Here is a 144,179-nt window from a genome sequence, read left to right as displayed (position 1 = left end):
CTATAACCCAGTTCAGTTCCTGACTTGAAACCAAATATGAAGGCATAATTGACTCTGTACTTCCGCCAGTAAAATATATTGATGGCATACATTAACATGTGTAGAAAAATGAAGCCGAACAAACTGCAGAGGCAAAGAGGCTTATCAGTTAGCATAACTTGTTAAAAAATGTTACTACTTGGATCAGGTCTATGCTTGAATTGTCAAGTCTATGCAGTGGTAAACCTGAAGAAGAAAGAATTAAAAGTACCTGTAAAGAGGAAACATGGTTTCCATGTATTGAGTCCTTCCTTCACTATCCATGATATTACGGGCACGAATCATCAGAATAAGTGCTAGCAAAAGAGAGGCTGCACAGCCAGCGAAAAAACCTGGAATTTTTTTTATAGACATGATCAGGGAAAGGCCATAAAGAGATCCAACACGGGAGAAAACGATCTTACTAGCCTTTAAAGGTAATTGCGTGAACCCGACTAGACAACTCTCAGGTTCTGAAAATGATCATATGTTTACAGCCTCAACCAGAAGTTACAATTATTGACAGAAATCTTACCTGTTGAAAAAGTTGTCCTATGCCTTTCTCGTTTGACTTTGGGTCTTAAAATGCTCATTCCCTTAGAACGGTTTGCATTTGAAAAGTGCTTTATGAATGTTGTTTCAACCCTCTCCATTAGTTTTGTTACCTGGTGATGAAAACTTCTATTTTAGGTCACTTGTAAAATAAAAATTAAGGAATTAAACAGAGTAGCTGCATTGTTTGGAAGGAAACCAATGATGCTGAATTAGCTGTGGCCCACTATAAATTTTGTGATAAGAAACATTACCTCTTCAGAGCTACCGAGGTAGGAGTTATCCACCATTTTCATGTAAGATTTTGACGCACTTCTGGAAGTGATCTTATCATACTTCTTCATTATTTTGGAGAAAGCCAACGTATTCAGAAAGCTGTTAAATTCCAGGGTAGAAGGATTGGTACAATCAGTTTAGAAGAAAACAGAGACTGTAGAAACAAATGGTAGAAATTTGTCGGAAAAAAAAAAGCAGAAGAAGACATCACCTGAAACTTTTAAGCAGGCGAAGCTTTTGGTAAAATTCAACAAAAGCCCGCTTAAGTTGTTCTTCAACCTTTCTTAGATTTTCCCTACTGAAACTCAGATCCGTATGGTTTGGAACCTTGAGAACACCTTTAATGGTGGAACGAGGAGTCTCGAGGGTATTGTTCATTTTCACCCGGTCAAGTATTTCAAGTGGTGCGGGTACAATGACCTTGGGTTTGGGCTTTGCTGGTTTTGCTTCTAAAGTCGAAGTATTTCTCTCTTTCTCATCGCCATTATCGTCATCATCAGCTTGGCCATGGGTGCTTTCTTCAATGGCTTCCAGGTGAGCAGCCCTTTCTGCATATCAAAGTTCAAACAGGAAGGTAAGGTAAGGAAGTGACTGAAAAAAGTCATAGAGATAAGAGGTTTAGAGAGAACAGAAAGTTACTGCTTGCTGATTTAGCCCCAGATGGAGTAGAAGCAGAGAGTGCAGCAGCAGAAGCTGCAATATCAGAAGCAAGACGAGTCATCTCCACAGACCTGTCGAAATGAATCCCTGGAGGGTTCTCAACTTTAATCCTAAAAGCAATCAAGGCATCCATTTGCTTGTTCAACACATCAGCTTCTTTCATCACCTCTTGCGCTTTAGCCCTATAAAACTTGTCCACTTTGTTGAACTCATCATCAAGCCTTCTAAAGTAAACCAGCTCATACTCGCCCCCTTCCTCCGACGACATCAGGAACGTCGTTTCATAACTTTGCGACCCATCTCGGCTCACAGAGTTCACCAAGATGGGTTGGCTTTCAATATCATCAGGTGAGGAGGATGGGCTGGTTGGGTTATGGTGGTGGTGCCTCTGTGTTAAGCCACTGAAAGCTCTGTAGAGCGTGAGCTTTCGTTTCAGCGCAGGTGCAGCCGGTGGCTTCGTCCTATGCTTGAAACGTTGCAGTTCTTTCAAAAGGGTTTTCAAGTAATCGTAATCCATGTATGCTTCTTGCCATTCTGGCACCATTTGAGACGCAAATTCCTTCCCAAACTTCATCTTTTCCGATTACAACTGCCAATGGCAATGCAGATGAGGCAATGCTGAAATAGATACAGTAAGTACAGTTTTCACTATGAAGCTTCTGAGATCTGGGTCTTCTTCTTGTTGTCTCGAAATTGAAGAAAACCCCACAAAGAAAAGAGTTGAAAAATAACAAAAACGAGTTGAAATTAGAGCAAGTTGATGAGGGTGGTTTCGTTAGGTGCAGGTAGCTGAAATATATATATAGATATAGATATAGATATAGATATATAGTAGAAGGTGGGAGTTGGAGGGAGAAATAGAAGAGGGAAAGAGCCAAGAAATTAGTTCAGCAAGGAACAAAACACCCTTTGGGCATTGATAAGAGTAGAAAACCGTGTGTCAGGTAAGACCTGATATACTAGAGACAGAAAATGGGTACGTTGGAATTTAAATAAAAAGGATTAAACTTTTTGATCTTTTCCTACCTTAATTGGTTATTAAACATTAAAGGTTGAATAGGCAACTGGGATTGACCGCCCGCCCCCACCGTTGAATAATGTGTGTGCCCCTTGGGCGTTTCGTTCATTCCGTATTAGGTGACTCATCTTAAAAGATTTGGTGTTATTTATATATTAAAAAGACTTCTCCAATGTACGGCGCTTACACTCGACTGTGAAGGATTAATTGCAACATCTACACATCCAATTCAATGTATGTGTTTACAACGCAACTAAATGAATTTGTTATTGAAGTTTGAATTTTTCCTTAATATGTTTTTGTGATTTTTTATTTGAAATGATATGTTAAAAAATAATTTAGATTCTAAAATTAATTTGATGAAAGTTAAATTTTTTATATTTTTGTTAATAGAAAAATTTTAATTCTTTTAATGTGACAATTATAATAAAATAATAATGATTTGTATCAAGTTTAATAATTAAATTATATGAATTTTTATGAGATCTTTTAAAATTCAAATTAAATGTATCTTTTAGCATAAAAATATATAATTTCCCCAAATAGGTTGGCAACCGGTTCCGAGTTTTATTAGAAAAAACTTTGACATTTTACAATGAATGCATTTAATTTCCAGTATTAGAATGATATTGAACAAGTCCGCATGCTGAAATTATGACACACTCCACTACTAAACCAATATTAAAGCATCCTCTCACTTCCACCCCGCACACCATATTATTATTTTTTTTCCCTTTCAAAAACAATATTTTTCGTTAATAAGTCAGTCTGTGGAGTTATAAATAACAAAATGAATTTGATTTAATCAATTAGACTTTTCTTTTTAATAAAAATATAGAGAATTGAGCTTATTGAGTTTTTTTTTTTTTAAAGAGTCGATTAAATTTTAGTTCAATTGATATGGACATTATTATTAATGTAGGAGGACGTGAGTTTTAATGACGTTGAAGCATATTATACTCTTATTTATTGGTTGGGAAAGTACAAATATAATAAAATTGTTTAAAAATCTAGAGAAAGATTATACAAGTTACCTAGTAGCTGACATGAATTTTTATTTTATAATTGTCAAATATTTTAGGTTTAATTTATTTATTTGAAACTATAATAATTTTAACCATTTTAATGTAGTATTATATAATTTTATTCACATTTTAATCATAATTTCTTAGAATTTGAAACTATAATAATTGTAACCAATTTTAGGCATGTAGTCACAAACATAATTTATAATATTTGAAATTATAAGATTTTATATATTATCGATAATTTAAATATTATGTAAGATTTAAATATGATGTTTTCTTTAAGGTATAATGATTTTTCCTTCAACTTTACAAAAATAAGTTACAAAAATGTATCGAAATCTTAATCCGAACGAGATATAAACTACATAATACCAATTTAAGCTTGGTTGGTAGCACATGTTTACTTATAATTACAATTATTCTTTTGGTCATTGGAAATGCGGATACATAATGATATTGACTAAAGCTTAGGCTGTGCTTAGGAATGCTAAACAGTCAACTTTTAAAGAAAATTTTTGACTTTTGAAAAGCACTTTTTCTCAAATGGAGAAATTGAAAATTTTGAACTTTTCTCTCTCAAAAGGACTTTTGAAAGCTTAATTACGTTTTCATCCCTCCAACACATGGTATTTTCCCTCCTCTGGTTAATTACTTAAAAATATTTGATTTTTTTCATATATTAAAATATTAACAACAAATTATAATAAATTATTTTCTATATTTTTATTAAAATATCATAATATTAACTAATTTGAACATTATTTAAATGCTTATTTGTTACTTTATAACATCATGTCTAATATGAATATTTTATTTCTTAAAAGTACTTTTTTACAACAATACTAAGCATTTAAATTTTCAATAAAATTTTTCAAAAGTACTTCTCGAAATCACTTTTTTAAAGCACTTTTAAAAAATAATGCTAAACTGGCTAAAAAAACCCTAAAAGCCAAGAGTGCTCTCTTTAGTATCCTAGCAAAAACAGTGGTTGTTGCGGTTTGGGATGATGGAAAGTGGTGGCGAAGAGGGTTTTGGGAGAGACGAGATCTCTCTTTTGGCAGAACTTATTCAATTGTCAGTCAAGAGTTTGATGGTGGAACCAAACGACAAGCCAACTCTAATCTGTACAATATGGACAGAGAAATCCTACAATCCAGACAGTTTTAGGGCATGGATGAAGAGTATATGGAAAACAAAGAAAAAATTTGAGATTAAACTTGCCGAGCAAAACCTTTTTTTGATTATGTTTGAATCTGATGAAGATTTAGAAACAATTATGGAAGGTCAGCCATGGTTATTTCGGAAGAATTTAATTATCTTTGATTGCTTAACAAAGTCGATAGAAAGAAAGTAGATCAAACTTATTTCATCCCCGTTTTGGATCAAGATAGGACCTTGCTTACCAGAGCTCGACAGAAAAGATCTTTTGCATGCTATTGGAGCTACTTTTGGTGGCATAATTAGATCTTAAATTAATGGTGAGTTTTGCCATCTTAGAGTTAATTTAGATTTGCAGAAACCTCTCAGAAGGGGTATTTTTGTCTCAATAGATAATTGAAGTAATTCTTGGATTTCTTTTAAATACGAGAAATTACCTACTTTCTGTTTTGGCTGTGGAAGAATGGGGTATGGTCTCTAAGAATGTCAAGTGATAAAACCTGCAGAAAAAGTCAAAATTAGAGATAACCTACCTTTCTCACTAACGCTAAAAGCAGAATTAAATTTGTTTGGAAGAGAGAGTTTAAAATTTAATGCTCTTTCAAAAAAACTGCACCCACAATGTTCGTATATAGGAAATACAGAGGAGAACCATGGAAAGCATCCACAAGAGAAAGAGAGTACTGACATGTCTCCAGGAAAACAGGATATTACTCGTTTGATAGAAGTAGAAGATGCGAAAAAGAGGCAAAAGGATGGGATAATCGTTGATGATAAAGACACTAGGAATAATTATACAATTGAAGATATGCTAAAACCAATCAGAAAATCTAGTTGGAAAAGAATTGAATCAACAAAAGAGAGAAGCACTTCTAAGGAAAAGAGCAAACTGAGGAAAAGAAAATCAGCAGAGGTCGAAGTTGGTGACTGTGGTATAGAAGGAATCTGGGAAGACACAACAAAAAAGATGAGATATGGTGGACAGGTTTTGGAAAACGATGCTGGAATATATTTGCTGGTAGAAAACTCCAACCAAAAAGATCGGCGACTGCCAAAAGGCAAGCCAACCGAATACAATGAAAATAATATGCTGGAATGTCCGTGGACTAGGGAATCCACAAGCAGTGAGAAGGCTTTGGTTTTTTCTGAAGCAACAAAACCCCTAAATGGTCTTCTTTATGGAGATTAAAATTGATGAAAAATGGATGGAAAAATTAGGAGGAGATGCATTTTTGAAAATAGGATTGATGTGGTGCAAAAGGTTCTCGTGGAGGAATTTGTCTAGCATGGAAAGAAAATTTCCAGGTTAGTTTAAAAACGTTCTCATCCAATCATATTGATGTGCTAATCAAAGAAGACAGTGTTAATGAAGAATGGAGATTTACAGGTTTCCATGGTTCACCCTAAATGCATAATAAAAATGTCTCGTAGAATCTATTGAGGACTTTGGGTCAGGAACAAGATTATCATTAGCTAGTGGGTGGGGATTTTAATGAAATAATGTATTTTTTCGAAAAAGTGGCGGTCAACCGAAAGAGGAGAAAAGGATAGAAGCCTTCCGAAAGGTCCTAAAGGAATGCCATCTAGTTAATGTGGGTTATACAGGGGTATGGTTTACATGGGAAAAACGAAATATGGCAGAAACAAATATCAGAGAGAGGTTAGATAGGGGTGTTGCGAATGAAAAATGGATGAAGCTTTTTCCAAGACGTAATATACACCATTTCATGTCTTCATTATCATATCATTGCCCCCTTCTTATTAATACAACAACTGGAAGCAGCTTTAAAGGAATTCCAAGATTCAAATTCGTGGCATGGTGGACTATGGAGGAGTCGCTTGAACAAGAGATCAAGAAATCATAAGAGTCATCAAATGGAATAATTTTTGATAAATTGCAAAGGCTACAAATCAATTTGACAAGATGGGCAGATTTAATAAAAAAGAAACGAGACGGATTGAAAAGTAAGCTTACAAAGGAACTCAGAGAGTTAATGGAAAAGGAAATATATGATGAAATACTGGCAAAGGCAATTGATACTAGAATTCAGCTTAATATGGAGATTGATAAAGATGAAATGTAATGGGAGCAACGAGCACGGGCTAATTTGGCTTCAACTTGGGCATAAGAATACAGCATTTTTTCATAAATTTGCCTCCATTCGAAGAAGATTCAACACAATAATAGTCTGGAAACAGATGATGGCAAGGAAATCTGTGATGAATCAAAAATAAAAGGGGCAGGTACAGCTTCCTTCCAGAATCTTTTTTCATCTAATGGAGTGAGGAATTTATCCCATCTTTTATCAGGTATTGACAATAGCATTTCACATTATATCAATATAGCTTTATTGGCAAAATATTCAGCAGGAGAAGTGTATTTGGCACTGAAAGGCATGGGGCCCACTAAAGCACCAGGCCATGATGGTTTCCCGGCATTATTTTTTTAGAAATTTTGGCACATTGTAAGCTAAGATATCGAAGATTTTTGTTTGGGCATCTTAAATAAGGGTAAGGATTTCGAATCTTTAAACCTAACAGAATTGGTACTTATTCCAAAAATCTCTAATCCTACAAGTCTTGTAAATTTTCGACCTATTAGCCTATGCACAGTTATATATAAGATTGTTGCCAAAACAATTGCAAATCACCTTCAGGAATTTATTGAAAGATGCACTAACAATGCTCAAAGTGCTTTTGTCCCGGGCAGATTAATATCTGACAACGTGCTAATAGCCTATGAGCTTCTACACACATTACGCCAAAAACGGACGGTGAAAAGGGGATTCATGGCAGTGAAACTAGATATGAGTAAAGCTTATGACAGAGTTGAATGGGTTTTTTGAAGCCAGTAATGCTTCGAATAAGATTCGCAGAAGAATGGATGGTACTAATTATGATGTGTATATCCACAGCATCGTATGCAGTAAACATTAATGGGAGTAGAGGCAATGTTTTCAAACCTACTAGAGGGCTCCGTCAAGGCAATCCACTTATCCCTTTTCTCTTTCTGATATGTAGTAAAGGATTATCTTCTTTGATTAGGCTGGCTACGAAAGAGGGATTGATAAAGGGTGTTAAGGCTAGTAGAAGAGGACCAGCGATTTCACATCTATTGCTTGTAGATGACTGTATTCTATTTGGTGAAGCTACAAAATGAGGAACAAGGATTCTAAAGGATATTTTAAGGGAATATGAACAATGTTCCGGCCAATGTGTTAACTTCAACAAATCAACAATCCTCTTCAGCTTTAATATGACAGAAGGGGACAAAGCAGAAATCTCAAATGATATGGGAGTAAAGTGCTCGACAAATATGGAGAAATATTTAGGTCTCCCTAATGTGGTGGGTAGATGAAAGAAGGAGTCGTTTCAGAATCTTAAGGATAGGATAAAGCAAAGAGTTGAAAAATGGAGTACACGATTCCTATCTCAAGGGGGAAAGGAGGTGTTTATAAAATCCGTACTACAAGCCATAGCAACTTATGCAATGACTTGTTTTCTTTTACCTAAGTCACTTTGTGGGGATTTTTAAAATATTTTTGCTAGATTCTGGTGGCAAAAAGGAAAAGGGAAGAAAGGAATTCATTGATGTCAATGGAAATTTATGTGTTGTCCTAAAGTGGAGGGAGGAATGGGTTTCAGAAATATGGCCCAATTTAACATTTTATTATTAGCTAAGCAAGGATGAAGAATTATTAATAATCAGAATTCTCTAGTTACACAAGTCTTTAAAGCCAAATATTTTCAAAATGATCATTTTTTAAACTCCCGGTTAAGAAATTCCAGCTCTTATGTGTGGAAAAGTATATAGGCAGCTAAAGGTATTTTGAAAAAAAGGACTATGTTGGATGGTTGGTACAGGTCTTAACATATCTATCAATAATGATGTTTGGATACCAAAGGCACCCAATTTTAGATTATCTACAGTGGTTAATGCAATGAGCGATTCTAAAGTAATTGATTTGATTGATAGCAATAATAGACTACGGAAAAAGGAGTTAATTCATAATACCTTCTCAGAAGAAGACGCTGCAAGAATCCTTCATATCTCCTTCGCACAAACACCTCACGATTATTTCTCACATGGGGGCAGAGTCTTCGGGAAAATTCTCGACACGCAGTACCTATAAACTATTACAAGATTATGATGAAATTCCTAGAGCTTATGCTTTACAAACTACCTATAGGAATTTTTACAAAAACTTTGGCTCCTAAATTGACCAGCAAAAATAAAGATTACAATTTGGAAATTTTCATGGAATTATCTGCCTACAAAGACTAATATGCTAAGCAGAAACCTAGCAAACAACACAAATTGCCCTCGATGTGGGGCAAAGGCTAAAACCATTGACCATTTATTCCGAGAATACCCTGTTATAGTGGAAGTATGGACAATGTTATCTATCCAGAATAAAATCATGGTTCAAAATATGGACTTTGATTGTGCGTACAATGAGAGGCAGAACCAGTCGGCCTCAGGTATAGTAGCCAGAAATGAGGAAGGAAGAGTTCTCTTATCATGTTCAAAGATTCATCACGGGATTACCTCAGCTTTTGTTGCTAAAGCAATAGCATGTTAGAAAACAGTCCAAACAGGGGTGGAAAAGGGTTGCCACTAAATCATCATCGAAAGAGATTCCCTCGCAATAATCAGAAAATGTAAAACAAAATATCAGGATCGGTCATTGATAGCGACATCCATCTATGATATACAATAGGAGATAAAGAGAGCTAACACAGTCAGATTCAAACACACACCGAGACAAGCAAACACCCTTGCTTATCTCCTTACAACATAAACTTTAAAGAGAAGGAATGAGGTGTACCTGGAAATGGACGTCCCTGCATATGCCGAAGATCAGGAAAGGATTGACTGGGAACAAGAACTAGATTAAGGAATCTATTAGGGAAGAAAGAAGAAGGAGAGGAAAGCTTCATGGAAAATGAATTTTTTTTAGGAAGTTAAGCTTTCTAGAACTGAAATCATCAAAATTGAAAAGGAAATGATGAAATGATGGGTCGACAGATTTCAGAGCGTTTTGATTGGGCACTGGTTCGGCGCATTAATTGCTGTTCCAGAATTCTTTATAAAATATTTAGATAATTTGTTATGTTTTTAGGATAGCAGTACTATACTGGGTTGTTTTCTTTATGTTTCTCTTATTTTGGACCTTCTGTTTTTAGGCCGTGTTTGTGCTAGTTTTGGTTGTGAACATTATTGTATTACTCTTATCACACTTATACAAGCCCAATCTGGAATTTTATCAAAAAAAAAAATGCTAAACTAGCCTTTACTTTAGAATTACTTCTCAAAAGTGTTTTTTGGGCCCAAAAACACTTTTGAGCAAAAGCTAAAATTTTCTACTTATGCTTTTGTCTAAAAAATTGCTTTTGAATTTTTTTTTTTTTTTTTACTTCAAGAGCACTTTTGAAAAACTCAAAAGCATCTTGTTTAACAATAGTTTTATCTCAAAAATATTTTTTACCTCAAAATTACTTCTTAAAAGTAATGCTAAACAGTTAGCATCATCTTTTGTAGACTAATATGCAAGTTGGGAGTTTAACTTATAAGTACCAATGGAATTCATAGTTTTTTATTCTTGATATATGTGTGGTTTTTAAGGGCGTTGAAGCATACAGAGGTTGGTAGGTGAGGTGAATGATGGTGTTATAGAATTTTGTGTAAACAAAAGTGGTTGGTTTGTTAACATAAATGTGTGTTACATGTGTTATATTTTATGTTTTCAATTAGAATGGATTTGAGACAATCAGTTCACTAACCAGCTATATAAATATCAGCTTGTCTCCTATTAAAAGATATCGTGTTGCTCTAGCTCGATTCATGGTGCACCGATAAGTCGCTGAAGGATCTAATACCCGAACATATGCATTGGGTGCCAATAACTGGGACAATGTCTCAAATTATGTTATGAGTAATACTTTTAAAGAGGTTAATTGGAAATGTTTATTCTTAAGGCCTTTGAGGGAGAAAGATTGAAAGGGAATCAATGTTATCATTCCAGCCACCTTCAATGTTGTTTTGAGGCCTTCTGTGAAGGATCGTATTATATTTATTCATGAGAAAAAATGATTTATTCTGTAACATCTAATACTCGACAAAGATGTTATGATTGGATCATGAAGGTTGCATCAATAACTCAAAGCTTGGAACACATGTTTTCAAAACATAAATTATTCTATAATCGTTATAAAACCTCATTTATTCCTTTTGATAAGAAAAATTGTCAGTCGAAAGGCATATGTATGAAGGTTTTGAAAAGTTATCTTAAAAAAAACTTAATTTAATTTAAAATGTCATGCTATCAAATTTATTTACTTACTTCGTAAAAACGCATATTCACAATTAAGATTTTGAAGCGGAAAGTTTTTTAGACTTGTTTACCCATGAAAATCGGATGTTAAGTTTTAATCATTAGAAAACATGCCAATTTTTTAGATAACTAATTAAAATACTTATCAAATCCCAAAACCAAAATTAAAGTCTGCAAAACTGATCCATAGTTCAAAAGTCTATGAAATTAAAAATATGAATACTAAACAAGTTTTATACGAAGTAACTGAATTGAGCTCCCAAGTGCCTCCAAATCCTAAGTCTGAGGGTTACTTGAAATATTAAATAAACGGAGTAAGATAAAAAAAAAACTCAATGTGTGCCTTGGCCCACAAACAAAATCAAACAAACAGAACCATTTAATAAAATCTTGCATAGATGCACATGTCAGAACAGGTAGATCAAAAATTACAATCATGCTTAACATGACAAACTTATACAAAATAATCCTACCGTCATCTGCTACATATCATCTTCAACCATCCAATCACACCAAGTAGGGCTACTAGAACTCATCCATCCATTACACTAAAATGTGGTCGTATGCCACTTAGATAATGCGCAATTGTACTGCCAAAAATTTATTACTAGTATACTGCCAAAAATATATATACTGCAATTAAACTGCCAAAATCAGATTTCCTATGTCACGAAATATTTTCTCACCCCAATGCATATAAAAAAATCATACTGAGTGATCATGCCATATTTACTCATACATAACAACAAAACATGAGCATAATATTTAAGCTTACTCAGAGTCTTACTAAACAGAAACCTACTTTTATAGATACGTATACACATATGTTTACAGGAATCATGATTTAACACATATTTAGAATATATTACAAATCAGAGTCTAGAATTTAATACTTGGCCTAACGGACCACTCAAAATGGCTCACATGATCCATCAGGCTCCACACGCCCTACCTCAACTAGACCACATGGCCTATACGTCTGTGTTTTTCACATGGCCCAACACACGACCGTGTAGCGTCATCAGTCTCCTTTCGATTTTCACATAATTTTAAGATTTCCATGTTCGTTTTTAGAAATTACAGGTTAGGTCATACACCTTATCACTTTTAGAATGTTGGCACTAAAGCAACACTCTAAGTCCCTGTACACGACATCCACAACTAACTCGATTAGCAAACTTAACAACGAAATCAAAACTTGAATTTGGTTTTCAACACTTGATTAAACTAATCCTTTAAACTAGCATTTGGTCACTTACCCCGAAAAGATAGCGGTTTAACAGCAACTAAACTGCTGGTGGGTTATGTTTCTCGCAATCTTCACTTAACAGAACCAAAACTCTCCTAAGATAAAAAAAAAAATAATACTAAACTGAAGTTTCGAAGCGCACATGACTAACAAAGAAAACAAAGAATTGACGACACCATGAGGAATCAAGGTCTGGATGCCATAAAAGAAAAATAAGCAAGAGGTTGCCCACAAAATTATGGAAAACAAAACAAAATGAAAAGAAGAAGAAACAAAAAAGAGAGGCGGCAGAGGAAGAGTTTCCATTAGCAAAATGAGGGAAAAATAAAAAATGGGGAGAGAGGGATAAAAATTAGAGAGGAAATTTTGGGATAACTTTTAATAATTTCCAAAAAAAATGATAAAAATATTATCTAATTAGCTAACCATCTAGTAGTAGAGTTTGACTGAAACTCTGACAAGTATGGGCGGCAACAGTAGAGACAAAGCAAAAATTAATTCCATTTTGGCACGATGAGATTCAAACTTGGGACCTAAGGGTAAACTAAGATTTTACGACTAAACCAGCAACCTCACTCTTGCTAACAACTCACAAACAATTAAAGATAGACCAAATGTGATGAGTTAGGTGAAGAAATAAGAACACCTAAAATTTAAGGAAAATGATTCGAACATAGAACCTCAAGCATATAAATAGAACACTTAGCCATTGAACCAGATCAATTACTTGACACAAATATGAACCTAGAAACTAAAGACTTTTCGGGCGTTACATATTCACTGTCAAGAAAATTACAGAGCTATTAATGGCATTCAATTTCGGGCATTACATATTCATTGTCAAGAAAATTACAGAGCTATTAATGGTATTCAACTAAAAGTGCAATGTTTTATCTAGTTATTGTCTTTCGGTAGGTTGCCTACGATGCCCTTTCTAGCATGTAGAGTGATTTCTTTGAATGCCATACTTTGCTCAATTGTCCTTGGTGCAACTCATGTCTTGAAACCCAAGGTCATTTATTCTTCGAGTGTAGTTAGATTAAGGCTCCCTAGGAGCAAGTTTTCAGTTTGTGGTAGATTTATTTTCACTTTCCTCATGATTTCTTTCATTTCTTTGCGAGTGTTGAGATATGCCTTTCTCGGGCATTATCAAGCGATGGTGGCTCATGACTTGCTCTGCAATGCTGTGGTCTATTTGGTTTGCTTGAAATGCTACCAAGTTCAAAAGGAAACTGTGGAATGTGGATGATTTTTTCTTTCTTATTAAATTGCGATCATTATTTTTTATCAAATCTTCTTCTCATGACCACTGCATCCTTGAATGAGCTTGTTGGGATTTTCCTTTTCTTTGTGCTCCTTTTGTTTCAGGTAAATCAACTCGTAAAGGGATTGTAGTGGTGTTCTTCGAAATTCTTCTAGTGATATATTGGCTCTCTTCTCAGCTCCCTTAGGAATATTGGATTCAAATGTGGCGAAACTCCTTGTGATAAAAATTGCTCTCGAATTTGTTTATCAAACTAGCTGAAAATTGTCTATCCTTTCGTCATCAAATTTGACTCGACAATCGCTATTAATTGGTGTCCTTTCCCTCAAGCTCATCTTTGGCATCTTTGGAAGCTTTTAAATGTTATTGATGCTTTAGTATGTAATTGAAAATTAGTGTCATTTGTGATTGCTTTTAGGGAAGCCAATAGTATGGTTGATGCTTTGGCCAAAGCCATCGTGCACTGCACAAGTCAAGTTTTTTTTAGGTTTGGAAAGTCAAGTCCCTTATGATTACTTGTTGCTTGTTCTTCTTATTTGTGTTTTGCTTCATTTTAAACAAATTTGCTACTATTTGATGGCTTAAATCTATAATAAATTATTTACCAAATAAAAAATAAAAATAAAGTATTCTATTTTCTTCTTATTTTTCACTATGTTTCTTCACCTTGGTTTACTTCCTTCATTTATCATGTTAATCAAACACATAAAAGCAAAGCATCTAAATAAGTCAAGTAGATAATATTTTATCTCAAATAAATATGAAAATTTGATTTTGGGGAGCTATATGCATGACAAAGAAAAATAAAAGAAAATTTTACTCATAATATTTTTAAAATTTTTATATATTTGGTTAATTGAACCCATAAATATTCAAAATTATTCATCAAAATTTTTGAATTTTTTATAAAAATGGTTTTATATAAAAATAATAAATGAATATATTTACCCACGAAACTCCATAACCCCTTTATTTTCTTTTAAAACTCATTACTTTTCTCTCAAATTTCTCTTATTTTCTTACACACTCTCTCTAGTGTTTTCAAAATAAAGGTGATCAATCTTTTAATAATTTTTAGTAGGTCTCCCTAATTGGTAACAATTTTGAAAAACACATTAGTTTTTTTTTTTTGAGAATAAACTAACTGTTCAATATTGTGTCTAGTCGCAAGATTTATCAAACAATAAAACAAAAACATAAATAGAGAAACTAGAGAGAGATTTGCACACAACCATTTGTTAACACAATTAAAAAATAATCTTACTCTATGAAGCTTTCTCAGCGAATGTTCTTTTATTCCTCAATTGATCAAACCACCTATTGGTAAAAGTCCAAACTACCCTTCAACAATAGCTAGTCTCAACTAGTTACAACCACTCACCCAAACCTCACTTAGACAAGTTTAATTCAATCACAAATAAAACCTAAAATTGAGTGTGAAATCAAACAAAGAATACTTTAAAAAAGAAACAGTTCACAACTCTCTACCCTACAAAATGTTCACCTTGATTGTGCAATATACTTCCTATTTGTAGGCATCTTAGGTGGTTCACAATGGAATGTGCAAGTGTACACAATCGTTATTAAGTAATAAGTAAAAGAGTTATCGTCTCCACAGGGATTGTGTTTAAATCGGTAATTGTAAAATTACTATTCACAGTTGGTAAAGAAACACAATAATTTGGGGTGATAGATGTTAAATTAAATTAATTAACTAAATGTAAATTAATCCTAAATGCAAATAAGATGAAGTAGAATGCAAGGCGATGGTTTAGCAGCAATATCACTTGTTTAACAAAAATAACATGAATAAGCTAGAATAATTACAATACTTGACTCAATTTATTCTCATCATGTTTAACAATGTTCCGAAAAAATTCCATGGCAACTCGATCATTCATTAACTTGGAATATGATATAAGTTCTTTCAAACTCTTATACTTAGAAAAACATGTATATTTCTGTGTCCATATTTTACTAAGGGTTCCTTAGAATTTATGTGAAGTAACATGGACGAATCACTTTTGAAACAATGTAATAGAGCTCTCTCGAGTTATTACAAACCTTTAATTTAACAAGATCAAGATCTAAATTAAGCAAGCACCTTCCAATTATTATGTCCAATAATTACCATCTGGTCAGGATTGATGAAAATTCTAATGCATCAAAACATCTTTTAATGCATGAAATACATAAATTATTTTAATTGGAAGAATGAACAACTAAGACACAAGATATCATAAACATGAATCAAATGGATTTTATTAAATTATTGCAATCATTCCAACTAAAACAAAATTAAGCCATCATTGTTAATAGAAATACAATTAAACAATTTGCAAACATATTTGAATAACTAAGAACAAAAATAAAGAATAAAGAAGAAGAAACTCTTGATGATTTCAACGAATTCTCCAAAGACTGGTCGTGGTGGCTTCCTTCAATTCTCCTGATTGATCCTTTGCAAATTGCTCCTTAAGGTGGCCGGTCAATAGATTTTTTCTTAAGGGAAATGCCAGCTAAAGGGAAGTGGGGAAATGGATGGGTTATGCGTGGAAAAGAAGAAAGAAAGATGAGAGAAAGATGATAGAAATATGACTTAAGGGAGGAGGGATGAATGAAATGGAAGATGATAAGTGGTATTTATAGTAGGGGATGGCTTGGGAGTTTGCTAAAAATAGCATAGAGATCCAACGGTTTGCTCCTTTGCTTGGTCGGCCATGAAATATAGGATGGGAGGTTGTTGGTGATTCATGGCATGGGTTGGTCGGCAATAAAGCTCTAAGTTGGGGTTGATTTGTGATTTTTTCACAAATGTATGGGCCTTCAATTCAGTTAATCCGAAGCTAATTTGAGTTGCTACTGGTGTCTTGTCGAATTTAGGCTTCTCTTCCCCTTGTTGGACGATTTTGGTAACCCAATTAAGAAACAATTTAATTCTCTTCAGCAACCATCTTCAAATTGGGTCAAGGTAATATTTCTAAGCCCAATTAAGCATCTAGCCATCCATATGAGGTGGATTTTATCTCACTTACATGTGTGTTTTTTATTGACTCTCACATTAATTAATTCAGTGTTCCAACTACAACAAATTGAGTAAAGATTAACATGTAGCATAAAATAGTAAAATTATGTAAAATTAATGCTTAATTTCATAAAATTACACACTTTACTAAAATTATGCCTTATGTCTTAATATGAACTAAAATGACTCAATTAGTTGTCCATATACTCGGAATTTGCATAGTTTATAAGTAAAAATGTGCTAAGTAAACTATGTAATTTAGATGTATAACTAGGCAGCAGTGTGATAAGCACCAATAATTAAGATAAACTTGACTTATAATGCTGCACATACTTAATTAATGAAGTCTCAAGTTAATCAGAAGAAACCTTCTTGAAAATAGCCACCGATCACGTCTTTGGGTATGAGAAAAATTCTTTGAATTCAACTTCTCTAGTGAATCCAATCTCTTCACAACTACTCCTGTTGATAATTTTAGTTCTAAAAACAAGGATGGGGATTTCCACAAAGCCCATTTGCTTAATAAAGAATACAAGATAAGGCCCACGTAAAAAAGGTCAATATATAAACATGCCCAGGTTGTCGTACACCTTGATTGATTAGGTCTAAGACTGACCAGGTCATTAAAAAAAATCACATGACAACCTTGGCTCTAATAAATTCTTCTTTTCTTTTCAAGCTTTATTGATTAATATTTATAAAATTAGAATTGTGACTTTTCTCTTAATATATTAAGATTTTTTCTACAAGATTTAGTTTTGTATTGATTGAATGATTTTGGGATATTGATTTTGTAGGAAATTCCTAACATCTTAATTAGGTAATAATTTTTAGAGGTTAACTAATACAAATCGTGAAAAAAATTAGGATCGATTGTATTTATAATCTTAAATTTTTTTAATATTGATTAGAAATTTAGTGTTTTTATTTAGAAATGGTTATTGCTGGTGTTGTTATTGTGAATCTAGTGTTTGAAATTTAATATATTACATTCTCATGACACCAAAAAGCACTTAAGTTCTTTTTATTTTTGTTGGGGGTAAACCCAGTTTAAGCAACGAACAAGTAAAATAACGAAGAAATTAAAAATATCGAACACAAATATTTTACATGGAAAAACCCTTCCAAAAAGGATAAAAATCTACGATCAAAGATAATTTCACTAAAACAACAAAAATGAAAAGTACTAAAGATGGAGATAAAACTAAACCCCAAACTCGAAATAAGAACTCTCAAAACGTAACCACAAAATTCTTAAAATTGTTGTAAAAGCTAATATATAAATATGAATGAGTTATTTTTCTAGGGTGAAAAGGGGTCTACTTATAGGCTAAAATCGTAGGTAAAATAATATTAAAATAACCTACACTAATTAAAGCTTAAGTGGGAGAATAAAAACATAGTTTGACTAAGAGAATAAAAACCAAAAGATTTAAGGCATAGCTCCACAAATCTCCAGCTTGACTTGTATTTCCACAACACCTTTTTTTCCAAAGCCCGCCACAAGCTTATCTTGAACTATTCAAGATATTAACTGAGTTGAAGTCGTGCTTAGAAGTTGGAAGTCTTCTACTCTTTAACTTGTGGACTATCAAATCAAAACTGACCCGGTCTGATTTCCACAAATGAAGTGTCTTATTTTTTTCAAAAGCTACATCCAAAAGAGAACCTCTCTTATATGAAACAATCATAGCCTTTTCCCTCATATGACCAAGTTGTCTCCACTTCAAACGAGTCGACTTTGACTCTTTAATAGACGAGGGACGTCTTATTTCGCCGATCACCGTTGATCCTTCCAAAACATAAAGACTATCAATCTTTTTACCTTTCATCGAAACGAGATATACCTTAATGTCGCTTGACTTGATGTTAATTCTACAACCCTTCGAGTTCAAAATTCCTAAGGAGATGATATTTTTCTTTAAATGCCTGACATCTGACAATGTCCTAATTGTCCCATTATGCATCTTGATCTGAACAGTACCAATATCAGTTACCTTCTAAGTGAATCATTCCCCATACACACCACTCCATCTTCAACTGAACTGTATGTGAAGAACTAATCCTTGTCAAGACACATATGGAAAGAACACCCCGAATCCAAAATCCACTCGAACGTAAGCTTGGAGCTTTCTATAACAACCCGCTTTTCAGCGGTGTCGAAAATAGTAGTTTTGGGACCACAATTTTGACATATGAGTTTGTAAATATTATTTATTTAATATTTATGAGGTCATCAGTATCGTATTAAATTTTTATTTAGTAAGGACGTTTGATTAGTTTATTGAAGAAAAAGGACTAAATCATAAAAAGTGCAAAACTTAATTACTAATAGTTTATTTGAGTCAAATGATGACAAAACATTATTGCTGTGACACCCCTAATTTGACCCTAGTCGAAAAGTGGTTTCGGGACCACAAGACCGAGTCATAAAAATAATTAGCTGTCATATTTGATGCTCATTATATGTACATATGCATGTGTGAAAATTTCATGTTTGAATTTTATTAATTGTGAGTGAATTTTATTAAATAGGACTTATGTGAGAAAATTTAGAAATGTGCTAGGCAAATGTAAGTGGCCTATTTATGCATGTTGCAAAATAATTGTACTTGCATGTCAAATTCCCCACTCTAGAGGAAGTGGCCGGCCATGATGGTATGGGATACAAAAAAATATGCATTTTGTATTAATATTATAATGACTTCATGGTTTTATAATAGGAAATAAGTATTAGAAAAAAAAAAAAAAGAAAGGAAAGCCATACATTCTCACCTTGTTCTTGCCGAATGTTGGAGAAGGAAAGAAGAAATATGCTTTGAGGATTTCAGCAAGATAGCAAACTAAAAATCCAAGGTATGTGCATTGGGTCATAGAGGAAATTGAATCAAAATTGGTTGATCTTTGTCCTCCATTGCCGTAGCCTAAAGGGAGGAGAGGAAAGTTTGGTTGCTTTGATTTTTGGCTTAGAAGATGGCTAGAGTAAGGTATGTGTTGAACGATTCTTGAAAATCTATGCATGTTTGAGATGATTAGTTCAAACTCTACTTGTCCCATAGATTAAACTTAGAATTTTGAGGTTTGAGATTCGGTCAATAAGCTTGAAACTCATAGTAGTTTGTTTTGGTAAGCTTGGTATATGGATGTTATATGTTTTGGTATTAGATGGGAAATGGTTGATGTAATGATCATTATGTGTATACATTTTCATAGCATGTTTAATTGGTTCGCTAAGGTTTTGTATAGGTAAAACATATATGAATTGGTTGTTGTGTTTAATACGGGTAGTAATATGTGAACTAGCGTTCAATGATATAGGTCGTGTTCGAATGTGATTAAGTTAATGACATTCGGTTATGAGATGGATGACATGAATTATATTTATGAGCTACATTGTGATTCGACACTTACGAATATATGCATATATTGAATTGGTTTGATGTATTAGTTGAATTATATGTTATAAGACAAAACGATTGGAATAAGGTAATTGAAAATTTGGTTGTGGTCGTGTTCGTTGGTAAGTATAAAATATATGCATTTGGTTGTAAGTATTCAGTTACCATGATAAGACACTCGTTTATGTCATAAAAGTTAGTTTCATAAGTGAACTATTACATGGTATTAGCATACATAAGTGTTTGGCATTATTGTGTGACTTATGTAGTTGTCTTGAATTTGATATCCGGTGTTGATTTGATTAATCACTTTGTAAATATTTATAAAAATATTAGTTTGAATAAAGTATCGATATGTGATTGCCAAATGCGATTGTTAAGTGAATAATATTGGTTAAGTACTTAAGCAAATCTATCGTTTTAATTAAGCTTAAGAGCAAAGAGGATCAAAGTCGGATAGGGGAAAAGAGGAAGTAAACGAATAGCCGTGGATATCTAGTCATCGACCACTTTCGAGGTAAGTTTTAAGTGATTAAACGTTGATTAAATTCAATCATAATAGGACATAATGAGTTGATTTAATAAGATATGATGTGGCCATGATATGTCTTAAACCCAAATGGTAAGTTCATAAGTGTTTGGACTTGGAAATTTAAGAGCAAATTGTAATAATTTGCTTGGACAGTAGCAGTAATGTGATTTTAGAAAATCACTATAAATTGTTGGTGTTGAATTATAGGCTGAATAAAATATGTAATCAAAGCTTAGTTGGTCTAGTTTCTTATAAAAGAGACCGTGGAAGCAAAGAAATTTCCTATAAAGAGATATTTAAAGTTGTGCGGGACAGTGTCGGAATAACTCCGAAATCCCCTGTTCTGTTTTTGGAAAATCATTATAATTTGTACAAAAATGGTTATAAGATAAGATTTATATTCTTAGACTCCTTAATGAGTCTAGTTTCAAATGGAATCAAATAGAATACATTATGAATTCTGTACAATGAAAAATTTGATTCGTAGCGAAGAGTGGTCAGATTAGTCAAACAGTGAAACAGGGGAAACTTTAAGAAAAATCTGGTATTGATTGGCCAAACCAAAAATTCTGAAAATTTCATGGATGGAAGATATATGAGTCTATATTCTGAGAAAATTAACAGCAAGTGATTTGGAGTCTTGTAGCTTTGGGTATAAATAATTTAGTGACCATTGCTCAAGAAAACAGCTCGTAGCGAATATGTGATTTTGTTGTAAACATGGATAAAAACTTGTTTTAGTTGCTCATAAGCTATTGATTGATCCCATACTTGAATTCTAAATTGTGATATTGTAAAATGATACATGAGTGTTAGATGGATCTTTGATATCAAAATTTGTGAAATTGTAAGTTTACGAGTATTCGAATATGAAATGATAGCATGGCGTGAAATTGAATTATTCGTTGGAAAATGATTGATGTAGATTCGGCCAAGACCAAGTCTGTACATAATAATATATGTGATAAGGCCTAATGGCCGATGTGATGAATGTGAAAGTGTATATATATGTGATAAGGCCTAATGGCCGATGTGATGAATGTGAAAGTGTATATATATGTGGTAAGGCCTAATGGCCGATGTGATGAATGTGAAAGTGTATATATATGTGGTAAGGCCTAATGGCCGATGTGATGAATGTGAAAATGTATATATATGTGATAAGGCCTAATGGCCGATGTGATGAATGCGAAAGTGTATATATATGTGATAAGGCCTAATGGCCAATGTGATGAATGCGAAAATGTATATATATGTGATAAGGCCTAATGGCCGACGTGATGAATGTGAAAGTGTATATATATATGTGGTAAAGCCGAATGGCTAATGTGAATGTTGTAACATGTGATTAAGTGTACATGAAACTTAGAAATATGTTCCGGGTGAGACCCGATGACTACGTGTGGAGATTATGTCCGGGTACGACCCGATGACTACGTGTGGAGATTATGTCCGGGTAAGACTTCGTAATAAGAATTGCTTATAAATATACGCAATGCGAAAGGTTAAACAGGTATGTACTCCAAGTTTTTATATGATGCATACGGGAGCAATCTATGGGACTATTCCTATGATTATGTGACATCGGATTAGTGTGAGAGGTTATGTGAAATCATACGATATATCTATGTCACATGAGCTCACTCTTATGTGAGAGTTTATCTGCCTATTGTATATGATGAGATGTGCATATTCGGTAAAGGGATGGTATGCCCGAAGGAAGAGTGAAATGAAAATACGAACAACTATGTTATAATTTGATTGTTATCTGTTGACACTTGCTTAAAACTTACTAAGCATTGTAATGCTTACTCCGCTTACTCTGTTTCTCCGCCTTATAGGTCTCATTGAGGTTACTGGGCTCGGGGATCGTCAAGAACTAGTCACACTATCACTATCCACTGTTTGGTACTGCTATGTTTTGGAATATCTTATGGCATGTATAGAATAGACTAGTAGTGAGAGGATATTTTGGTTAATGTATAGGACTACTCTTTCATTTGTTGGTCATAGACCCTTTGATTTTGTATAAATTTGGATAGCCATGCGAAAATGGCTTGTATACACTTTGGCGTGGTATCATAATCATTTTGTATGTTGTTCATTAAGAGATGTGGAAATGTTTGGAATCGATTAGCCCTTGGAATGGTTAATCGTGATCATCTTTTGTGCCATGTATGCTAAAAGGGCTAGTTGAATCAAGGAAATTATGAAGTAGGTAAAATCTACCTTAAGGACAGAGGTTGACAGCTGCAGTGATGTGGATGTGAAAAATCACTAAAAATAGTAGGAATGGAATTAAATAGTGAATAAATTATGTAAATGAACATTGACGAATCTACTTTCATATGGAAGAAACGAAACGGTCATATGAGTTGTATGTTAAGAGATATTTAGGTTTTCGTGAAACAGGGCCAGAACGGTTTCTGGATTCCCTATTCTGACTTTGGAAATTCATTGTAAATTAACCAGAGATAATTAGGAGTCATGCCATATATGTATAGATTCCTCTTTGGGTCTAGTTTCTAAAGAAACAAACGGCATCAGTATTGAAGCCCTGTACAGGGAGATATCCAGGTCGTAATGCATGAAGGTTAGTGTAGTCGCACCCTGTAACAGTGGAGACTTTAACTAATAAACTGTACTAATTGGCCCGACCAAAAATTCTAGAAAAAAATTTGTAGATGCATATATGAGTCTAGTTTCAGGGAAAAATTACAAAACTGGTTTTCGAGTTTTGGAACTCAAGATATGATTTTTAAAGTGACAGTGACGCAGTTAGCCAACTACCTGGAAAATTTTTAAAATGGACTACGAAAGTGAATGGTTTAAGCCGTTAACCCCTCGTGTCCGACTCCGGCAGCGGACTCGGGTACGGGGTGTTACAATTGCATAGATCTAGATGGCAATTAATCCATTTTCAAAATTAGTGGCTAGCTATATAATTATTAATTTAAGGCATAACTTAAAATATTATTAAATTAATGTTAAAATAAAAATAAAAGAAAATTGGTATCCATCTTCTTCATTCATCAATTTGAAAACAAAAAAACCATTTTTAACACCTTGGAGTTTCGACCTTGCTACTCTCTCATGCATGTAAGTGTATTTTCCACCCATTTTTCATGAATTTTATGTTTTTAATATTGTTTTAGCTTAATCTAGCTAACATGGGGGGTTAATTTGTTAAATTGTTACAAAAATTTTAGACGATGCCATTGATGAATATGGTATGGTTTTGAAGTTTAATGGTAGATTACTAAGCTTGGATGTTAATTAAGATTATTTTGTAAAGTAATTTTGTATAACTTTTAAGTTTAGAGATTTAATTGAAAATAATGCAAATATGACATGTTTTCTCATACAATTTCAATATGTGATGATTGCTATGAAGTAGTTATAAATTCAATTTAATGGGTATAAAGTTTAATTATAAAAATAAGCTTCTTTAAGTTTTAGAGACTAAATTGAGTAATGTGTAAAAGTTTGGGGCAATTGTGAAAAATTGAAAATAGTTAGCCATATGTATTAAAATGAAAATTATATAAGTTGAGGCAAATAAATTAAAATAAACTATTTTATAGATCAAGAACAAGTAGATAATCGTGGAAAAAGGAAATTTGCTAACTAGTCACTGAAAATTTAATATCTTTGCAGTTTAGCCCTAGTAAGTTTGTTTTGTTTAGTTTAGTGTAATCAAAATGTTATATTCATTGTGAATTGTGGTTGTTGAATATTTATGGTATAATGGAATTTTTTTAAACTATTGTGAGTTGAGAAGTAATGGACTTGAATATTGTTAAAACGATGAAATGTTTGGAGCCCAGATGAACGTAGGATAGGGTACAATTTGCGCACATTGTACGGGATTGACTTGTGATGAGATGATAATTCTTGACTTGTTATTATCCACTAAATATACCGAATTTCAGCCTTTGTTGCGGACTATTATGTTATATTTACAATGATTATGGCATGTTACCAGGGGCAAATGTAAAGCCTTCGGGCTTGGCAATTGGTGTCGAAGCGTGTTTCTGGAGGGATGTTAGTCTACGGGCTAGGCACTTGGTGCCAAGGCATGTTCTCGGTTGGTTTGACTCGTTTGAGCTTTTTGGCGTGTTTTGGGTGGTTAACCGCATATATGTTATATCGTTCATCGGGAAAATTCCTAATGGTAGATGACTTGTTATGGAATTATATAAATGTTTACGTGATTTTTCAATATTATCGTGGCTTGATATCGAATGATCTCGTGTGATTGAATAGATTATGCAACTCGAACATATATATAAACTCAATTGTTGAATGATTGTGGATGATGGGATTATTATTCATTAATCTTGCTAATGTATAATTGCTATGTTTATAAGGTAAGTTTTATTGTTTTGACCGTTGAACTAACTAAGCTCTATTGAAGCTTACTCGTGTCATTTTCATTTTTCTTTGTAGATACCATTTTTTGGAATTGGGCAATCGTATCATCTTGAAGATCATACTATCCAGATATCTAACAGTAGATTTTGATATGTTTCCCTTTAGGTTATATGGCATGTAATATGTGTGTATTGTATATGTTTGAGATACTTATTATAAGTGGTACATATTATACTTGTGTAATATTGTTTAAGTAAGATTTTGGCTCACTTGTGTTTATGTCTTGGGCTTTTTCCTTGTAAATGTCTATATGTATATATTTTGGTCATTTTTGGGTTATACTACTTGTGGATGAATAGATTATGGTAGAAGGAAGCATGAATGGTATGGATGAATTGTAAGTTTGGTATGTGTTTAAAGTAAGTACTTGTGAACTTTGAATGTGAATTGGTTGGTGTATGAAAGTGGTGCCGAGCATATTGGTTAGGCACTTAAGATGAATGTCTTGGCATGTTTTAAACTTGTTTGAATGTGTTTTGAAGGCATGTAAATGTTTGATTTTGGTTTGGCTTGGCACCTAAGAAATGGGTAGTGTTTTGGATTGTTTTTGAAGTCACTTTAGGTTCAAACGGACTGGAACATGGGCTATCACACAGCCATGTGCCATACACGGTCTTCTCACATGATCATGCATTATTTTGATTTAAAGTGTAGGATTTTGCACATGGCATCAGGCAGTTACGCAGCCTAGAGGCACGACCATGTAATCTTATTTTGAACACTCACATAGTCTGGAACATGGTCGCATGACCTTATTTCAATTTGTACACGACCGTATAACCCAAATTTTGAATTGTACACTGTTTGGGCTCTATCACATGGCCATCTGACTTTTGTTTCCAAAATTTTCATTTTTTTTATTTTGTTTCCAATTAGTCCCTGATTGTTTTCAAACTATTTTTAAGGTCTTAGTAGTACGATTTAATGCCTAAAAGTGCATATATGTTATGCTTAACGTCTGTATTGAATATCGATATTTAAATTAATATTTAAATGGTTTTGTTATGTCATTGATTAAATGTGTGTCGCAATACTCCTTAAGCCTAATTCAGTAACAGAGACAAGTTAGGGTGTTATATTTAGTGGTATCAGAACTACAGTTTAGTCAATTCTCGAACTAAACATAGCGTGTTAAAGTCTAGAAATTACATGCCATATAAACCTGTGATAGTGTGAGATTGATTGATCCGATCTGAGCATTGTTTTTCTTATAGATTAAAAGATATCGATAGAATCTGGTCGTGCTGACACTGATGAAGTAAATAACAATATTCTGACTTCTGAGTAGGAAGTAAGTCATAGTCAACCGATTCCACAAATGTCTAATAATGAAGTAAAAAATGTCTTCTTCGATTTAATGGGTTCGTGGTTCATGGAATTTATGTGAACCAGCTCTGTTGTTAACAAACTGTACCTTCTATTGTACCTACTGTAAAACCTCCTCAAATGACTAAAACGAGTTGATGGATTCCTATTGATAAAATAAAAAAATATGGTGCTGAGGAGTTTAGAAGTAGGACAGAAGATGATCCAACTAAGGCTGAGTATTGGCTTGAAAATATCCAGCGAGTCTTCGAGGAAATGGCATGGTCTTCTAGTGATTATCTTAGATGTGCAGTTCGTTACTTAAAGATGATACTTACAGTTGGTGGTCAACATTAATAGGGTGGTACCAAGAGATAATATTAATTGGGACTTCTTGAAATTTGAGTTTAAAAATAAGTATGTCAAAAAATGATACCTAGATTAGAAAAAGAAAGAATTTATTGAATTGAAGTAGGGAAATAAATCAGTAGCAAAATACGAGAGAGAGTTTGTACATCTCAGCAGGTATGCTCGTGAAATTGTGCCAATGAGGAAGAAATGTGCATCTACTTTGAAGATGTACTAAATGATAAAATTAAAATGCTTATTTGAGAAACAAAAATATGAGAGTTCGTTGTTTTATCTGATCGAGCACAAAAGATGTAGGAAGTTTATAATCATAAGAAATAGAGGGACAAGAAGGTTTAGGAGTTTGGTAAAAGAAGTTTCTCTAGGTCGTTTTCTGCACCACTGTCAAAAAAATCAAAAGAAGATTTTAATCGCGTCACTTCGCCATCTGGGTTTTTGGGTAACAAATCGAGGCAACATGATTCGAAATCTCAGGTTAAACCAGTTGATAATGTAGGAAGTGTTCGTAATGCTCTGAGATTGGTGTATGAACATTATGGAAATCTTCATGCTGGTGAATGCAGAACTAATTGGATGCATGTTACAGATGTGGTTTGACAGATCATTTTGTGTAAAATTTTTTGAGAATAGAAGGGGACAATAATGAGCGAAGTGATAAATAGTTGTCTACACCTCAAAAAGGTAGACGTCCTGGTCAGAGCAGTAATATTGGAGCAAATCGTAATGGGACCAAAGATACGACTGTCAGCTTTAAAGCTAAAGCACTTGCTCGAGCATATGCTATCCGAGCCAAGGAGGAAGCTACTGCACTTGATGTTATTATCGGTACATACTATCTCTTTGATGTTACTGTGTATGCACTGATTGACCCTGAGTAAACTTATTCGTATATTTGCACTGCAGTAGTAACAAATAAGAATTTACCTGTTGAGTCAACTGAGCTTGATGTTCAAGTTACAAATCCACTAGGTTAGAGTGTGATAGTTAACTTAATATGTCATAAGTATCCACTGAGAATTCAAGGTTGTGACTTTCTTACTAATTTAATGTTGTTACCCTTTTGCGAATTCGATATCATTTTGGGAATAGATTGGTTGACATTACATGATGCTATGGTGAACTGTAGATTGAAACAAATTGATCTAAGATGTAAGACGAATGAAATGATTTGAATTGAGTCAGATAGATCAAACAGTGTTACCAGAGTTATTTTAGATATTTCGGCACAAAAATTGATTCGTTGAGGTTGTGGAACAATTTTTACTTATATACTTGATATTCAAAATTCAGGGTCGAAGCTTGATCAAGTACCGATTCTAAATGAATTTTCAATGTATTTCCTAAAAAATTAACTGAATTACCCCTAGAACGTGAAGTTGAATTTGCTATTGAATTGATGTCTTGAACTGCTCCGATATTGATTACACCATATCAAACGGCATCAGCTGAGTTGAAAGAACTTAAAGCACAATTACAAGAGTTATTAGACAGAGGTTTTATTTGACCAAGTGTATCTTCTTGGGGTGCTGCTGAGTTATTTGTGAAATAGAAAGACGGGCCAATAAGATTGTGTATTGATTACAAGCAGTTGAATAAAGTTACGATAAAGAATAAATATCTTTTGCCTCGTATCGGTGATTTATTTGATCAGTTGAAAGGTGCGATAGTGTTTTCGAAAATAAATCTCAGATCTAGTTATTATTAGTTACGAGTTAAAGATATCGATGTGCCAAAAACTATTTTCCAAACTCGTTATGGTCATTATGAAGTTCTGGTGATGTCGTTCGAAATAACCAATACCCTTACTACTTTTATTGATATGATGAATCAGGTTTTTCAACCTTATATGGATAAATTTGTGGTTGTATTTATTGATGATATATTGATCTATTCTAAAATAGAATCTGAGCATGCTCAACAATAAAAATTGTTTTACAAAATTTGCGCAAGAAGAAATTGTACACAAAATTTACTAAATGTTAGTTTTGGTTTAAAGAGATTGAATTTCTTGGTCACGTAATTTCTGTGGATGAGATTCGTGTTGATCTGAGCAAAATTTCTGGAATTTTTAATTAGACAGCTCCAAAGAATGTTTCAGAGGTACTTAGTTTTTTGGGCTTAGTTGATTATTATCGTTGATTTGTTAAAATTTTATTGATAATTGTTTTACCAATGACCAAGTTGTTACAGAAAAAAGTTGAGTTTGTTTGGTCAGGTAAGTGCCAACAGAGTTTTAATCAGCTGAAATCACTGTTGACAAAAGTTCTTATATTAACTCAGCCTGAATCTGAGAAAGAGTACGTTGTTTATAGTGATGCATCACTTAGTGGATTAGGTTGTTTATTGATGCAAGCCGAGAAAGTTATAGCATACGTTTCTCAATAGTTAAAGCCACACGTGAGAAATTACATTACTCATGATCTAGAACTCGCCGTGATTGTTTTCGCTCCGAAGATTTGTCGACATTATTTGTATGGTGAGAAATGTCACGTATTTACTGATAAAAAAAAAGCCTGAAATATTTAATGAGTCAAAAAAATCGAACTTGAGGCAGCAACGGTAGCTCGAATTTTTGAAAGATTATGATATAGTTATTGATTATCATCCAAGAAAAGCTAACATGGTTGCAGACACATTAAGTCAAAAATCATTGTTTGCCTTGAAAACTTTAAATGCTCAATTGACTTTGAATGTTGATGGTTCTGTTTTAGCATAATTGAAAGTTCATATGTTGTTTTTTTCAGCGAATTTGGGAGTTGCAAAATGATGACTCAAAATTGTTAGCTAAACGAGAGCAGATTCAGAGTGATCAATCTACGAACTCTAGGGTTGATACTGATGGTATGTTGCATTTTCATAACAAATTGTGTGTTTTGAATAATCTAGAGTTAAAACGAGACATTTTATCAAAGTCTCATAGTAGTACGTACTCTATTCATCCGGGTAGTACTAAAATGTTTGGTGATTTGAAATAGATGATTTGGTGGTCAGTATGTAACATCCCGAATTAAGGCTAGTCAGAACAGTGGTTTTGGGACCACAAATCTGACACAGTAAAACTTGTTTTTATTATATTTTTATGTTCTACAATTTCACAGGATGATTTGTGAAAATTTCGTTCGAAAATTTTGACGTTTGGGCACTCAATTTGGTCAAAAGGACTAAATTGTAAAAAGTGGAAAAATTGAGTTCTACATGTTAGAGGCGTCTAAATGTTATGAAATTTTAAATTGGAGGCCCTTAAATGGTAATTATACCATTAGATAATTTGTTGGACAAAAATGGACATGAAATGGGTGAAATAGAATATTTTTAAGTTAGGGGCATTTTGGTAATCTAGTAATCAAAATGAATTAAAAACAAAATTAAAAGCCAATTTTTGTCCATCTTCTACCCCATGGCCAAAACTTGCATGGAGAAGACATAGCTAGGGTTTTTCAAGCTTCCAAGCTCGATTGTAAGTCCGTTCTAGCCCCGTTTTTAATGATTTTTACGTTTTTGAAATCCTCATAATAAGATCTACTCATTTCTACCCATATTTTGAGCTAGGGTTTGTGCTTAAAAATTTACCCATGGATGACATGCATCTGCTTTGGTGTCTAATGGTAGAAAATGAATGTTCGGTGTGTAAACGACTTTTGCTAAGTTATTTTTGGTGAAATTGTCAAATTGGACCGTTTTGCAAAAGTTAAAAAATTTGTTATTAAAGTGTGATTTAGTGGAAATTAGGGGCTGTTATAGTTATGAAAATGATTTGGCTAGGCTTAAAATGCAAGGAAATTTGATAAAAATAATTTTACGAGCCTTGGGGAAAAGTGCAAATATGTGAAAGTTTAAGGGTCAAAATGCAAATTTGTAAAAATATTTTGGACCATATGAATAATGTGACTAATTAGTAATCTAAATGTGATATTATAGATTAATGAAAATGAGATTTGGGCATAGATTTGAAATGAATGAAATTATGGACTAAATCGGAATATATAGCTGTGCTCGCATTCGAGGTAAGTTTGTATGTAAATAATATATCGATTCTTTTTATGTTATTATATTTCATTATTATATGAGATGTGGCTACCTATAAAATGATCATTTGATGTAAATTACGAATCAAAATAGACTATGAATGAATTTGTTAACTGTTGAAAAGTGAGGAATTTCCCGGTTGAACCTTCGAAATAGAAATGATACGAATGATCCATTGTGAGAACACATGTGTAGTACTATGAACAGGCTACTATGTGTTTAACATGGTTTTAGGTCACGTATGTAGTAGTAAGTGCAGGCTACTACGTGTACCAGATAGTTAGGTCGCATGTGTAGTACTAAGTGCAGGCTACTATGCATACCCGACAACTTCTATCACGTGTGCAGTACTAAGTGCAGGCTACTACGTGTAATAGATGGTTAGGTCACATGTGTAATACTAAGTGCAGGCTACTACGTGTATTGGATTGTTGGTCGCATGTGTAGTACTAAGTGCAGGCTACTATGCGTACCAGATAGCTTCGGTTACAAGGGTGGTAATATGTGCAGGCAATCGTGTATTTGTTATTATTCCGATAAGTTCAACGGGAAATCGACTAAGTGAAAATACATGTGAACATGACCATGTGATGAATAAGTGTAGGTATATGTTTGTGGAAATTTATGAGCAATGTGCTTGATAGTTGAGCAAACTTTCGGTAAGATGGAATAGAGTAACTGAAATTATGTAAGAGTGAAATTTGTCATAAAATAGTTTTGGACAATAGCAGTTATGTAAATTTTAAAAATCACCAAAAATCATGGTAATCAAATTAGAGGTTGAATAAGATATGAAATAAAATCTTACTAAGACTATTTTCATGTAAAGAAATGATGTAAGCAAAAGAATTTATATTATGAGATATTTAAATATTTGTGAGACAGGGTCAGAATGATTTCTGAATCCCCTGTTTTGAATTGGAAAAATCATTAAAAATTGTAAAAAAAATAATTATGGGTTATAATTGACATGCTTATAATCCTTGATGATTCTATTTTTGAAAGAAATAAACAGGAACATTATCCAAATCTTGTACGAAGAGATAAATAATTTTAGTACAAAGGGGTCGGAACTGTCAAACAGCAAAATAGGGGTGACTTTAAAGAATAAACTGTACTTATTGGCTAGACCAAAAATTATGAAAATTTTATGGTAAGAAGATATGTGAGTCTAGTTTCTGGTAAAATTTACGAATATTAATTTGGAGTTGTGTAGATCCAGATATAAATAATTTAGTAACTATGACTCGAGAAAATAGCATGACCAGAAAATAAGTAAAAGTGAAATTATGATTATATTTTCATGGAATCATGTTGATAATTTGCTTATTATTTTCATATGGACATACTAAGCTTTAAGCTTACTCCCTCATTTCCATTTCTTTAGTGTTGACAGGTTAGCTCGGGGTTGGAGATCGTCGGAGGCAGCCTCACACTATCAAGCTACCTCCTTTGGAGTATTGATGAATCTTAATGTCTTCAAGTGAGTGGCATGTATAGGGACTTAGTTTTATGATAGATGCTATTATGATTAGCCATATGTATTGGCTTATATTGATTCATTGTATATAGCCATGAGATGTGGCTTGTAATGCTTGTGGCTTGTAATGCTTGTGGCTTGTAAGCCTAATTATCCATGATAAGTTCTAATGCTTGTGATGCGATGATGTTTTTATGCTTGTGGGATATGTATGGTTGGTATTATGACATATATGCATGATGGGTGTTTCTTGACCGATCGAAATGGTCATAGCCAAGTGGTAAATGTATAATATGGAAATAATTTGATAATGTTTGAACATGAATACTTAATGTTGATTGAAGCTACTTGATAAATTAATGATTATGAAAGTTTGGTAAAAGTGGTCATCAAATGATAAGGTCAATGAATATAGAATTGTTGTGTCTAGATTTGATATTAAATGAGTACGTGTAATAAGTGAATGATAGCATGTTAAAGTTAAGAATATACCTTAGTGAAGTATGTTAAATCATTAAAATGATGCAATGATGTATATCTTTGATGTGTGTAAAGATGTGAGGGATTAATGGTAACAAAAGGCTTGGAAAATAGCCTAAGTACTAGTCACACGGGCAGAGACACAGCCATGTGTCTCAACCGTGTGGAGGACATGGCCTAGCACATGGGCGTATGGTCTGGCCGTGTGGTTAAATTTGTTTTGTTGACATCATAAACAGAGAGTTACATGGCCTGAGGACACGAGCGTGTTGGAGACACATGGGCGTGTCCCTGTGTCCACACAGGCGTGTGACCCTGTTTCAAGAAAATTTTTCTAAGTTTCACCTAAACTTTCTAAAGTTCTCGATTTAGTCCCAAACCGCCTTTAATTCATGTTTAGAGCCTCGGAAGCTCGTGTAAGAGATATTATACATGTGATTGAATGCTTTTAATTTAAATGAAATTTTATGGCCCGATTTCTCATGTTTGTGAATGTTTAAGTCCGGTAACGCCTCAAACCCTATCCCGGTGTCAGATATGGGTAAGGGGTATTACAAGGTATGAAACGTGAAATTTCAAAATTTGTGGCTAAATTTCTGGTTTGCCAGTAGGTGAAAGCCAAGCATCAAGTTTCATCTGGGTTATTACAGTCTATTATGATTCTTGAGCGGAAATGGGAGTGAGTTACAAATGGATTTAGTATCGGGGTTGCATGTGACATGAAGAAAGAAAGACTCGTTCTGGGTTATTATTGATAGATTGACAAAATTAGCTTATTTTATTTCGATCAGAACCAATTATTCGCTTGAAATATTAGTCGAATTGTATATATCCGAGATCGTTAGATTGCATGGAGTGCTGATGTTTATTATCTCTAATCAAAACCTAAGATTCAACTCTAGATTTTGGGGTAAACTTCATCAGGCTATGGATACTAAACTCAACTTTAGTACGACATTTCATCTGCAAATAAACAGACAATCAGGGCGGGTAATACAGATTTTGGAAAACACGTTACAGTGTTGCATTATTGAGTTTGAGGGTAGCTAGAAAATTTACCATCGGCTGAATTTGCTTATAATAGCAGTTATTAGTCCAATATTAAAATGACACCATTTGCAACTTTCTACGGTAGAAAATGTACAACACCATTATTGTAACACCCATAACCCGTATCCGTCGCCGGACTAGGGTTAAAGGCATTACCGAAAAAACCAGAACATTTTACGAACAATTCATATACTTCATCCACAATCATATTCAAACATTACCATAGAGTCCCTAATATAGGTCATTGAGAACTCAAACATGCATTAAAAAGGGGTCGGGACTAAACTGAGCTCATACAAATTTTTTCAAAACTTAAACATTTTTCAAAGTTGTATAGGTCACACGCCTGTGTGAACAAGCCGTATGCCTCACATGGCTTTAGACACACCCGTGTTACAAGGCTATGTCAAAACAGGGCATACATACTGACTTGTCCACATGGCCACAAGACGCGCCCCTGTACCATGCCGTGTGAAAATTAGGGAGGCTACTGACTTGGGTCATACGGCTAGTCACACGCCCGTGTGTTTAGCCTATAGTCGAAACTAACTTGGCCACATGACCTAGCATACACCCATATGTGCAACCGTGTGGTCTGCCCAAGCTTATTTCGAAATGGCCCTCGAGTAACACAGCTGAGACACACGCCCGTGTCTTTGCCCGTGTGGGCAAAAATAGGCCATTTACAAGGCCAATTTGCCACCCATTAAGGGTCCTCCCTACAATCATCAAATAGGCACCAAATGCACATCAAATTTCAATCATTTCACAACCAATACATACACCAATAATATCATATAATTACCAACCAAATTCATGCTTATTCAAAATTCCAAATCATACCAAATCATGAGCCAAAAATCATGCCAAAACATATGATCCACAATCTTAAATTTACTTCATTCAATCTCATGCCAAAACTTACCAAACTCTATAATAAACACTTACCACAAACTTACCCAAATAACCTATTTTCTTGGCCATACAAAAACATATCATATTAGCATAATTACATCACATAATTCATACCAAAACACATTCAAATACACAACCAAAACCAAGCCAAATCACATGGCTAAACATATATATTACCAAACATATTCACACACTTCTAGCCTATACATGTCATAGTTCAATATATACATTTTCAAAAGGTACCAAAATAAGGTTCGATAGTATGGTGACGGTCCTCGACGATCCCCAAGCTCCTGTTAGCTATGATATTTATAAAATAATGCAAACACACATAAAGTAAGCTTTCAAAAGCTTAGTAAGCCACATACAAATAAACTTAACATTCAAAACATGGAAACATCATCAAATTACATATAATCCATAGCCAAATACTATCTCAAACCACATAGTTCATATACATTTAACATATTCCCAAATCATTTACACATATAGCATATTTTCTCATACTTATAACACCTATCATCACTTGTACATATACTTACCTTTTATTCTCAAACATAGTAAACATTTCGAACGTCCCTACATTGGATATACATCACATATAATCATTCGTTTCTCAAAATTCCCGTTGAACCATTCGTAATCATAAGGATATGCGGATAACTCGAAAAGCTCATACAATGCCAACGTCCAAGACGTGGTATTACATGTAACCAAATATCGATGCCACTGTCCCAGACAGGGTCTTACATGAAATCAAATATGATGTGGATGTCCTAGACATGGTTTTACACGTAAATCATAATTCAATGCCAATGTCTCAGACGTGGTCTTACACGAAAACACATATCGGATCCTATGTCATGACATATGTATCCTAACTATTCCTAGGGTTCATAAGGGACTTTTCGGACGTCGGAACTTTGTCGATACTTTCTCAGATATATCATATTCAAGGAATAAATCCATTCATCATTGTTCAATAACATATAAGCATAAATAAACCATTTCAAATACGTTTATTTGTATATAGACTTACCTCGTACAGATTTGGATAGACGGAATCAGCTACTCAACGACTTCTGACTTTCCCCGATCTAATTTTGTTTTCTTTTTTTCTTGGTCTACACACATTCAAATTTAACCCTTTTATTCACCAAATCATTCAAATCAATTCACAAATACACATTTAGGGCATTTTACAAATTAGCCCTCACATTTTCACATTTTTCGATTTTCATCCCTAATAACAAAAATCACAAAATACACAAAATTTCTTTGTACACATGCCTAGCCGAATTCTCATAATTTTCATACAAGTCCATATGTTTCATTTATTTCATATTTTAGTCCCTCAATTTAAGAATTTCTCAATTTAGTCCAAATTACTCAAATTCATCAAAAATTCAAAGACAAAATATACTAACCCAACACATATCTTTCATTTTCTATCATCTAACTTCATAAAGCTCATAATTTCATTAATGATATATTCCAAAATCATCATCAAAATTAGAAATTTAGGCATGGGCTTGATAGATTACTAAGCAACAATTACAAAAACGTAGAAATTATCAAAAAACGAACAAAATCCATACCTTAATCACCAAATCAAAGTGTTGAACCCTAGCCTGTGTTTTTCTTCTTATTTCCTTAGTGATTTTGGCAAAATGATAAATAAATGAAGCAAAAATTATGTTTTGTTTAATTAATAAACATTAATTCATCATTTACCATTTTACCCTTGTTTTAATAAATTATAAAATATTAATATTAAGGTAATTTATGACAATCCCACTATCCATGGTCCAATTACATAATAAGGACCTTTCATTTAATAAGACAAATCAATTAAGCACTTTAACAAACAGCAGGCAACTTTTACATTTTACGCAATTAGGTCATTTTATCAAATTAAGCACACAAACGATTAAATTTTCATACAAAACTTTCACACATGTCAATTCACATATTATAAGCACAGAAAATAACATTTAAAAATTTTTCTGACTAGGATTTGTGGTCCCGAAACCACTATTCCGACTAGGGTCTAAACCGAACTGTTACAATTATACTAGTCGGAGTTGAATGAACCCAAGTTAGTTGGAACCGACTTGATTTGTGAAACTATAGGTAAAGTTCATAAAGGTATAGAATTTATCGTTGGTGATCAAGTGTTCTTAAAGGTTTCACCATAGAAAAAAGTGTTATGATTCAGCAGAAAAGGAAATTGAGTCTGAGGTTTATCGAGCCGTATGAGATTATTGAGAGAATCGGTCCTATAGCTTAAATATTAGCTCTACCTCCTGAACTTGAAAAGATTCACAATGTTTTTCATGTTTCGATGCTGAGGCAGTATAGAACAAATCCTTCACATGTGATTACTTCCAATGAGATTGAATTAAAACATGATCTATTGTATTTTGAAGAGCCAATAAGAATTTTAGCTCGCGAGATAAAAGAACTTTGGAATAAACGAGTATCGCTAGTAAAAATTTTGCGGCATTGACACGGTATTGAGGAAGCTACCAGGAAAGTCATGGAATCGATGAAATTACAATATCTGAACTTATTCTCAAGTAACAATTTTGAGGGCAAAATTTCTTAATTGGGGAAGAGTTGTAACAGCCTGCTTTCCAGTGATGTCGAAAACAGTGGTTTCAGGACTATAATTTCGACGTGTGAATTCGTAAATATTATAAAGAATATTTATGAGGTCATTAGAGTCGTATTAAAATTTGATTTAGTAATTTGGACGTTCGGTTAGTTTATTGAAGGAAAAGGACTAAATCGTAAAAAGTGCAAAAGTTAATTTCTAATAGTTTATTTGAATCAAATGATGGGAAAACATTATTACATGGGTCCATATGGCAATTAAGTCATTTTTAAAGTTAGTGGTCGACTATGTGATTATTAATTAAAGTTATAACCTAAAATATTATTAAATAAATGTTAAAATAATAAAAACAAAAGAAAATTGGTATCCATCTTCTTCATTCATTAATTTGAAAATTGAAAAACCATTTTTAACACCTTGGAGTTTTGACCTTGCTACTCTATCATGCATGTAAGTGTATTTCCACTCGTTTTTCATGAATTTTGTGTTTTTGATATCGTTTTAGCTTAATCTAGCTAAAATGGAGGTTAATTTGTTAAATTGTTGAAAGTTTTAGAAGATTTCATTGATGAATATGGTACGTTTTTGAAGTTTAATGGTAGATTACTAAGTTTGGGTGTTAATTAGGAGTATTTTGTAAAGTAATTTTGTATAATTTTTAAGTTTAGAGATTTAATTGAAAATAATGAAAATATGACATGTTTTTCTCATGAAATTTCAATATGTGATGACTGATATGAAGTAATTATAAATTCAGTTTAATGGGTATAAAGTTTAATTATGAAAAATAAGCTTGTTTCGGTTTAAGGACTAAATTGGGGCAATTGTGAGAAATTGAAAAGTAGATAGCCATATGTATTAAACTGAAAATTATATAAATTAGAGGCTAATAAATTGAAATAAACTATTTTATAGATCAAGAACAAGTAGATAATCGTGGAAAAGGGAAACTTATTGACTAGTCCCTGAAACTTTAATATCTCTACAGTTTAGCCCTAGTAAGTTTGTTTGGTTTAGTTTAGTATAATTGAAATGTTATATTCATTTTGAATTGTGATTGTTCAATATTTATGGTATAACGAAATTGTTATAAACTATTATGAGTTGAGAAGTAATGGACATGAATATTATTAAAATGACGAAATGTTTGGAGCCCGGATGAACGTAGGATATGGTACAATTGGCATTCCAATAGCTTATTTTGTGCGCGTTGTACGGGATTGACTTGTGATAAGATGATGATTCCTGAATTGTTATTATCAACTGAATATATAGAAGTTCAGCCTTTGTTGTGGACTATTGTGTTATATTTATAGTTATTATGGCGTGTTACCAGGGGCTGATGTAAAGCCTTCGGGCTTGGCAGTTGGTGTCGAAGCGTGTTTCTAAAGGGATGTTAGTTTACGGGCTAGGCACTTGGTGCCAATGAGTGTTCTCGGTTGGATTGGGTCGTTTGAGCTTTCTGACATGTTTCGGGTGGTTAACCACGTATCCATATTCGTTATAGTGTTCGTCGGGAAAATTTCTAATGGTAGATGACTTGTTATGTAATTATATAAATATTTACATGATTTTTTGATATTGTCGTGACTTGATATTGAATGATCTCATTGGATTGAATGGATTATGCAACTCGTACATATATATAAACTCACTTGTTGAATGATTGCGGATGACAGGATTCTTGTTTATTAATCTTGCTAATGTATAATTACTATGTTTATAATGTAAGTTTTATTATTTTGACCATTAAACTTACTAAGCTCTGTTGAAACTTACTCGTGTCATTTTCTTATTTCTTTATTGATAACGTTTTGTGGAATTAGGCGATCGGATCATCTTGAAGGTCACACTATCCAAATATTTATCAGTAGATTTTGATATGTTTACCTTTGGGTTATATGGCATGTAATAGGTATGTCTTGTATATGTTTGAGATACTTATCATAAGTGGTACATATTATACTTGTATGATGTTGTTTAAGTTGGATGTTGGCTCACTTGTATATATGTCTTTGGCTTTTGCCTTGTAAAGGCCCTTATGTATATGTTTTTGTGACACCCCTAATTTGACCCTAGTCGAAAAGTGGTTTCGAGACCACAAGACCGAGTCATAAAAATAATTAGCTGTCATATTTGATGCTCATTATATGTACATATGCATGTGTGAAAATTTCATGTTTGAATTTTGTTAATTGTGAGTGAATTTTATTAAATAGGACTTATGTGAGAAAATTTAGAAATGTGCTAGGCAAATGTAAGTGGCCTATTTGTGCATGTTGCAAAATAATTGTACTTGCATGTCAAATTCCCCACTCTAGAGGAAGTGGCCGGCCATGATGGTATGGGATACAAAAAAATATGCATTTTGTATTAATATTATAATGACTACATGGTTTTATAATAGGAAATAAGTATTAGAAAAAAAGAAAAGAAAAGAAAGCCATACATTCTCACCTTGTTCTTGCCGAATGTTGGAGAAAGAAAGAAGAAATATGCTTTGAGGATTTCAGCAAGATAGCAAGCTAAAATCCAAGGTATGTGCATTGGGTCAGAGAAAATTGAATCAAAATTGGTTGATCTTTGTCCTCCATTGCCGTAGCCTAAAGGGAGGGAGAGGAAAGTTTGGTTGCTTTGATTTTGGCTTAGAAGATGGCTAAAGTAAGGTATGTGTTGAAGCGATTCTTGAAAATCTATGCATGTTTGAGATGATTAGTTCAAACTCTACTCATCCCATAGATTAAACTTAGAATTTTGAGGGTTGAGATTCGGTCAATAAGCTTGAAACTCATAGTAGTTTATTTTGGTAAGCTTGGTATACGGATGATAGATGTGTTTTGGTTTTGGTTTGATAATGATGTTAATGATGGTGAGTTTCGGTCATGCATTAACTGAAATTGTAAGTATGATTTATGGTATAATTTGTGTGATGGAATGGTCTTGAGAGTTGGCTTGATTAAATGGGTAAAATGCTAAGTGTTTTAAAGATGATGTAATGGTTATTTGGTTTATGTGAAGTAAATATAGATGATGGTTATAAGGTGTTTTATGATTTGATAATGGTGATTAAATCTTGTAGTTAAGTGTTTAGATATATATATATATTAATAATGAATTTAGTTGTACTTGCTATGTGAGAAATGTGCAATGCTATAGGTATTTGATTATTAGATATGGTTATTTTAAGTTGATTTGTGATGGTATGATTGCATTGATGAAATGGTGGGAAGAATTAGCTATTATGCTTGATACTAATGCCGAATATGAGAATGTTGTACTTGAAAATGTAGGTGAACATGACAAGTGTATTCGCTTAGGGCCTAAAGGATATGAAAATTTGGTATTTATTTTTGATTGTGTGTGTATGACCATGGATAATTGGCTGCACAAATATTATGAATACATAATGTATGATAAGTTTATTAAGTTACAAAACATTATACATGATCGGCCAATGTAAATTATTTGAGTAAAGTATATCTTGATGGTACATTTCGCTAGTATAAAATGTATATGGATGTTGTATGACTATGTTTAATCTGGAAAGTAAATTGTTTGATCTAGCTCAAGAGCCTAGAGGATCAAAGTTGGATAAGGAAAGAAAGAGGTGATCGAATAGCCGTCAGTAATCGTTCGGCAACTTTCGAGGTAAGTTTTAAGTGATTAAACGTTGAGTAAATTCAATCATAATAGGACATAATGAGTTGATTTAATAAGATATGATGTGGCCATGATATGTCTTAAACCCAAATGGTAAGTTCATAAGTGTTTGGACTTGGAAATTTAAGAGCAAATTGTAATAATTTGCTTGGACAGCAGCAGTAATGTGATTTTAGAAAATCACTATAAATTGTTGATGTGGAATTATAGGCTGAATAAAATATGTAATCAAAGCTTAGTTGGTCTAGTTTCTTATAAAAGAGACCGTGGAAGCAAAGAAATTTCCTATAAAGAGATATTTAAAGTTGTAAGGGACAGTGTCGGAATGACTCGAAATCCCTGTTCTGTTTTTGGAAAATCTTATAATTTGTACAAAAATGGTTATAAGATAAGATTTATATGCTTAGACTCCTTAATGAGTCTAGTTTCAAATGGAATCAAATAGAACACATTATGAATTCTGTACAATGAAAAATTTGATTCGTAGCGAAGAGTGGTCAGATTAGTCAAATAGTGAAACAGGGGAAACTTTAAGAAAAATCTGGTATTGATTGGCCAAACCAAAAATTCTGAAAATTTCATGGATGGAAGATATATGAGTCTATATTCTGAGAAAATTTACGGCAAGTGATTTGGAGTCTTGTATCTCCGGGTATAAATAATTTAGTGACCATTGCTCAGGAAAACAGCTCGTAGCGAATATGTGATTTTGTTGTAAACATGGATAAAAACTTGTTTTAGTTGCTCATAAGCTATTGATTGATCCCATACTTGAATTCTAAATTGTGATATTGTAAAATGATACATGAGTGTTAGATGGATCTTTGATATCAAAAATTTGTGAAATTGTAAGTTTATGAGTATTCGAATATGAAATGATAGTATGGCGTGAAATTGAATTATTCGTTGGAAAATGATTGATGTAGATTCGGCCAAGACCAAGTCAGTACATAATAATATATGTGATAAGGCCTAATGGCCGATGTGATGAATGTGAAAGTGTATATATATGTGATAAGGCCTAATGGCCGATGTGACGAATGTGAAAGTGTATATATATGTGATAAGGCCTAATGGCCGATGTGAGGAATGTGAAAATGTATATATATGTGATAAGGCCTAATGGCCGATGTGAGGAATGTGAAAATGTATATATATGTGATAAGGCCTAATGGCCGATGTGATGAATGTGAAAGTGTATATATATGTCATAAGGCCTAATGGCCGATGTGATGAATGTGAAAGTGTATATATATGTGATAAGGCCTAATGGCCGACGTGATGAATGTGATAAGGCCTAATGGCCGACGTGATGAATGTGATAAGGCCTAATGGCCGACGTGATGAATGTGAAAGTGTATATATATGTGATAAGGCCTAATGGCCGACGTGATGAATGTGAAAGTGTATATATATATGTGGTAAAGCCGAATGGCTAATGTGAATGTTGTAACATGTGATTAAGTGTACATGAAACTTGAAATATGTTCCGGTGAGACCCGATGACTACGTGTGGAGATTATGTCCAGTGCGACCCGATGACTACGTGTGGAGATTATGTCCGGGTAAGACTTCGTAATAAGAATTGCTTATAAATATACGCAATGCGAAAGGTTAAACAGGTATGTACTCCAAGTTTATATATGATGCATACGAGAGCAATCTATGGGACTATTCCTATGATTATGTGACATCGGATTAGTGTGAGAGGTTATGTGAAATCATACGATATATCTATGTCACATGAGCTCACTTTTATGTGAGAGTTTATCTTCCTATTGTATATGATGAGATGTGCATATTCGGTAAAGGGATGGTATGCCCGAAGGAAGAGTGAAATAAAAATACTAACAACTATGGTATAATTTGATTGTTATCTGTTGACACTGCTTAAAACTTACTAAGCATTGTAATGTTTACTCCGTTTACTCTGTTTCCTCCGCCTTATAGGTCTCATTGAAGCTCTGGGCTCGGGGATCGTCAAGAACTAGTCACACTATCACTATCCTTTGTTTGGTACTGCTATGTTTTGGAATATCTTATGGCATGTATAGAATAGACTAGTAGTGAGAGGATATTTTGGTTAATGTATAGGACTACTCTTTCGTTTGTTGGTCATAAACCCTTTGATTTTGTATAAATTTGGATAGCCATGCGAAAATGGCTTGTATACACTTTGGCATGGTATCATAATCATTTTGTATGTTGTTCATTAAGAGATGTGGAAATGTTTGGAATCGATTAGCCCTTGGAATGGTTAATCGTGATCATCTTTTGTGCCATGTATGCTAAAAGGGCTAGTTGAATCAAGGAAATATTGAAGTAGGTAAAATCTACCTTAAGGACAGAGGTTGACAACTGCAGTGATGTGGATGTGAAAAATCACTAAAAAATAGTAGGAATGGAATTAAATAGTGAATAAATTATGTAAATTAACCTTGATGAATCTACTTTCATATGGAAGAAACGAAACGGTCATATGAGTTGTATGTTAAGAGATATTTAGGTTTTCGTGAAACAGGGCCAGAATGGTTTCTGGATTCCCTGTTCCGACTTTGGAAATTCATTTTAAATTAACCAGAGATAATTAGGAGTCATGCCATATATGTATAGATTCTTATTTGAGTCTAGTTTCTATAGAAACAAACGGCATCAGTATTGAAGCCCTGTGCAGGGAGATATCCAGGTCGTAATGCATGAAGGTCAGTGTAGTCACACCCTGTAACAGGGGAGACTTTAACTAATAAACTATACTAATTGGCCCGACCAAAAATTCTAGAAATAAATTTGTAGATGCATATATGAGTCTAGTTTCAGGGAAAAATTACGAAACTGGTTTTCGAGTTTTGTAACTCAAGATATGATTTTTAAAGTGACAGTGACGCAGTTAGCCAACTGCCTGGAAAATTTTTAAAATGGACTGTGAAAGTGAATGGTTTAAGCCGTTAACCCCTCATGTCCGACTCCGGCAGCGGACTCGGGTACGGGGTGTTACAGTTTTGGTCATTTTGGGTTATACTACTTATGGTTGAATAGATTATGGTAGAAGTAGGCATGAATGGTATGGATGAATTGTAAGTTTGGTATGTATTTAAAGTAAGTACTTGTGAACATTGAATGTGAATTGGTTGGTGTATGAAACATGGTGCCATTGAGGGTATATTAGTTAGGCACTTAGGATGAATGTTTTGACATGTTTTAAGCTTGTTTGAATGTGTTTAGAAGGCATGTAAATGTTTGGTTTTTGTTTTGGTTTTGCTTAGCACCTAAGAAATGGGTAGTGTTTTGGCTTGTTTTAGAAGTCATTTTAGGTGCACACGAGCTGTCACACAGACGTGTGCTATATGCGGTTTCCTCACACAACCATGTGTCATTTTGATTTTAAGTGCAGGATTTTGCACACGGCATCAAGCTGTTACATGGCCTAGAAACACGGCCATGTGACCTTATTTCGAATATTCACAAGATCTAAAACATGGCCAACGACATAGCCATATAACCTTATTTCGATTTGTGCCTGGCGAGCACATAAGCTGCGACACAGCTGTGTGACCCAAATTTCAAATTGTACACGGTTTGGCCACACGACCATGTTTCTGAGTCACACGGTCTAGGCTTTGTCACACGGCCTGGCCACACAGCCGTATGACCCATGTTTCTAAAATTTTCAAATTTTTCATGTTTTTCTATTTTGTTTTAAATTAGATACTGATTGTTTTCAAACTATCTTTAAGGTGCCGTATGCTCGATTTAAGGCCTAAAAGTGTGTATATGATATGCTTAATGTGTAGATTGAATATTGATATTTATATTAATATTTGAATGGTTTTTTGATGTCATTTGATTGCATGTGTCCCATAATACTTTGTAACCCTAATCCGGTAATAGAGACAGGTTAGGGTGTTACACTTTCACTTGTTGACACCAACAAGAAATCATTACCCTTGTCATTAGCCAAATTAGTACCAGCAAAATCTTCTTCGTAACTCTTAACAACCCTTTTATTTCGCAATTTGTAGCAATTTGCCTTAATGTGTTCTAACTTCTTACAATAGTGACATCTCTTCTCTCGCTTCCTTGATGCTACCAAAATCGAGACTTGCCTATCTGATACGAGCACGCTCCGCAAACTTTATCGAACAAGTCTGTCAAGCCGAGCATTGACATGTTGGCAAGCTGATCCTAGCTCGTTTCCAGCTCCACGAGCTCCGTCCAACTCAAATCCAGCTTATTCGAGCTCAATCCAACTTGTCTGAGCTAAACCGAGCTCACTCCTAGCTTATATTCACTCACGAGCTAAACCTTAGCTCAACTTCACTTAGGAGTATAATCTCACTCAACTTTAGCTTAAGGGCTAAAGCTTAGCTCATTTTAGCTCAAACCCGATTTTAGACTTTAATGCATTAAATAAAATCTGAACATAATTATTTAAGCATCAAATTTGACTTATATTAATATTTGTTTTAATATGTCATAGTTATTACATATTTTAATTATGTTCACATTTTAGCCGATTTAATGCATGACATTAATGTGTTCACATGATGTCTCATAATTTGATTTTTTTTTTTTTAGATACAATGATCAAGGACGGCACAATGTATGGATGAAGAAACATCTCTTTTGGGCATTCCACACTCATGAATGAAGAAGTATTAAATGCTGGTGCATGTACAGCTAGATGCAAGGTTTCTACAAATTCATGTATGTGCCGAATGCATGTATGGACATTAAAGGCTAGTCCATGAATGGATCAAATGCATGGGATGATAGAATGCATGAATGGCTTAAGTGCATAGCTCCTTGAACATGTTCACACTTTGAATTGACCTATAAGCTACTACACATGCATGGATGGGTTCAAGAACGTCCAAAGGAAGGAATTAACTCAATAATTCAACACATTGATTGAATTAAGTGCATGCACAAAGGGGAGAACGAATTTACTAGGTTTATACTGCCATTTATGAACCTATATGCCATTAAAGTGTTTAATCATGAAGATACATGTTCCATACAAGTGCATGAACGTCCCAAGGAGATGAATGCAACCTTTGGTGCACATACAAGTCACTTGAAGCCTTTCTTTATGAATTAAATCAGAATTAGCTACGATCAATGACACACTTAGGGGGAAGAAAGTGTCCATTTAACTAGTGCATGAATCTGCCGAATTTATGAACTATTTTAATACATTAGTGTGAACGTTTTTATTATTGTGTGAACACCTAGATGCCGAATTTGAATGTTCATCTATGTGCCTATAAATATTTGTTTTCTTTCATTTGTATAAAGGTTTTTTTGAAATTTGTTTTATTGTTTCTTTGCTAATGAAACTATTTGGAGAGGATCTTTCTCTCATATTTCGTTGAAGACTTGTTGGCCTATCTAGTTCTTAGTTGGTGTCAACCTTGTTCTTCTTTTGAACTTATCGCTCAACCGAGTGTGGCGTTCACCCTTATACCGAGGTTCATACTTTGCTAAGTAGCGGGTCGAGGTTTATCACTTTCATCCTCCACCTTGAAAGCCTATAAGCATTTGGGTCGATATTTTCTAATATTGGTTCGTGCTTGCTTTTAAGAACCCTTTCTTCCATATCCATCATTAAACCATTATACATAGCTTCCGTCCTATTTTCCTATCAACTTCATTCCAAAAGCGAATTGAACGATACTTTCTCATAGACGATCGGGCAACTCAGCATATGACTCGACTCTCCCGAGGCGGTTCGTATCACTATCTAACTTGCTATCCGAACTAAACTCATTTTTGAGTTTGTCTTTGCTCAACAGATGACCCTTTACATTCTCGAATAAGAGATTATCTTTGTCATAAATCAGAGTCTTCCTAAAAAACTTGTATGAAGGGGGTAAAGAGTACAATAATAGTATAGCCTAATGTTTGTCGTCAATTTGAACCTCAACATTTTTTAAATCATTCAAAAGAGTAATAAATTGACTGATGTGACCTCTAAGGTGCTCACTTTCGTCCATGCAAAATGTGTATATTTCAGCACCAATCAGTTAGCCAGAGACTTTGTTGCTAGAGGGTTTCTAACCTTTTCCATAAGGTGAATATCATTTCTTCCATCAAAACCTCATGCAACACATTATTTGTTAGACATAATTGAATTATGGATGTAGCTTTTTTTATCTAACTTATCTCATTATGATTTATCCATGTCTACAGGCTTCTTCTCTATAAGGACTTTCTTAAGATCGCTCTGAATCAGAATTGACGTAAACTTGCCATAGATTGAAATTTGTGATGCCATCAAACTTATCAATATCAAACTTTGTTACTACCATATCTGAACGAGTTGATTGTGGAAATTAAACTAGCTTTGATATCAGTTTATTGAAGATAAAGCCGATTTAAACAACGAACAAGTAAAATAATGAAGAAATTGATACGATCGAACACAAATATTTTACGTGGAAAAACCCATTCGAAGAGAATAAAAAAATACAGGAAAAAATAATGTAACACCCCACACCAACACCAGACTTGATCAAATTTAAAACCCATTTGATCAAATTCAATCATACGAGGCGTTACTAAACTTAAACACATGTATTCAAACGTTTTCGAGTCACCAAGACTTGATCAAATTTAAAACTTTTTTGAACTTTTTTTAAACTCCTTAATATTAGCCTACGAGGCCTCAAACATTCATTGGAAATCAATCGGAACCAACCCGGATCCTTTAACTAGCCTCAGAAAAATAACTCTTAAAACAGGGCACACGCCCTTGTGGAAGGGCAACACGCCCGTGTGGTCATTTTAACATGGCCGTGCTGATGGCCCGTGTGTCACACACGACCAAAGCATCTAGGGACACGCCCATGTCCCATGCCCGAGTGAATTAAATTTTAAATTCGAAACTACAGGGGTTTTCACACGGCCTGACACACGCTCGTGTCTATAGCCCGTGCCCCTTACATGGCCATGACACGCCCGTGTCCTAGCCCGTGTCTAAAAATCTCGACATTATGTTTCTAACGTTAGCATCCGATTTAGGGCACACGGCCAAGGTACACACCCATGGCCAGAGGCCGTGTCCTCTACACGGCTGAGACACACGACCGTGTCTTTGCCCGTGTGTTTACTACTACGCATACTGAATTGCAAATTTTACATGCAGGGGACACACGACCAAGCAACACACTCATTGGGCTGACCGTGTGTCACACATGCCCTAGACACATGCTCGTGTATCTACCCGTGTGGACAAAATAAGGCTATTTACTAAGCCTTTTTGCCACCCTTACTTGCACTAACCTACATAACATCTAACATGACAAATCCACACAACAATACAAGGTCTAATCAACCACACAAGGCATTACCTCATTTATGCAATTTACTCATCCATAAAAATATCATCATTTGCATATATCAATAACGAACATTAGCCATTATCCAAGGCTTTATACAAAATGAAGGGATTCATCCTAAGCCAACACATTTGTTCAAATTAACATTGACACAAAACTCAAAAGTCTAAGCCTTATACATGCCATATTCAAAATAATAAAACCAACTATACCAAGTGCTTTGGTTGATAGTGTGATTAAATGAGCATGATATTTATGCCATTGTTATTATACTTGAAAATCTATCTTGCCATGATTGTATTAAAGTTTAGGTTGATGATATTGTATATGAGAAAGTGATGTCAAATGTAAATAACATTTATATGTTGACTGAATTGCTTGGTTTTGGAAATGATTATGTTTGATGAATATTAAGATAGTAGAATTCCCGTTTGAACCTTAAGAAACAATTTGGATATTCATGCCATGACATTCGGGTTATTTGTGTGCCAGTGTAAGACATGTCTAGGACATGCATCGGCCTCGAGATGTAAGCCAGTGTAAGACATGTCTGGGACATGCATTGGCCTCGAGATGTGTTAGTGTAAGACCATGTCTGGGACATGGCGTCGGCCTCGATTTCAATAGTCAGTGTAAGACCATGTCTGGGACATGGCATCGACTTGATGGATGAGCCAGTGTAAGACCATGTCAGGGACATGGCATCGGCATTATACCCTATGTTTGAGGCTTAGTGAATATTCGATAGCTTTCTGAATGGTTCAACGGTGAGAGTTACAGTTTAAGCTAAATGAGAAAGGTTATAACCATATTGTGAGTGGTACAGGTATTTACATGAAATTGATAAGATGTGAATTCAATTCCTGTTATATGATTAGTAAGGAATGAATATGAGCATGTTAAGTAACACAGGTATGTATGCCAAGCTCATGAGAAATGATTTCAGTTTATGATTCATATTTAGTGAAGATGTAAAAAGGTAATTCATGCTTATAAGAATGATTTTGTGATGACCTTGTGATTATAGGTCTATACTTATGATGTATGAATATGTAACCTTACCAATGTGGTGAAAATGAATTAATATGGTGTGATAAACTTAGTATCGTTAATTTACACTAAAACAGTTTTGGATAGCAGTCATAGTCTGACTTTGAAAATCCACCAAAAATTTTTAAAATTGAGTTAGAGGTTGAATAAAATATGAAATTAAATCCTAATGATTCTAGTTTCACATAGAAGAAACGGTGTAAGCAAAAGAGTTTCATATTATGAAATATTTAAATTGATGTGAGACAGAGTCAGAATGACTTCGAAATCCCATGTTCTGATTTTATAAAATCATTGAAAATTGTAAAAAAAATAGTTATGAGTTATAATTTATATGTTTAGAATTCTTAATGAGTATATTTTTAAAATAAATGGACGGGAACATCATTCGAGTCCCGTATGATGAGATAATTAATTTTTAGTGAAGAGGGGTCAGACTGTCAAACAGCGAAAAATGGTAACTTTAAGGAATAAACTGTACTAATTGGTTGAACCAAAAATTCTAAAAATTTTATGGTACTAATATATGTGAGTCTAGTTTCAAGTAAAATTATCGGAACTTAATTTAGAGTTCCGTAGCTCCAGATATAAATAATTTAGTGACTGTGACTTGAGAAAATAGCTTGACTGGAACATGGGTAAAAATGCAAATAGGGTTGTATTACCATGAGAAGCAAGTTGATAAATTGCTTATTGTTTTCATACGGTCTTACTAAGCTATAAAGCTTACTCCCTTCCTTTATTTTCCTTTAGTGTTTTCAGGTTAGCTCGGGGTTAGAGATCGTCGGAGGCAGCATCACACTATCAAGTTGCTACCTTTGGAATAATGAAGCATATATTAGAAATTTCAAGTGAGTGGCATGTATAGGGATCTAGTTGATTGACATGTATTATTTTGCTTTGGCCAAATGTGTTGGCTATATTGAGTTATATGTATATGGCCATGAGATGTGGCTCATATTTATTATGGCTTGTAAGCCTAGCTATTCATGTCATGTCTAATGTTTATAATGTGATTATGTTTGTTTGCCATGCATGGTTAGTAATATGACATGTGTGTTGGATGTATGCTCTATGACCAATTGAGGTGGTCATAGCCATGTAGTAATTGCACTTTATAAGCACAACTGATAATAATTGAATATAAGTGCTTGATGGATAAGTTGGTAATCATAGTATAATGGTAAAAGTGGTCATCAAAATAACAAGTCTTATGAATGTAAAATGAGGAATCTAGACTGGGTATTGCATGAGTAGATGCATTACTTGTATGAGGACATGTTTATGTTAAGGATATGTCTTAATAAAGAGTGTTTAATCACTAAAATTATGCCATAATTTGCGATTTTGATGTGCATAAGGTTGTAAGAGATTATGAGTAACATGAAGGCTTGGAAAATAGCCTAAGAGTTGGCCACATAGGCTAAGACACGACCGTGTGTCTCAACCGTGTGAGGGACACGGCCTGGAGACACGGGCGTGTGGCCCAGCCATATGGTTCGATGTGCATGCTGACGTCATAAACAGAGAGTTACACGGCCTGAGGACACGGGCGTGCCAAAGGCACATGGGCGTATCCCTATATCCACACGGGCGTGTGACCCTGTTTCATGGGAAAATTTTCTAAGTTTTCTTGAAACTTTTCAAAGTTCTCAGTTTTGTCCCGAATCAATTCCGATGAGTGTTTTGGGCGTCGTAGACCTAAATAAGGGACGACATGCATGTGTTTGAAAGGTTTTAAATTAAAAGAGATTTTATGGCCTGGTTTTTGCATGAATGTGTATGTTTAAGCCTGGTAATGCCTCGTACCCTGTTTCGGCGTCGAACATGGGTAAGGGGTGTTACAGTCTTACACTGACACATCTCGTAGCCGATGCATGTCCCAGACATGTCTTACATTGGCTTACATCGCGAGGCCGATGCATGTCCTAGATATGTCTTACACTAGCTCTCGTCTCAATGCCAATGCCATGTCCCAGACATGGTCTTACACTGGCTCTCATAATGTGGCCGATGCATGTCCCAGACATGTCTTACACTGGCATACAAATAACCTGAATGTCATGGCATGAATATCCGGTTTATTTCCTAAGGTTCAAACGGGAGTTCTACTATCTCAATATTCATCATACATAATCACTTCCACAAACAAGCAATTTATGCTATATCAATTCAAACACATATAATAACAATGTAGTTGTATTATTTACGTACAACTTACCTCGAATTGCAAAATGTAGACGACTAGTTCGGCTTAGTCCACTTGCTTTGTTTTTCCTCGGTCTAGGCTCGAATTTTGTAATTCTTGATCTATAATGATGAAAATTCACAATTTTAATCATTTTATTAATCTAGACACTCAAAAATTTAAAAATTAGGCAAAATGACCATTTTGCTCCTAGACTTTTACAAAATGACCATTTTACCCCTAGATTCGAAAATTATTTTTTATTAAATTTCCTTATTATCCAAGCCTAACCGACCATTTATCTCTCTTATGACAACCCCAAATTTCCAGTATTTCACAACATTACTATATATTTTACAAACTCTACGAAATGGTCCTATTAGGGTTTTCATGAAAAGTCCCTACACAAAAGTTGTTTATTTCACAACCATGATTCATTTTCTTTCATAAAATTTCAAAAATCAACATGAAAACTCTCATGGTAAAACCTAAACTTTCAACTATTTAACAAAAAGTCCTCTTGTTAGAAAGCTCATGCTACAATGGTTCTAAAAATGTAAAAGTTTTCGAGAAAAGCCATTAAAGTCACTTACTTGCAAGAGTAGAGAGTGATTGAAATTTTTGAGGCTCAAAAACCCCTACAATGGCTGAATTTTTGGTGGAGAAGGAGATAGGGAGATGATATCTTTTCTCTTTATCTTATTTTTATTTTAGTCAATTTAATCACCAAACCCACCAAATTTTGACTTTTTTGACCATCTTTGTCTCCTATGGTCAGCCATGTCTCTTTAAAGGATCTAATTTCCCTTTAAAGACCCCCAATTTAGGTTCTCTAACTATTTGACACCCTTAGTTATCAAAATAGGACTTTTGCACTTTATGCGATTTAGTCCTTTTTCTCAATTAAGCTCACAAACGTTAAAATTAAGTCACCAAAATTTTCATGCACCTTTATAAACATGCCATCACCCATTAAATAATATTAAAAATAATTTTTTCAAACTCGGATTAGTGGTTCTGAAACCACTTGTAACACCCCGTATCCGAGACCGTTGCCGGAGTCGGACACGAGGGGTTAACGGGCTTAATCCACTCATTTTCACAGTCCATTTGAAAATTTTCCAGACAACTGGCTAACTGCGTCACTGTCACCTTAAAAATCATAACTTGAGTTCCACAACTCGAAAATTAGTTTTGTAATTTTTCCCTGAAACTAGACTCATATATCCATCTACATATTTTTTCTAGAATTTTTGGTTAGGCAAATTAGTGCAGTTTATTAGTTAAAGTCTCCCCTGTTACAGGGTTTGACTACACTGACCTTCTTGCATTGTGACTTAGATAACTCCCTGTACAGGGCTTCAATACTGATGCCGTTTATTTCTATAGAAACGAGACTCAAAAAGGAATCTATACATATATGGCATGACTTCTAAATGTCTCTGGTTAATTTATAATGAATTTCCAAAGTCAGATCAGGGGATCCAGAAACTGTTCTGGCCCTGTCTCAAGAAAACTTTAACATCTCATAATATACTGTTCATATGAACATTTCGTTACTTTCCTATGAAAATAGATTCATCAAGGTTCGATTACATAATTTATTCAATATTTAATTCCATTCCTACTATTTTTAGTGATTTTTCACATCCACATCACTGCCGCTGCCAGCATCTATTTTTAAGGTAAACTTTACCTATTTCATGATCCTCCATGGATCAACTAGAGTTTGTCATACATATACCAAAAGTGATCATGAATAACCATTCCCATGGCTAACCGTTACCAACATTTCCATACCTCTCGACGGACAACATACAAAATGATTATAATGCTATGATCAAAGTATATTTAAGCCATTTTCGCATGGCTATCCAAATTTACACAAAACCGAAGGGTACACGACCAACAACAAAAGGGTAGTCCTATACATGCCATTTCAAAGTTCAACCAAAAGTATACCAAAAGGAGCTTTGATAGTGTGGGCGACTTCGACTTCAAAAATCTCGAGTCCGATAGCTGAAGAACTAAAATCTATAAAACAGAGAATTAAATAAACGGAGTAAGCATTAAATGCTTGGTAAGTTTTGAGCAAAGAATTTAAGCACAACTAAAGTATAGCATTCATATAACTAAACGGTCAATTCCATATATACATATTCTCAAATCATTCTTACTTCACATTCCAACCCCTATATTCATACATAAGGGATCATCTTAGCCAAATACCGGAAGCTCATTACTCGATTGAGCGAATATTATTCAAGGAATCAACTATTCCAATGCACATCTGAAACATACCTCATTGTTGGGATTTTACAAGCGTATTAACTGAAATTTTTACAGCAAGATCGCTCATTCCCGAATCACGTACCTTGAATTTAACCGGATATAGCTACTCGTTCAAATGCCTTGGGACATAGCCGGTTATAGTAACTCGCACAAATGCCTTCGGACTTAACCGGATTTAGTAACTCGCACCAATGCCTTGAGCTTAGCCCGAATTAGTAACTCGCACAAATGCCTTGAATCTTAGTCCGGATTTAGTCACTTAGCACAAAGCCTTCGGGACTTAGCCCGGACATCATTCGAATAACCATGCACATTTATCAATAAATCATGACACATCCGTATTTCATTTTGATTACCAAAGCTCAAACACAAGACACTTATCACACTTGCAATTTCGGCTCAATAGCCACATACAAAGAGCATGATTTTGATTTGCTTAAAACATGATCTAATCAAATCATAATCTAAGTCCCATTACTCGAAAACTTACCTCGGATGTTGTCGAACGGCTTCAACGGCTATTCAATCACTTTTTCCTTCCCTTTATCCAACTTTGTTCCTCTAGGCTCTTGAGCTAGTTCACACAAGTTTAACTTATTAAAGTCTCATTATGCTAGCTTATGGTCGAATATGACAAGAAATTTAATAGGTCATATAGCCACCTTCTAGCTCAAATACACAATGGTCATACTCATTTTTAATCACCTTAAGCAATTTAATACAATTCATTCGAACATCAAAAAAGAAGCTCAAGGTACTTAGCCCATATATACATTAGACATTAAAGTCCCATATGTACGAAATCACGAATCGAATTCAACATATTAGCTAATATTCCCTTAGCGAATTTTCTAAGTCAAGATAAAGCCATCAATATGCTTACCTATGGCGAACATACACATCAACTTATGTACTCATTCATGTGGCGAACATACACATCTATGCTAAGGCCGATTGCAACACTTAATACGTTCTACAAGTATGGTCACTTGTATTGACTAAACACCATTTTGTTTCAAGTTCAAAACTTGGCTAATACACATATATACACTATTAAAGCATCCTCTCCCTTTCCATCAATTCAACACATGCATTACTTATTAATATACAAAATTATATTCGCCTTGGCACACAACTTGCTAGCCGATTCTTCTCCATCTAGCAACTAATGCACATATGTGCTCATTTGTTAGACTCTACTTCATCTAACAACCACCATATTTCCTTCTACTTCCTACCATGGCGAATGCATCACAACACCATACCATTTCAATTTTGGTCATGGTTAAACAAAGAACTTAATGTCTCACTCAAAAATTCTAAAAAGAAGATTCAAGAGTCATCAATCCACCATCACATGCATCATTACAAAGCTTCACTTTTAGCATGCAAATGACATCAACACAAATCCACCTTAGCCGAATATCATCTCCATGACATAGTAAAGATTTGAACCATGGGCTAGTTAGAACTCAAACTAACAACTAAAAACATGCATGAATCTCATGGACAACATCAAACATACCTTAGTCTAGCAACCCACCATAGCCGATTTTCTCAAAGCTCTTCCCCCTTCTTCTCTTTCTCCCATTTGGCCAAGAACAACATGAGAACTTCTTTCCCCTTTTTTTTTTCAATTCACGGCAATGGGGGGGCAACCACACACACATTTTTTTTTTGTCATCATTTACCTTCCCATTATTATTTTATTGCCCATACTCCTTATTTTATTTTTTTCTAACACAAACCATTATCACAACATGTTTTATGACATGTTTTGCCCATCACCCTTTGTCATGGTCGGCCACTAGTAATTAGGGGGGGAAAATTGACATGTAAGTCCTCCCTTTTGATTACATGCACTATTAGATCCTTATAGATTAGCCTATCACATTTCAAAGGTGTCACACAAGTCCTATGTACTCCATTCACATGCAATTAACTAAATCGAAGCTTAAAAATTTTCGTACATTCATATTCACATATTTTAGACAATAAATATCACATTCAAATAATTTGGTGACTCGGTTTAGCGGTCCCGAAACCGCTTTCCGACTAGGGTCACTTTAGGGCTGTCACACCACTGTTCTGACTAAGCCCAAAATCGGGTTGTTACAAATAATTTCACTAAAATGGCAAAAACGAATATTACAAAAGATGGAGATAAAACTAAACCCTAAAATCTAAAATAAGAACCCTCAAAATATAAACACAAAATTTTATGAAAGCTTGTGAAAGCTAATACCTAAATCTACTTATAGGCTAAATTCGTAAGTAAAAATAATATTAAAATAACCTACACTAACCATAGTTTAAGTGAGAAACTAAAAACAAAGTTTGACTGGAAGAAGAAAAGCCGAAAAATACGAGGCATAACTCCACATTTTTGTGAAAGAAAATTTCTAGTTGTTGGCTTCGTAAAAACTTTTGTGTTTAAGGCTTAAATTTATTTTTCTAAAGTCTACTAGTGAAATAGAAGAAGAACAAGAAGGAAAGGATGAATACTAAAGGGAAATACAAACCAATATGAAAAAAAAGGTCAAAAGAGTAAAGTTTAGTCTTCAAAACTTTCTACCTATTCAAGGATTAGAGCTTACATTACAAATTATCATCCAAATGATAGAGATAATATGATAATGATATATTTGTAAAAGTTACCTTGTCAATCTCGCAATCGCAACTTTTCCCCAAAAAATTGTAAGAGCGGATCAAAAGTTTCCAACTTCTTAGTACAAAAACTACATAATAGTCTTACATCTAACAATATAATACATTATTTTATCAAGGATTAGTATTGTAGATTAATTTATATGACTTTTATAAATATTTAAATTTTTTAAATTTGACCCTACAATTTAAATTTCTTGACTCCACCTTGATTCAAATTGATTTAAAAATTAAAATTTTTAAATTTGAAGCTATTCAACTTAAATCCAAATAATTTTCCAAAAAAAAATCATCCGACGCACAAATATTTAATTCAACTTGATACTTAATGTTGTTTTAAAAATAAAATATAGTTTAAAATATTAGATGGAAAATTGATTTATTTTTGAACAGCCTAAATAAGATACTACTGTTAAGTTATTTCACCCTTTCATAGAGCTAAATAAATAACATGGAATATACATTTTGGTTGACAAGTCAAATCCTTGTTTGTTCATAATACATGCATCTTTTGCATTATTTTGTGGGTTGCAAGTGGACCTGAGATCATCGCATGTAGGGTTACTCATTCAACCACTGAAAAGCCATCATGGGCTGAAAAACCATAAAAAGTAGAAGAAGGGTAATTTTGAAACTATAAAGTTGAGATACGAAGATATAAAATGATGGACTCAAGTAGTAGGCTGATCCAACTTCATTGGTTTTCTTTTCTTGAGTGATTGGTTCAGTTGGATATTTCATGTAAAAATGTTGAAAAGAATATAATCCAAAGCCACAAGCTATAAAATCCCCCACCACATCTTATCTCATCCATTACAACACTCAAAATGGCACCTTCACTTTTCACTCTCTCATCACCTTCTTCTACTTTCCCCTCTTCTTCAACTACTCTCAAACCCTTTTCTTCTTTCTCCACTAAACCCACACTTTCCATCCACTTTGTAAAGAAACCCATCCCTGTTTCAGCAACCGCTGACCCTCCACCGCAGCTCCAAACCTTCTGGCAATGGCTCCAGGACCAGGGTGTTGTCTCTGCCAAGTCTCCCGTAAGGCCTGGAATGGTCCCTGAAGGACTTGGACTCATTGCAAAAAAGAATATTTCCAGGAACGAGGTTGTCTTGGAGATTCCTAACCGGTTTTGGATAAACCAGGATGCAGTTGCAGCTTCTGAGATTGGAACCGTGTGTAGTGGATTGAAGCCTTGGGTGTCTGTAGCTTTGTTTTTGATCAGGGAGAGGTTTAGGCAAGATTCTAAATGGGGGGTTTATCTTGATATACTTCCAGAGTTAACAGATTCCACTGTGTTTTGGTGGGTGTTGCTTGGTTTCTTATTTCCTTTTTATCCCCATTTATCTTTAAAAACAAATCTGTTTTTTGGGTTATAAATAATAATTTCCATTTCGTTAATGGGGCTTAGATCATTGTGGTTGATAAAGTGTTGTTTCTTTATGGTTCCAGTGCAGGTCAGAAGAAGAGCTAGCTGAGCTTCAAGGTAAATGCTTAGGATTTTACTTGTAAGAAGTTATAGTCTCCTTATCAAAGTTTGTACAACACTGCAGCAAAGTAGCTGGATTAGAAATATTGTTTTCCATGTTATTTAGGTTGAAGATTATCTTGTTTCAATTTTCATAGTTGGTACTGCATTCCAATGACCAGGTACTCAATTGTTGAGCACAACACTGGGGGTGAAAGAATATGTGCAGAATGAGTTCTTGAAAGTAGAGGAAGAAATCATACTCCCCAACAAGCAGCTCTTTCCAGCCCCTATAACATTGGATGATTTCTTCTGGGCATTTGGGATTCTCAGGTCAAGAGCATTTTCTCGCCTTCGCGGTCAAAATCTTGTTTTAATACCTCTTGCAGACTTGGTAAGCAGCATCCCTTCACTATGTTTCCAAACATCATCTTGCTTGCCCTGGAATCAGTTTCCAGAAATTACATGCAAGTTGGTCTGATATAAAAGGGTGATCATCCCCGCAACTTGTTCCCAATTTACAGAATATGAAAGAAAAGCTGTAACAGTCATGGTTATGTGGAAAGCTATAACTGCCTTTAGTTTCATTCTTTAACTTTTCTTCATTAATCAGATCAACCACAGCCCTAACATAACTACAGAAGATTATGCATGGGAGATTAAAGGAGCTGGACTTTTCTCTAGGGATCTCCTCTTTTCCTTGCGGTCTCCAGTTTCTGTCAAGGCTGAGGAGCAGGTGAGTTTTTTTTCTTTTAGAAGCTATCTGAGAAGGGTTATATTATATTTTATATATATCATCCACCTATCCCGTTGTCTTAGCATTCCTGCCATTTTAGCTAATCAATTAACGCACCCAAGATTTATAAACGTGAAAGGACTCAAATTGTCTGATACAATTCTAAGCTGAAAAATTCTGAGATTACATGTATGCAGATCATATAGTTTACTTATATGACAGACTGGATTAACTTGATCCTTTTATAACATGCATGTTGCAAAACAATTATGTTATCATCAAGGGCAAAGCTAGAAAATTTTTATAGAATTAAGTTATATAACCTTATGAGAATTAAAATGCAATTTCACAATTTTAATAGCTTATATATTTATAAGTTTTGAAGGACAAAATCAAAATTTTGTCATTTTTGGGACCAATGTATACTGTTATCTTTTACTAAATTAAAATCTTGTAAAATTTAAAGGGCCAAATTGAAATTTTACGCCTGGCCCCTACCAGCCCCTGGATATGATATGAAACATGTTCCATTGTATAGACTGATTGAGAAGACGATTCAACAGGTTTTGATTCAATATGATCTAGACAAGAGTAATGCTGAGTTAGCACTTGATTATGGATTCATAGAATCAAAGTCCGAGCGCAATGCTTACACGTTAACATTGGAGATATCGGAGTCAGATCCCTTTTTTGGAGACAAGCTCGACATTGCTGAGACAAATGGTTTGAGTGAGACTGCCTATTTTGACATAGTTTTGGGTCGTCCACTTCCACCAGCACTCATTCCATATCTACGACTGGTGGCACTTGGGGGAACAGATGCTTTCCTCTTGGAATCTATTTTTAGAAACACAATTTGGGGCCACCTTGATTTACCTGTAAGTCGTGCCAATGAAGAGCTCATATGCCGGGTTGTCCGTGATGCCTGCAAATCTGCTCTCTCTGGCTATCATACCACCATTGAAGAGGTAAAGCTATATCTTTTCTTGTATAAAAATCAAAGCTAATTATTTAGTAGTAATTAATTTATCAACGCCTGCAAAAGGATTATTTGCTAATTATATGTGCTAAAGAGAATCATTCTACTAGGGGTATAGGATTGCATCCTTAATCCATCATATGTCACAGTGACTCTTCTCTAATCAACCACCTTCGGCTTCTTTCAACAAATTTGAGCAAACAATTTCCTTCTAACCAAAAATTTTCCAAATGAGTGTTTCATTACTGAACAATTCATGTTAATTGCAGGATGAAAAGCTGATGGAAGACGAAAATCTTGATTCGAGGCTGAAAATTGCTGTAGGAATCAGGGCAGGAGAAAAGAAGGTGCTCCAGCAAATTGATGAGATATTTAAAGGACGGGAATCAGAATTGGATGAGTTGGAATATTACCAGGAAAGAAGGCTCAAAGATCTTGGTCTAGTTGGAGAGCAAGGTGAAATCATCTTCTGGGAGACCAACTAGGTCATGTCAAAGACTTGCAATATATATCAAGGTCCATGTGTTAAAGATCGAAGGAAATTCCCATCACGACTGTCCAAATTTAGTTTGCACAACATTTTAACAATGCCCTTCAATCATGTTGTAGTTTTGCTGTAGGGAATTTTGCTTGGTAGATGATTTCTGTTGCCTAGTAGCTACTCTTTTTATCCATCCTCAACCCGAGCTATATTTCTTAACAATTTAACATTGAACTGCAGCTAGATAAAATCATTAATGATTTCCTGGTTATGCATTCCTTTTGTGTGATGATTTGTGCTAGATTCAGAAGATGAGAAATCAATTCTTCACATCAAGGCACTTGAGGAACTAGAGACAAGGGAAACTGTACAAATATTTGGTTAATTCAACAGTGGAATTATGTGACAGTGCTGAATACAAAATCAACAGGTAAGCGGGGGACAACAAACAAATAAATCTATAAGCAAAAAGGGGATAAAATATGTTTCCTTTTTTTTCTTTCTGTGCCTAGATGGAACCTGGAGGACTTCCTGCTGTTGTTTCTTACAAAACTCTTTTTAAGTACATTTATACATGGATGTTTAGAGCATTTCTCCAGGACCTGACTGGTTATCGTCCATAAAGTTTAGGAACAGTTGCGTGGAAACCATTTCGAGCTGAGTTTCAGAGCTGCTTACCTGCAGTCATTGTAGCTTACTTGATTTACGAGGGTCTAGTAAGTCTTCACAACCTGTTCCCTCACAAAGGCACTCTTGAGGATTTGCATAGAAATAATCTTCCTCCTTTGGTTTGTCTGGAATAATCCGACGATGGAAGGGCTGTCCCATCCGTTTTTCATGCGCTTGCCTTACAGCTAGTGCAAAATCATTCCATGGAAGTGTCCCATTCTGATGCAAATCCAGCAATTCAACAAGTTTCTTTCGATCTGGCAGGATACTTTTTTTAAACCCAAGATACCTAAAGAAAAGCTTTGTCAAGACTATGAAAACAATCCCCACTCCCTTGTTACATACTTCAGCAATATACGTACCTGCGATGACCTTCTACAACTTTTGCCATGTTCCCATCATATGTGGGAATGAAGGTATTGCTGGCAAGCGTTACCATAAAGTCTAAAGCTGCCATCTGAGATGAATGGTTCTGAAATTGCTGCAGCTCCGCTGGATCTAATAGTGTTTCTTTTTTAACCTGAAATTGTAATAATGTCTTGAGATCTAGAAGAATCATGTGCAAAATATATATATATATATATACACAACAGATGCCTGATTTAAAAGCCAAACTTAGAGCTAAACCCTGCTGATCAACACTTTAAACAGATTCAGGGACTCAATTAAGCACAACAAAAATGATTCATGAAATATAAACTGTTCGACGTGGATGAGTGCCTTGTTACCACTGGAATCATAGAAGGCCTCAATGATAATTTGAATTAGGTTTCTATAACCAATACATTGCAAAATTTACTGGAAAAAAGCTTAAAGTTTCGACAAGCATCCAACTAATTTTGCAAAATATATAATAAAAAAATTGATTTGATGAGCATTAAAGGAAATTTGTTAATACCAAAAGCTACATATTTGAGGGTCATAAACTCACAATCCGTGGAAATGCAGCTCTTAGTGGTGCCAGTCTCCGTTCACTGCCATAAATCTCACCGGAAGCAATATAAATCTGAGTTTCCTTAGTAAAACCCAATGCTTGCAAAACTAATGTTGCTTCCTCCGGTGTCAGAGGGCACAACCCTTGCTGTCTCCTCTCTTCAGACACTATCTCTTTCTCTCTCCACCAAGGGAATGCATACCTGAAAGGAAGGGATAGCAATCTAGTTACATTTTTGTTTTGCATACTGAGATACTTGTTATTGATAATGTTGAGATGACAAGATACTTTATAGAGAAAAGTTTAGATTAATTTCTTATCATCACTAATTCTAGCATTTGATGCAAATCAGATCATATTTCGCAGAAACTAACTCAATTTAGTTATTCATAACCACCAAGAGTTGGAGGCATCTTAGCTTTATCGTCCATCCAAATTTAGCATTACACTTTAGAAAAATGCTCATATTTAAGTAGAAGCACATTACTTCACAATTTTGTTTGCATATGTGCAAGCATGCTGGGGGTGACTAGTGTGTGTCTCCTAAACACAGGGGACATCAATCCTTGCTGAAGATAATTTGAGTGTTTTGACAGGAACCTATCAGCTTCAAACAAAACAAACCTCAATCTTTTTAGCTCCTCGGCTTCTTCCACAGTGCAACCATGTGTACAACCTGAGAAAGCCAACATGTCCATCTCATATCTCAGATGCAATGCCACAACGGGTCCCTTTTCTTGAAGAATGTGAACCAATTTGTGCCCCAATGTCTCAATCTGGGGAGTAAATTTCAGTCCTTGGAAATTAACACGGCATCTCAGTTTTTGAAGAGAGAGTGGGATCCCATTATTTGCAAGTCGTGTATCTGTCCTATTGAAGTGTACCACCTTATGCTTACTGAACAGTGGTAGAATCTGTAAAACAGAGTCGAAGGCATTAGATTCTACTTCATAACCAAAAGGAAAAAAAGCAAAGAAAAGACACAAACACATGACACATCAATATCCATCCATTGAGAGAACTACAAATTTTCTCTCGTTGAAACCATAAATGAGAGAGTAAGCAATGATTAGGAATGAGCAAAAAACCTGTTCTAAGTAGTATTTTTCATTTGACCAGCTAACGGGAGGCATCTGAAAAGCTTCAAACCCGTATTTACTACTAAACCTCTTTGGTAGCCTTCTGACAATTCGAACTTCATCCCTTAGCGAATCAATGAAATGTCTGACATCAAAAATATCCTCAAAATCGCTGCAAACACAGATCATGAATCAAATACTCTTAAAGCAGCTGTGAAAGAAGGGAACAATACTGTAACATTTTCAGAACGATAAACACACCTAGGGTCCGCCCAGAATGATTTCTTATCAAGCTCCGGTACAACCAAAGTGAGATTTAAAAGTCTGGCAACAGTTACCATGTCACAGATCTAAAAAAAGGCAAATTAGCTTAATAACATAAATATCAAATGTAAAGACAAGGTAAAGATGAACTAGAGAAGAGATGCAGACCGCAGCACGCATTTGATTCAAGCCCCCATTGCAAGAAACTTTAAGAAAACCATTACTTCTATAGTACCCTGCAAGTATACATGACCAAGTATCCTACTTTTCGTAAGACTGAACGCAAAGGCAAAAAGTGTTTCCTTCAATAAAATTAATGGACGCATTTTCAAGGTATTAGAAATCGGTCATAAAATTCTCAATAGCCGAAGAAGAAACTAAGACATGGAGGTTCTAACCTCAGACATAAGTAACTCAAGAACATGATCAATAACCCAGAAATGCAGTATCAGTGGTATGTTGACAGCCTAAAAGGACAACATAGACGGCATTCCAACAATCAAATTCAATAGAGTTTCCAGGTGAAACTAGCTAGAAATATAACCGAGTGTGCTATAGTGAATGTAAACTAAGACTGAAGCATAAAAGCCAAAAGAAATTGCATATTTCTACATACCAATTTTTATTTTCTCAAATTCAAGCATTTTTCCCAAGCCACGTCGAAAAATGGAGCAAATTAAAGGCAAAAGAAGAACAAGAGAGATACGGAGGTAAACTCACTGGGAGGAACAAGAGGGGGAGGGGAATGGAGCGAGTGTTGAAGACGAAGAGGAGGGCGCGTGATCCAGGAAATCCGGCTGGTAAAACCGGTAAGCAAACGAGGATGCCATAGCTCAGCAACGGCGACGATGTGTACCAAACAAGTCCAAAGCAAAATGCTGGAACAAACTCTAAAGAACCAAACCTGAAGGCGAGTCCTAGGAATCACTGTACTAAGGAACTTGTCGGACCTCACTTGTATACTATTCTCAGATCTAACCTCCATTTCTCTGCCTCTCTCCTCATTGCCGCTTCTTCATTTGAACAAATATTATCAATCCTTGGCACCTTACAATAAACAAATATATGCAATTTCCCTTTCTTTCTGAAACAACCCTAGAAAAGATCACAAAGCCTAAATGGCTAACTAGAGGAAAGTAATCAAATTAATTTGAAAAAGAAACTTAATCTCATCAACCAAAAAGATAATAACTGATTTTTTTTTTTAATGGCCGTGGAGGAAAAAGAAAACGGTTTAAAGGTATTTCCTTTTCTTTTTCCTGTTCCTTGGATTTTAAACGGGATAGGAGGCCTGTTTGGTTACTGAGAAAGATAAAGCATTTGAAGGGAAAAAAAGAAGAGTTAAATTTTGTAAGGTAAAAATGGACGGCTCCGAGCCTCCGACCGTTCCAACGACTTTTTTATTTACTAATGAATGTTTGTATTCAATCCAATGTTTAATTTATTGGTTAAAGGTGTTTTTTTAGTAAATCACTATCCCATATTCATGTCTTAAGATCAAATCACAAAAATTAAGCACTAAATTTATAAAGTTAAATTTAAATAATTTTCTTTGAATAAGTTTAAAAAGAAAATTTAATTAAAATTAAACGACTGAAACATAAATTTAATAGGTTTATCCTAACAATATCCGTTTTATCTAATATCATCGTAATGGATGAAGGTTGGTTTTGAGCACAACCAAAGGAATAGTGAATTTCAGTGAGTTTTATATTTGAGCGATGGCTCCTCATTGAATAGGGAGGCGGCCTACATTGTACTTGAATCCGCCATTTGGTTTGTTGAAGCAGCTCCAGTGCAGTGATTTCATGTGAATGCCTACTTCTTTCATAATTCATTCCCTTCAAACTATGCTTTTTATCTCGTATCTTTAAACCCCCCAAATCATATGTATATAAAAAGGGATGGAAAGATGTCTAAATCCAAATCAAAGTAAATGGAATGTCATCATTTCTCCACCCCATTCTTCAATGCCTGAAATAATAGCCATTATAATCTATTTGGTGTAACCAATAAGGGACTTACTTTAATTGAAAATTTATTTTAATATTTTAAATAAAAGATCTAAATACATGTTTAGTGAATTTTATAAATAAGTAATTAATCTTTTACATAAAATACTTTTCAATGCTATTGATTAATTTGGTGTTGTAACTCAATTTGATATTGAATTTTTCTTTCACTAACATGATATAGAAAAATAATAAACAATTGAAGTATGATTATTATTTTTAATATGATGTATTTATTTAAATTAATTCCGTGGTTAACAAAATAAATTTGATAATTAAAATTGAAAATTGTGGGAAAGGAACCCTGATTGAGTAGTAAAATATATGAGCAACTGGGTTTTAATGCAAATTTATTATAACAATCCCTTAACATATGATTTTATGTTTGATTTATTCCCTAAATGTAGCATCATCTATTCATTATATAAAATACATTTTAGATTTGAGAAATCACTTTTACCAACAATCAACATATAATAAACTATTATTTTAATTTCTTAATCTATTATTTTTAAGTTTTGTATAAATTAATGTCTTAAAATAATTACATTAAAAATTATCTCCCCTCTCCCCGTCCCTCTTCCCCCTCGTCCCTATATAGAAAATAAGTCAACAGCACCAATCTACCACCTTCCATGGAAGTAGAGATAGTAACACAAAAATAAAAGAACCTCAAAACCCATCAAAGCAAAAAAATGGTGATGATTCCATGGTCACTAACTTCAAAAACCACCCCTCACTAGAGTCAAAAATTTTTTTGAGGGGGCCGAAATAAAATTATATTTTTTTTATAGCAAAAGTGAAATTTATTATTTTAATAGCCTATATCTTTATAATTTTTAAAAGATTAAATCAATTTTTTCTTATTAAGTGTAATTTTATTATATACTAATTTACAATTTTTAAAATTATAGAAGGATTAAAGGTGAAATTTTCTATTTTAAGGAGAGCTAGGGCCCTACCAGCCCCCTCTTGGCTCTGTCCCTGCCACCACTCATGACAAAAGATGAAAATAAAATCATAAATAACCATTATTTTTTAAAGTTTTTTGATACCTAAGAACGAGGGAAAAAGACGATGGTGGAGGGAAAGGGAGAGAGTATTTTTTTATTTTATTTAATATTAATATTTATATTAATGTTGATACATGGTTTCAAGGATGATGAAGAAAAAAGAGAAAGGGTGGTGCTGAGGAAAGTCAGTTCACCCATGCCGAAGTTGAGAGTCGAGAAAGTCAAAGAATGGAGAGAAGAAGGGAAAGCTAGGGCTATTAATATATGTAAAGAAGGAAAGAAAGAGTCCCTTCTATGTTGAGTTTTGAGGTACTTATAAGTAGGTCATAGTTACTGGGTGAAGAGAATGTGCTCGTTAATAGCGGGTGGATTAACGGAGGGTCCAATTGGGTGGCTAAGGATAAATAGCCCCTCCCGTGGATAGTATGAAGCACACGGGAGGTTAGTCACTAACCAACCATCCAAAAAGTATAAAGCAGAGACTATCTGTAATCTATTTAATTAGTTATCGTGTTTTCACATGTTCCAATCAATTAATATAAAATTTTTATTTTATTAAATTTTAATGATGTGATGATGTGGTGCTATTTGATTAGGATGGGGGAGTATTTCTTTTTACAAAAGCAATACATTTTGAAACAATCAAATAATATTATATAGAAAAATTGAGTTAATCATAAAAGATATCCTCATTTCCTTGTCAACAATACCTATCCCAAACAAAACATCATTACCCCATATTGCACCAATTCACCATTCATCATTAATCCAAACATCTTTCAATTCTCTAATATTCATGCCATTTCCGAAACACCACCTCATGTCTTCTTTGTCTTAAAAGACTCCAAAATAAAGGAGGGAATGGACCCTCTTATGCAAATGTTTAACTTTAAAATTCCTATCTTGTTTTATTTTATGGGTAAACTATCAAAATAATCACTTTTGTTTCTTTTAGATTATATTTTAGTCACTTACGGTAATGTGTTTAACATTTTAGCCACTAAGCTGTTAATTACCATTAACGGTGTAATGATAAGCTAATGTGACACGTTGAATCATCATTTTAAACAAAAACTTTATGTTAAATTATACAATCGATTCCCATATTTTTTTTTGTTTTGAGCAATTTAATTTTTTCTTTTATGTTATTTTAATTTTTTTTCATTCTCTTCTACTTTTCCCTCCCTTCTCCATCTCTTTTAATATAAAAGAAAAAAATTAAATTTCTCAAAACAAAAAAAATATGGGGACCAATTATATAATTTAACCTAAAATTTTCATTTGAAATGATAATTTAACGTGCCATGTCAGCTTACCGTTACACCATTAACGGTTATTAACAGTTCAGTGACTAAAAAATATTACAACACGATAACGTAAGTGACTAAAACATAACATTTTAAACATAAGTGACTAAAATATAATTTGAGACAAACATAAGTGACTATTTTGATAGTTTGACCTTATTTTATTTATATATATATATATATATATATATATTATATGATTACATAATATGTAAAAGATAACAATAATAAATTATTAGAAGAAAATTTAAGGATGACAAAAGGTTAATTTTAAATGTTAAAAATACAATTTCTTTTAGTAATTAATCATAATATAATGAATATCAAGGTTTAAATTTTGGTTCATGGGTGAACCTTACTCATTTCTTGAAGAGGATACTGAATTATTTTTAAAAAATCAAACCATAATCAAATATTATCTTCTTTTTTAAAAAATTAATAATTTTACTCCTTCAGAGAAATCTTTTAGTAGAAGTTAAAATCTAGATAAACAACTCAAATTTAAATTTTAAATAGGTATAATATTGTAAATTTAAAATAAGAAATAAATAAATTATTTAATTTATAGCTTTTTGATAAAAAAAAATTAAGAATTATCTAATATAGGTGATATGGTTTTTTTTTCCCTTTAAAAAAAAAAAAAAACCTAAGAAACTCGGTGACTAATTGTGAGTACCGTAGTTGGAGTTGAGGCGTTGGCTATGATGATGATAGGATGGATGGTATTGTTAGTGGGGGTGTTGTTGGTCCCTTCATCCCAATCATTACGGTTCGACATACAATCGGGAAAGACTAAGTGCATCTCGGAAGACATGAAAAGCAATTCAATGACGGTGGGGAAGTATCAAGTTATCAATCCCAACCAGGACCGTCATCAACTATTGCCTGATTCTCACTAGTTGAACGTCAAGGTAACGTCGTCGCATGGCCATATTTTTCAGTGGGTGGAGAAAGTAGAGAAAGGACAGTTTGTATTTACGGCGATGGAGCAGGGAAATTACATGGCTTGCTTTTCGGCACCGGAGCATTGGCCTCTGATTACCTTGACCATTGATTTTGACTGGAAGACAGGTGTTCAGTTTAAGGACTGGTTTAATGTTGCCAAGAAAGGCCATGTCGATGTAAGTCTCTTCATTTATTGATGATATTAGGAAACAACAAAACTGGCACAAACATAAGCATGCGTGCTATATATATTTGTTCGTACTTTTTATAATGCACCCAAGGCTTTGTGGCTGTGCAGTCGTACCACACTATTAATTCCATTCATGAAGAAATGTTTTATTTCCTGGCAAGGTAGGGTAACATATTTCTCACTTTTTTTCCCCCTTTAATGAATCTTAATTTCTTTGCCCACCCTATTTGGCTTCCCTTCAGAGAAAAAGAAATGCAGCAGCTAAATCAAGAGACTATCTCCAAAATGATGTGGTTGTCCTTCGTCTCACTTTGTTTTGGCTTCTCAGTTGCAAGATTACAATTTTGGTACCTAAAATCCTTCTTCCAAGAAAATAAGCTTATTTGATTTGACTGTGTTACCCAACATCCCTATTTTTTCCTTTTAATTATTATTAGCTACTTCGTTTGACAATGTAATTTCTAGGTCTCATGTTAATAATCTAAAATGCTCTCCCTCGATGATAACTTTGGGACAGGGTACTGAAACACGCAATCTAATACAAGTAATATATGTATCATGCTCATATTTGACACCTAAAAGCTATAAAAGGAGTGGCAATGATTCAAAAGTTGTCCCTTGCAAAACAAGAAATCAAATTCACCATATACAAAGAATAAAACAATATCAGTAAAAAGACTAAAAGGGATACAATTGAAGGATGCAAGATACAACCCTGTTAAGATGATGAAACATTTTATGTACTGTCAATGCCGGAGACCTCCTTGGTTCACTTGCTTCACAGACCTACTTTCATGATTGAATTGGAAAGGACAGAGGTAATCCAGTCATGGAAAAATCTACTTTATAATACCATTATCTACACAAATAGGCGACCTGGAAAGGGGAATTTATCATTAACTGAATATATTCCAATGACTGTCGCTGGGTGCATTTCCCTTTATCTTTTCAAGCCTCTTGAGAATTTCCAAGAAAGAAGGTCTTTGGTTCATGTCAGAAGCCCAGCACTTACCTGTTAAGCTATAACAAATGTTCAACAATCAACAACCACCCCATTCTCCAAGCCCATCACTCCAATTATTTGTTTTTATATAAAATCAAATCCAGTTAAGAAACTTTACTAACATTAACTAATAAACATCTTTGAAAAGAAACATTATAGTAAAATAGATGGCTTACTCTCTCAGTTCAGGGAGAAATGACTTTGAACGAAAATTAGGCCGGTGACCCTCTGCCACTAACTTTGCTGCTTCATAAGGCTCATGATTTGAGAATGGTGGTTCTCCTTCAATCATCTGCTCCAAGTAAGAATTATCATGTATCGGAAGTAGACTCGAATATTGCATTGCATGATCAACACCATTTTGAGAGAGGAAGAAGATTACCTCATAAAGTATCATCGCAAAAGAGAAAACATCAACCTTTTTGTCATATTTCCGGTGCTTGAAAACTTCAGGAGCCATATAACGATCTATTCCAGTTCCAAGTCATGAAAGTAAGTATCTGAGAATCATATTATATCCGAAGGAAATCTTTAAGAGACTCACAACTCCCTGTTTCGCCTGTCATTTTGTAGACATCATGAGAATTTTGGACCTTGATGAGCTTGCTCAGTCCAAAGTCTCCAACTTTCAAATGGTCTGCGCTGGTGTTTACCAGAAGCACATTCCTGATAAAAAGAAGTAAATTTTAACACGATAAAAAGAACGTGTTTTAAACATTAATCCTGGAAGCGAAAAGGAAACAAAGCAACTAGAAAATTAGGGAAAATAGTTTGTGCTTTCAGAAAAAGGGCCAAACTTCTTTAAGCATTCAAAATTCGAAAAGAAATTTCCTCAACATAAGCTCGCAGTCAATCAAATCTTAGATATTTGAACCAATAGGTAGTCATAGTAGAACAAAAACAGGAGAGTTCCAGAGCAGAACTGAAAGAGAAACCGACTCACCTTGGTTTTAGATCTCGATGAATTATGACATTTGGCTCATTGTGAAGATAAGCCATACCCCTTAGGAAAAAAATTATAAATCCAGATTAGTAAAATAGGCATACAAATGTGAGAAAATTAATCCAGTCAGTCACATAGCAAACACATATTCTGTATATCGAAAGGAAGGGAAGTCGTTCAAAACCAAAGAAAATAAATGATTTTATCTTAATTAAGAAATAAAACAAGATTTATGCTACGCTACTACATATTATCTCATTTTTACCCTCAAGTTTTACTTAGATGTCAAGAACATCACACAGAGCTGCACGGACCATATAGCTTCACAAGCTTTCCTACATACCTAGCAATGTCCAATGCGAAGTTGATGGCTGCTGATGAATTGAGTCCATTCTTTTCCTTGAGATACTGATGAAGATCACCCTGTATGATAAGTAATTAAAGTAAAACTTAGATTTCTATTTAGAATTTCTACAGAGAGAACTAAACTATTTAGAACGAGAACATAAATGCAATCGCGTACCCCTCTTAAATATTCAGTAATTAACATAAGAGGCTTCTTGTCAGTGACAGCTCCGAGGAATTGAACTACATTTGGATGGCGGAGCTTTACGAGCAAATTCACTTCATGCCGGAAATCCTGACTGCACTAGCACAGCAGAAACACACAACGAGTTGCAGAATCAATAAAAGAATAAAGGATAGAGAGGGAATTGATCACAGCAATAACAAGCATCAGATAAACCAGTAGAAATGTGGAAACATCTTTCAAAATCGAAGCTAATTACCACGAGAAGAGGCATGAATCATTAAAGAAAATGTTTCATGACATTTTGGGTGAATTCATGTCAGTTCTGTTTTTTCTCTTAGGTCAACATCCATTGTCAGTCAATAAGCACATAATTTTCTGCATGTGACAACATCAAAGAAAGAAAACATTCATGGGAAAGATCCTTGGAACTATAGAGATACATTCAAAACATTGTGGGCTTACATCACCAATCTGTCATCTGAAAGTGATGGAAGAATGCGTTTGACAGCTACAGGTGTTCCTCGCCAACTGGCCCTTAAAATCTCACCAAATGACCCCTGAAAGTGTGAGATATAATTAGTGAAAGCACACATTGTATTAGGAAAATAGACGAGGTACTTGCATGCTGAATTGCTGATAACCAGAACTTGAGCAACTTATATATGAATTCAAGTTCAAAACTGATAGATTGAAAGTTAGCAATGTTTAAAAATTGAGATCACACCTTCCCTATGATATTTGAATTTGAGAAGTCCAGCTCAGAAGGGTCAACTTCCCAGTCACACTTGTTAGGTAGAGGAGGTGGAACTGGCTTTGGCTCAAAATGGCTTCCATTTTGTCCCTGCAACAAAGAGAACTTTAACTTTTAACCCAAAAGCAGTTAAAATACAAGCTAACATGTCTAAAAGGTTTTCCATCAATTAAACTTGTTTGTCTAGCTTCCGCGTCAATCAGATCACATGAGATGATGAGCAAGCCGTAAGAGGCTATAATTAGTGAGCATTTGACATCTTAAGGGAATTGTTCATGAATTACGGCACGAGAGAGAGGGAGGGATGCATAGTTACATCATCAATGCGTATGGAAAGGGAAAGACACAACATTCGGATCAAGCAGCTATCTCTAATATGATAAAGCTTTGACAACAGTAGAAAAATGAAAGATATCCAGGATCAATGGAAAATTATAGGCCATCCACAGTTTTGACTTTTGAGTCAGCATATCCAAGCATGAAAAAGGAAAACACATTACTTGTTTATGTTAGTAATCCGTAGAGGTCTCGCCTAGGGATGGTAAAAAAACCAGAAACCAACAAGTTCCGAGCCGATCTGACTCGATAGGGTCGGGTTTTTTTTCCTCTTGAAATCAGGTTTTGTGGCAAGGCAGGTAAAGTTAGCTTTAGAGGATCGTCAGGCTGTAATCGGGTTTAGCGTGAAATAGTCTGCCTCAAGATATTTACGAAATTACATTATATATATTTAATATTAATTAAATTAAATTTTTTTTAAATTTTATCACTTCTAACACCATTTTATCACCTTTACTTCCATTTCACACTAGTTTATTTTTCCCTCTAATTTTAGTTTATTTTTCAAATCTCCTTTCTATTTTCGTTTTTTTCTATGATGTAATATATATCTTTTTACTTAGATATCCTAAACATAGTTTTTTTTTAAATATTTTTAATTTAATTAATAAAAATTTAGATTAAAAATTTAAACTCAAATCTAATTGAATCGAGTCGGAGTTGGATATACAATTAATTTTCGGGTTCGAATTTGGGGCGGATTGAATTTTTATAAGGGGATTGAGTAGAAACCGGACATGACCATAGAGTATTGGGTCAGAGTCGGGTTGGGGGAAAAAATCCAACTCGCCCCGCCCGTTGCATCACTAGTCTGGCCAAATATGATCACAGAAAGCTTGCATTCAAGTTCCATTTCCCACAACTATTTATCCATCGTACTGTTATAGCTGACTATTATTACAAAGAAGAAAAGCAATTATAAGAACAGGCATTTTAAGAATTCCTCTCATTTTAGATCAACAATTGAAAGCATAGTTAAAAAAACCTCGAACAAAGAAAAAAGTGGCAAGTAAAAGGCTGAACTTACATAAGATAATCCACCATATGATTTTAATAGTTCGATCATTTTATGTTTCTTAGCTCCTTCTGCATCGGCTAATGGCTTCAATCACCAAAAAGAAAAACAAATTTAAAGTTAAATCCAAAGAAAGAAAAAGAAAAGAGTGAAAGCGAAGACGAAAGAAGAGGCAGGCACCGTATTCCTCCACCGATCTTGGGAGTTGACGTCGGCGCCAAACTCGAGGAGGCAAGTGGCGACGTCGATCCAACCATGGAGTGAAGCGACGTGGAGAGGCGTACGGTTGTCGTAGTCCCTAGCATTGACCAAAGACCGATCCTCCTGGAGAAGCTTGCGTACAGCGGAGGCGTCATTCTGATGAGCATGCCATAAGATCTGCGAAGTCCGGCTCAGTCTGGCCTTCTCCTTTTGCCTGTCCGAAGAGGTCGATCCCCGCGCCGACGGTTCTCCGCCGGCTTTGCTTGAGCTCATCGCTTTTGTTTCTTCTTTTTCTGTATGAAGGGAGGAGTGTTCGTCGGATTCCAAATGAAATGCAAAATTAAAATATTTGCTTCATCCGTTATTCCGTTTTACTTTTTCAACCGAAAAGATTCTTTCTCTCTCCATATTCTCTCCTTCAATTTATTCCGAAGAAATTGTATTTCCAGTCTTTTTTATTTTAGAAAATAAAGTAAGAAGTAACGTTTTCCCGCATTTTCGGTAAGCATAAACTATAAAAACAATTATTTTTATTTGCTTTCAAATTATTTATATTTTAAATGTTACGTTTTAGTTATTTACGTTATTATTTTATTATAAAGTGATCACTTTATCGTTATACTCTGTAATTCCCTAACGACGATCCTACATGACATTCCAAATAGATTTTAAATACCAACTTAAATGTCCTATGTAATAGTTCAAATTAAATTGATTTAATTAAAAACTTATTTTCATCACAACAACTGAATATTCAAGTTGATATTTAAAACTCATTTAGACTGTCACACAGGACTGCCGTTAAGGAGGTAATGAAGTTTAACGGTAGAGTGACCACTTCGTGACAAAACGATAACGTAAGTGATTTAAACGTAACATTTCAAACATAAGTGATTAAAATGTAATCTAAGACAAACAAAAGTAACTATTTTTGTAGTTTATCATTTCAATAATTATTGATTAATAAATGCTGAAATGCAACTTTATCTTTAGCCCTCATTATTGATTGGTTGCAGCGACAAATACTTAAGAAAAAAGATATTTATAACATCAACAAAAAGTAGGAGTGTTGTCTAACTATATACATAAGGTGTAGTGAATTGGTATGTTGCTCATACATATGTATAAACTTTATTCTGGTATTCATAAGTTGACTCAATACAGCACAACTAAAACTGATTCCCTGAAGATGAGCATGAATCAGCAGCTGAGTCGAACCACTGGAACCCTGCGTCTTCCTGCTGATAATAATATCTCATTCATTTCGCCGATCTGAAACAACAGCTGCTTCATCTTCTGCAACATCAAATTAATATCATAAGCATCATATATTTGTAGTTTAAGCCAGAAACTTTAGAGTTTTGAAGAAGAAATTAAGTAGATGTAATCAAGACCTGGTCTTTCTCTTGAATCAAACGTATCAATGGGTCCTTCTTCGCCTTCTTCACTCTGCCACCCCACAACCTAACTTTGGCATACAAAAATGACAGCAACATAGCTGCCACGACTATATTACCTGACCAAACCCCCCATCCGAATCCCACATAATATCCAACCCTAGCAGCAAGTTTTAAAGCCCCATTAGTCAGGATTTTACCGATGGCACTTGTATTCTTCAAAGACCATGAGTTTGCTCCATCTCCTTTGATCATCGACCAAGAGGTCACTGAAGAATTCACTTCTTCTTCTTCTTCTAAGCCATCACGGCGACTTGGGGGGAAGACAGACAAGTGATGTTGATGTTGGGGGCTGTTGTCTTTGGTGGTAGCAGTAGCTACCATGTGTTGTTCCGCTAATGGTGTGATGAGAGGAGTTGAATGTGCTGGGGCCTGGATTAGCTCCCACTCACTTAACCCATCCGATAACTCGCCTTCATCCATGTTATCTCTCGGGATTGGTATCAAAGGGAGCACAACTTTAGGTTCTCTTTGTATATTCACACATGGTCTGTAACGTTGAACTATGGTTAAATATCTGGCTTTGCCAAGGAGTAGATGTATGTTAAGAAGAAAGAAATATCTGGAGGTTTGACAATGTAAGAATGGATTGGATTATTGTATTTCATGTCCACTCCACTTCAATCAATGTATAAAGGAGGTTCGTTTTGGGTCTTTCATTTGCTTCAAGTTTCAGGATATTGTGGGCCAAATCTCCTTTCATCAATCACCCTTTATTAATCTGATCATTTTAACATGGTTATAACCAAATATACGTATTACCGGATTATTATACTAACTTTTGGTATAAAAAACACATCTCCAATATATCTCACAAAATAAGCGTTTAATATTTTCTGTTAATTCTACGTAATTTTGATTAGTATAATAATAAATTTAACTTTAGATGTCACATATTTTGTTAATTAAATTTTGATTTTAAAAATTTAATAAATTTAACCTTATCATTTATACAATCTGTTGTCTTAATTAAAAGAAAAAAGAGAGAGTAAATCTTTGTTTATTAAAATTCAAAAATATCATATTTACATTTCGTGGAGCTAATAGCTTGAGTTTAAGTACGCATTTAAAAAATGTGGAGATCTGACATCAACTTTGATGAATCTATTACTTTTACAATCAATGAAAATGAAAATGTGGTTGAGATATGATAGCCAAAATGAGATCAATTCCAACACCAACTTCATTGATCTTTTATGACCATATATTGTTTTGCTTTTTCTTGCTCAAATAATTGATTTTTGGTTTTGGGTAGTAAAGGAGAAGTAAAAAATGAAAGATTTGAATCGACAATCGAAACTTTGAAAAGAAATAAGCTATTTCAGAAATGAATTTAAGAAAATATTGGTTTTAAAATCAAGAAATTGAGATTTGAATTGAAAGGACTTTTGAGTTCTTGAAAATGGAGGAGTAAAAATAAATAAATAAATGAAATGAAAATTTGGAAAAAAATTAAAATCGAAATTAAACGTTAGTCTTTCGTATCAATTTTCTAAATTTTATATTTATATATGTGTTTGAGCTTAATTTATATATATTTAAGAATAATTTTTAAATTTTAAATAATTTTTAGAATTAGTACTAAATTGATATGTATAAATCTTGAGCTAAATTTGTTAAATCAAGACTAAATTGATAAAGTATGTACACATTGAGGGTTAAATTTCTTATTATACCAATTAAAATTATGTAGAGTTGCTCTGATTTTGTTAAATATCATAACGGTATATGTAGCTAAGGATGATTAAGAGGGGGGAGGGGGAGTTTTGGCCTATTGTGCACAATTCACTGATATTTTCTCTTGTTCTTATGCATGCTGTTGCAGTGGCACTCTTTACACTGAAGAAGCTCTAAGCTCTATCCACCATTCGTTTTACTGCAAATGCGGGTATTAATAGCCCTTCTATTACCTATTGAATTCCAGATTAAGGCATGATTGTTTTCAGACATTGGTTCTTTTGGCATGTTATCTGAGGAGATCTATACTTAAATGTGTGCTTGGGATAAACATGTAATTTGTGTATACTAGGATGTAAATGAAGTAATGAACCATGATCAAACCTGAAACCCACTAAGCTTCGCTTCAAAAACAAGTGCCAGCCTCCTTATGTCATTAAACATTTCTTTGAATTTTAGTGAAAGGTCACACCAATTCCAGGAAAAAACAAAAGGTTTTGTGGAGGTTAAGAGTTGGAATCTAATGTTGACTAGATTGGTTAAGTGCAATCATCAATGACAAACAGATTCATAAGTACGATTCTGGATTCATATGATTCTTCTGCAAACAAAAGAATTAAAAACACCATATGTTAATGCTTTCCTGATCAGTCAACAAACATACTTTTCCACACCAATTCATTCTCAAGATCAATTAATATTTCTTATCATGCTACTACTATAGGAGTGATCTTCATCAGTACCCCAATTTATCAATAGCCAAGAGCATAATGTTTTTTTTATAGGTGTGGATGGTAAGAGAGATGGAATATTTTCTTTCCACCAATTTCTTGGAGTTGAAAATTAAAAGGAAAGAAAATAAAATATTTAAAAAATGCATAATTTTGAACTAGCATATACACCTCTCTTATTTTCTCTCCTTTCATCTATCCAATTTGAAAGAAATAATTTTTATGCATTAGGATGAAAATTGGTCATCCCTTCTATTTTCTTTACTCTCACTTGTTTTCTCAATCAAACATACTCAAAATTTATTTTCTTTTCACTTTTTCACCCCCTCTTCTCATCTCTCCAATTTTCCACCCAACCAAACACACCCTCAATGAATACAAAAGGAAGTACGAGGATAGAATCAAATTGTTTCATGTCTGTTCTTAGAATACAAGAAATTTTATGCACCTGAGCCATGAATGTCTTTGGAAGGGTTGAGAGGATCATCTTTAGCACTCATGAGCAGAAAACCCTGCTTGTTGGAGTTCTACCTAACCAACCACAACTCCTCTCCTTTAGTACTCCAAGAATGGAACTGGCAACCGTATCCGAATCTACACGTAGCAATGTACATGATATCATTTAACACCCAAAAATTCAGAACAACATTGATTGATGGTCACCGAAAGTGTACGATTTGCAACTGAAATAGAAAACTGTATTCATCATGGAATGAACAAGCACCACAAACGAATACATTATCACCAACAAAGGCCCCTCCCAGATCCTAGAAGACCCGTCTCCATAACTCAACGTCTGTACCCTATGTTTAAACAACCCCTCCACAAATGTCAATCCAATTGTAGATACAAGAAATATCAACAGGCCAACCTGAGTCTGCCCCTTGATTAGGACACCGGCTCGAACCAATGCTTGTACTCCCCAAACTTCCTCCAACACACACATTACAATCCCCATATCGCAGACAACAACAACATTGGCGAAAACAATTGCAAAAACTAGCCCAATCATTATCATCGCAACGACAACTATATCAGGTGAAAATCCAAGAACAGAGAGTACACTACATGCCACAAGAAGAAAAATGATGAAAGTTGTCACACAACCAACAATTACCATACACATCCACAAATAGGAAGAAACAAGCTGCCTCCAAAGCTTTCGAATTATCACAAAGAATTTGGAAACATCAGCTGATTCCTTCAAATAAGTAGAATCTACACAATAAACCACAGCAGCCTTTGATAACAAACTAAACGTAATGAGCAAAGGGAAGCACGTTACTGAGGAAACAGCCGTCTCAACTAAATGTTGGCACGACTGTTTGATGAAAGGTCTGAATGGAACTCCACTAGTTTTAGCAACTAACAAAAGCCTAACAGTTAGAGTGTACACAATGGATTCACCAACTAACAAATTAGAAGACATAAGGACTGCAGATACAGGGCAAATTAACAAAGCTAAAATGATCATAAAACCAGAACAATTGTACCGTAAAATCCTAACAGTTTCTCTTAAGATCTCTAAAACACTCGTCGAATGGAATCGGTGGTTAGGATGAGTAGCATCGTGGGATGATTGTAGCTCAAAACTTTGACCATGATGGGTTTCCTTCAATCGTTCCTTTTCTAGATGATCTGACCTCATTCGTGGAGAAGTAACGGTAGAAATTTCCATTATATCCAATACCCAGAAAATATCAAACCAAGAACCTACGTAAACATTGGAAATGATAGACAAGCGCAGATCAAATCTGAAAGAGCTAGATCCAACTCTTTAACTGCTGAGCAGTCCCCAAAACACAAAATGAAATTGAAGGTAAAAGCTTGAATATTAGATTGTGAAATAGGAGGGAGATCCTCGAGTGTTAAATAAAAGAAGAGAAGGATTACACAAAATGAGCTACCATTTTTTGCATGCAATGGCGCCGAAGATCCTTAGTCTGTAACAGCTTGTAATGAGCCTTTCTGATTTTTCAAGATTTGGAAATATTTGTCGACAGGATATGGATTTCGATGGTTACAGCCAGGAAGGGACCTCAGTTTGGCAAGCGACAAAAGGCACAAGATAGGCATTAATTAATTTTAAATTGACTGTAAATTCATCCAAATTTCTAAAAGCACCGTCAAAGAAACAATATTATATCAGGCAGTGATGCCAACCGAACGGATTCTTTTTTAATCAAAGCCCACAGGAAGCACTAAAACTTTTTTAAAAAATATAAATAAATAAATAAGTCCCTTTTTAGCGTTTAAACTTTTAAAATGTATTAAAAAATTTAAAAATAATTTCTTATTTTTTATTTAATTTAATACTTAAATTTTCAAAATATATTAAAAATTTTTAAATTTTTCAAAAAAGTAATTAAACTTAAAAATAAAAAATAAATTTAGACAATTTATTAAATTTTAATAAAATATAAAAATTAAAAATTATTAAAAATATTTTTTATAAAAATAATAAAAAGTAAAATTATAAAATTTTATAAAAATCATAAAATTTTTAATGAACCTCTAATTTTTTTAATTAAAGTCATTACATAACACAAGCATGACAAGTGGCATGTGGCAATAATTATTATAAATTTTTTTTACAAAATTTATATTTCTTTACATTTTGTATAATTTTGTTACGACTTTATAAAATTTTATAATTTTTATTATTTTTATTTTTTCTAATTTTTAATATTTTATTTTATTAAAATTTAATAAATTTATAGATTTTATAGATTTTTTAATTTTTTTAATTTTAATAAAGGCAAGGACTTAATTGCTTTTTTAAAAAGTTTGATGGTCTTTTGATGCATTTTGATAATTCAAATATCTAAATAAGTGCAATAAAATTTGGGGCTTAATTTTTATTTTATTTTTAAAAATGTTGGAGGGTCTTTTGATGCATTTTAAAAGTTTAAATCTTGAAATGAGTGAAAAAAAAGCAGGATTAATTATTTTTTTGAAAAAGTTTGAGGCATTTTATACCTTTAAGCCAATTTATAACTAATTATTTATTTTTATTTATAAGATTTTTAATTATTTTAGATATTTTATAATACTTTTTATTTAACTTGGTAAAATTAAGATTAATATAAAAATTATTAAATATTTCAAAGAAGTTAGGGATTTTTTTATTTTTATTTTAGGATCGATTGGGTAATTAAATTTTAAATTTCAATAGATTTCGGGGCAAACAAAAACCATCTATCAATTAAGTTATTTCATTAGATTGAACTTTAAATGAAGAGTTGAATTTAATGTAGAATATATTTTAAATATATGATAATAACATTATTAATAGCTTTAACTTGACTACTTAAAACACAAAAAGTTAAAATTTAATCCAAGTTTAGTAGGTCTTTTTCATACAATACTTAGAATTATTCATAATCCCTTAGTAATATTTAAATAGGAGGATAATATAACATCCCTCACCTATTTACAATGCCGGATTAGAGTTACGGAATGCTACGGCAATTAACAACTAAAATACATGCATTTCAAATTTGAAATTTAAATAAAACAATCATTAATAGACAAGTATTCATTAAACATGGTATTCATATAATAAAAAAGGGGCTTAAATCAAGCTTTAAGATGCGAAAGGTAGACTTGAGCATGAAAAAGAACCAAATTATAAAATTTTCAAAACTTGAACAAAGTATCGATATATTTGAAATGGTATTGATATTTTTATAAATTTATCGATAATTAACAAAATGTATCAATACCAAATTGGCATTCTGCCAAATTCTAAAACTGTTCAAATGGTTTGGTAACGATACTCTAATCCAAACTATCGATACCTTACTATAAAATAGTAAAAAAATCTTAGGTTTAAAGTTCAAATCATGCTCAAAACATATATCACTATTAAGGAGTCATACATACACATCAAAACATATCAAAATATGCTTTTTTTCCTAGTTCAACTGATATGTCATATGGCACAGTCACAAACCACAATCAAATTCAATATCCAAATTCATTTTCTAACAAATTCAAGCTTCCCTAACTATGCTATACAAAATGTTAAAAATCACCAACTCATTCACACCCAACAAGCCATATATCAAAGCATATACTTATAGGCATGTATTCAACAACAACTATACGAGTTCATAGCCTCCAAAACAATTCCAACCAAAGTATTACCTATTCAAACATTACCAATCACATTTAATTCATCTATATGCATTTCATTTGATCATATATATATTCCATCACATATCAATCAAATATCACATTCAAATCTCTAAACCAAACTGTGATCAATCACATTATTTGCCACAAATACTCAACTTGTATATAAGCACAAAATACGTCATTTATAGATAGATACAAGATACTCCTATTACATGCGACATACCCTAAATTAAATGTTTTTAAAGTCCACTGAAAGATAGTTGGATAGTGTGATCTTCAACTTGATCCGATTGCTTGATTCCGCAAAACGATATTTACAAAGAAACATGAAACAACACGAGTAAGCTTTAAGGAGCTTAGTGAGTTCACATATTGAAACGAAATAACTTATCGTATTTTCATAGTTTAATAATTAACAAATTCTTTAACTAAAATTAACCCTGTGAATCACAAGCATTCAACATGTGAGGATCATATATACGAGTAATATAATCAAATCATTTGTACGATATTAAACACTATCAAGTCACAATATAATATTGGAAATCATGAAAATGTATGCATGTCATTAATAAGGCATCATAACCAAATATTAGTTACATGTCATTATCATGTCATTTAACCATTGAAAATATTTCCAATGAACGATATAAATAGATACGGATACACAATTATCCATCCAAGACATGCCAGAATGCTCAACCAAGCCAATCTAGCCAAGAACACGCCTTGACACCAAGTGCCTAGCCCGTAGGCTAACATCCCTCTAGAAACATGCCTAGGCACCAAATGCCAAGCCCGTAGGCTTTACATATGCCCTAGAAACACGTTAGAATCACTGTAAATATAACTTGGTAATCCACAATACATGTTAGATTCTGGTATATTCAATGTATAATAACAAGTCAAGAATCATCATCTCATCTCAAGTAAATCTCGTACAATGCACAAAATAATCTATTGGCATGCCAATCGTATCCTATCTTATGTTCATCTGGGCTCTATACAAGTAATCGTATAACACATTACAATTCAATTCACTTTCTCACCTTGTACCAAGTTGTAACAATTCAAATATATACATATATATTAACATACCATAATTCAGAAATCAATATAATATTACAAATTATAACAAATTAAACCATATGAACTTACTAGGGCTAAATAGTAAAGATGGCAATATCAGGGGCTAATCAATAATTTTCTCTTTTTTGCAATTATCTGCCTGTTTTTATCTATACAATAAAATTTTTTATTTCAATTATCAGCCACAAATACATTGTAAAAGTCCATTTGATGCATATGACTTCTTGATTGATATTTTTCACAATTGCCCTAAACTTTTGTATTTTATTCAATTTAGTCCCTAAAATCGAAACAAGCTTAATTTCACAATTAATCTCTAACCATGTAACACCCTTAACCCTTGTCCATCACCGGAACAAGGTTACAAAGCATTACCGGACTTTACAGATTAAATACAAACATTTCATAACCATTAACATACATATCAATAGTCATTCATTTATCACTTATATTTTCCCTTATATGGGTCTTCGACGCCCAAAATATGATTTAGAAATAAATCAAGATCAAATTAGAAACTCAGAGAATTTTTCTCTAAATTTCAAAATCTTTTTTAAGAGCGGGGACACACGCCCATGTGGGCGACTGTGTGGCTCACACGGCCAGAAGACACGCCCATGTCTTAGGCCGTGTGGGTATTCGATGTAAGGCACATGGTCGTATCCTAGTCTATGTCCAATTTAGGGTAGCTATTGACTTAGGTCACACGGCCAACCACACGTCCGTGTGCTAAGCTGTGTGTGAAGTGCAGGGGTCACACGGCCAAGTCACACACCTGTGTGCTAGGCCGTGTGTAAAAACCTGGGCATTCTGTTTTGAAATTTCAAGGTGCAGGGGACACACGACCAGACCACATGCCCATGTACTAGACCGTGTGTCACACATGGCTTAGACACACACCCGTGTCGACGAAAATAGGCCATTTTAAGGCCAATTTTCTCAGCTTTTTAATATCAACTTGCATACAACATAGAAATACACTAATATATCTCAACCAAGCAACCAATTCAAGCCAAAATCATGTATTAAACATAATATGTCATTGCAAAACTCATTTACATAAACTTACTAAAATAACTTCATTCATTAATTTACTAATATTTACTACTAAATTCTTGCAAACAAACACTGTAATACCCCGAAAATTTTTATAGTAAAATATTATCCGTGATATAGTAAAATAAGGAAATAAAGTGACAAAAAGGGAAATTTTGAGTTATGTCAATATTGGGAAGTATATTATGACATATTGATTCAAGAAAGGATTAAATTGTAAATGTGAGAAAAGTTTTATGGCCTAGGAGTAAATACTCAAAATTTGAAGGATTAAAGTGTAAATATGAAAAGTTGAAGGACTAATAGTGAAAATATTTTAAGGGTGGAATGATCTAGAAACCAAGGAAAATTGATGAATTAGGACCAAATTGAATAGGTGAAGAATTATGAGGGACTAAATTGTAATTTTACCAAATTAAGTGATGACTCAAGATTGGAATTTTAAAAGATCACAAAGGGAAAAATGGTCAATTGGAAGAGAGAGAAATCTAGAGACAATGATTATGTTGGAGATATTTTAGATAAATTAAATAAATATTAGTTTATTAATACTTTAAATTGATTTTTAAATAATATTTTATTATTTTATTATTATTTTACTTAATATATATATATGTAAGGAAAGAAAGGGGAGGATGATCACCATTCTCATGCAACTAACGTGAGAAGAAGAAGAAGAAAGAAAGTTTTTCTTTTCTTACAATTTAGTCCTTCCTCCAAAAATTCATTATTTTCACCTAAAAATTGAAAGAATTTCGATAGCCATCAAGAGAGAAAGATAGCAAGGAGATGATGGGGAGCAAGAATATCAAGTTGGATTCAAGAAATAGAAGCTGGAGGAGAGAGAAAAATCAAGTTAAAGATTGAAGTCAATAAGAAAAGGGGAAGAAATCCTTGTTGGATGGAAGGAAAATTCGATGGATGTCTGAGAAGGAATTGACGGTAAAAAGGATCTAGCCCGGACGGGTGATCCTATCCTAATATATCCCTCTCGAAGAATATGTGGAAAATGGATTTTGTAACACCCTTAACCCGTACCCGTCGCCGGAGGGTTAAAGAGTATTATCATATACAAAAGAGTCATATTAAGATAATTAGGTATAGCGATTTATTCTTAAGTTCAATTCAATTAGACATTGAAAACATTAAGCAAATCTCAACCACGTATTCACATTAACCATTTGGAACACATATAGTAACTTATCAAGCCATTTTCGCATGGCTACCCATATATATACATCATCAAAAAGATAGTTATTTAACAACAAAAAGTCAAGCCTATACATGCCATTATCAAAATTTAACTACTAGAGTACCAAGAAGCTTAGATAGTGTGGTCGACTTCGACTTTGAGATCCCGAGACCGTGGTGACGAACAAAATCTACAAAACAGAGAATTAAGGTAACGAAGTAAGCATTACTATGCTTAGTAAGTTTTAAGCAATGCAAACAATTAATTTACTTATAGATCGATTATTCAAATTTTCAAGAAATCATTCCTAGATAATTTTCATTTTGGCCAAGTATCCATGAACATAATGCATATGTAGCAAATTCACGTCACTTGAATCTAAACTGAATTAAAACCAAATATTGAAATAAAAAATAAGATCATAAGAACTCGAAAAGCATCTCATTAACAAGTTTTAACCATGTTTGCAACAAAATCACAAATTCACAACAAGTTGTCTTCCTGAGCAACAGTCACTAAATTATTTATAACTGGAGCTAAGAAACTCCAAATCAAATGCTGTTAATTTTCCCTGAAAATAGACTCATATATCTTCCATCCACTAAATTTTCAGAATTTTTGGTTTGACCAATCAATACCAGATTTTTCTTGAAGTTTTCCCCTGTTTCACTGTTTGACTATTCTGACCACTCTTCACTACGAATCAAATTTCTCATTATACAGAATTCAAAATATGTTATTATTTATTTCATTTGAAACTAGACTCATTAAGGAGTCTAAGAATATAAATTTTATCTTATAACCATTTTTTTACCATTTATAATGATTTTCTGAAAACAGAATAGGGGACCTCGAAGTCATTTTGACTCTGTTCCATGCCACTTCAAATATCTCATTATTGGCAATTCTTTTGCTTACACGGTTTCTTTTATAAAAAAACTAGACTCATTAAGATTTCATGACATAATTTATTCAGCCTCTAACTCAACTCCCACAATTTATGGTGATTTTCTGAAATCACGTTACTACTGCTGTCCCAAGCAGATTTATTACACATTCTTTGCATTCATATTATTTAACATGTATATCACCAAATCAATCTCATGTAACCTTTCACCATAACCGAATACACACATACACATATGATATTTTCACATATACTTCTCATTTTGCATTCATGATTCAATTCCGATCAATCTAACATATAAAAGTATATAATACATACCTGACCAACTTAATGCATTGAACAAATTCAATGGTGGTTTCCTCCGAACATTCGAAATCACAATCTTACTCAAATCACCGGCATTAAGCCTGCTAGGTTTTTAAAACCCGAGTCCAATTTCTAGCACAAAGCCTGCGGGATTTAACCCGGATATCTATTACCAGCATAAAGCCTGCGGGATTTAACCCGGATATCTATTACCAGCACAAGCCTGCGGGATTTAACCCGGATATCTATTGCCAGCACAAAGCCTGCGGACTATAAGTCCGGATATATTCCTTCAATGAGCACCATACATATTTATTTACAATGAATTCAATTCACATAACATCTCAAAATTTTGGTTTATTTACTCATTCGAATAGTGATATGCCATGCACCAACTATATAATTTTTTTTTTTGCTATAAGCTTGAAGCATAATTTATTCGTCATATCAAGACATTATCAAGATGCACTAAATGTGACTATCCGAACTTACCTCGGTATATTGGGACGGTTGTGGATTGACTACTCTATAGCTTTCTCTTTTCCCTTATCCAACTTTGATCCCCCTTGCTCTTGAGCTAAATAAGTATAAATAGAGATGTTTAATATTTTGATCAATAGTGTTTACTTATTATTCACATTCGGTAATCAAATATCAAACTCATTTTATAATATATTATCATTACCACAATTAGTCTTAAACCTACCGATTTCATAACTAATACATGTTCATACACAAATGCTACTTTCGCCAAATGCTCATGTAATTAAGGTAATAATTTATCATTCAACTTTCAAAACCAAACGTCATTATATTACTAAATATACATGCACCCACATACATAAGCTCAATAATCATAATATAACATCATGTACTTATATTACTTATGTGGCCGAATATACTTGGTCATACATACACATAAAAAAAATCAATTCCAAATTTTCATTTCATTTACTCACTAAGCCGAATACACTTACCATGTTCACATACATTCTTCAACAAACTCCTCTTTAAATTAAGCACATATTCGGCAAAAACAATGGTAATTTAGCAACTTTAATTTAACTCTTATTTGCTTATAACACATTTTAAGCATTCTTTTTATTCTATCAACTCAAAACACACACATTATTCAATTATAAACAAATTTATGTTCGGCAATGGCATCAAACATGATAGCCGATTCTTCCCACTTAGCATCTAATGCATCCATATGATCATTTGTTTAGTTCAAACACCTATCTACCATTATTCATCTAAATTAGCATGAAACAATAACCATATCTTTTATTAACAATCATGGCCGAAACTTCTACTCATTCCTAAAATCAAAATTTTAACATGGGTTACCTAAAGAACTTGGTAACTAACTCAAAATTAACTTAAATTTCAAGAATTTAACTTAAACTTCTTACCTTAATGAAAACCTAAGGTGGCCGAATGGTTCTTCTCCCCAACTCTTCTTTACATTCGGCTAGAAAGAACAAGATGAACACCCCTTTTTTTTTTTCACCCACTTTCTACTTTTAATTATTATAATTCCATGATATTAAGCCATTTAACTAAAATAATGTTAATATAAAATTCATATATTATATTTTAACTAGTAACATGGCCGGCCACTATCTAAAATGGGTAATTTAACATGCAAAACCATCATTTTCAACACATGCATTAATAGCCCATTTTAAAATTAACCTATCACATTTCAAAAGTGTCTCACATAAGTCCTATTAAATAAATTCACATGCAAATGACCAAATCAAAGCTTGAATCTTTCACACATGCATGTTCACATATAATAAGCATCGAATATGACGGTTAATTATTTTTATGACTCGGTTTTGTGGTCCCGAAATCACTTTCCGACTAGGGTCAATTTTGGGCTGTCACAGATTTAGCCCGAATGGGTAATCCGAATTAGGGTCTGAATTTAGCCTGGAATGGTAATTCAGATCCAAGCTCATTAGAGTAATTGTCATTGCAGGGGATTTAGCCTGGACTGGTAATCCCAACAATACTCTATGAGTTTATATTACAGGGGATTTAGCCTGGACTGGTAATCCTACTGTAAGGATGAGGTTCACGGGAGTGTGCTCTCTAATATGAAATACGTAAGACCATGGTTGAAAGATACCATGGTAGTCTGATATGAAATGTGTAAGACCATGGTTGAAAGATACCATGGTAACTTGATATGAAATGTGTAAGACCATGGTTGAAAGATACCATCGCAACATGACAGAAAATGAGTAAGACCATAGTTGAAAGACACTATGGCATCATGTCAAAGATAAATAAGACCGTGGATGGGAGACGCTATGACATCTGTTGAACAATTGATATTCAGGTAATACGTGTCAGGTGACGAATGGTTATATGAAATAATTATGAAGATAGATAAACGAAATAAGTATAAGTACATGGAATATAATTTATGTTAAGTTTTATATAAGCTATTACCGGAATAAATATACATAAAATATATGGAAATGATGGAGCATGAAATATTGATATAATGAAATGAATGATATATGCTTATAAAGAAGCGGTAAGAGAATGATATGTTTCATGACATGTACATATATGATTATCTTTGATATGTTGATACAAGGAAATTATGTAAGTAAAGACAATTATTAAACTCAAGCGTGACATGTCGAGAAAATAAGTATATCAATGTTGAATTTATATGAAATATGTGCAAGTATACTAACAATGATGTGGCTTGACGCTTAGACAAAGGTCAAGCTATTGATTGAATGGTAACATGTTTAATTATAAGAAGCATTGAAATGGTAAGTACTTAGATGAAAATAAAATTGAAGATTTTGCAAATTTTTTTTTATGATCCCGATTTAATTCCGGTTGGTTTTTAATGTATGTTTGGTGCTTCGAGGGCCCAATAAAGAGACGTTATGATTATTTTCAAAATATGAATAATAAATGACTTAGAATTATCTGAAAATATTCAGTAAACTCCGGTAATGCCTTGTACCTATTCCTGCAATGGATACGGGTAAGGGTGTTACATTTAGTGGTATCAGAGCTACGGTTTAGTCTGTTCTCGGACCAAACGTAGTATATGTGAAGTCTAAAAACATGTGTCATTATAATATGTGATAAGTATGATATCTCCCGACTCTGATGAGATTTGTTTTACTTATAAAATGAGATGCTTTCTAACCCAAGATAATTCTAATAATACCAAAAACGATACTCAAGAATATGAGTAAAAAGTTGATTTTTAAATGATATTTTATTCTTTTATTATTATTTTAAAGTATTAATAAACTAATATTTATTTATTTAATTTATCTAAAATATCTCTAACATCATCATTGTCTCCAGATTTCTCTCTCTTCTAATTGACCATTTTGCCCTTTGTGATCTTCTAAAATTCCAATCTTGAGTCATCACTTAATTTGGTAAAATTGTAATTTAGTCCCTCATAATTCTTCACCTATTCAATTTGGTCCTAATTCATCAATTTTCCTTGGTTTCTAGATCATTCCACCCTTAAAATATTTGCACTATTAGTCCTTCAACTTTTCATATTTACACTTTAATCCTTCAAATTTTGAGTATTTACTCTTGGGCCACAAAACTTTTCTCACTTTTACAATTTAATCCTTTCTTGAATCAATATGTCATAATATACTTCCCAATATTGACATAACTCAAAATTTCCCTTTTTGTCACTTTATTTCCTTATTTTACTATATCACGGATAATATTTTACTATAAAAATTTTTGGGGTATTACAAACACACACATATATATGCATCATTCACATTCATAATTCAAGTTTAACTCTTTTCTATTCAACCCTATACATGACATATAAACCATAGGATTGTATTACAAAATCGACTGGAGAAATCTAGATAGTGTGTCCCAATGTGTTGATTCGATTCTCCAATCTCACGTTAATCTATAAGAGACATTAACAACACGAGTAAGCTTAATGAAGCTTAGTAAGTTCATTGGTTTTAAAGTTAAATCTTACCGAATATAGTATAACAAATCATAATTATGCAATTCACTATCACTTCCTACCAATCACAATTTCAAATGATGAAATTCACTTGATTGAGCTCAATATTAATAACTACTTAAATTCTATCACTTTAATCCATATGACACTTACTAATCTTTGTCAAATTAGAGAACGTTTTACGGAATTAAGTACATCGTTTAGTTGATGCCATAGTCTAACTATGGTCTTACACGTATATTTTCATGGCCTTACCATAGTCTTACACTCGTAATTCCATAACCCAGTTATGGTTTTATCATCAGGATGTCATAGCCCATCTATGGTCTTACACTTATACACATACTGCCATAGTCCAACCATGGTCTTACGTTCACGGTGCCATAACCCAGTTATGGTCTTTTCACTGGAATGCCATAGCCCAACTATAGTCTTACATTTAAATATTGTCATGGTCCAACCATGGTTTTATCTGTCAATTCATCTTTTGTCACGGAACGATCGTACTCAATCCTGCATTCCACTTAATTTGAACATTCAATTCGATTTTCATATTATTACAATAATCATAAATCAATAAAAAAGATATGAAATAATACATTATATCATTCCTAAATCAACAATTTATCATGAAAGTTTAACTATATGAACTTACCTGGAGTAGTTTGTAAGGTTGTAGAAATTCAGAGTCTAATCTGTTAATTTCTCTTTTTCACGTTTCTCTTCGGGTTCTTGATCTATAATGTAAAATTATTTATTCATTAGCATATAATTCAATTCTAATTCACTTCACAATTTATGCCCTTAAATTTTTGAAATTACACATTTACCCCAACTTTATTAGTTTTTTACAATTTAGTCTTTGATCAATTAACCCATCAATTGAGCTAAATTTTCTCAATTAATACTTTAATCTAACTATTTTATGCTATATACAACCTTTGATATTTATAATTTCAACACCAAATCCTAACTCTAAACTTTTTCACAATTAGATCCTAAAATCATTTTCTATTGAATTTTTCTATTGAATTTACTTAATAAAATCCTCATATAATAAAATTAAAACTTCAAATCCATGTTAATTCATCATAAATTTCAGAACTTATCTATGGTAACTTAAACAATCACTCATGAAATAAAAAACTAATGAAATAAACAATTAGACCTAGTTGTAAAAGTCTCAAAAACATAAAAATTTCAAATAAAAAGCAAGAATTTAACTCACTTCTAGCAAAAAATATGATAAACCAACTTAGAAGGACTCTTCAATGGCTGTTTTTGGCTGAAGAAATGTGAAGATTTGTCTGGAATTTCAATTTGGCTGAAGAAATGTGAAGATTTGTCTGGAATTTCAATTTAGTCTTTTTTTTTTTTACCTTAATTCCCAAATGACCATTTTGCCCCTAAATCATAAAATCTAAAGATTTTTTTCTGCTTACGACGTTATAGCTATCCTCTTTGGGCTAATTTTCCCTCTATGTCCTCCCTTATTTGTCACTTAAACTATTTAATCACTTTAGCAAATTTTACACCTTTTTCAATTTAGTCCTTTTTAATTAATTAACTATTAAAATGTTAAAATTTTCTTATGAAACTTTAATACTAACTCAATGACACTCCATAAATATTTCTAAAAATATTTATGGCTCGATTTATGAAATAGAGATATCAATGCCTCGTTTTTAACCCAATTTACCTAATAAATTCTTTTAAATCATAAAATTAACTAATTTAATAATATTTCTAAAATCACACTTGACTCATAAGTATTAATAAATTTTCAAACTTACTCGTTGGATTTAGTGGTCTCGAATCACTGTTTTCGACACCATTGAAAATTGGGCTGTTACAAACCCATATTGCCAAATTTATTGCCATCCTTAATCAGCCTTTTAATTTTAAAATTTCATAAGAAAACCAAGCAATTTTCAACATTTTATCTATTTAGTCCTTAAACTCAAAACTATACAAAATTACTTTACAAAATAGTTCAAATTCATCATCAAGCTTCAAGTTGAAGCATAAACATCAAGAAAGCTTCAAGAAAATCAATGACAAGTTTTCAAAACTTTGACACTTTCACAAAATAATCCCTGAACTAAATAGATTAAGTTACGACGATTTCAAAAATATAAAATTCATAAAAAACCGTTTCATTTGGTTTTTGTTTTATTATTTTAATCATTTTAATTTATTAAAATAAAACATACAACCGACCATCAACATTATTATGGTCAAATTACCATATAAAATAACATTTTATATTCAAATTGCACTTATACATCAATAGTGATTGACTTTTGCGTTTTATGATTTAATTCTTTTTTCTTTAATTAACTATTAAATCACTAAAGTTTTGAGACCAAACTTCAATACACCTATATAATAATACTTATGGGCTCTATTTGCAGAAACGAGGTCCAGATACATCATTTCTAAAATCACTTGACTTTGGGGTCAAACCACTTGTACTTAATTATTTGTTCAATTAGCAAAAATTATCAAATCAAAATTTCATATAATATTATATTTGATTCGTAAATATTAAATAATAATATTTATAAACTCTCTCGTTGGACGTGTGGTCCCAAAACCACTATTTCTGACATCACTGGACAACGGGCTGTTACAGATAATATACTTCAACACACTTAAACCCACGTCCTCCTGCACTGACAGTAATACCAATACCAATTGAGTTAAGAATTTTTTTTTTAAATGTTTTGAAATGAGATTTATTCATATCATTGTAAATATATCTTTAAGACTTGGTAAACTTTTTAAATAAGTTCTACACTGATATCCAATGGCGAAAATAAAAATTTTGTTTAAGGACGGAACTAAATGTAAATTTAAATAAAAATTAAGTTGGTATAATTTTATAGCTCGATCTCAATAGTTTTCTTTTTAAATTTAGATTTATTTTTAAATTTTTAGAAAACATTTTATTTAATTTTAATTAAAAGTATCTTTAAACATCAGACGAACTATATTAATTAAAATTTTTCACTATCTAAGTATGTTTTTGCCTGGTTTTAAATGTGCTCTGTTTCGTTGCAAATTCTATTAGGAAAGCACTATATTTAAATTTTATATAATATTTAAATTATCAATATTATATAAAATCTTATAGTAAATTTTTCAGTTTTCAAAATTATAAATGATAAGGTCTCAATTTTAAGGAAAAAATATTATAATTAAAATATGAATAAATTATTTAATATTATAATATGAAAATACAGAATTATATTAATATAGAAGATGGAAAACAAGTATTAAAATACATAAAAAGTAAATATTTTAAGACAAATTCAATAATACAAGTTTATTACCACTCCACCTATATTCATTAATGAATAAACTTTAAATGTCTTGATAATGTCATCAATTGAGTTTGTGCAAAGTCAACTCAATATTAAATTTTTAAATTGAATTTTATTGTCACCATGATAACATTTTAACTTGTTATAGTAAAATGGCAATATCATGATAAATTATTGAAGTGCATTTAATATCATTAATTTACCTATTTAAATTTTCTTTTACTCCTAATTGAAACTGTTTTTATTTATTTATTTTAATTTCGTACATATTGCATATGTGTAACTATTATTATTAGTTTCAAATCACACATTTCATTATTTATTATATGTTATTTTTACGTACACTTGTGTTCTAAATACACAATACACAAGCGTATGATAAAATTCTTAATATAAATTTATTAAAAATAATTTAAAAGGAAAATCTAATTAACAAAGTAATGTTAGGAGAACTCAAATAATCTATACTATTACTAAATTCATGTTTGAGTTGGTGTCACCAACTTGGTCATCTTTTAAAATTAAAATAAATTATATTAATGTTTTCAATTTTAAGAAAAATTATGGATATAATGAGATTTAGAGCCATACTAATTATATTAATAAAACTTTAAATTTATCTATTAATTGAAATTTTATTTTATTTTTATTATATACAAATTACTATTAAATAATTAATTTTAAATCTGATTTCCAAACAGTATTATTGATAAAATTTGTGGTTTCTATGAAAATAAATTGGATTGTTGCAATTTAACACAAATTATATTTAAATAAATGGATGCATTGATATGATAATTTGTAACGTAATAGTAGCATTGGCTTTTGAATAATGTCCACTTGCAATATCCGTTGTCATATCCTTCACGGCGTTACCTCTTGTGGATCAAAACCTTCCATCTTTATCCTCTCCTCCTCCTTCCGCCATGACAACGCGGCCAACACCTCCGCCCGTCCACATCGACCTCTGGCCCATCCTTTCCGAATCTAAACGCATAATCAACGCCCACTCCCGCCACTTCCTTGCTCTCTCCGTCCTCTTCCTCCTCCCTCTTTCCTTCTCCTTCTCCGCCTACCCCTTCATCAATCAACTCTTTTCCCAATCCTCCACCCCCACCATCGAAACCCACCTCAGTTTCCTCCACACCCCTTTTCAACTGCAAAAACCCCCAACAATTCCCATCAAATACCTCCTCTTCACTCTCCTTTACACCCTCTTCATCTTCATTTTCTCTCTCTTCGCCACCGGTTCCATCACTTACAGCGTTTTCCACGGCTTTTATGGCCGACCCGTCAAGCTCCTATCCGCTATCAAGTCAGCTTTCACTTCCTTCTTCCCCCTCGTCTCCACTTGCCTTGAAACGGAGCTTATTATTTCTGGGATCCTTTTAATTCTTGCTTTGATCTTCCTTGGATTACTCCAACTAATCCAACTGTTAGGCTTCCATGTTGATTCCACTTCGCCCTATTTCATTTCCTTGTGTCTTGTTTTCGTAATTACTTTCTTGTTTATTGTACTCTATTTGCAAGTTAAGTGGGTATTTGCTTATGTTGTTGTTGTAGTTGAATCAAGCTGGGGGCTTGAACCATTAAAACGAAGTAAAAATTTAGTTCAAGGACTGAAAAGAATTGCTTTCTCTATGCTTCTGTTTTACGGGTTCTTCAGCGGGATTTTAATCTGGGTCTCAGCTGCAGGATGGGGTTATGCAGCTGCTGATAAATGGAAAAGTTGGGCATTTGTTATACATATTGTGAGCACTTCCACTTTGTTCATGTTGATTATGCTTTCTTATTTGGCTGCAACTACAGTTTTTTATATGTATTCCAAGGCTATACATGGAGAGCTTGCTGGGGAGATTGCTGAAGAGTTTGCAAGAGAGTATGTCAGTTTGCCTTTTGATGATGGGAAAGTTCCTCGTGTTGTATCTGTTGTTTATGGTTGATGAAAGTAAGACTAGGGTCCTTTTACTTGTTTACGGTTTGTTTACTTTAACTTGTATATGTGAAAACAAAGATGTCTGAACAATGTTATAAAAGAATAGCTTCTTATATGTTAGCATAATGAATGTTAAACCTTTTCGTGTTTGTTGGGAATGCTTGTCCTTGAATTTTGGAGAAAAGTGTTTAATCTTATTAGTTTTGTTTAGATTCTTCCTTGTGTTTCAGTGTTTAAACTGTTGAGAAAAGTGCTGGTACTGGAAATGTGATATGTTGCTTGAATAGGATATTAGAACATATTATGATTTCTATATGTTGTTTATCTTTCTTTGGTTGAACATTTGTTGACTGATTCATTTACTTCCTTGGTAATTTCGGTTGTTGGACTGCCAGATCTTCATGCTTGAAAGCTTTGAAAGTATCTAGGATTATGGAACCAATCCACAAATGAAGCTTATAAAACTGACAATGTTCCCACCGAGATAAACCTTAAACATTATTGCCCTAATCTTTTTAACTTTAAATCTTGAGGCTGAAACATTGAGCAGATTTGTAGTGAAAGGGGAAGTATTAGGCTACAAGATTGCTAAAAGCAAAGATGAGCTAGAGAACTCATTCTGCAGGATCTGTGTAAAAGAAGCTTTTGTTTCACTAACAGTTTCATGCTTTGAATCTTGTTTCCTCTGGATTTTGCTATTTGCCTTTTAGTCAAGGAAATTAGGATTGGAGGCCTTATTGGTGAAGTGCATCTGAAGACGAACGGAAGCCTTGCTGAGTTGCATTGTCAAATGGCTCAGCAGCATCCAGGGCATGGTTGAATAGTGATTCTTTCGAGCCTTCAAGGTAGCATGGCTATGGGGATGGGAGATTGTGTGCATGAATGTAATTCCACTCTGCTTTCTGAAGATGGCTGGTCTCTGCTTAATTCAGTTGTCATAATTGAACTAGTTGATTAATTCAGTTGTCATAATTGAACTAGTTGATTAATTCAGTTTCTTCATAAGAACTTAACCATATAGTTTTAGGGAAGATAATATTGGGATGTAAAAACTGGCACACTGTCGTGGTCTTAGGCAGGACTTATGAATATCACATGACTTCAGCTGTATATTAGAGTTCAACTAGGTATCCAAGTGTTTTCGCTAACACAATTGAGCAGAAGCAGATAATATAGGTTACAAATTTTGTTGCACTGTGACACAACCTGATTTCTAAATGAACTGAAGCCTATGCTAGCTGACCCATTTGCATCAACTCTTAATCGTGTTGGAACAATGCATAAAAGAACAAGAAGCAGATTAACATGAGAAAGCAATGTAAACAAGCCCTTGAATGGTCATCTTCTTGTCTCATTTCATTTGCTGCATATTCATAGCTTAGCAGCAATGACCTCACGACTTCATATGTTGAAAACCCTTATTTTTCAACTTGAAATGAATCAAATCTCAGAGTATGAAGGGAGATAAGAAGATTGCCGAATGGAGCACAGATCGTGAAGAGTAAGAGAGGAGATTCAACATGCACTACCTGAAATATTTTCACTTGTTTTCAGAAACGTTAAGGGAAGCCCACGAGGAATCGTCCTCATCCTGTTGAAAACCAAAGAGTACATTGCTTAAGGGGCTCCATTATTATCTACCGCAACAGATGCTTCCTGGAGGATGGAAATATCTTTTGACCAACTAACCCCAAATGGATGGATGAATATCTGGTAGAGCTGCTCTCAAGTGAGGAGGCAGTTTTACCAACTGAACTTCACATAGCTCGTCGGCACTTCGAGCTACTTGTGTGCGAGATTATTGGTTCCAGTGACAGTTTAGTATTGTAAGAAGACAATTAAAATCAATGCGGTCTTTATAGTGGTCATCCGTTTTAACATTTTGTTATAATAATCAAGTTTCTAGTATAATCAATTTTTTATATTTTATTTTAACATTTTAGAATAGCTTTTCACTATTAACAGCAAGATCCATAGTTACTAAATAAAACATATTCTCTAAAATTTAAAGTAAAATTATAGCTATTCTATATAAGCAAACCTATTAATTATAATTTATTAAATAAATATATTATTTTGATAAAATTTTAAATTTCACATAAAAAATCTATTAATCACATTTTATTAAATGAAAATAAGCTTCAAGGAGTGAAACTAAATATTCTACTATGAATTTGGAATATTTTAAATTTATAAATTGATTATTTGAATTTAATAACTCATGATAAATTAATTAATTTAAATTGATAACTCATAATGATTAATTGAACTTGTTAGATTTATAAATTTCATAATTAATCATTTGAAAAATATAAAATAAAATATGCATAAAAACAAGAATACAGTACATGTTATATGTCTTTTAATATTGTAAAATAAAATAAGCTTTCTTTTTGAACATAATTCTTACTTTCTTTATTTGGCTTACAACAATTATCTCTCTCTAACAATCACATATCTATTATTTATTTTTTAGATTAAAAGAAAGCAACGATTAGGTGATAATGGGAACTAATCAACTTCTATATCCAGGGCAGCAAAGCACTCATCAGACGTCTGATTCAATAGAATTAAATAGATTGATTAAACTTCAACAAATTGTGACACTCTAGGAGAAATAAAATTTTATATTTCGAGAAAATAATTATAGTTAAAAGAAAAGCAGAATTATAATCAGTCCAACTAAAAAAATTATAAAAATTAAAAGATAATATATTTTAGAAAATTATAAAATGTAGTTCCATCGGCTAGTACTGTTTTAAAGGTTAATTGGTTCTTTTGCGTCTTTTTTTTTACAATACTACTCGGATTAGTTTGCAGTTAAACAAATTTGATCCTATTCAAAATTGATAGTTGATAAAAAGTTAAAGGCATAAAAATAAAAAAACAAATACATTGTTACAAAATAATAGAATTTTATAATTTTTGGTTTTTTAAAATAAATTGCAATTGAATTGGAAAGAATTCATATGTAATATAAACTTAGTTAGGGATTTAATATTTGAAAATTAAAATTAAAATCTTAACCATCCCAATTTTTTTGGAATATGAGGAGACACCTCTGGGTTTGGTTCCCTCATTTTATTCGGCTATCTCTACATAAAAAATGGGCCAAGAGCCCAAACTACTGTTGTTGCTATGGTCAGTTCATACTTCACCCCTTGGTGGCCTTCGCGACTTTTCTCTTTCCACGCTCACTCTCTCGCTTCTGCAATGACCACCCTTTACATGCCATTATTCAGATCATGCACCAATCTCAGATCACTAGCACAACTCCATGCCCACCTCTTAGTTACTGGGTTTCACCATGACCCACTCCCTTCCACCAAGCTCATTGAATCCTATTCCCAAATGGGTTCTTTTCAATCTTCCAAACTTGTTTTCAGATGCTTCCCTAACCCAGATTCTTTCATGTGGGGTGTTCTAATTAAATGCTCTGTTTGGAGCAACTTGTTTCAAGATGCCATTTTTCTCTACCTCACTATGATAAAGAATGACCAACTCCACATCAGTAACTTCATATTTCCTTCTCTTTTGAGGGCCTGTTCTGGTTTTGGTGATCTGGGTATTGGTGAAATGGTCCATGGGACCATTATAAAAAATGGGTTTGAGAAAGATACTGTTATTCAGTCTTCACTTCTTTCCATGTACGGCGAAATGGGATGTTTAAGTTATGCTAAGAAAATGTTTGATGAAATGACAATAAAAGACTTGGTTTCCTGGAGTTCGATTATTTTGAGTTATGTTGAGAATGGGAAGGCAAATGAAGGCTTGGAGATGTTCCGTTTAATGGTATTGGAAGGTATTAGACCGGACTCCATAACAATGCTTAGTGTAGCTGAGGCTTGTGGCGACTTGGGATTTCTGAAATTAGCAAGGCTGATTCATGGTTATATAGTGAGGAGGAGGATTGAAATTGATGGTTCATTGGCTAGTTCCCTTGTTGCAATGTATAGCAAATGTGGTGACTTGGATAGTGCAGAGAGGATCTTTCTAAATATAACGAACCGTAGTACTGCATTGTGGACTGCAATGATATCTAGCTATTTTAGAGCAGGTAGGTTTGCAGAAGCGTTAAAGTCTTTCTTTGATATGTTAGATTCTCGTGTGGAACCGAATTCAGTGACCATGATGAGTGTTTTAGGGTCTTTTGCAGGGCTAGGTTGGCTTAGAGAAGGGAAGTCGGTTCACTGTTACATTATTAGGAAAGAAATGGATCTTGAGTACGATGTTTTAGGGCCTGTTTTCATAGAACTATATATGAAATGTGGAAAGTTGAACTATTGTGAAAAGGTTCTTCACGTTGTTGGAGGAAGAAATATCGTGGCATGGAATATGGTCATATCAATTTGTACTGAGAAAGGGTTGTTAAAAGAGGCATTGGCACACCTTGTGCAGATGCAGACCTTGGGATTAATGCCTGATTCATTCAGCCTAGCAAGTTCTATCTCAGCTTGTGCTGATGGAGGTTTATTGCTGTTTGGAGATCAGATGCATGGTCATATCATCAAAAGAGGCCTTTCGGATGAGTTTGTCCAGAATTCGCTAATTGATATGTACTCAAAATGTGGCTTGACGGAATTAGCATACACTATCTTTGATGATATCAACGAGAAAAGTGTTGTAACATGGAATTCTATGATTTGCGGATTCCATCAAAATGGAAATTCTGTAGAGGCAATTAGCCTTTGTGATCAAATGTACTTGAACGGTCTTGAGATGAATGATGTTACTTTCTTAAGCGTGCTTCAAGCATGCTCCAATTTGGGTTATCTTGAGAAAGGAAAATGGCTTCACCACAAGCTTCTTACCTATGGTGTAAATACAGATCTCTATATCGATACAGCTTTAACTGACATGTATGCCAAGTGTGGAGACCTTGTAACAGCCCAAAGGGTTTTTGATAGCATGTCAGAGAAAAGTGTGGTGTCATGGACTGTGATGATTGCTGGATATGGAGCACACGGTAGGGTGAATGCTGCCATCTCACTTTTCAATCAAATGGTAGAGTCAGGCATAAGACCTAATCAAGTTACCTTCATGAACATTCTTTCGGCTTGCAGTCATGCAGGATCTGTGGAAGATGGAAAATCTTATTTTAAGTCGATGAGGGATTTTGGTGTTGAGCCCAACTCAGAACATTACGCCTGTATGGTTGACCTTCTAAGTCGCGGTGGTGATCTCAGTGAAGCATATAGAATCATCAAATCGATGCCATATCCCGCAGATGCAAGCATTTGGAGTGCGCTGCTTAATGGTTGTCGAATCCACCACAGGATGGACATGATCAAAGCCATTGAAGAAGACCTTGTAGATATTCATACAGATGACACTGGATACTACACCTTGTTATCTAATATATATGGTGAGGAAGGAAACTGGAAGGAATTTGAGAAGGTGAGATCATTAATGAAAGGCATAGGTCTTAGGAAGGTTCCTGGATATAGCTTAATTGAGCTTGATAAGAGAATTTATAGATTTGGTGTTGGATCTACTTCTCTTTATCAAACTAAGGAAACTTTTAGTTTTTTGGAAAATTTCCAAATTTTGGCTCAAGAACATGTTTTTTATTTAGAAAACCAATAATTTGATGATTGTTAGTGCCATAACTTCCAACTTCCAAGGATGTTCTATCTGAAATTATCAAATTATAGCATAACCACCAACATAAAAATTATACAAATTTCCAGTTATTTCTTTTTTAAAATTATAAAATAATAGTATAACTTTTTATAAAAAATATATAATTTATTGAAATAACATATATGTTGTAATTTTAATTTATTGTTAAAATATAATTACATTTATTGTTTATTAGTAGTTGATTGGAAACTATTGTATCTAATCTCATCATAAAATTAATAATTAGAACTTCTTTTATACAAATAATTAATTGTGTTATGAATATCTCATTAAGTGGATATCCATCATGATCAAGATAAAGTTTTAATGTACTTAAAATTCTAATAGTTATTAGAATTAAATCACTACTTCTTTTATACTTATTATGCCTATAAATAGAGACTCTCATGAAGCATAGTAATTACCCCTTTTGATTAAAAAAGTAGATTCTTTGTTGCTTTCATATTTTCTTTATTCCTTATTCTCTCCATTTTTCTTTATTTTATAACATGTTATCAGCACGATAATTCTCTATTTTTTTCAAAATCTTTCGAGGTAGTCCCACAGATGAAATTCTTTTTCACCTTAAACTTTTACCCTTACAACTTCATCTTCGGGATGTTTAAAGATTCAATCTCAGAATGGATTATGGTTCTTATTCCCGATCTTTGATTTATTGTACAAGCATGGGTAAAGTATAGATTTGGTAAGAAACTTTTATATTTCGACCATATTTTCTTTTTCAATTAAGGTATAACTACTATAAATTTTTATTTGACATAAATTTCACATTCTGATGGTATTTGATTTTTGCTTTTCTAGGCTAATTTTTTTTTATGTACAAGACATAATTGTTGAATAGATATGTTTGCTATTAATATGATATGTTTTCTATATTATTTTTTGGTAAATCATTCTTTTGAAATTTTTTAATTAAGTAATATTATGCATAATATTTAGATGTTTTGATTATTAAATTCTTGTTATTAAATATTCTTGAAATTTTAATTATGGTGGAAAGTGTTATTAACCTATCATTGTTGATTAAAGGAAATTTGATAGGATCTATTGAGTCTTATTAACTTGCTAATATTGAATGATTGTATTATATCTTTTAAATTAAATTTATAAATATTTTATTAGAGCAACATAAGATTTTATAATATATATGTGGTATTGAAATTTGATATAATATGTATCGGATAATTTTCAAGCATCGTACATGAAAATTTTAATTATTTGTAACATCCCGAATTAGGGCCTAGTCGGAACAGTGGTTTTGAGACCACAAATTCGAGATATAAATAATTATTTTATGATTCTCATGAGCTTTATGTTATGAATACATGATTACGTGAAAGTTTCATGAAGAAATTCTATAACAGCCATAACAGCCAATCGAACAAACCTACCCTATAGGGCTCTCCTTGTGTTATCATCCAAGTTGATGGATCTACCCATTATCTCCCTAATGGCTTTGATAACACTTTTCCTATACGTAAACCTTGAGATACCTGGGAATCGAATCTAAACGAAAACACTCGACGAGAATGGTTAGCTTGTGGAAAAGTATTTAAACTAAGGTTGTACAGTAAGATAATTCCCAAACACTATCCACGGTTCTTCAGTAAGTGCTCGGACATAGTCATCTTCTTCATATAGTTTGAAAAAAAATAATGTTTTCAATATCCAAATCGTTATAAGTTTAACAGTTTCCACAAGTTATAGATCTTATTTGAGAGTGTGTAATAGCCAATTTTCATGCCTAGAAGTTTCACTACAACTGCCATTGACGTACTCTTATATAAAATCTGATGAACATGATTAGAAGATTTGATCGACGGAATGACATCCTCTGTTCCAACAGTCACATCACCCTCAAGCAGCTGAACATCATCCATATCTGTTTCTAGAACCTCTTTCCTCAATGATCTCTTAGATCCAATCAACATGTCCTTAAAGAAGATACTAGCACCCTGTTCATTTTTCTTCCTCACCGGTTGCTCCTGTAGATCTTTCCCGCGAGAATCATATTACATTTCCATACAATCAGTTTCTCTAATATTAAGCTTTTTGATGTATTTTTTAGGGTTAACAATGATGATGTAATATGCCCTCTTTAAGTTCTTAGTTCCAGCAACGCGGTGTGAAAAATTCCCCCCTCTATCAATTATAAATATTAAATACTTATCTTGAAGGCTTAAAAATTTGAATTTCATATTTGTTGTCTTCATTGAAATTTGACAACTTATGAAAGATGTTACAAATTATTATGAATTTTCAAACAAGTGAACTCCACAACTTCAAACAGGTAGACTTTAAAACACAGTCAACTATAAAAAAATTGTGCTGAAGTAAATCTAGTTTAATACTAAATTTGATTTGTAAAGATTTATTTAAAATAGTAATTAAAGTTTTTGTGCACATTCATAATATGGGTTTAAACATTTTCATCCCTCTTCTTTTTCCCCAAATATTATAATAAGTCAACGAGGTATTGGCTTGTTAACAAAGGCAAAAGCCTGAGTACTCAATTTTGAAACCCATCATATGTAATTATAAGAGTAGGTTTCAATGTCCCACTATAACAACTCGATTTTGAGGCTAGTCAGAACAATGGTTTCGAGACCACAAATCTGACGTAGAAAAATTCATTTTTATTATATTTTTTATGGTCTATAGTTTTATAGAACTATTCTATGAAAATATCGTTTGCAAATTTTGACGTTTGGGCACTCAATTTAGTCAAAAGGACTAAATTGTAAAAAGTGAAAAAGTTGAGTTCTACTTGTTAAAGGTGTCCAATTGCTATTAGATTTTAGATTAAAGGTCCTTAGTTTGTAATTAGACTGCTGGATAATTTAGTGGACAAAAATGGACATGAATAGGTAAAATTTCAAAGTTATGCATTAAGGGCATTTTGGTCATTTGGTAAATAAAAGAATAAAAAGGGAAAATTAAGTCAAAATTTCTATCCATCTTCTTCACCTTGGCTGAATTTTTCAAGGAGACCATATCTAGGGTTTCTTCAACTTTCAAGCTTGATTGGAAGTATATCCTAGCCCCATTTTTAATGCTTTTTACATTTTTGAAGTCCTCGTAACCTGATTTACCTATTTCTACCATTATTTTGAAGTAGGATTCATGTTTAAAAATTTACCCATGTGTGACATGCATGTATTTTGATGTTTGATGGAAGATACTATATGTTTAAGGTGTGATAAATAACTTTTACTAAGTGATTTTTAGTGAAAATGCATAAAATGGACTTATTTGTAAAATTTGTAAAAATGGGTAGTATAAATGTGATTTGATGAAAAATTTGTACTTTTATGAACATGATTTAGGTTCGGTTAGGCTTGGGTAACAAAGAAAATTGATACATTTCATTTTACGAGCCTAATGACTAAAATATAAATATGTCAAAGTATAGGGGTAAAAATGTAATTTTTCCATAAGTTTATTTTTGGACAGCATTGAGTAATTTGATAATTAAATAAGTTAAATTTTCTATTATAGATAAAAAAAACCGAAGTTCAGACCTTGACCGGAGGAAAAACAAGGTTATTGATGATTAGGTCCAATTCCTACTATTTTGTACCGAGGTAAGTTTGTGTGTAAATAATGCAATGTTATATTATGTATTTAATGCTTAATATTGCATAAATTATACGATTGTTTCTATGGAAATATTCAACGAAGTTTCGAAGGTGAAAAAATCCCAATTGAACCTTAGGAATAGTTTAAGATACAAGTGACATGTCACTAGGAAACCATGTGTTATGTGATCTATATGAATCCGGGTGCTGGTCATGCATGTCCTACCAGTGGTTGGGTAGTCCGGCATGTGTTGCAAATACATGACAGCTTGTGTGAGCAGCCTATGTAGCTACGTCTTGACTGACAGCTTGTGTGAGCAGGCCCGTGATTAGCTCGTGCGCAATCCCTATGTGTTTTGAGATATGAGATAGCATTGGCTACATATATGGTTCTAATGTACAAGATTTTCCATGAATCCGATAATATTTCAAGTGTTCAACGGGTAATCCGAAGAGTATGTCAAAGATGACAAAGTATGCAACTATGTTATCAGTTGGTACAGGGATGTATGTAAAACTCATGAGTATGGACTTTAGTATGAGATGAACTCTTGGTAGGAATGCTAATGAGTCAGCTAAGCCTAAGAACTTGATGATAATTATGCTAACTTATGTTGAGTAGTTATATGAGTAATGTATGATTTATGCTGCTTATTATTTGCATGCAAACTTACTAAGCTTTAAAAGCTTACTCCCCTTTTTTTTTCCATTCCTTATAGTGTCACCAAGCTAGCTTGTAGATCGAGGAACATCAGAGCTCGATTCACACTATCAAACGATTGACTTGGGTATAGTTGATTTCAATATTTTGAGTATGGCATGTATAGGGACTTGGTCATTTTGTTACGTGTCATATTGGTTTAGCCAAATGTGTTGGCATTGTAATGGTTAATGATTCATTTTGTATATGGCCATTGGAAGTTGGCTAATATTATTCTTATTGGTCATTGGTATATTTATGTGATGATGCTTTTCATGAAGATGAATTTGGCATGAATGGAAAAGAAAGTATGTGATATTATGCATGATAGATGTTAGTATGTGCAAATGATGTATTGATATCTTGTTTGTGGCTGATTTGGTTGCATGTATATGCTTGGATTGGTGTTGCTTGTTGTGGTGTAGGTTGGTGCAAGTAAGGGTGGCAAATGGCTTGGTAAATAGCCTTATTTTGTCCACACGAGCAAAGACACGGCCGTGTGTCTCAGTCGTGTCATGGACACGGCCAAGGGACTGGGCATGTGTCCAGGGCATGTGCAGTCTGCACCTATTTTATGAAAAATTTCGAAAATTAAAATTCGCCACATGGCCTAGCACACGGGTGTGTGACTTGGCCGTGTAGCTTCCTTTGGTGTTTGACGTCATAAGCAGAGAGTTACACGGGTTAAGGACACGGGAGTGTGTGACCACACGGCCTACTCACACGGGCATGTCCCAAACCACACGGGTGTGTGACCCTATTTTGATGAAAATTTTTCTAAGTGTTGTAGAATTTTCTAAAGTTCTCGGTTTAGTCCCGAACCACCTCCAATGCATGATTTGGGCCTCGTATGCTCGTTTTAGGGACGATAGGAATGTATGTGAAAAGTTTTAAATTCGGATGGAAATTTAGTCTCGATTTTGTATGATTGCTGGTGTATAAGTCTGGTAATGTCTCGTACCTATTCAGGTGTTGGATACGGGTAAGGGGTATTACACCCACCATGTGCTGATGCCATGTATGGATTTTAGTTAGAGTTAGTTGGCTTTGTTAGGATTTTTACAAATTTTAATCTGTTCGTATCGTAATAATTTAATTCTAGTTGTTCAACCATTTTTATACCCAACAATACTGTAATAGTTTGATTTTATTGATTAGAGATCTATATTTATATTTGTACTTTAACTATAACATTAATGTAAAAATTTTAAAATATATATTATAATAAATACTTAAATTTATTCTTGTATAGTAAATAAATTATCCACTTGATATTTCCTACCACGTTGGTACCTTTTATAAAAAAAAATTAATGTGGTGATAAACAATTAATAAAAACTTGTCTTGTGTCTAAAATGCCACGTCAAAATCAAATCATAACAAAATGAAAATTTCAAAACAAACCATAAAACTACAAAATTCTAAAGAAAATTTTAAAATATCAATTAATTCCATATAAGAATATCAAAAGTTGAGAAATTATATTTTAAAATAATAAAATATATATTTGAAATTATAATGCGAAATACTTTTTAAAAAAAAAGTTTATAAAGTTTTGGGTACCTCCCATTCTACCTGAACACTTTGTGCCATAAAGACAGTATCGTCACAATGTCATCAAAGACAACCTTCACATCAAATCTAATCTTATTATCTAAACATCCAAACTGTACGCTAATTTAGACCTAAATTGAAGTTTACTAGAGATGCAATCATGCTTGAAAGACTCACTCCAAGCACTCCTTTTAACTATAAATACAAGATTAGAGAAGACACAAAATCAAGCAAATAACCATACTTTGCTCAAACATCATCTCAACTCAGATAAACTATAATTCTTACTAACTCTTTGGCACCATCTATTATATAAATCACCACCATTATTTACCCAACATAATAATCATTATAACAATCGGTTTATTCCCTCAACCAGATTTATAGGAATTAAGTTCCGTAACGCGTTTATAAATACTAACTTCGACACTCACTCTGCTATTTTTTGTTTTAGTCATCTTCCTTCAAAAGTTAAAAATGAAAATAAATAAATCAAACATCAATAAATGGAATCATCGTAATTGATGATAAGTGCATGTGCATTGGTAATTAATATATAACCTTAACTTCACCTACAATCCATACAAGTGAAGAACGTGCAGAAACTTCAACCCCGCCGATCCCTATGACCTTTATCATTGAAATCGAGGATCCTATATTTGAAGCTCCAACATCCACAACACTTTGTGTAATCTAATATGAGGAAGAGAAATCCAGCAGCTACGGTGACGGTGTTCCTATCTATTATCACCTCTTTTTTGTTTGTATTTGAGATCAATCTGTCATCCGTTTTTAGATTGAGTTCAGCTCCTACTCAAGGTTAGTACAGCTTTATAATCAAACCTTTACTTTCACTCCTCTTCTTTCATGTCTTGTATACCTTCCCCTTGAATTCAACTCTGAATCCTTAGATATTATCTTCACTGTTGGAATTGATTATCAATATTGTCCCTGTATTTTTATCATTATTTACGTAATCATTAGTGGTGAAAAACATACTTGCCTTGATCATCAACTTTTTATTACCATGGAGACTCAAATAATCAAGTGTTTATGTCTTTTTTTTGTTTTTGTTCATCTCAAAATCATCAATAGTATACAAAATGAGGAAAATGAACAAAATATATTCCAATAAAATAGACTAACAAGAGTTTGGCTTTTTTCTCAAATTATGAAAAATGTGGAATGAAGTTAGAAAAAAAAAACACATATTCTTTTTTTTTTCAAGGTAAAATAAGGAGGCAGACTTTTGGTGAACAACATCGTGGAAAAGCGAAACAAGTGATCAGTTGCAACCGTTCTCATAAAGAATATGATCTCTGCTCAATCACCGGTGCAACCGTTGTGGACCCCGTCACCTCCACTTTCTTTCTCGTGGACCCTACCATATCGGGCCCAGGATCCATCGTAGAAAAAATCAAGCCCTATCTAAGGAAATGGGAGAATTTTCCAATGCAAAGAATCAAAGAACTAGCTATCACTTCAGGCCCATCAGGCCCAGAATGTGAGGTCCAACATAATTCCCCGGCCATTGTATTCAGTGCGGGGGGTACACGGGAAACGTTTTCCATGATTTCAATGATGGGTTCATCCCACTCTTCATCACCATCAATTCCATTTATAAAAACCGAGATGTCGTCCTTGTGGTCTCAAAGGCTCGTGATTGGTGGCTAAACAGGTACAAGAATCTGCTCCATGTCTTCAGCTCGCACCCAATAGTAACCCTTGACAATGATCCTTCCGCTCACTGTTTCCCTTCCGCCACTCTAGGCTTCATGTCGTATGGTTTCATGGCATTAATGCCAAACTTATCACAAACATTACTTTATTTCCGTGGCCTCCTAGACAAGGCATTTGGTCATCATGACCAATACTCCATCTTTAACCCTCCCCCAAAGTCTGACTCTTCACCTCAGCTTGTGTTTATGACTCGATCAAAAGGTATTGGAGGGGAAATTTTGAATCAAGATGAAGCCGTGAAAGTAGCAAAAGAGATTGGATTCGACATCATTTTGTTTGAGCCAACGGGAAAGATTTCTTTGCAACAAGCTTATGGATTGATAAATTCAAGTCATGCAATGGTTGGTATGCACGGTGCGACTCTAACACACTCATTGTTTCTCAGACCGGGGTCAGCTTTCATGCAAGTAATGCCGTTAGGGATTGATTGGGTGGGGAAGATGTGCTTCGGAGAACCAGCTAGGGCAATAGGGATACAGTGCATTGAATATAAGATTAAGGTGGAACAGAGGAGCTTGGTGGAGAAGTACGACAAAAATGATATGGTGATTAAAGACCCGGCTAGTTTTCAAGGGAGAAATTGGTCATCTGATGTGATGAACATATATTTGAAGGAACAAAATGTTAAACTCGATTTAGTTAGGTTTAGGGATTATTTAATGGAAACTTATAGCAAAGCAAAGACATTCATGGAAAAAATGGGATAGTCCTATTTAATCATTACATTCTAATATATAATTCAATAATTAAAAGTGTATTTATGAGTGAAATTATAGTTATTTTGACAAAAAAAATATATTAATTAAAATTTGCAGTAAAGTTTTAAAAATATATAATTCTCAAACATTTGTATATATGTACTGTTACAAGCCCAATTTGCCCAGCCCAAATACAAAACCCAACTACCCCCCAAAAAAACTAATCAGCCCAATTACAAACCCTAGCCCACTATCCTAAACTTCTCCAAGAAACCCTAACCCCCTATGTGTGTCGCCCCTACCGTCTGCCACTATCACCTGCTCCACCGCTCCAATTGCTCCTGCAAGAGAAAAGGAGAAAAGACAGCAACAAATAACAATAAAACTTGTAAAAAAGGATGGCTATAAGAAAGCCATTCGAAAATCATGTAAAAGGGAGGACTTTTTGGAATACAAAAAAACTTGAAAACAAAAGCAAAAGCAGAGAATCAAGAAATCAAGCAAGGTGTTTTTATTTTTTTCTTTATTTCTTCTTTTTTCTTTTTGAAGCATTTTTTACATATTTTTAAAAAAAATAATAACAAAAGAAAAGGACGGGGTTCACCTTTTGGTTCGTCGGAGAAGGAGAAACTGAAAGGTTTTCTCACTTTTGCCCGATTTTGGCTGAGATCTCAGTGTTTATAACCCTGTAACGAGATTCTATGCGAGAAGGGGACAAAAAATGGGCTCTTTTTTTATTTCGCCAGCCACCATGGATGGCGGCGCTGTCGCTGGCGACCGGCGGTCCACGGTGGCGTCGATGCCGGATGGTTGGCCGGATGGCTGGCCGGAGTTCAGAGAGAGTTGAGAGAAGGTGGGGGGTTGATTTTTTTTTTTAAAGGAAGGAGAGAAATAAAATTTTTTAAAAAATTTAGCTTAAATAGGGCATTAAAACGGCGTAGTTTTGGAATGGCTTGAAACGCCCCAAAACGACGTCGTTTTGGGGATGACTGGTCCGACCCGACCCGCCCTTAGGGGATCCGTGTGTTTTTGTTTACAAGGGGCTATTTGCGCATTTGACCCTTCCGCTTTTTTTTAGTCTTATAATTAAATTTTTCGTATTTTTAATTTTGCCCAGAAATTTTGTTTTTGTTTCATTTGGGTCCCTCTTGGTGCTGTTAATTTTGAGAGGATGGGATATTTCCCATTTTAGTCCTCCTTCGTTATCCGCGCGCCCAATCTGTCCTATTCTTTATTTTTTATTCCTAATCTGCCCCAAAACTTCACTTTAAGTTTAATTTAGTCCCCTTTTTGTTATTTTTGATATTTTAATTAAATTAATTAATTTAAGATGTTACTATTATTGATATTTTCATCATCATCATTATTATTATTATTATTATTATTATTATTATTATTATTATTATTATTATCCTCATTAGCATATTATTATTATTTTACTATTATTATTATTTTCACCATTGCTATTATGTTTTAACATTATTATTTTCTATTATTACCAATGTTTATATTATTATTATTTATTATCAATATTAATATTATCATTGTCGTTTTATTACTATCATTATTATTATTTACTATTGTTTATTATCATTATTATCACCATTCCTTACTATTTGCTATTATTATTATTACTAGTTTCATTATTGTTATCACTATTTTATTACTACTGATATTATTACTCCTTTTATTATTAATATTATTTTACTATTATCATTATTATTATTAGTATTATTATTACCACCTTATTTTATTACTATTAACATTCTTTAAATATTGTCACTATATGTATATTTTTTATTTAACATATTATTGTTACTAAATTTTTATTATCATTACTACTATCGTATTATTATTACTATTATATTTTCATCTACATAGATTTTCTTGTTACTTACTTATTTATATTTCTATCTATTTATATTTTCGTTATTATTATATTTTAAGCATTATATCGTATTATTATTTCACTATTGTTATATTTTTCACATTATTATTATCATTACTAATACTATCATTTTCTAAATAGTTTTACATAATATTTATTTATTTACTACTAGTTCTTTCTAAATTCAAATATATATTTTTAGCTTATTTATTATTTCTTTTTATTTTTATTCATTTTACCCATTTGTTTTATCTTTTCTCTTATCATTATTATCGTTCACATTCGTGTTTATGTTTATTCTGTTATGCCCATCAATACTAAAATTTTTATTTGTTTATGCATTCTCTATTATCTCGTTTTATTACGAATTTATGTTTTATCCAATCCAAAAATTAATTCTTTTATAAAGGCAATGATCCGTATTTGGAATTTCGAGAAAATCGTGCCATAACTTACTGGGTTACGATTTTTCTCATTTAATCTAAATAACGGAATATTCTTTTAAAATCGCAACACCAATTTTGAATAAAATGCTTATTCTCGGAGATATGAGGTGTTGTGTCCTAACTTACTGGGTATGACATCTTGTTACCTCGAGATAAGATTTTTTCTAACAAAGGCAATATTCGGTATTTCGAAGTTCGAGATATTGTGCCCTAACTTACTGGGTTTCAATTTTTCTTGTTTACCTTAAATAATCGAATATCCTTTTAAAAAGGGGTAAAATACATGAATTTTAAATAAAAAGGCAAGCTCATCTTCAAAAGTTCAATATGTCGTGTCCTAACTTACTGGATATGACATTTCATCACTTTGAGACGAGAAGGTCTTTAACATTTGAGCCTTTTTTTACAAAAGAGGGATCGTATTTTAAAGTCTTTCAAGTTTTCAATTTTCGACACTAAGACACTAATTAATCAACTAGGTACCAATTTTTGGGCGTATCGAGGGTGCTAATCCTTCCTCGTGCGTAACCGACTCCCGAACTCATTTTCTGATTTTCGTAGACCAAAAATTATCGTTTTAGTAAATCTTAACTTTTATTAAAATGATTAATTTACGGTGACCCGATCACACCTCATCAAAAAGGATTGGTGGCGACTCCCATTTTTTCGTTTTCGTTTCCAAAACCAAAGTCGACCCCGTTTTCAAAAAAAATGGTTTCGACATGTACATTTTAATTCTTGAAATAATTTATTTTCGAATATAAGATGTTTATTTTTATTTCTAAAAAGTTTTTACCGTTTGACAAAAATACTTTTATCATCATATATAGTATATAATTTCATGTTATAAACACTATAAATAAATTATAAAATATAAAAAATTATTTTATTGATTAAAAACAAATTGAGAAGAAAATTTTGGATAAAATAAAGGAGGTTTCCTGGCTTGTTATCATGGTTTGTGAAAGAATTTTGGGAAAATGTCATCTCATGTTTTCAAGTTAGAAATAATTTGGTTTTACTTGTTATTCTTGCTAGGATAGAAAATAGGAATGGCTTGTATAAGATAAAAACTTTTATTTCACTTAAGAACTCAAGGGTAAATTTTAAGGTATTGATAGCACATTCCCTTCTTTTAACTTAGGATTATTCTTGATCAAAAGTTGATTTAGATGATTCGACTAGCCAAGTAGGACCTTAAAGTTGATGTTTCTAGATGGGTGACGTTTTCTAGGAGGGTACAAGATTTAACCAAGAGCAAGTGGATTTAAGGGGTTATTGTTGGAAAGTATGGACATCACATATATAATAAGGATAATTACATGTTATTATTTATTATCATGATAGGTTATCCCAAATTAAAAGTGATCTAATTTTATTAAAGTTTTATTGAGCTTTAATTATTAAATAAAGTATGGGTCAAATATGTATAGATACTCTAGTAATTGAGTTCTAATCAAATTCTAATTAATTATGGGCTAATTAGAATTTGATTAGAACTAATATGTCAAGATTATAAATATTAGGGTTATGGTCCTCAAATTATATACAACATATCTTTTCTAATATCCCATCATTAGGAAAGAAAGAGCATATATTCTCTGAATTTCTTGTGTGCTAATTTGGAAGATCAACTCTCCAAGATCCGGTAAAACTTCAAGAACTTCATGGATTCAGGTACACTTCCGCATCTAGTTTTGTTCTTAATTTATTCTTGATGATTTGATATGATAGATCCTGGTTTATTAAGTTTTATTTCAAATTTATTTTACAAATTCTAACAAGTGGCATCCGGCCTTTGTCATGTTGAATAATTGAGAATGGATTGATTCTTTATTATTTTTAAATTGATTCGTTTTTTCTTTTTTAATTTTATGGATTTGATATTTTAATTATATATTATGTTGAATCTTTGAAATTCTTGATAAATTTTTGTTTTGGTTCTTTAAATAAAGTTTTAAGGTTTTATAAATATAATCTAGTTTAATATTTGCATATGCTATTTGAAAAGTGAAGGTTTATTTATTTATAATCAATTAATAAAAATTAATTTGTGAGATTTCTTTTCTTCTTCTCACACAATTATTTTATAAATTTTGGTTATATTCATTATTAAATTAAAGTTATAGACTTACAACTTTTTGTAATTGAAGAATTCCAATTGGGTTGTATAATTAGTTTTGAAAGTTAATTTATTTGATAATTGAATAAATGAATGTTGTTAAGATTTTTTTTCGCACTATTTGTTTTAAATTTTTATTTGTGGTTGAATATATATGAAATTATCATATTTTGTCTTTATTTATGATGAATTATATTCACCATTGAATTCAATTCATATATGCAAATGATTACTTTTGGTTCTGTTATAATTATTTTATTTAAGTTTTAGTCATTATGGAACCCGACTAAAATTAAAATGTTTGGAATTTTTTTAATATGGTGACTATGAATTTTCATAAGTGGTTGTGCATATGAAGACTTTTATACAATTTGGGATTCTTTTATATTTGGTGGTTATTGATTTTTTAAGTATTTGTGCGTATAAAGAAGTTTTATGATAATAGCTTTAGTCATTAATATAAATTTGAGTTTATATGAAATATGTAAGGTAAGCCAATATTATTTTTCTATTATTATAATTGTGTGTATATATTATGTGTATATATATATTATATGCATATCAGTGATTTTGAGGATTAATTCATGATTATAGTTTATATGAATAGGTGTTTATAATCATTATTCAATAAGATATCTTTTATAGTTTTATTTGTAAAATTAAGTTTGGATGGATATCGTTGAAGTTGTTAATTTTTTTTTTGTTATGGTTATATATTCAATTTTATGGGTGCTTTGGCGCAAATTCATGCCAACTATATACATATTTAAATAATTTGGTTTTAAGTTTGGTTCTATAATCTTAGGTTTTAGCATCTTATGGTTCCAAATATTTGGTTAAATTACGATAATATGGTTTATTGTATGAATTGTGGGATAACCAACTATTATGATTTTTTTTTTAGATTTATTGGCTTGAAATATTTTTCAAGTATTCATGTGAATATCTGTTTAATCAAAAATACAACTTTGGATTTGCATAGAAAATTCAGGATAAGTTTTTCTATTTGATTATGAATACATGTATATACTTGAATTGCTTTGATGTTTTTATCCATGCCAAAATTATGAATACATGTGCTTGTTAATTATTTGGCTTTGAACGACTACATTATTTTTGTTTGGTTTTGATATATATTGTAAGGCCCCCTACCCGTGTCTGATGCTGGGACTAGATACGAGGCATTACTGGACTTAAACATGCACACAAACGAAAACCGACCCTAAAATTTCATTTAATTCAAAACTGTTCAGACACATGCATAACGTCCCTTATTTGGGTCTACGAAGCCCAAAACATACTTTGGAACGGTTTCGGGACTAAACCGAGAACTTACAAAACCTGAAAAATTTCACGCAACAACAAGTGCTTCATTTTAAACATATTTCACTTTAACCAACATTCATGACTCATCACACCAGAAACATAGAACATGACAAGATTAATTAAGCTTACAAACCATAGTGAATATGGGCCACATCCCATGACCATATACGATAACTCAACGTAGATCAATAGGTTAGGCCAAATCATAATAATAACACATGTCATAAAAACTAGCTTCCTATGCATGCCACTCTCTTGATATTTCTAATATTTGAATTAATTCTCCCAAAAGTGATAGCTTGATAGTGTGATTCTGGCTCCGACGATCTCCAACCCCGAGCTAACCTGCCAATACTAAAGAAATGGAGAGGAGGGGTAAGCTTTACGCTTAGTAAGTCCATATGAAATTAATAAGAAATTACTAACATGCTTTTTAAGATAAAACACTATAATTGTACAATTACACATGTTCAGGTTAAGCTATTTTATCAAGTTACAGTTACTAAATCATTTATATCTGGATCTATGAAACTTCAAATTAAGTTATATTAATTTTAATTGAAACTAGACTCATATACGTTTCTCCCATAAAATTTTCAGAATTTTTTACTTAGCCAATTAGTACAGTTTATTCATTAAAGTTTCCCCTATTTCAGTGTTTGACTACTTTGACCCCTGTTCACTACGAATCAATTTTCTCTCTGTACAGAATTCAAAGGGCTATGCCGTTTATTTATCTTAAAAATAGACTAAATAAGGAATCTATACGTGTAAATTATAACTCCTAATTATTTGTTCACAATTTTTAGTGAATTTCTAAAATAGGAACAGGGGATCCCGAAGTCATTCAGACTCTGTCTCACAACAATTTAAATATCTCATAACATAAAATTCAATTGCATGTACCGTTTCCTCTATGTGAAACTAGACTCATTGAGCTTTAATCTCATATTTTATTCATCCCCTAACTCAATTTTCAAAATTTATGGTGAATTTCTAAAGTTGCATCATTGCAGTAACCCAAAACTGCCAAGGCTAAATTTACTCAATCACAATTATTATTCACTAAATCCATACAATATCATTTCATCCATCATGGAAAGAACACATAATTATGCTTCATAGGCATAGATCCATAATCTCAATGTCATCAAGTATCAAGACTTATTCCTCATCATGTCATTTTCATAGTATTCACCAATACCATATACTTCATATATCAAGGCACAACTTGTAATATAACTTAAGAACATACTCACCAATGGCTTGTCTCATTGGGACCATTATCGAATACTTCGTCAAATTATCTGTTGAACACTCGGAATATAATCGGATACATGGAAGCCCGCGGCTAGACAAACTCAATAGCCTGCGGTTTATGTAGCAAAGCTACCATAATCTCACCTATAATGAACTCGGAACGCAACTCAAAGAGCTCGGGTGTTCGAATCCATAATGAACTCTGAACACAACTCAACGAGTTCGGATGCTTGCATCCATAGGTGAACTCGGAATGCAACTCAACGAGTTCGGATGCCTCATAATTCTCACGAACTCGGACCACAACTCCACGAGTTCGAATCTCAATTTCCATCCTAACCTATTCCTAAGGTTCAAACGGGCTCTTTCCTCGATTATACGCCTTTGCCATCTTTCTCGTGATGTCAATATTGATACTCCGGTGGCAACTCATATTTTTCAAGTATTCCACATAATTTGTATAGTAATTCAACAACAATCATAGCATGCAACAATTCGTAAACAATAATCATCATACCATTATCAAGACATCAACAACATATAATGTTGCATCATTTACATAATATCAAATTATTCACATATATGTATACTTACAATTCATGTAATATCATAACATTAACATTAAAATACACATTGCATTATTAAAATCATATGAACTTACCTCGTATGCGAAAATGGTCATTTTTACCATTTTGTCCACAACTTGGTATTTTGCCGATTTTAGCCCGAATTTTGATTTTCCTTGCTCTATCATTTCAAATATAGCCTAATTAGGACTCATATTATTCAAATCAACCCAAAATCATATTTTTTGCAAAGTTAAAATTTTGCCCCTAAACTTTTACATATTTACACTTTTGCCCCAAATCTCGTAAATTAAACTTCACCCCATTTTCTTATGTTTTATGACATTCTGATGATTTTTACCTTCTATAGCATCAAATTCACACTCTATCATGTATTTATTAACATTAGATATTTTTAGCAATTACGTCATTTTAGTCGTTTTTACGTAAAATCACTTAGCAAAAGTTGTTTAACACAATCTCAAGCTTCATATTCTACCATAAAACATCAAAATTCATTCATATCATTCATGGGTAAATTTTTAAATATAAACCCTAGCTCAAAATATTGGTAGAAATAGGTAAACCGAGTTACGAGAATTTTAAAAATGTAAAGAACATTAAAAACAGGGCTAGGATTAACTTACTATTTAGCTTAGAAGTTGAAGAAACCCTAGCTATGGTAGCAAGTAAAATTTGGCAGCAACATGAAGAAGATGAATGGATTTTTGCTTGATTTTTCCCATTTTAATTCATTAAAATCCAAATGATCAAAATGCCCTTCCTTACTAAACTTTCAAAAGTTCCATCCATGTCCAATTTTTGTCCAAAAACTTAGAAATTGGTCGAATTTCTATTTAAGGCCTCTTAATTAATATTCCAAAGCAATTTCATACTAGAAACTTCTAGAATGCAAGTTTTGGAACTTATTCAATTTAGTCCCAAATTTCAAATTAAGCACTTTATGCATAGCATTTCTTCACGAAACTTTCACACAATCATGCAATCATATCATAGACCTCAAAATAATTATAAAATAATTATTTCTATCTCATATTTGTGGTCCTGAAACCATTATTCCAATTAGGTCGTAATTCGGGATATCACAACTCCCCCATTTAGGGATTTTCGTCGCCAAAAATCTTACCAGTAAACAGGTATGGGTATTGATTCCTCAATTTTCATATTCGATGCCGAAGAACTTTCACTCAGGTGGTGCCTCCAATATATCTCTTTAATTTCTCATATATTCTGGAAGCTTACAAACTCATCTCTCTATTGTTCTTAAATTTTCAACCCTTCTCAGTTTCCCTTGTCATCTTGACATAAAACCAAAATCTCAATTTGGTTAATGGAGAATAGAATTTCAAGAAATCCAACAATCAAAGAGACCTAAAATTCCATGAATCTGATGAGTAGAAATTTATTAAATACTGATATGATTTATAGATCTCGTTAGACATTTAACAATAAGATACATTGCATTTTCTTTTTCCGCTACGGAAATAATTCTGATATGGCCTCAAGAATAATCCTTTCTCATTTTCATTCTAATATCAATACTGGCAGAGATAACTCTGGTCGATCCTGATGCTCAGCTTTAACCCCATTAACAACTCAGATTTTCCATGGCATCGAATGCTCTAAACTATTACATTACCTTATTGTCTTGAAACACATTACAATTCATACAGATTGAACACTAAAGTTGATCTTAATCACCAGTGAATGACATTTCAAGTAATCCTTTCTTCTAGTTACAAAACAATCCATCATGCCATCCTTTACTATTCATTCCTTACGTTAATCAAAACTGTCTCAATTGCATTAGCTCAAGTAACCAAAATATCTCAATTGAAGACATTAACTATGATTGACTTACTCAAGAGAAGTAATCTACTATGCTGATTGAAACTCGCACTTTTATCACCTATGCCTTTACTGATGTCAAACCTTACACGAAAATTAGAAAAATCCCAATACTGAAATCACCATATTACCCAAATCAAATCAGAAGTATAGTCATACTTGACACGATTATCACGAGCTAAAGAACGCACTTCGAACATGTGTCATAATTGAAAAATTACGAAATAAAGATAACAAGAAAACCGAATAAAGAAATCCAAGATAGAGAAACCCAGAATAAAGAAACCCAAGATACGATACTATGCCGGAAAATCGAAAACCAAACTCATAGGAAAATATAGAAGATCTCGATAATTCCTCAAAGAAAAGAAATCCAGAAGAAAACATCATTTAATCTTACTGGAATCAAATGCAACAAGAACAATGTATCGTCCCATATATACATATCAAATGGAGCATCAAGTAGAAGAAACAGAATCATAGTATCATACATATTCTCTCATCAATTTTTATCAGACAGAATATGATAGAATGCCCGAAGGAATAGAGCAATACAAATTATAAACCAGTCAGGCTACCAATGCTTTCGTCTATCATCAGGATTAGAAAACATCCCCATATAACAAGAATTTCTTCAAAAGATCAACAACCATAGAAATTTTTTTGGGAACGGATAAACACATAGAACATCTTAGAAGAAAGCGCTAAAATCATTCCGACCATAATCATGTCACACTCGGATATTACACATTTGGATATCATTTCCTAACTATTTCTGCCATCACAAATTTCATAATACCTTTCATTAAAGAAGACCAGTTCTGAATAAATTTTGATTTGCACTTTTCTCGACCTTGTACCTTAGTAATTCGATTTATCAAATAAATTTCTTCTCTAACTGGAACAGTGCATAACTCCAATAATCCTTATGCCAATCTGATATTTTTCTAGCTTTAACTTTACTTATCAACTCATTCTTCAATCTCTAATCATATTTATAATTATTCTAGAACTGAACTCTTTGGTTTCTCAACCGGAAACTTATTCAGTACAAATCTCATGAAATTCCATTATAAACACCACTTCGGTAAGGGGAAGGGGTTGTAAGGCCTTTGACTCGACTTTCTCATACATATACATATGACACAATTTCCATCATCATAACAACATCATCAAAATCATATCATTTATTCAGGAAATGCATCATTCATGTTGGTTTACACAAATTTTCTAGTTATCCCATTTAGACAAGTATACTTATGCATACATCCTATGTTTTCTGGATATCTTGACTTATCCATTCATTTACTCAAACAAATCATACTCATGACATCATATAAGGGCTAAACAAACATAGATAAATTCATTTCATTATAATCATTTATCTCATAAAAAATATCATTGACATTCATCAACATTCAACGTTCAATCAAGGCAATGGCATTTTCATTCATATCATGATATTAGGAACCTTTACTCATACCTCTACGAATTTCTCTTTATCCCGTTCATCTTATCTAGTAAGCCAAGTGCACTACATCATATGAGCATTAAACAAGTATGGATATTTATCACAACATGAACTTTCATCTCACGTGTTATCACATTTATATATATCATAAACTTTTATTCATACTTTTCTGAATCGAGACTCATCATAATCGTAATTTTATTCAAACACATTTGCATCACATTGAACATGGTCAGTGGAGCTCGGTTAGAGAGTACCTCTATCTAAACAAGACGGTGCTCAGACGCATCGGGAGGCATCACACTATCACGGATCCGTGGCATGTATAGCTAGACTCTTACACATGCTAGGTTAGTCTGAGAACCAACTAAACCATAGCTCTAATACCACTAAATGTAACGCCCTCTACCCGTGTCTGATGCTGGGACTGTAACACCCCAAACCTGGCCCAGATGTTATGGCCGAATTTGACGTGCCACATTGGAGTTGAGAACCCATGTTCCGTTTTAGTGTTTTAAAAACCATATATTTTGTTGAGTTAACAAAGTGTATGGAAGCTGGGCACCAGGTAGGTATCCGAGACAGAGGAGGTGAGCCATGAAGGCTACTTAAGTACCAAGCTCTTTGATTGGATCCAATCCTAGACATGCCCACAACCATAGCCACACTTTGTTATATCGAGTTTAAATTTGTTTAAGTGGACGTCTTTGATAAATCGATTAATCGTGGTGTTGAGATATTTTGAAAACAAGTATCATTTTGAAAACACATCCTAAGTCTAGCCCATTTGAATAATTATTAACCAATTTTTAAGGTTATTAAAATTAAAATAATTTCGAAAAGAAATAAAAGGAAAGTTAAAATTGGCCTTATTACAACCCAAAATAAATAATAATTAAAGGAAATTAAATGAAAACCAACACTTATTTAAAAGCCCAAAGATGATCACCGTGGCCACTCTGAATCCTCTTGACCCAAGTCCCCACATCAAGGCTCACCGCAAGGTTAAGGAAAGGGGGTGAGTTTGGAAACTCGATGTGCAACAAGCCCTTTCGAGCCCAAAACAATGATGACTGTTGGGTCTAAGCCCAAATCCAATCTCAAACATGTCTTGGGCCATAGCCCTTTTCATATTCATATTTCATAACACTGGGTGAAGCCTTTTCAAATTTCATATTCTTGGGCAAGCCTTTATCAGAAGCGGTATGGCCCATAGGCCCATTTCAATATCACATATAATGTCAATGAAAGAATGCAACCCATTTGGGAAACTACTCAACCCACCATCTGCTACTCTCCACCCGTACCAACCAACACACCATGTGGGGATTTACTCGACCCACCCCGCCATAACTCTCCACTGGCAGCATAGCTGCTTTATCATATAACTGGAGGCCTAGCCTCTTTTAACAACTCGGGCAAAGCCCTTTTAATAACTGGGGCATAAACCCTTTTATAACGGGGCATAAGCCCTTTTGATAAGCAGGGCATAAGCCCTTTTGATAAGCAGGGCATAAGCCCTTTTCACTTCCTCCATCCATATAAAACCCAACCCAATGCGATTATGATTACATCATGTGCATATCATACATATCATGTGCATATCATACATGTCATGTGCATCTCATACATACCATATTTATCAAAATCCAATGTATTAAAATCATACATAAACCCTAGGGGTATAATGGTCATTTTACCTAGGGTAAAACGATCATTTTATATTATAAGGGTAATCTCGTAATTTTACCAAAATTAGGGTTTCCATGTTCATTAACGATTACTAACAATCCATGGGTGCAAAAAGTGATTACGGCCCATTTTAGCGAAATCGAGTCATTGGGCCTAAAACCCTAATAGGCCTACTTAGCCAATTCGTCATCTAGGCCCACTTAGCCTATATTCCATAACGGTTTTAACGGTCTTATCATGCAATTTAATGATTTTCGTTTTCTACCAATTTTACCCAAATGGGCCGAAGCCCAATGGGCCCCACTTGACCCCTCGAGGCCCAACTTACCAAGAACGCCAAAATCACATTCTTATCGTTTCCATCATTCTCGATCATCGTCTCATCGATTCTAACTAACTAGTGAGCGTTCGCTTGCTCACAAGTCCTCGAAATGCCAGAATTTCGGCATTTTGGCTTTTCGGCATTTTATCGCTTTAAGCTATGAAAGGGTTCGTTACACACCTGATTTGCGATATTCCTTGACGAGATCTCCTATGCGATTTCTCCTATAATAAACCACTTATAGATTAGACCATGTTAATATTAAACCAAATCGAAAACTACCTATTATCATCACTTACACATTCGGCCACCATCCACAATGGCCCTTGGGTTCATACCTTTGCCGAAGTTGATGACTAGATTTAGTCACTCCGATGATCCAAGCTTTTCACACACTCCTCGATCGGTAGCCTTTAATCCTCACTAGTACCAACAAACCAAATAACACCAAAAACCCTTTTAGCCTTAGTCGACGAGAGGGTTTTCGGTTTTCTTAAACCACAAGATACAAATGGAAAGAAGGTTCGAATACTTACCAAGAGATCTACTCATTGAAGAACGTTCCAAATACCTTCCTACCCCATATCCGTTAGAACCCAACTTAAGCGTGCGTAGAAATAGATCTAAATATTAATTCCGAATCACTAAAATATGAAGCTTTTGCTTTTCAAAGAAATATTAAACTAAGCTATTTAGAGGTTAGTACACACTGTTATGGGTTGAAGTTGAAACGTTTCCAAAATCAATCGCCTCGATAACCACCACCTGTCACTCAAACTTAACTAATCCAATATCAATATATGTAAATCCTAAGCACATCAGTCATACGGAACATAAGGGCATATTCGTCATTTTACCATACAGGGGTATTTTGGTAGTTTTACAAATTGAGGGTATTGCGGTAATTTCACAAACCAAGGGTATTTTAGTAATTTTGTAAATCGAGGGCAAAATAGTAATTCTGTAAATCAGGGGTAAAACAGTAATTCTATAAATCGAGGGTAAAATGGTAATTCTGTAAATCGAGGGTAAAACGGTAATTCTGTAAATCGAGGGTAAAATGATAATTATGTAAATCGGGGGTAAAACGGTAATTATGTAAATTGGGGGTAAAACGGTAATTCTGTAAATCGAGGGTAAAACGGTAATTTTACAAATCGAGGGTAAAACGGTAATTCTATAAATCAAGGGTAAAACAGTAATTCTGTAAATCAAGGGTAAAACAATAATTCTATAAACTGAGGGTAAAACGGTAATTCTGTAAATCGAGAGTACTTTGGTAATTTTACAAGTCGAGGGCATTTCAGTAATTGGTAAACTAAAGTATTCTAAACAGGGATAACAATACGAATGGGTCTAAAGCCTATTCTCGGCCCAAATGGGCCCACACGCTCGTGTGGCCCTTTTAGCCCAAACCTAGCCACAGATATGCGATTCACCTAGCCTAGTCCAATAATTACTACACAATCAAACAACTTATCCAATTGGGCTGTGAGGCCCATTGGGCCCATATGGCCCCTTTCTACCATCGCACCGAAATAGCCATCCAACAACAAGAGTAGTGATAAATACACACCGATAGGAGACCTGGAGTTAATCCACGCCCGAGCACTCTTAATGACGCCCAACCCAAACGAGCACGCCATACAATGAAAGGATCACCAAGAAAGGTACATTTACTCTCTTCATGGTTCCTCTATTTAAAGCCACTTCACAACCACTCTTATATTAGCTTCGATGTGGGATCCCTCCAACATTAGAGTTTAAATTCAACACCAACTCTTGCACCCTGTTAGCAAAATAAATGCTCTTTGCTTGCCATGGGATTCGAACCTATACCTCCCCTTAAATGCTCCACACGCTACTTGCCACTGAGCCACAAGGCTTTTTGTGTCATATTTTATCCCCAATTAATTATAAGGTCTAAAAGCCAAAGTCCAGGTTCCCTTTAAAAATTAAACAAAATAAATTACAAGAGCCAAGGCTTGAACCCAGGCTCCCATACAACCTTAATGACACCACAACCACTAGACTACAAGCTTCCTTGTGTCATTTATTTAACACAATAATTTAAAACCCTCATCCAAGCATCCGGTTTTTTCACTTAATACCAAAATTTTGCTAAAGCCCAAGTTTGAACCCAAGATTTCTCCAACACTTCTCAAAGTCATTAACCACTAAAGCAAACATTTAATTGTGTCATTTCATTGCACAATTAAATACCTATATACAACCTCCTTACGGACCCACACTCAAGGCCCAATACTTCTAGGCCCAAATTCGGGGTGTTACAATTCTACTCCCCTTAAAGAAATTTCGTCCTCGAAATTTCCAACTATCAACTAATCGTATTACTCAAGTCAAACCTCTATGCTTCCGCTACGCACTCTAATTAAAAATAATTCTTAGTACGACCCAGAACATCTAATTACCAAAGTAAAGAAACATTTATCAAGCACGCATACAATTCATAACACATATTTAAATAAAATAAACTTGGCGATCCCGAGCTCGATGCTCCTTGGACCCACATCTAAGACATGCTCCTGTCTTCCTATGGCATTCACCCGAATGACGTCCGTTGCGATCTTGCTTGATTGGATAGTTTGGTCGTGCCTTAACATGTTTCACAGAATGAGGCTTGGTTTTCTGAGAACTAGAATCCTTCCTTTTCTTACACTCCAAGCACCCTGCTTGAAGCGCTTCCCTAATTTCCTTAATTTTGGTATCCAATACTTCCTCTACCACTTTCCTTACTAACTCGGCCAGTGCCTCAGTACCAAGCTCCGAGTTACCGCTACCCGAAGTTGGTAGACTTTGCTTACCCTCAGAATCCATATCAATACTCTACATTACCAGTACACATATCAAATAACTACAAAGATCTCAAAAAGTTTTACTATTTATTCATATGTCTTATGCAGAGAGAGTATTTTCAAGTTTTTGTTCTTATAGAATCATATCCTAACCACGGTTTCAATCTTTTAGGGTTTTAGTTCTACCTATCTACGTTTCATATCAAAAGGCTCGATTCTAACTACAGTATTATTTCAGTGCATTACAGTGTAGGAAAAAAAAGTACTTACAGACTTGGTGCCGGGGATTCAGTATGCCACCTCCTCAGTTTTAAGATGAACTCAAAAGATTTAAACTTTTTGAAATCCATTTTTCAATCATAAAAAAAAACAAGTTCGGAGATTATCTCCTTTAAACAAAAATTTGTTTTCAAAAGTCAGGTTTTTCCAAAAATACCCTTTTTGGCATAAAGTTTTGAAAAATTTTTTTTTGGACCCGATCCACAGCCGAGTTGTTGCAACCTAGGCTCTGATACCACTAAATGTAACACCCCAAACCTGGCCCAGACGTTATGGCCGAATTTGACGTGCCACATTGGAGTTGAGAACCCATGTTCCGTTTTAGTGTTTTAAAAACCATATATTTTGTTGAGTTAACAAAGTGTGTGGAAGCTGGGCACCAGGTAGGTATCCGAGACAGAGGAGGTGAGCCATGAAGGCTACTTAAGTACTAAGCTCTTTGATTGGATCCAATCCTAGACATGCCCACAACCATAGCCACACTTTGTTATATCGAGTTTAAATTTGTTTAAGTGGACGTCTTTGATAAATCGATTAATCGTGGTGTTGAGATATTTTGAAAACAAGTATCATTTTGAAAACACGTCCTAAGTCTAGCCCATTTGAATAATTATTAACCAATTTTTAAAGTTATTAAAATTAAAATAATTCCGAAAAGAAATAAAAGGAAAGTTAAAATTGGCCTTATTACAACCCAAAAATAAATAATAATTAAAGGAAATTAAATGAAAACCAACACTTATTTAAAAGCCCAAAGATGATCACCGTGGCCACTCTGAATCCTCTTCGGCCCAAGTCCCCACATCAAGGCTCACCTGCAAGGTTAAGGAAAGGGGGGGTGAGTTTGGAAACTCGGTGTGCACCAAGCCCTTTCGAGCCCAAAACAATGATGACTGTTGGGTCTAAGCCCAAATCCAATCTCAAACATGTCTTGGGCCATAGCCCTTTTCATATTTCATATTTCATAACACTGGGTGAAGCCTTTTCAAATTTCATATTCTTGGGTCAAGCCTTTATCAGAAGCGGTATGGCCCATAGGCCCATTTCAATATCACATATAATGTCAATGAAAGAATGCAACCCATTTGGGAGACTACTCAACCCACCATCTGCTACTCTCCACCGTACCAACCAACACACCATGTGGGATTTACTCGACCCACCCCGCCATAACTCTCCTTTGGCAAGATAGTTGCTTTATCATATAACTGGAGGCCTAGCCTCTTTTAACAACTGGGGCAAAGCCCTTTTAATAACTGGGGCATAAGCCCTTTTATAACTGGGGCATAAGCCCTTTTGATAATTGGGGCATAAGCCCTTTTGATAACTGGGGCATAAGCCCTTTTTCACTTCCTCCATCCATATAAAAACCCAACCCAATGCAGTTATGATTACATCATGTGCATATCATACATATCATGTGCATATCATACATGTCATGTGCATCTCATACATACCATATTTATCAAAATCCAATGTATTAAAATCATACATAAACCCTAGGGGTATAATGGTCATTTTTACCTAGGGGTAAAACGGTCATTTTTATATTATAAGGGTAATCTCGTAATTTTACCAAAAATTAGGGTTTCCATGTTCATTAACGATTACTAACAATCCATGGGTGCAAACAGTGATTCTGGCCCATTTTTAGCGAAATCGAGTCATTGGGCCTAAAACCCCTAATGGGCCCTACTTAGCCAATTCTGTCATCTAGGCCCACTTAGCCTATATTCCATAACGGTTTTAACAGTCTTATCATGCAATTTAACAGATTTTCGTTTTCTACCAATTTTACCCAAATGGGCAAAGCCCAATGGGCCCACTTGACCCCTCGAGGCCCAACTTACCAAGAACGCCAAAAATCACATTCTTACCGTTTCCATCATTCTCGATCATCGTCTCATCGATTCTAACTAACTAGTGAGCGTTCGCTTGCTCACAAGTCCTCGAAATGCCAGAATTTCGGCATTTTGGCTTTTCGGCATTTTATCGCTTTAAGCTATGAAAGGGTTCGTTACACACCTGATTTGCGATATTCCTTGACGAGATCTCCTATGTGATTTCTCCTATAATAAACCACTTATAGATTAGACCATGTTAATATTAAACCAAATCGAAAACTACCTATTATCATCACTTACACATTCTACCACCATCCACAATGGCCCTTGGGTTCATACCTTTTCGAAGTTGATGACTAGATTTAGTCACTCCGATGATCCAAGCTTTCACACACTCCTCGATCGGTAGCCTTTAATCCTCACTAGTACCAACAAACCAAATAACACCAAAAACCCTTTTAGCCTTAGTCGACGAGAGGGTTTTCGGTTTTCTTAAACCACAAGATACAAATGGAAAGAAGGTTCGAATACTTACCAAGAGATCTACTCATTGAAGAACGTTCCAAATACCTTCCTACCCCATATCCGTTGTAGAATCCAACTTAAACGTCGTGAAAATAGATCTAAATATTAATTCCGAATCACTAAAATATGAAGCTTTCGACTTTTCAAAGAAATCTTAAACTAAGCTATTTAGAGGTTAGTACACACTGTTATGGGTTGAAGTTGAAACGTTTCCAAAATCAATCGCCACGATAACCACCACATCACTCAAACTTAACTAATCCAATATCAATATATGTAAATCCTAAGCACATCGGTCATACGGAACATAAGGGCATATTCGTCATTTTACCATACGAGGGTATTTTGGTAGTTTTACAAATTGAGGTATTGCGGTAATTTCACAAACCAAGGGTATTTTAGTAATTTTGTAAATCGAGGCAAAATAGTAATTCGTAAATCGGGGTAAAACAAGAATTTATAAATCGAGGTAAAATGGTAATTACGTAAATCGAGGTAAAAGCAGTAATTCGTAAATCGAGGGTAAAATGATAATTATGTAAATCGGGGTAAAGCGGTAATTATGTAAATTGGGGTAAAAGCGGTAATTTCAGAATCGAGGGTAAAGCGGTAATTTTACAAATCGAGGTAAAAGCGGTAATTCTATAAATCAAGGGTAAAACAAGAATTTCGTAAATCAAGGGTAAAACAATAATTACAGAACCGAGGGTAAAAGCAGTAATTCAAATCGAGAGTACTTTGGTAATTTTACAAGTCGAGGCATTTCAAGAATTGGTAAACTAAAGTATTCTAAACAGGGATAACAATACGAATGGGCCTAAAGCCTATTCTCGGCCCAAATGGGCCCACACTCGTGTGGCCCTTTTAGCCCAAACCTAGCCACAGATATGCGATTCACCTAGCCTAGTCCAATAATTACTACACAATCAAACAACTTATCCAATTGGGCGTAGGCCCATTGGGCCCATATGGCCCCTTTTACCATCGCGCCAAGTAGCCATCCAACAACAAGAGTAGTGATAAATACACACGATAGGAGACTGGAGTTAATCCACGCTCCGAGCACTCTTAGCCGACGCCTAACCCAAACGAGCACGCCATACAAATGAAAGGGATCGACCAAGAAAGGTACATTTACTCTCTTCATGGTTCCTCTATTTAAAGCCACTTCACAACCACTCTTATATTAGCTTCGATGTGGGATCCTCCAACATTAGAGTTTAAATTCAACACCAACTCTTGCACCCCTGTTAGCAAAATAAATGCTCTTTGCTTGCCATGGGATTCGAACCTATACCTCCCTTAAATGCTCCACACGCTACTTGCCATCGAGCCACAAGGCTTTTTGTGTCATATTTTATCCCCAATTAATTATAAGGTCTAAAGGCCAAAGTCCGTGTTCCTTTAAAAATTAAACAAAATAAATTACAAGAGCCAAGGCTTGAACCCAGGCTCCCATACAACCTTAATGACACCACAACCACTAGACTACAAGCTTCCTTGTGTCATTTATTTAACACAATAATTTAAAAACCCTCATCCAAGCATCCAGGTTTTTTTCACTTAATACCAAAATTTTTGCTAAAGCCCAAGTTTGAACCCAAGATTTCTCCAACACTTCTCAAAGTCATTAACCACTAAAGCAAACATTTAATTGTGTCATTTCATTGCACAATTAAATACCTATATACAACCTCCTTACGGACCCACACTCAAGGCCCAATACTTCTAGGCCCAAATTCGGGGTGTTACAGGGACCAGATACGAGGCATTACCGGACTTAAACATGCACACAAACGAAAACCGACCCTAAAATTTCATTTAATTCAAAACTGTTTAGACACATGCATAACGTCCCCTATTTGGGTCAACGAAGCCCAAAACATACTTTGGAACGGTTTCGGGACTAAACCGAAAACTTACGAAAACTTGGAAAATTTCACGCAACAACAAGTCTTTTATTTTAAACATATTTCACTTTAAACAACATCCATGACTCATCACACCAGAAACATAGAACATGACATGACTAATTAAGCTTACAAACCATAGTGAATATGGGCCACATCCCATGGCCATATACGATAACTCAACGTAGATCAATAGGTTAGACCAAATCATAATAATAATACATGTCATAAAACTAGCTTCCTATACACGCCACTCACTTGATATTTCTAATATTTGAATTAATTCTCCCAAAAGTGATAGCTTGATAGTGTGATTCTGGCTCCGACGATCTCCAACCCCGAGCCGACCTGCCAATACTAAAGAAATGGAGAGGATGGGTAAGCTTTGTGCTTAGTAAGTCCATATGAAATTAATAAGCAAATACGAACATGCTTTTTAAGATAAAACACTGTAATTGTACAATTACATATGTTCAGGTTAAGCTGTTTTATTGAGTTACAGTTACTAAATCATTTATATCTGGATCTATAAAACTCAAAATTAAGTTCTGTTAATTTTAATTGAAACTAGACTCATATACGTTTCTCCCATAAAATTTTCATAATTTTTAACTTATCCAATTAGAAAAATTTATTCATTAAAGCTTCCCCTATTTCAGTGTTTGGCTACTCTGACCTCTGTTCACTACGAATCAATTTTATCTCTATACAGAGTTCAAAGGGATATGAAGTTTATTTATCTTAAAAATATACTCAATAAGGAATCTATAAATGTAAATTATAACTCCTAATTATTTTTTCACAATTTTTAGTGAGTTTCTCAAATAGGAACAGGGGACCCCGAAGTCATTCAGACTCTGTCTCACAACAATTTAAATATCTCATAACATAAAATTCAATTGCATGTACCGTTTCCTCTATGGAAAACTAGACTCATTTAGATTTAATCTCATATTTTATTCAGTCCATAACTCAATTTCCACAATTTATGGTGAATTTCCAAAGTTGCATCATTGTAGTAACCCAAAACTGCCAAGGCTAAATTTACTCAATCACAACTATTATTCACTAAATCCATACAATATCATTTCATCCATCATGGAAAAAACACATAATTATGCTTCATAGGCATAGATCCATAATCTCAATGTCATCAAGTATCAAGACTTATTCCTCATCATGTCATTTTCATAGTATTCACCAATACTATATACTTCATATATCAAGGCATCACACATAAGTTTAGTGTACATACATGTACAACTTGTAATTTAACTTAAGAACATACTCACCAATGGCTTGTCTCATTTGGACCATTATTGAATACTTCATCAAATTACCCGTTGAACACTTGGAATATAATCGGATACACGGAAGCCCGCAGCTAGACAAACTCAATAGCCTGCGGTTTATGTAGCAAAGTTACCATAATCTCACCCATAATGAACTCGGAAAGCAACTCAATGAGCTCAGGTGTTCGAATCCATAATGAATTCGGAACACAACTCAATGAGTTCGGATGCTTGCATCCATAGGTGAACTCGAAACGCAACTCAAGGAGTTCGGATGCCTCATAATTCTCACGAACTCGGACCACAACTCAAGGAGTTTTGATCTCAATTTCCTAGTGACATGTCACTTGTATCCTAACCTATTCCTAAGGTTCAAACAGGCTCTTTCCTGGATCATACGCCTTTGCCATCTTTCTCGTGATGTCAATATTGATACTCCGGTGGCAACTCATATTTTTTAGGTATTCCACATAATTTGTATAATAATTCAACAATAATCATAGCATGCAACAATTCGTAAACAATAGTCATCATAGCATTATCAAGACATCAACAACATATAGTAATGCTGCATCATTTACATAATATCAAATTATTCACATATATGTATACTTACAATTCATGTAATATCATAACATTAACATTAAAATACACATTGCATTATTAAAATCATATGAACTTACCTCGTATGCGAAAATGGTCATTTTTACCATTTTGTCCACAACTTGGTATTTTGCCGATTTTAGCCCGAATTTCGATTTTCCTTACTCTATCATTTCAAATATAGCCTAATTAGGACTCATATTATTCAAATCAACCCAAAATCATATTTTTTGCAAAGTTAAACTTTCACATATTTACACTTTTGCCCTAAATCTCGTAAATTAAACTTCACCCCATTTTCTTATGTTTTATGATATGCTGATCATTTTTACCTTCTATAGCAACATCAAATTCACACTCTATCATGTATTTATGAACATTAGATATTTTTATCGATTACGTCATTTTAGTCGTTTTTACTTAAAATCACTTAGCAAAAGTTGCTTAACACAATCTCAAGCTTCATATTATACCATAAAACATCAATATTCATTCAATCATTCATGAGTAAATTTTTAAATATAAACCCTAGCTCAAAATATTGGTAGAAATAGGTAAACCGAGCTACGAGAATTTCAAAAATGTAAAAAAAATTAAAAACGGGGCTAGGATTGACTTACTATTGAGCTTAGAAGTTGAAGAAACCCTAGATATGGTAGCAAGTGAAATTTGGCAGCAGCATGAAGAAGATGAATGGATTTTTGCTTGATTTTTCCCATTTTAATTCATTAAAATCCAAATGACCAAAATGCCCTTCCTTACCAAACTTTCAAAAATTCCATCCATGTCCAATTTTTGTCCAAAAACTTAGAAATTGGTCAAATTTATATTTAAGGCCTCTTAATTAATATTCCAAAGCAATTTCATACAAGAAACTTCTAGAATGCAAGTTTTGGAACTTATTCAATTTAGTCCCAAATTTCAAATTAAGCACTTTATGCATAGAATTTCTTCACGAAACTTTCACACAATCATGCAATCATATCATGGACCTCAAAATAATTATAAAATAATTATTTCTATCTCGTATTTTTAGTCCCGAAACTACTATTCCGATTAGGCCGTAATTCGGGATATCACATATATGGTTTTGGAACAAAAAAGAAATAGTCAAAAATTAAGGTTTTCGGTTTTTTATTGCATTATTAATACAACCTTATTTTGAGTTATTTCAAAGTCTATAAAGTAATAAAAAATAGTTTTGACATTTGACTATTGGGGAAATTTTAAATTTGAATATTGGTATGTTTATATATGTTTTAAAATAACTTAATTGAAGTAGTAAGTCACCAAAGTGTTTTTTTTTTTGTATAAATTATTTTGTTTTAAAATATAAAAGTTTGTGTGCATGTAAATTAAGTTATGTTGATATTGATCGGCCCAAATAAAGGTTAATAATATTACATGTGCAACTATGGTGATAAACATGTGACGATTATTTAGTTTTACATGTGAGTAATAAATCAGCCCAAAGGTAGATTTATTGTTCGATATATTCTTATTGTCAATGTTTGATTACTACACCAATATATCACTTACAAGTTAATATTTTGTCCAAAGATGAAATATTAATGGAGTGTCTGATATCTTAAGATGAGGTTTACATTTATTCAAATTATTTTAGTTTAAATTTGAAGTCTTATGTGAAGTTGTTTTGGTTTATGATTTATCCAACTATTATTATATTTGTCAACATTATTGTATGTTGTTATGGGATAAATATATATACTATTATATACTATTATATTTTAATTTCATTGAAAGATGAAATTAAGAAAAATATTTAGAAACAAATAAATTTAGATTTTGGCTTTGAGTTTTAATTAAGGATGTCTAATATTTTAAATAGATTAGTTGAAACAAAATGCCACCAAAATGACCTCTTTTGCGTAGATTAGTTTACTTAAAATATTAAGATGATTACATGTTTTTGTGATTCATGCATTTATTAATTGACCTCAAAGGTAAGTTAATAATTTGGCAGAATTTCATCGACAACTCTGGTGATAAATGTGTGACAATTATAAGGTACTTTATGAGAGCAATATGTTAGTTCAAAGATTAATTAATTGTTTGACATCATTTATTGTCAATGTTTGATTGCTACAACAAGAGTACCGCTTACTGTTAATATTACTATCCAAAGACTTGATATTAATGTTGTGTTTGGTATCTTGAGATAGGACTAGCCATTGATAAACCATAAATATAACATGTTTTAATCCTATGCTTAATGTGTTTTTGGATGATTTATTATATAATTTAGTGAATCTGATGCTCCTAATCCTTTAATTTCATATTTTATACTTAGGAGAGCATAGGGGAACAAATGGAGTAGAAAACGGGCCAAAAACGGACAAAACGAGCTGATTTAAAGATCCACACGGCCAAAACTATTTCCACACGGGCTGAGCACACGCTCGTGTGAGCCATACAGGCTACACACACGTCCATGTGGCAGCCTGTGTCGGTATCGCTCCCTGTTTCCCAAACATGTGAAAAAAAGGCCAACGAATTCAACTCGGAAGCAGGATCTCCTTCAAGACTGAAGATCTCCCTCCAATTTCTCTTGGAGTTTTTGGGTTTCTTTATGTTTTGTTGTTTTCCTATTTTTGAGATGTTTTTCCCAAAAAATATAAACTAAACTCCCTAAATACCTACGGAGGATGAACGCTACGATGAATCTTATTATTTAATTTTCTGAATTACATGATAATTGTTCTTGTTCTTAATTATGTGTTCTTAATTCTTATTTTAATATTTTCAGGATTTTAATTCAAGTTGATGTGCTTATTCAATGGAGCAAAAGTCCCTGTTTAAGAGTAGATCTAGCATGATTAAGCAGAGTTGATTGCAATCCTAGAAATAGGATGGCCTAAATATGTCGGCTTAGAGTCAAACCTAATAAGGGAATCCATAAATCGAGTTAATGCGACAATAGGGGTTTTAATTAGAAAGAGATTTCAATTAATCAACCTAGAGTCAGTTGTTCTTAGTCTCGAAAGAGATATTAACATAATTTAGGGATTTCTACGAATTAAGACAAGTGAATAAATAGTTTGATTCAGAGTCAAAATAATAAGTGAAGTCTAGGTGGAATCTTCCTTGGGTATTGTCTTTATCATTGGTTTATTCGATTATTGTCTTCACTCTCTGTCGTGTTCATTAGTTAATTAGTTTAGTTAATTTTAGATTAAAACAAATTCCTTTAATTATAGGCTAAATAATAGAAAGATAGTTATTACTAGTACTTTTAGTCCTCGTGGATACGATATTCCCTACTCACCATAGCTATACTACCATTCGATAGGTGTGCTTGCCTTCATCGTAATTGTAGTCTAGTTTAGTGAATCATAAAACGATCATCAAGTTTTTGGCGCCGTTGCTAGGGACTAAGATATTAGGAACACTTTATTTTTATTAATTTAGCCATTTTTATTTTATTGCATTTTATTTTTGTTTTAGTTTTATTTTTAGTTACTAATTTTTCTTTTATTTGCTTCTGGCAGGTTTCTTTAGTTTATGACTAGAAAAAAATCCGTCGGAACCGTTGCTTTTTGACAATGAAATTGAAAGCATAGCTTGCAGAAATCGTAGAGAAGTAAGGCAGAGTCTACAGTATATAGAGGAAGAGCACGAGGACGATACCAATATCACCTAGGAGATGGCTGAAAATTAGAATAATCCGCTACCTCCTGTGGTTGCCGTGAATCTTGTAAATTAGAATCCTACTCCTTGTATTATGTACGACTATGCCAAGCCTAATTTAATAGGGCTGAATCGAGTATTGTGAGACCTGCTATTGCTGGAAATAACTTTGAACTGAAGCCAAACACCATTCAAATGATCCAACAGTTTATTCAGTTCGATGGTTTGCAAGATGAGAATCCAAATACTCATTTGGCTAACTTTCTGGAGTGCTGTGATATTTTCAAAACTAATGGCGTTTCTGATGATGCCATTCACCTTTTGTTGTTTCCCTTCTCATTGAGGAATAAAGCTAAATAGTGGTTAAACTCTCTACCACGAGGGTCCATCACAACATAGGAGCAAATGATCGAAAAGTTTCTGTTAAAATACTTTTCGCCGGCCAAAATGGAAAAGTTGAGGAATGATATCTCTTTCTTTGTACAAATGGACTTAGAAACCCTATATGATGCATGGGAGAGGTATAAGGATTTATTGAGAAGGTGCACTCACCATGGGTTACCCTTATGGTTACAGGTTCAAACTTTCTACAATAGTTTGAACCCCTCAACTAGACAACTGATCGATGCAGCCGCCAGCAGTACCCTAAATAACAAAACACCTAAGGAGGCTTATGAGTTTATTGAAGAGATGTCATTGAATAATTATCAGTGGCAAGTCATGAGGACAAAGCCGACAAAAGCCGCTGGTGTTTTCAACCTCGACACATTTACCATGTTATTAAACCAAGAAGAGTTCTTAAATAAAAAGATTGATGGTTTATGTGTTTCTACGCAGGTACATCTGGTGATGTAGTGTGACACAAGTAGAGGAGGAATGAATAATCCAGAATGCCTAGCCTACGACCTTGGCACTACGAACGAACAAGTCAACTATACGGGTAACAATTCTATACCTCAGAATAACCCCTATAGTAATACTTACAATGCAGGTTTGAGGAACCATCCCAACTTCTCGAGGGGTGGTCAAGGCAATCAAATACCACAACCCCCTCCAAGCTTTCAACCATCTTACTAGCAGGAAAAGAAGCCGAACCTTAAGGGGATGTTGACGAAATTTATCTCGGTATCAGAAACACGTTCCCAAAACACTGAAACAGTGCTTAAAAATCATCAAGCGTTGATTCAAGGGCTCGAGAATCAAATAGGTCAACTTGCTAAGCTGATCTCAGAAAAACCACAAGGTAGCTTGGCTAGCAACACCGAGACTAACCTAAGAGAGCAACTCCATGGGATTACTGTTTGATATGAAGAAGGGTTAGTTGACTCCAAACCAGAACCAAGGCAAGAAAGTGTGGTAAGTAAAGATAAGGTGGATGAAAACCAGAGTAAACAAAAACTAGTAAGTAAAGAATATACACCTCGTGTGCCATACCCCAACGTGACAAAAAAATACCGCATAGATGAACAATTCGGTAAATTTCTTAACCTTTTAAAAAAATTACATAATAACTTATTGTTTATTGAAGCTCTTTCGCAGATGCCCAACTCGATTAAATTTTTAAAGGAGCTTCTGGCAAACAAACGGAAATTAGATGATTCGTCGCATGTGGAATTAAATGCAGTTTGCTCAGCAATTCTACAAAACAAACTACCCAACAAGTTGAAAGATCCAGGGAGTTCTACTACTCTTTGTATAGTTGGTAGTTTAAATATTGATAATGCTTTGGCCGATTTAGGGGCGAGTATAAATGTCATGCCCTATAAAATGTTTAAACAACTAGGTCTTGGGAAACCTAAACAAACTAGGATGAGTATTCAACTGTCAGACAAAACTATTAGATTTTCTAGGGGTATTGTTGAGGACGTACTCGTTATGATTGATAAATTTATATTCCTAGTCGACTTTGTTGTTTTAGACATGGATGATGTAACACCCCTCGCCCATATCCGACACTAGAATAGGGCTCGAGGCGTTACCGAGATTTCGCATTCATAAACATATTAAATCAAGTCACTAAGTTGCGTTCTAATTTAAAACATTTCAAATATGTATATCCTTTTCCTTAAACAGGCCTTCGAGACCTAAAACATGCCTAGAGGAGGTGCGGGACAAAATCGAGAATGTTTGATAAACTTTGGGCACCTTGGAAAATTTCTTTTAACTTGAAATGTCACACGCCCGTGTGACTTGGGACATACCCGTGCAATCGCCCCGTGTCCAAGACTTGAGCATTCTGTTAAATTCACACGGCCAAGACACACGCCCGTGTGTCTAGCCCGTGTTCATTTTACAGACTTACCATTTTAGATGCAGGGGACACACGACCATGCCACACGCCCACGGGTGTGGCCCGTGCGTCATACACGGGCTAGGCACATGCTCGTGTACCCAACCGTATAGACCCTATTAGGCTATTTTCCAAGCCTATGGTCACCCCCTTTTAACACTTATACTTAATTAATATTAAAAAAAAACAAAGTAAAACATAATTATGCTCTCATAAATGATCTTTGCAAAAACTCATTGCATGGAAACCTCATATCATTGGTTTCGTGCATGCTAGGTTATTTCCCATCTTCTATTTATGTGTTGTCATACCACTATAATATATTCAAGATTGGCTCGTTTTTATGACTCATTACCAATTGGAATTTAACCATCGCACATGATTATAAACTTGCATGGAAATTTTGTAGATCATAGCCTACTTTAAAATAAGCCGATCTCTATGGCCATAAACAAAAAGATAGATTTATCTTTACAAGCTTTCATTTGGAAAATCAAATGACACATATAAAAAAATACTCAAAAGACCTATACATGCCATTGAACAATTTAGAAATGTCTTTATACCAAAGCTAGTTTATTTGATAGTATGCTGACTCTCCAACCGTCTTCCAATCTTTATGAGTCCTCGAGCTCTGTGAGATATAAAGAAAAGAGAGGGGTAAACATTTTCATGCTTAGTAAGCTCGAATAATCGGAAAGTAAACTTACCAAGTAATTAGCATGAGATCAAATTGGGCAATAAATTCAATGAGCATAGGATGGCTTCCCTATCACTTACACTCAATCAATGTGTTAGTCACATAACAATGCACTATGAAAGTTATCTTAGATAAGCTCATCATTCAACATCTCATTTGTATATATATGTCACATTAATCTCATTGAGTTTCTAGGAAATCTCGATGGAATATCCATTTACTGTCAATTCGTACAATGATTGTTTCAGATATGCACTCCCGCGAACCTCACATCTTATGGCGGGATTACTAGTCCAGGCTAAATCCCCCATTTTATGAACTCATAAGGTGATGTTGGTATTACCAGTCCAGGCTAAATCCTTTATAATGACAAACACCTTTATTGAGCTCGGATCTGAATTACCAGTCCAGGCTAAATTTAGATCCTAATTGGATTACCCGTCCGGGCTAAATCCATAATGCACACATATTCTTCGGAAGGCTCGACCATTCAAAGGAACACCTGTCCGAGCTAGATTCTTTTATAAATGAGATCAACGGATTACCCGTTCAGGCTAAATCCTTACTGCAACACATGCAAGACCTCATTATACATGTCAATCATGGTTTATCCATCGAATTCCCTTTTTAACCTCAACCGAGACATTTATCACAATTCATACTTAAACATGCATTTCATAGAATTTCATGTTATTAATAAATGCAATCATCATGCATTCGTAAATCATATAATTAGGCACATTGAGTGTTTACTTTAAGTTATCCAAACTTACCTAGTATTCGTTTCGGTGTCGTGTTTCAGTTATTCTGCAACCTTTCGTTTTCCTCGATCGACCTCCAAAATTTGTTCCTCGGGGTCTATAACAATAAAAATAGATCATTAATACTCTACATTATACATTTCATGTCTAAATTCTACCCCAAGCCCAAATGACCGTTTTGCCCCTAACCTTTCACATTTTTACGATTTAGTCCCTAGGCTCGTATAATGAAACACATGCAATTTATACCTTACTCAAGCCTAGCCGAACACTTTTCCCTCTTATGGTAGCCCACATTTTCCATTATTTTCACATTTCTACCACACATTTTACAACTTTTGCAAAAAGGTCCCTTTAAGGGTTTTTCATGAAAATCACCTAGGAAAGTTGTTTAACACACCTCAAACTTTCATATTCCTCCATAAAACATCAAAATAAAAGTAACTCATGCATGGTAAAATTTTTAAACATTAACCCTAGCATGAAGTATGGGTAGAAATGGAGAGAGTAAGCAACCGGGATCTCAAAATTACAAAGAACATTAAAAACGGGGCTTGGGAGCACTTACTAATGAGCTTGAAAAGCTTGGAAACCCTAGCTATGGTGGCTTAGGAATTTTGACTGGACAAGGGAGAAGAATGGTTGATTTTTGCCTTCTTTTTCTCATTTTATTTCATTAATATGCCAAATGACCAAAATGCCCTTAAGCCTTTTCTTTGAAATTTCATCCATGTAAGCCCATTTTTGTCCAAAAACTTAGAAATTGGGAAAATTTCTCCCCAAGACCTTCTATTTTATAATCTAAAGAAATTTCATGCAAATTGTTTCTAGAATCCAAGTTTTGCAATTTATTTAATTTAGTCTTTAATTTTCCAATTGGCAACTTACTCAAAGTATTCCTTCATGAAATTTTAACACATGCACATTCTCATATTCTAGCCTCACAATAATTATAAAACAAATATTTTAATGTCAGATTTGTGGTCTCAAAACCACTATTCCTACTAGCCCTATTTTGGGATGTTATATTTCTCCCCCCCTTAGGGACTTTCGTCGTCAAAAGTCTTACCAGTGAACAGATTCGGATATTGGCTTGTAATGGTTTCTTCTGGTTCCCATGTAGCCTCTTCTAAACCATGTCGATGCCATAAAACTTTTACTAAGGCCACATCTTTATTCCTCACCTGTTTAGCCTCACAAGCCAATATCTTAACTAGTTCAACTCCAATATGAGAGGGGTCTGATCGGTATCGCCTTAACATAGATACGTGGAACACATCGTGAATGTTTTCCAGTTCAGGTGGCAATGCCAAGCGATAGCTGTGACAGCCCTAAAGTGACCCTAGTCGGAAAGCGGTTTCGGGACCGCTAAACCGAGTCACCAAATTATTTGAATATGATATTTATTGTCTAAAATATGTGATTATGAATGTGTGAAAGTTTTAAGCTTCGATTTAGTAAATTGCATGTGAATTTAGTCAATAGGACTTATGTGTGACACTTTTGAAATGTGATAGGTTAATCTATAAGGATCTATTAGTGCATGTAATCAAAGGGTGGACTTGCATGTCAATTTCCCCATTTAATTACTAGTGGTAGCCATGACAAAGGGTGATGGGCAAAACATGTCATAAAACATGTTGTGTTAATGGTTTATGTTAGAAATGATAAAATAATAATGGTTAGCAGGATGGTGAAAGAGAAAAAAAAAAGAGATCATCATTTATGCTTCTTCTTAGCCGAATAGAAGAAAGAAAAATAAAGGAAAAAAAAAAGAGAAAAAAAAAAGCTCTCATGTTGTTCTTGGCCGAATAGAAGAAAGAAAAAGAAGGAAAAAGAGCTTTGAGGAAATCGGCTATGGTGGTTTGCTAGACTAAGGTATGTTTGATGATGTTCCATGAGATGCATGCATGTTTTAGTTGTTAGCTTGAGTTCTAGCTAGCCCATGGTTCAAATATTTGCTATGTCATGGAGATGGTATTCGGCTAAGGTGGATTGGTGTTGATGTCATTTACATGCTAAAAATGAAGCTTTGTAATGATGCATGTGATGATGGATTGATGACTCTTGAATCTTCTTTTTAGCATTTTTGAGTGAGATATTAAGTTCTTTGTTTAACCATGACCAAAATTGAAATGGTATGGTGTTGTGATGCATTCGGCCATGGTAGAAAGTAGAGGAGAAATATGGTTGTTATTCATGTTATTTGGATGAGAAATGGTAGTAAGGTGAAGAGCAAATGTTAATGTTTGATTTACTAGTGTGTATATGTGTATTAGCCGAGTTTTGAATTTGAAACAAAATGGTATGTAGTCAATACAAGCAACCATATTTGTAGGAAGTATTAAGCATATAATCGGCCTCAACCTAGACATGTATATTCAGCCACATGAAATAGATTTGTGTTGTATGTGTTCGGTTAGAGGCAAGCATATTGATGCTTTTATCTTGGCTTAGATAATCGGCTAAAAGAGAGTGTGGGCTAAAATGTTGAGTTTGATTCATGATTCCATATATATGTGACTCTAATGCCTAATGTATATATGGGCTAAGTACCTTGAGGTTCTCTTTTGATGTTCAAATGAATTGTGTTAAATTGCTTAATGTGATTAAAAATGCGCATGACCATTGTGTATTTGAGCTAAAGGGTGGCCATATGACCTATTAAACTCCTTGTCATATTCGGCCATAAGTGTGACAGCCCAAAATTGACCCTAGTCGGAATGTGGTTTCGGGACCACAAAACCGAGGCATAAAAATAATTTAAAATTTATTTTGATGCCTATAATATGTGTATGCTCATGTATGACATTTTTTGATGATTGATTTAGTGTTATAAAGGTGAATTTCACTAGAAAGGACTTAGTAGTGAACTTTGAAAGTACGATAGGGAAATGTGTGATGACTAATTAAAGCATGCATGCAAAACAATGGACTTGCATGTCAAATTCCCCTTTTTATAGGTGGTGGCCGGCCATGACCAAGAAATATGGGCTAAACATGTCATGAAACATGTTTTGTTGGGCATTAGGGAGAAATAATAAACAAATAAGCATGGGTAAGAAAAGAATGAAAAAAAAAATGTGTGTATGAGTATTTGAATGACACCCGGGCTAAGTCCCGAAGGCGATTATGCTAGTGATTATATTTGTGTTTGAGCCTTAGTAACGAAAATGAAATATGAATGTCTAATGATTATTGATGTATGTGTGCATGAGCAATTGAATGATATCCGGGCTAAGTCCCGAAGACGTTATTGCTGGAAATTATATCCGGGTTAAGACCCGAAGGCAATTGTGCTAGCGACTACATCCGGGCTAAGACCCGAAGGCATTCGTGCGAGTTGTTCTATCCGGGCTAAGACCCGAAGGCATTCGTGCACGTGGTTATATCCGGTTGTATTCCGAAGAAGCTTGGGCTGGAGGTGAGTGTTGGTTGCTGTAATGAATTCAATTGGTACGCTCGAAAAGCCCAAAGAATAAGGTATGTTTATACGTGCATTGGAAAGTCGACATGTTTGAGCAACATTCGCTCGATCGACTAACGAATTTCAGCTATTGAATTGGTTGATACCTTGTGAAAGTATATAATGATGAAGTGTGAAGTAAGAATGATTATGTGAATGTGTATTAATGAAATGATGCATTTGACCATGTGAATGTATTGCTTTAATTAAAGCTGATTTTATTCCTTGAGACTTACTAAGCATAAAAATGCTTACCCCGTTGCTTTGGCTCTCTGTTTTATAGATTGTGCTCGATAGCAATCGGATTCGGGATCATTAAAGTCGAAGTCATCCACACTATCAAAGCCTCCATTTTGGTATAAATTTTGGTTGAACTTTGAAATGGCATGTATAGGACTACCCCTTGCTGGTTTAAATATGTTGTGATGTATATGTGTACGGCCATGCGAAAATGGCTCGTAAAAGTGAAGTACGAACTTAGACTATTTGCGGTTTGTATATATATATATATATGGTGTCATGATGTGATTATGGATTGGAAATGGGAATGTTGGTCACATGATCAGCCATTGGTATGGTTAAAATGATCATATGTGAACCTATGTATGGCAAGACTAGTTGGTTCATGGAGACTACAAACTAGGTAAGACCTACCTTAAAAACAGATGCTGCCAGCTGCAGTGACGTGAATGTGAAAAATCACCAAAATTTGTAGGAATGGTATTAAATAGTGAATAAGCTATGTGAATGAACCTTGATGAGTCTATTTTCATATGGAAGAAACGAAACGGTCATAGGAGTTACTTGTTAAGAGATATTAAAGCTATTGTGAGACAGGGCCAGAACGGTTTCTGGGTCCCCTGTCGCAACTTTAAAAATTTACTATAAATTATCCAGAAAGAATTAGGAGTCGTGCCTTATATGTACAGATTCCATATTGAGTCTAGTTTCATTAGAAACAAACGGTACCAGTATTAAAGCCCTGTACAGAGAGATATTCAAGTTGTAACGCGCGAAGGTCAGAGCAGTCGATCCCTGTAACATGGGTGACTTTAACTAATAAACTGTACCAATTGGCCCGACAAAAAATTCTAGAAATAAGTCCATGGATGGATATATGAGTATAAATTAAGGGAAAATTTACAAAACCAGTTTCTGAGATTTGAAACTCGAGATATGATTTTTAAGGCGACGGTGATGCAGTTTTCCAGCCTGACTGGAAATGTCAAATTGGTGGGCAAAATATGTGGACTTGGCCTGTTAACCCCTCGTGTCCGACACCGGCGATGGTCTCGGGTTCGGGGTGTTACAATTTTATTGGTATCAGAGCCAGGTTTAGTCGATTCTAGGACTACCGTGATGTGTTTGGGGTCTAGCTATACATGCCATTAAATGATGAATCGATAGTGTGGTGATTTCTGACAATTTGACTTTGTGTTTGTTTATAGTAATGGATCCCGATCCCAACCGAGCGATAGCTGATGATGTGGAGAGTGTGGCGCTGCTCCGCGCGCAAGGGACAGCGGTGGACTCTCAACCTATGGCCAGCAATCCGAATGATGAGGCTAAGCAAGCCTTTTATAGTGTGATGAATGAATGGTTTAACCAATACATTCGAACTAACACTACTGTTCCACAACCTCCATTCCCGACAAATGCAACCCCGCACCTACAATACCTCCAGAATCGACCAAATAAGGTCAAGTAAGCCCCAATCGATAGGATTCAAAACATGGGGCCACTGAATTTAAAGCTATGGATGATGATGATGCCGAAGCGAGCTGAATTTTGGTTGGACAACACTATCCGGTGCTCGATGAGCTATCTTGTACACCGATGAGTGCTTAAAGTGTACCATCTCCTTGCTACGTGAGTCCGCCTACTATTGGTGGAGTACTCGACTTCGTGGTGCCTAGAGAGCAAGTGACTTGGGAATTCTTTCAAACCGAGTTCGAAAAAAGTATATCATCGAGATTCATCGACCAAAAGCGAAGGGAATTTCTTGATCTTAAGCAAGGTTCTATGTCGCCATCGACTACGAACGAAAATTTGTGAGGCTTAGCCAGATGCAGCGAGAATGCATTTCGTCCAAGCTATTATGTGTAAACG

General features: G+C 33.7%; 8 protein-coding genes, 1 non-coding gene and 1 pseudogene across 9 annotated transcripts in view; 4 read left to right on the top strand and 6 right to left on the bottom strand.

Annotated features, from left to right (window-relative positions):
- The window catches only part of LOC108480514 (phosphate transporter PHO1 homolog 3-like), a 4,054-nt gene extending 1,588 nt beyond the window's left edge, over nt 1-2,466 (bottom strand). Inside the window, exons 1-6 of the mRNA XM_017783540.2 lie at nt 1,486-2,466; nt 1,058-1,394; nt 825-945; nt 554-683; nt 251-371; nt 1-123 (exon numbers count right to left, since the gene is read on the bottom strand). The exon at nt 1-123 is cut by the window's left edge and continues 136 nt beyond it. Coding sequence (XP_017639029.1) covers nt 1-123; nt 251-371; nt 554-683; nt 825-945; nt 1,058-1,394; nt 1,486-2,080 — 1,427 coding nt within the window. The 5' untranslated portion in view covers nt 2,081-2,466. The remainder of the gene's footprint in view (nt 124-250; nt 372-553; nt 684-824; nt 946-1,057; nt 1,395-1,485) is intronic.
- A 54,584-nt stretch (nt 2,467-57,050) lies between these two features.
- LOC108483107 (fructose-bisphosphate aldolase-lysine N-methyltransferase, chloroplastic) lies at nt 57,051-60,280 on the top strand. The gene is made up of 6 exons (XM_017786320.2): nt 57,051-57,692; nt 57,847-57,875; nt 58,040-58,251; nt 58,471-58,593; nt 59,157-59,561; nt 59,842-60,280. The coding sequence occupies exons 1-6, from the start codon at nt 57,211-57,213 to the stop codon at nt 60,055-60,057; spliced, it is 1,467 nt and encodes a 488-aa protein (XP_017641809.1). The 5' UTR covers nt 57,051-57,210; the 3' UTR covers nt 60,058-60,280.
- LOC108483106 (rhamnogalacturonan I rhamnosyltransferase 1) lies at nt 59,843-64,528 on the bottom strand. The gene is made up of 8 exons (XM_017786318.2): nt 63,720-64,528; nt 63,168-63,235; nt 62,997-63,085; nt 62,745-62,907; nt 62,281-62,570; nt 61,654-61,858; nt 61,085-61,242; nt 59,843-61,011 (listed from the first exon to the last, which is right to left on the bottom strand). The coding sequence occupies exons 1-8, from the start codon at nt 63,982-63,984 to the stop codon at nt 60,738-60,740; spliced, it is 1,512 nt and encodes a 503-aa protein (XP_017641807.1). The 5' UTR covers nt 63,985-64,528; the 3' UTR covers nt 59,843-60,737.
- A 4,538-nt stretch (nt 64,529-69,066) lies between these two features.
- LOC108482498 (integrin-linked protein kinase 1) lies at nt 69,067-73,744 on the bottom strand. The gene is made up of 11 exons (XM_017785632.2): nt 73,227-73,744; nt 73,059-73,133; nt 71,669-71,785; nt 71,407-71,501; nt 70,936-71,056; nt 70,756-70,835; nt 70,413-70,472; nt 70,014-70,135; nt 69,852-69,937; nt 69,646-69,761; nt 69,067-69,486 (listed from the first exon to the last, which is right to left on the bottom strand). The coding sequence occupies exons 1-11, from the start codon at nt 73,518-73,520 to the stop codon at nt 69,363-69,365; spliced, it is 1,290 nt and encodes a 429-aa protein (XP_017641121.1). The 5' UTR covers nt 73,521-73,744; the 3' UTR covers nt 69,067-69,362.
- Nucleotides 73,745-74,246: 502 nt separating this feature from the next.
- LOC108482651 (uncharacterized) lies at nt 74,247-75,340 on the bottom strand. Its single transcript, XM_017785774.2, has 2 exons — nt 74,642-75,340; nt 74,247-74,543 (listed from the first exon to the last, which is right to left on the bottom strand). The coding sequence occupies exons 1-2, from the start codon at nt 75,125-75,127 to the stop codon at nt 74,448-74,450; spliced, it is 582 nt and encodes a 193-aa protein (XP_017641263.1). The 5' UTR covers nt 75,128-75,340; the 3' UTR covers nt 74,247-74,447.
- A 1,923-nt stretch (nt 75,341-77,263) lies between these two features.
- On the bottom strand, nt 77,264-79,277 carry LOC108480621 (uncharacterized). Its single transcript, XM_017783673.2, has one exon. It carries the CDS (start codon nt 78,788-78,790, stop codon nt 77,750-77,752), a length of 1,041 nt encoding a protein of 346 aa, XP_017639162.1. The 5' UTR covers nt 78,791-79,277; the 3' UTR covers nt 77,264-77,749.
- Nucleotides 79,278-93,899: 14,622 nt separating this feature from the next.
- On the top strand, nt 93,900-95,245 carry LOC108483775 (uncharacterized). Its single transcript, XM_017787346.2, has one exon. It carries the CDS (start codon nt 94,052-94,054, stop codon nt 95,066-95,068), a length of 1,017 nt encoding a protein of 338 aa, XP_017642835.1. The 5' UTR covers nt 93,900-94,051; the 3' UTR covers nt 95,069-95,245.
- Nucleotides 95,246-98,175: 2,930 nt separating this feature from the next.
- LOC108482286 (putative pentatricopeptide repeat-containing protein At1g69350, mitochondrial) lies at nt 98,176-100,670 on the top strand. Its single transcript, XM_017785411.2, has one exon. The coding sequence runs from the start codon at nt 98,200-98,202 to the stop codon at nt 100,645-100,647; it is 2,448 nt and encodes an 815-aa protein (XP_017640900.2). The 5' UTR covers nt 98,176-98,199; the 3' UTR covers nt 100,648-100,670.
- A 6,564-nt stretch (nt 100,671-107,234) lies between these two features.
- On the top strand, nt 107,235-108,983 carry LOC108481433 (xylan glycosyltransferase MUCI21-like; annotated as a pseudogene).
- A 26,323-nt stretch (nt 108,984-135,306) lies between these two features.
- LOC128290959 (small nucleolar RNA R71) lies at nt 135,307-135,413 on the bottom strand. The gene has a single exon (XR_008280738.1). It is a non-coding gene; the product is annotated as a small nucleolar RNA R71 (small nucleolar RNA).
- Nucleotides 135,414-144,179: the final 8,766 nt, after the last annotated feature.

This window comes from Gossypium arboreum, chromosome 3 (assembly GCF_025698485.1).
Source record: "Gossypium arboreum isolate Shixiya-1 chromosome 3, ASM2569848v2, whole genome shotgun sequence".
In the NCBI taxonomy this organism is placed as follows: Eukaryota; Viridiplantae; Streptophyta; class Magnoliopsida; order Malvales; family Malvaceae; genus Gossypium; species Gossypium arboreum.
The sequence above is the reverse complement of the archived record's forward strand: the minus strand, read 5'-3'. Positions and strand labels throughout refer to the sequence as shown.

Coding starts and splice junctions, on each gene's coding strand:
- LOC108483107 (XM_017786320.2), top strand. CDS start 57,211: ATGGCACCTTCACTTTTCACTCTCTCATCACCTTCTTCTACTTTCCCC. Junction 57,876..58,039: donor AGAGCTAGCTGAGCTTCAAG/GTAAATGCTTAG, acceptor TCCAATGACCAG/GTACTCAATTGTTGAGCACA. Junction 59,562..59,841: donor ATCATACCACCATTGAAGAG/GTAAAGCTATAT, acceptor TGTTAATTGCAG/GATGAAAAGCTGATGGAAGA.
- LOC108483106 (XM_017786318.2), bottom strand. CDS start 63,984: ATGGAGGTTAGATCTGAGAATAGTATACAAGTGAGGTCCGACAAGTTC. Junction 63,236..63,719: donor TCCCCCTCTTGTTCCTCCCA/GTGAGTTTACCT, acceptor GTATACTTGCAG/GGTACTATAGAAGTAATGGT. Junction 61,243..61,653: donor GAGCTGCATTTCCACGGATT/GTGAGTTTATGA, acceptor TTACAATTTCAG/GTTAAAAAAGAAACACTATT.
- LOC108482498 (XM_017785632.2), bottom strand. CDS start 73,520: ATGAGCTCAAGCAAAGCCGGCGGAGAACCGTCGGCGCGGGGATCGACC. Junction 73,134..73,226: donor AAGATCGGTGGAGGAATACG/GTGCCTGCCTCT, acceptor TGGTGATTGAAG/CCATTAGCCGATGCAGAAGG. Junction 70,473..70,755: donor TTCGCATTGGACATTGCTAG/GTATGTAGGAAA, acceptor TTTTTTCCTAAG/GGGTATGGCTTATCTTCACA.
- LOC108482651 (XM_017785774.2), bottom strand. CDS start 75,127: ATGGATGAAGGCGAGTTATCGGATGGGTTAAGTGAGTGGGAGCTAATC. Junction 74,544..74,641: donor TGATTCAAGAGAAAGACCAG/GTCTTGATTACA, acceptor TTGATGTTGCAG/AAGATGAAGCAGCTGTTGTT.
- LOC108480621 (XM_017783673.2), bottom strand. CDS start 78,790: ATGGAAATTTCTACCGTTACTTCTCCACGAATGAGGTCAGATCATCTA.
- LOC108483775 (XM_017787346.2), top strand. CDS start 94,052: ATGACAACGCGGCCAACACCTCCGCCCGTCCACATCGACCTCTGGCCC.
- LOC108482286 (XM_017785411.2), top strand. CDS start 98,200: ATGGTCAGTTCATACTTCACCCCTTGGTGGCCTTCGCGACTTTTCTCT.